Source organism: Dendropsophus ebraccatus, chromosome 12 (genome assembly GCF_027789765.1).
Source record: "Dendropsophus ebraccatus isolate aDenEbr1 chromosome 12, aDenEbr1.pat, whole genome shotgun sequence".
NCBI lineage: Eukaryota > Metazoa > Chordata > Amphibia > Anura > Hylidae > Dendropsophus > Dendropsophus ebraccatus.
Window position 1 is genome coordinate 6,079,412 of NC_091465.1, and position 144,179 is coordinate 6,223,590.

The 144,179-nt window shown below is 45.0% G+C and overlaps 3 protein-coding genes and 1 long non-coding RNA gene across 7 annotated transcripts in view; 1 reads left to right on the top strand and 3 right to left on the bottom strand.

Annotated features, from left to right (window-relative positions):
* The first annotated feature begins 1,555 nt into the window (after positions 1 to 1,555).
* LOC138769065 (uncharacterized) lies at positions 1,556 to 7,741 on the top strand. Its single transcript, XR_011359207.1, has 3 exons — positions 1,556 to 1,656; positions 2,451 to 2,494; positions 7,537 to 7,741. It is a non-coding gene; the product is annotated as an uncharacterized lncRNA (long non-coding RNA).
* An 11,365-nt stretch (positions 7,742 to 19,106) lies between these two features.
* Positions 19,107 to 61,521, bottom strand: PER3 (period circadian regulator 3). Of its 4 annotated transcripts, none has more exons than XM_069948649.1 (22): positions 61,361 to 61,521; positions 50,040 to 50,540; positions 49,294 to 49,445; positions 48,551 to 48,666; positions 46,355 to 46,556; positions 45,745 to 45,793; positions 39,995 to 40,137; positions 39,240 to 39,318; positions 38,976 to 39,082; positions 38,002 to 38,158; positions 36,956 to 37,061; positions 34,162 to 34,290; positions 32,890 to 33,016; positions 32,300 to 32,444; positions 31,903 to 32,030; positions 27,516 to 27,710; positions 26,013 to 26,261; positions 25,138 to 25,886; positions 23,808 to 24,000; positions 21,652 to 21,829; positions 20,785 to 20,935; positions 19,107 to 19,432 (listed from the first exon to the last, which is right to left on the bottom strand). In XM_069948649.1, exons 2-22 carry the CDS (start codon positions 50,300 to 50,302, stop codon positions 19,274 to 19,276), a joined length of 3,777 nt encoding a protein of 1,258 aa, XP_069804750.1. In that variant the 5' UTR covers positions 50,303 to 50,540; positions 61,361 to 61,521; the 3' UTR covers positions 19,107 to 19,273. The 4 variants fall into 4 exon arrangements, with proteins under 4 accessions (XP_069804750.1, XP_069804748.1, XP_069804749.1 ...); XM_069948647.1 differs by having other exon boundaries at positions 26,004 to 26,261; positions 61,361 to 61,520; XM_069948648.1 differs by lacking the exon at positions 61,361 to 61,521 and adding an exon at positions 57,596 to 57,679 and having other exon boundaries at positions 26,004 to 26,261.
* Positions 61,522 to 86,880: 25,359 nt separating this feature from the next.
* Positions 86,881 to 111,861, bottom strand: VAMP3 (vesicle associated membrane protein 3). The gene is made up of 5 exons (XM_069947506.1): positions 111,750 to 111,861; positions 94,092 to 94,161; positions 92,006 to 92,164; positions 91,851 to 91,902; positions 86,881 to 90,479 (listed from the first exon to the last, which is right to left on the bottom strand). Coding segments are annotated over exons 1-5 (300 nt in total). The 5' UTR covers positions 111,752 to 111,861; the 3' UTR covers positions 86,881 to 90,462.
* Positions 111,862 to 132,220: 20,359 nt separating this feature from the next.
* The window catches only part of CAMTA1 (calmodulin binding transcription activator 1), a 213,116-nt gene continuing 201,157 nt past the window's right edge, over positions 132,221 to 144,179 (bottom strand). The window contains exon 18 of the mRNA XM_069948699.1: positions 132,221 to 136,320. Within this exon, the coding sequence (XP_069804800.1) occupies positions 136,257 to 136,320 (64 nt within the window). The 3' untranslated portion in view covers positions 132,221 to 136,256. The remainder of the gene's footprint in view (positions 136,321 to 144,179) is intronic.

Consider the following 144,179-nt stretch of genomic DNA (forward strand, 5'->3'; position numbering starts at 1 on the left):
ATCTATCATCTATCTATCTACCTATCTATCTATCTCCTATCTATCTATCTCCTATCTATCTATCTATCTCCTATCTATCTATCTATCTATCATCTATCTATCTACCTATCTATCTCCTATCTATCTATCTCCTATCTATCTATCTATCTATCTATCTATCTATCTATCTATCTATTACCTATCTATCTCCTATCTCCTATCTATCTATCTATCTCCTATCTATCTATCTATCTATCTCCTATCCATCTCCTATCTATCTATCTAAGAAGGGGTGTGGCTTAGCTGGGGGTGTGGCATACATGTGATATGCACATTGTTCCAAACTTCCAGCTAGGTGGGTGGTAATAACTTTGTTCCAGGTTTATTAAACAGCATAAGACTAATAGATCCCTAGTTCCCACATCGGTGGTTCTCCAGCAGATACAAAACTACAACTCTCATCTAAACCATAAAGGCACAATGTGGGGAAAGAAATATGAAGGATGGATAGATAGATAGATAGATAGATAGATAGATAGATAGATAGATAGATAGATAGATAGATAGATAGGAGATAGATAGCTAGATAGATAGGAGATAGATAGATAGATAGGAGATAGATAGATAGATAGATAGATAGATAGATAGATAGATAGATAGGGGATAGATAGGAGATAGATAGAGAGGAGATAGATAGATAGATAGATAGATAGATAAATAGATAGATAGGAGATAGATAGATAGATGATAGATAGATAGATAGGAGATAGATAGGAGATAGATAGATAGATAGATAGATAGATAGATAGATAGATAGATAGATAGATAGGAGATAGATAGATAGATAGATAGATAGGAGATAGATAGATAGGAGATAGATAGGAGATAGATAGATAGATAGATAGATAGATATATAGGAGATAGATAGATAGATAGGAGATAGATAGATAGGAGATAGATAGGAGATAGATAGATAGATAGATAGATAGGAGATAGATAGATAGATAGATAGATAGATAGGGGATAGATAGGAGATAGATAGGAGATAGATAGATAGATAGATAGATAGATAGATAGATAGATAGATAGATAGATAGATAGATAGGAGATAGATAGATAGGAGATAGATAGGAGATAGATAGATAGATACAGTTTATATAGAGTCCATGTGAACTCTAGCTAAAAGAAGGTCCTTGATTGATAGGTAGATAAAGTTCAGATACAGTCTATGTGAAAAAGAAGGTCCTTGGTCACGACCTTTCTGACAGAGACAGATAATATAATTGCATTAATCTGACATCCAGTAGATCAGACAATCCATCAGTCTCCAGTACTGTGGCGGCACCTATCACACTACTCCTTTAGCGTTATCTTATCACACCTTACAATACTGAATTAAAGGAACATTTTTTTTCACATAATAATGGAGAGAAGCTCCTCATTATCTCGGCAATCGGCTTCTCTCCATTATTACGGGACATTCGCTCTTCTCTCCATCTTACTTTAATAGCGACACTTTGTTTACTAAGGTTTTTTTTTTTATTCCGCCAGATTCCAAGATGGATTTTGGAGACGTGAGCAGCTGGGATGACACTCATTTATTACAGAACCTTCCGTCCTTCCTGGATAAGGGCAGAAACGCCGATATCGACACGGACGACATATTCAGCAAAGAAGGTGCAGTATATGGAACCATTCACAAACAGCAGATATATCCGGTGCAGGGGGAGCGGTACAGGACGGTATTATATGTGCCACATGGCTGCTCAGCACTACAGGGACATATATGAAGCCTGCGCGACAGCCGATGGGTGGGCGGGGGGACATAGCGGCAAGGTGGGGAGGAGGTGTGGCCTTCTCACGCGCATGATATACTATGATTTATCCCTAGGGGGACATTTATAAAGACCGGCATACGGTTACACTGATCAAAAATTAGGCCCCCATCCCCAATTAACCCGCCTGGATTCACTTAGAGGCGCACGTCTGACCCGCTCCTGCTGTACAACTCCTGAGCAGGTGGGGAGTTCTTCTGGGCGTTAAGCATGGAAAATCTGAGGCCACGCCCCCTGCCCGCCCATTAGGTGAGCCAGGGATACGGCTGGCGTCCGCCACTGGCGTAGGATTGTTAAATCTCCCCCTGGACGTACTTTATAATAATGGAATATTGTGTCTTATAACTGGTGGTGGGCATCAGAGAGAATAATTATCTTGCTTATTTAACCCCCTAGATGCCACAGTCAATACAGTAAAGACTGAGGCATCAAGGTAGTTAGACGAGGGGTGGAGGCCGTCCGCAGTGTGCGATGATACCCCCAGCTCTGCCGTATTATTACAACCTGCTGATAAAACATAATATATTAGTACTGCAGTATATTCAGATAACAAAGACTATTCCCATTTACTCCTCATCTCAGGACGCTTCACCAAACACAGTTGTAACTTAATAAACACATTTTTCTTTTTACCAGGGCTCAGTCTGGGAACTTATAATATGGAGGATGGTGTGAAAGAGGTGAGTTACAGTATTATAGTAGTTATATTCCTGTATATAGGAGCAGTATTATAGTAGTTATATTCCTGTATATAGGAGCAGTATTATAGTAGTTATATTCTTGTATATAGGAGCAGTATTATAGTAGTATATCCCTGTATATAGGCAGGGCCGGCCTTAGGGTAAATGGCGCCCTGTGCGAAACCTTTCTTTCGGCGCCCCCCCCGACACCTTTAAAGTAACATAAAGCTTCCTGCCCTCCAGACAACACCCATCACCCGACCCCCCTGCCATGCACACAACTACCCACGCCAAACACACAACTACCTTACCCCTCAGCCATACACACAACTACTCTGCCCCTGCAACTACCCTCCGCCATTCACACATCTACGCCCTCCAGCCATATACACAACAAGCAACCCCTCCAGCCATACACACAATCACCACCCCCAGCCCCCAAACAACTACCACCCTCAGCTCCCCAAACTACCACCCCAGCCCCCCACACAGCTACCCACAAATACACACAGACACACACAGTACATGCAGACACACACATAAGCCTCCACGCCAAGGGTCTATTCATACAAGGGCAGGTACACTAAGGATTTTCTGCAGGTTTGAGTGCAGAAAATCTGCAGTCTATCAGCAAAGTGGAAATGAAACTTAAAGGGAAACAATCAGCCCAATTGGGCTGATATGGTTCCCAAGAGCTCTGTATAAAGCTCCTGCAGCAGCCGCGGCACGTACCAGCCGCGGCTGCTGCAAAAGCTTTAAACCAGAGAAAAACACGTTTTATTCCCTTGGTGCGTGACAGGCAGAGGCAGGGAGGTAGTCATCTGGGTGGCTCACCGTCTGTGTCTAGTCACCACTCTCTGCCTGTCAGCACGCTCGGAGGGATGATTGACCGGCAGAGAGGTATGTTACTGGCCTCTATGGCCTCTGCCCAGATGACTACCTTCCCGCTTCTGCCTGTTGTGCGCCTGGGGAATATAACTCATTTTTCTCCAGTATAAATATTCTGCAGCAACTGCGGCCGGTATGTCCTGCGGCTGCTGCAGGAGCTTCATACAGCGCTCCTGGGAACCATATCAGCCCAGTTGGGCTAATTGGTTCCCTTTAAATGTCTTCTTCTATGTACACACAGACACATGACAGAGAAATGTACACACACACATACGCCAGAGCTATGTACACACACACATGACAGAGCTATCTATACACACACACACGCCAGAGCTATGTACACACACACACACATGACAGAGCTATCTATACACACACACATGACAGAGCTATATACACACACACACACATGACAGAGCTATGTACACACACACAGACACATGACAGAGCTATGTACACACACACACACATGACAGAGCTATGTACACACACATGCCAGAGCTATGTACACACACAGACACACACACATGCCAGAGCTATGTACACACACAGACACACACACATGACAGAGCTATGTACACACACAGACACACACACATGACAGAGCTATGTACACACACACACATGACAGAGCTATCTATACACACACACACACACACGACAGAGCTATGTACACACACACAGACACACGCCAGAGCTATGTACACACACAGACACACACACACATGCCAGAGCTATGTACACACACACATGCCAGAGCTATGTACACACACACACACACGCCAGAGCTATGTACACACACACACACACATGACAGAGCTATGTATACACACACATGACAGAGCTATGTACACACACACACACACACGCCAGAGCTATGTACACACACACACACACATGACAGAGCTATGTATACACACACATGACAGAGCTATATACACACAGAGACACACAAGACAGAGCTATGTACACACACACACACAGACACATGACAGAACTATGTACACACACACACACACGCCAGAGCTATGTACACACACACACACATGACAGAGCTATGTATACACACACATGACAGAGCTATATACACACAGAGACACACAAGACAGAGCTATGTACACACACACACAGACACATGACAGAACTATGTACACACACACACACACGCCAGAGCTATGTACACACACAGACATGACAGAGCTATGTACACACACACATGCCAGAGCTATGTACACACACACACACACGCCAGAGCTATGTACACACACACACACATGACAGAGCTATGTATACACACACATGACAGAGCTATATACACACACACAGACACATGACAGAACTATGTACACACACACACACACACACGCCAGAGCTATGTACACACACAGACATGACAGAGCTATGTACACACACACACAGACACATGACAGAGCTATGTACACACACACACAGACACATGACAGAACTATGTACACACACACACACAGACATGACAGAGCTATGTATACACACAGACAGGCCCATCACACAGACATTCACAGACACTTACTTTTCATGCTGGCCTCGGCTCCAGGCCTGCACTTATCTCCATCTTTCTCTCCTCATGACTTTGCAGCCTGCAGGCCTCTCCCTTACCTTCTGCACCGACTGCAGAGCTGTATAAAGGAGGGGGCAGACATCACTGCAGGGGGAGGGGGACCAGGACAGAGAAGAGGGGGCCACAGCTCTTCACTGGATCTTCTGTGGTATGTCCAGCCTGGGAGCTGCTGAGAGGGAGGGGGGGCATCCACGGAGAGTGCAGGAGGGGATGGAGCCGGTCTCTTCCCTATGTCTGGCAGCTGCTGCTCAATCCAGCAGGGGCCCTCAGCAAGCCCACCAGGCATGAAAGAGGGCGGGCGGCCAGCTGGAAGGGCGCTCCAGCAGACAGGCAGCACATCTAACTTCCATAGATGTGCAGTGCAGCTCTCTGTCTGCCAGAGCGCCCCCTAGCTGGCAGGGAGTGAGGCGCCCTGTGCAAGTGCACAGGTCGCACACCCCAAAGGCCGGCCCTGTATATGGGAGCAGTATTACAGTAGTATATTCTTGTATATAGGAGCAGTATTATAGTAGTTATATCCCTGTATATGGGAGCAGTATTACAGTAGTATATTCTTGTATATAGGAGCAGTATTATAGTAGTTATATCCCTGTATATAGGAGCAGTATTATAGTAGTTATATTCTTGTATATAGGGAGCAGTATTATAGTAGTTATATTCTTGTATATAGGAGCAGTATTATAGTAGTTATATTCCTGTATATAGGAGCAGTATAATAGTATTTATATTCCTGTATATAGAAGCAGTATTATAGTAGTTATATCCCTGTATATAGGAGCAGTATTATAGTAGTTATATTCTTGTATATAGGAGCAGTATTATAGTAGTTATATTCCTGTATATAGGAGCAGTATTATAGTAGTTATATTCCTGTATATAGGGGGCAGTATTATAGTAGTTATATTCCTGTATATAGGAGCAGTATAATAGTATTTATATTCCTGTATATAGGAGCAGTATTATAGTATTTATATTCCTGTATATAGGAGCAGTATTATAGTAGTATATTCCTGTATATAGGGGCAGTATTATAGTAGTTATATTCTTGTATATAGTAGCAGTATTATAGTAGTTATATTCCTGTATATAGGAGCAGTATTATAGTAGTTATATTCTTGTATATAGGGGCAGTATTATAGTAGTTATATTCCTGTATATAGGAGCAGTATTATAGTAGTTATATCCCTGTATATAGGAGCAGTATTATAGTAGTTATATTCTTGTATATAGGGAGCAGTATTATAGTAGTATATTCCTGTATATAGGGGCAGTATTATAGTAGTTATATTCCTGTATATAGGGAGCCGTATTATAGTAGTTATATTCCTGTATATAGGAGCAGTATTATAGTAGTTATATTCCTGTATATAGGAGCAGTATTATAGTAGTTATATTCCTGTATATAGGGAGCAGTATTATAGTAGTTATATTCCTGTATATAGGAGCAGTATTACAGTAGTATATTCTTGTATATAGGAGCAGTATTATAGTAGTTATATCCCTGTATATAGGAGCAGTATTATAGTAGTTATATTCCTGTATATAGGAGCAGTATTACAGTAGTATATTCTTGTATATAGGAGCAGTATTATAGTAGTTATATCCCTGTATATAGGAGCAGTATTATAGTAGTTAAATTCCTGTATATAGGAGCAGTATTATAGTAGTTATATTCCTGTATATAGGGAGCAGTATTATAATAGTTATATTCCTGTATGTAGGGGGCGGTAATATAGTAGTAATATCCCTGTATATAGGGAGCAGTATTATAGTAGTTATATTCCTGTATATAGGGGGCAGTATTATAGTTGTTATATCCCTGTATATAGGAGCAGTATTATAGTAGCTATATTACTGTATATAGGAGCAGTATTATATCAGTTATATTCCTGTATATAGGAGCAGTATTATAGTAGTTATATTCCTGTATATAGGAGCAGTATTATAGTAGTTATATTCCTGTATATAGGAGCAGTATTATAGTAGTTATATTCCTGTATATAGGGGGCAGTATTATAGTAGTTATATTCCTATATATAGGGGGCAGTATTATAGTAGTTATATTCCTGTATATAGGAGCAGTATTATAGTAGTTATATTCCTGTATATAGGGGCAGTATTATAGTAGTTATATTCCTGTATATAGGAGCAGTATTATAGTAGTTATATCCCTGTATATAGGAGCAGTATTATAGTAGCTATATTACTGTATATAGGGGGCAGTATTATAGTAGTATATTCCTGTATATAGGAGCAGTATTATAGTAGTTATATTCCTGTATGTAGGAGCAGTATTATAGTAGTTATATTCTTGTATATAGGGGCAGTATTATAGTATATTCATGTACAATGGGGTGGTATATTGGTAGTTGTATTGTTGACAGAATTTCTGGTGTGGTTAATGATAAATCAGCTGGTCAGCGGGAGGCCACACCCCTGTCTACAGAACCCCGCCCATTTTTTAAGGAAAGGAAAGAGAGGAGCGCCAGAAAGTCACAAATATTTCAGCATGTTTGGTGTTCTACAAATGTGTTAATAAATTCTCTTTCTATTGCAGGAATTGTTTGAGAAGCAGCCACAGATATCACTGCTGAGCCGTCTACAATCTAAAGAGCGTAAACCATATAAGAAGCGAGCAGGGAACTTGTCTGAATGTTTCTGGAAATACTGTGTGTAAAGTATCCATCGGATATCTGCTTATCTCTCTCTACACCCCTGTATACAGTGACGCCTCATCCTGACACACGAGGAAATAACCGGATGTGAAGACGAACTCTGCAAAATAGATTATTTTACTTTTCGGAAATTTTTTTGCGCTGATATTTGGTATAAAGTTTCTTTTTCTTCAATAAAAGCTATTTAATAAAAGTAATAATCACAGTAATATATATGTGTATAGTGAATAATAAGCTAAATCCTGTAGAAATAGGGGACCCAAAGAAATAATGTCAGTGTACTAGATCACTCCCTGCTTTATCCTTACACAACCTCCTTTGTATAAGTATATATAATATTGCTCCTATATACAATATAACTACTATAATACTGCCCCTATATACAGGAATATAACTACTATAATACTGCCCCCTATACAGGAATATAACTACTATATTACTGCTCCTATATACAGGAATATAACTACTATAATACGAACTGGAGAGAATGGAACGGCTGCACATCCCATCTATGGCTGATACTAATGCCGCCAGGCCTATATTAAAAATCAACACCAGAGTGTCTGTATATGAATTGATCAAACCATATTGCCCCGTGTACCACCGCGCAGGTCCTCTGGTCCACACGGGTCCCTACGCTAACTCCACACCGTGTCGGTCAGCGACCGCCACCCCCGCAAAGCGTGCACGTGCAGGGAAGGGAGGCCATGGAACGGCCCTGCAACCCCAATGTCACAGGACCAGACCCAAAAAGCCCCACCAAAACCCAGCCAGCACCACCGGCGGGGAAGGCTGCCCCCAAACGACACAAGTATGGATGTGGTATTACACTTACCATTGCTGACCAAATTTAGCAGGATATGTCTGTGCTCACATGTCTGGACCCTATGTCTTCCCCATTCTGTGAGAGCAGCAATGGTAAGTGTAATACCATATCCATACTTGTGTCGTTTGGGGGCAGCCTTCCCCGCCGGTGGTGCTGGCTGGGTTTTGGTGGGGCTTTTTTGGGTCTGGTCCTGTGACATTGGGGTTGCAGGGCCGTTCCATGGCCTCCCTTCCCTGCACGTGCACGCTTTGCGGGGTTGGCGGTCGCTGACCGACACGGTGTGGAGTTAGCGTAGGGACCCGTGTGGACCAGAGGACCTGCGCGGTGGTACACGGGGCAATATGGTTTGATCAATTCATATACAGACACTCTGGTGTTGATTTTTAATATAGGCCTGGCGGCATTAGTATCAGCCATAGATGGGATGTGCAGCCGTTCCATTCTCTCCAGTTCGTGTTTTGCAATTCTCCCTCTCTGAACAGCTAGCACTCCTTTATAAGACCCACATGACCAAATTTAGCAGGATATGTCTGTGCTCACATGTCTGGACCCTATGTCTTCCCCATTCTGTGAGAGCAGCAATGGTAAGTGTAATACCATATCCATACTTGTGTCGTTTGGGGGCAGCCTTCCCCGCCGGTGGTGCTGGCTGGGTTTTGGTGGGGCTTTTTGGGTCTGGTCCTGTGACATTGGGGTTGCAGGGCCGTTCCATGGCCTCCCTTCCCTGCACGTGCACGCTTTGCGGGGTTGGCGGTCGCTGACCGACACGGTGTGGAGTTAGCGTAGGGACCCGTGTGGACCAGAGGACCTGCGCGGTGGTACACGGGGCAATATGGTTTGATCAATTCATATACAGACACTCTGATGTTGATTTTTAATATAGGCCTGGCGGCATTAGTATCAGCCATAGATGGGATGTGCAGCCGTTCCATTCTCTCCAGTTCGTGTTTTGCAATAACTACTATAATACTGCCCCTATATACAGGAATATAACTACTATAATACTGCCCCCTATATACAGGAATATAACTACTATAATACTGCCCCTATATACAGGAATATAACTACTATAATACTGCTCCTATATACAGGAATATAACTGCTATAATACTGCTCCTATATACAGGAATATAACTACTATAATACTGCTCCTATATACAGGAATATACTACTGTAATACTGCTCCTATATACAGGAATATACTACTGTAATACTGCTCCTATATACAGGAATATACTACTATAATACTGCTCCTATATACAGGGATATAACTACTATAATACTGCTCCCTATATACAGGGATATAACTACTATAATACTGCTCCTATATACAGGAATATAACTACTATAATACTGCTCCTATATACAGGAATATAACTACTATAATACTGCCTCCTATATACAGGGATATAACTACTATAATACTGCTCCTATATACAGGAATATAACTACTATAATACTGCTCCTATATACAGGAATATAACTACTACTATAATACTGCCTCCTATACACAGGGATATAACTACTATAATACTGCTCCTATATACAGGAATATACTACTATAATACTGCTCCTATATACAGGGATATAACTACTATAATACTGCTCCTATATACAAGAATATAACTACTATAATACTGCTCTTATATACAGGAATATACTACTATAATACTGCCCCCTATATACAAGAATATAACTACTATAATACTGCCCCTATATACAGGAATATAACTACTATAATACTGCTCCTATATACAGGAATATAACTACTATAATACTGCCTCCTATATACAGGGATATAACTACTATAATACTGCTCCTATATACAGGAATATAACTACTATAATACTGCTCCTATATACAGGAATATAACTACTACTATAATACTGCCTCCTATACACAGGGATATAACTACTATAATACTGCTCCTATATACAGGAATATACTACTATAATACTGCTCCTATATACAGGGATATAACTACTATAATACTGCTCCTATATACAAGAATATAACTACTATAATACTGCTCTTATATACAGGAATATACTACTATAATACTGCCCCCTATATACAAGAATATAACTACTATAATACTGCTCCCTATATACAGGAATATAACTACTATAATACTGCCCCTATATACAGGAATATAACTACTATAATAGGCAACAATAGGAACAATAGAAGCGGGCACTCACCACTGTATCACCGTAGAATGCTTTATTGATCCGGGTGGACACACAGCAGGGAAGGGGGAAGATGGAGGAGCGGGTGCAAGCCAACAAAGGTTTTCACGCAGTTACGCGCTTCGTCAGGTACGGTATACGTCACACCGGTAGAGGTGTGCTTATAACAATTGTGCAATTAATGTGAAAGTGAAGATACACGTGAGTACAAGAGAATATAGAGAGCACATTAAAACCAAACAGTAGCAATACTTAATATAGAAGGGCATTTAAATCATTTCTTTCATTCAGGCCCGATACACTTTCAGCCATTCAGAGGAGGGAAACCCTCTACTCTTTCCCCACAAATACCGCCAGGAGGAGCGATTGATACATTCTATAAATCTGTCCTACACGATGCCAAAGCACTAATGTATCCTAAGCCCCCCAGCAATTTAACCCATGCAGAGATGCAAGCAATGGACTGGCTTAAGAAACGCCCCGATCTAAAGGTGACCCGAGACGATAAAGGAAGCTCAACTGTAGTCATGCAGAGAAGTCAATACTTAGAGGAAGCTCATCGCCAATTGGACGATAAAACAACATACGTCCAGATCGACAGGGATCCTACTAGCAAAATTAAGGAACGTTTACGAGGACTACTACATAGGGCAGTGGCATATAAAGCCTTGGATCAAAAAGTTGCTGAAAAGCTCATTCCTGATTCCCCCCGGATCCCGAAGTGGTATCTTTTACCCAAGATCCACAAGTCGCTGAGCCGTCCGCCGGGCCGTCCCATCGTCTCGGCGGTCGGCTCAGTGTCTGAGGAATTATCCCAATATTTAGATTGGGTTCTCAGACCCCTGTTGCCTACTTTCTTCACCTATCTTAAAGCGTAACTATAAAATATTTTGACCATTCAGTATTAGTTAGCTTAGGTCATGATAAGAATTTTTGCAATATACATTAATAACCTAAAATGAACAATTTTGTAAATACATGAAGCATAAAGTCCCCATTAAGCTGTGTTAGCCTCTGACTTATTTCTGCATTCCTGCTGGACACGCCCCCTCCCTGGAGATCCCTACTTAGAGTAGGGACTGTGACAGGAGGATCAGATAACAGCCCTGACACAGAGAGAGAGAGGCATAAACAAACCCTCCTCCCCCCTCCTAGCAGCACGCTCTCCCCCCTCCCCTCACAGAGGTCACATAGCAGAGCTGAGGGTGTTGTGTGTGAGGAGCAGCGCAGGGAAGAGCTGGATGGAGGCACAAGTGTATCCAGTGCCACCATGACTCCAATGTACTGCATGAGGGAGAGTGGGTGAGTCACTGAGAGGAGGACTACAAGTCCCAGCACAACACAGCTGTAGTCCTTCTATAGTACATATAACTATCAGATGTCTGCAGCAGGTGCCCCCACCTCCATGGCTGACATTATCCTACAGTCTAATGAGAGCAGATGACTGTATCTAATCCCACTGTGTGTGATACCATCTGCTGGGGCTCTGTATCTAATCTTACATTGTGATACTGTATGCTGGGGCTCTATCTGATCCTGCTATGTGTGATATATCTGCTAAGGTGCTGGTCAGTGAATGGAGGGAGCCAGCCAGGGAGATGAGGGATAGGCCACGCCCACTTTCATGCAGCCAGAGGGGGGGTGAGGGATAGGCCACGCCCACTTTCATGCAGCCAGAGGGGGTGTGAGGGATAGGCCACGCCCACTTTCATGCAGCCAGGGAGGTGAGGGATAGGCCACGCCCACTTTCATACAGCCAGGAAGGTGATGGATAGGCCACGCCCACTTTCATGCAGCCAGGGAGATGAGGGATAGGCCACACCCACTTTGTTAAAGAGGCCCTCCTTTTCGTTTTGGGTAATAACGATTTTACTTTTGAGGAAGATTGGTATCGTCAGGAGACCGGCACTGCAATGGGCACGCCGGTCTCCTGTACGTATGCCAATCTCTTCCTCTCATGGCTTGAACAATATTTAGTTTTTTCTGTTAAGAACCCATTCATTAAGTACATTGTGGCATTCTATAGATATGTCGACGACATTTTCATTATATGGAACAACTCTCCCGATATGTTCCAACAATTCGTCACATATCTTAATACTAACAACACTGTAAATATGTACTTCACTCACAATTTTGGGGGACAAACTCTAGATTTCCTAGATGTAAAAGTAGAGATACAGAATAATTCCATTATTACATCTGTCTTTCGCAAGGAAACAGCCTGCAATGCTCTATTGCACTATTCTAGTTCCCACCCTCCCTCTGTTAAACGGTCCATACCGTACAGTCAGATGGTCAGACTCAGACGCATTAATAATACCAATTAATTATTCCATACACAAGCTCAGGAATTAGGCAGCCGTCTAGCAACAAGAGGGTATCCCCAAATTGTCATCAACAATGCATATCAGAGAACTTCTAACATTTCCCTCCGCAAACCCAAGTACAGAAACAGATATAGTCAGGACAATACGAACACTAACCACAAGCGCTTTACATTCTCGTTCCAAAATTCCCAAATAATTGAAACTCTTATGAGTATTATTAGAAAACATTGGTTCATTTTGGAACAGGATGACGATCTTAAAGATGTCGCGACGCGTAAGCCGCTATTTACATTTAAGAAGAGCAGGATGATAGGCGACACATTGACATCTAACTTACCTAAGAAAGAGAAGTCCTGGCTGTCACGCTCACTGCCATCTGGCAATAAGCGCTGCGGCCAGTGTCACTACTGCCCCCAGTTGTTATATCATCTTAGGGGGAGTCGAATGCTTCATTAAGCAATTTATCACGTGCAAAACGACGCACGTGGTATATGCCATTGTATTCCCATGCCACCGATATTATGTGGCGAAAACTAAACGGGCGCTATGGGTGAGATTTAAAGAACATCTCTACTCATTGCGTTCAGGGAAGGGAGTCCCCCGCCTTATTAATCATGTGCGGAATACCCACGGTAATGACCCAAAATGCCTGTATGTAATAGGTCTAGAAAGAGTTAATCCTCCCTCTAGCGACAGCGATTGGTTAAAACTTTTACTCAAATGTGAAACCAAATGGATCATTTGGCTCGATGCCACATGTGTATCGGGCCTGAATGAAAGAAATGATTTAAATGCCCTTCTATATTAAGTATTGCTACTGTTTGGTTTTAATGTGCTCTCTATATTCTCTTGTACTCACGTGTATCTTCACTTTCACATTAATTGCACAATTGTTATAAGCACACCTCTACCGGTGTGACGTATGCCGTACCTGACGAAGCGCGTAACTGCGTGAAAACGTTTGTTGGCTTGCACCCGCTCCTCCATCTTCCCCCTTCCCTGCTGTGTGTCCACCCGGATCAATAAAGCATTCTACGGTGATACAGTGGTGAGTGCCCGCTTCTATTGTTCCTATTGTTGCCTATATTGGACTGATTACTTTAGCGTGCAGCACCTCCACACACCTCTGATTTACATGCAACCGGGATCTAGCTTACCGCAGTCTGATCCCCTGACCCGTATACTAATGGTGTAGTGCCAGCCACCTGTCTCTCCCTCCATCCATAACTACTATAATACTGCTCCTATATACAGGAATATAACTACTATAATACTGCTCCTATATACAGGAATATAACTACTATAACACTGCTCCTATATACAGGAATATAACTACTATAATACTGCTCCTATATACAGGAATATACTACTATAATACTGCTCCTATATACAAGAATATAACTACTATAATACTGCCCCCTATATACAGGAATATAACTACTATAATACTGCTCCTATATACAGCAATATAACTACTACAATACTGCTCCTATATACAGGGATATAACTACTATAATACTGCTCCTATATACAGGAATATAACTACTATAATACTGCTCCTATATACTGGAATATAACTACTATAATACTGCTCCTATATACAGGGATATAACTACTATAATACTGCTCCTATATACAGGAATATAACTACTATAATACTGCTCCTATATACAGGAATATACTACTATAATACTGCTCCTATATACAGGAATATACTACTATAATACTGCTCCTATATACAGGAATATAACTACTATAATACTGCTCCTATATACAAGACTATAACTACTATAATACTGCTCCTATATACAGGAATATAACTACTATAATACTGCTCCCTATATACAGGGATATAACTACTATAATACTGCTCCTATATACAGGAATATAACTACTATAATACTGCTCCTATATACAGGGATATAACTACTATAATACTGCTCCTATATACAGGAATATAACTACTATAATACTGCTCATACACAGACTACAGGAGAATGTGCACGTATGATACATATTTGCAGCTGTCAGCACAATTGTAACATCAGCTGCAAAATCAGTGCAGTCCGGGGAGATTTCAGCCATATCCGTCTATAATTGCTCATCAGTGCCGGACATGCAGGTTATATATCGGCTTCATTGATCCTCCTGATATCTCACATCAGTCACCGACAAGACTTCTACACTTCAGGCCCATTATCGTATAAATCTTGTTCACAGGTTCTGGTGCTCAGGACTGCGGAGAAGACAAATGTGCAAGCAGGTTCAGCATAATCTACTATTATATATGTAGAGAAAATATATACATATACACACACAGTATATATCGCACTGTGGAGTCTAGATAATCATTTACATTGATCGGGTAAAGGAAAAAAAAAAATCACAACTTTTTATTCATTTATTACAAAAGAACAACATGGAGAAGAGATGGTGCCGTATTCCTCATTACTAGTACCCAGGACCTCCCCAAGAAAACTAAAGGGGTACTCTGAAGTTTTTAAATAAACTGGTGTCAGAAAGTTATACAGATCTGTAAATTTATCTATATAAAAATCTCCAGTCTTCCAGTACTTATCAGCTGCTGTATGTCCTGCAGGAAGTGGTGTATTCTCTCCAGTCTGACACAGCGCTCTCTGCTGCCACCTCTGTCCATGTCAGGAACTGCCCAGAGCAGCAGCAAATCCCTATAGGAAACCTCTGCTGCTCTGGACAGTTCCTGACATGGACAGAGGTGGCAGCAGAGAGCACTGTGTCAGACTGGAGAGATTACACCACTTCCTTCAGGACATTCAGCAGCCGATAAGTACCGGAAGACTAGAAATTTTTAAATAGAAGTAAATGAAATCTATATAAATTTCTTGCATCAGTTGAGTACCCTTTGCATTGATTTTTTTGTTCCTAAAAGTAAGATTACGCAACTTTATAAAGATTTAAAATCACAAATATATCATTATTATTATTGTTGTAAGAGATACGGTGCGGTTGTTTCTGAGGCTCTATGCGCCCCATCACTTCGGGGTGGGTGGTGGCAGTTATACACAATAGTTCAGAGTGTGCAGAATAGAGAGTGCACACTTGGAGGGCAGCTCACACAAGCTGTGGATATGGAGGAGAGCATACATGGAGAGAAGCTCACACAAGCTGTAGATATGGAGGAGAGCATACATGGAGGGAAGCTCACACAAGCTGTAAATATGGAGGAGAGCATACATGGAGAGAAGCTCACACAAGCTGTAGATATGGAGGAGAGCACACATGGAGGGCAGCTCACACAAGCTGTAGATATGGAGGAGAGCACACATGGAGGGCAGCTCACACAAGCTGTGGATATGGAGGAGAGCATACATAGAGAGAAGCTCACACAAGCTGTAGATATGGAGGAGAGCACACATGGAGGGCAGCTCACACAGGCTGCAGATAGGGAGGAGAGCATACAAGGAGGGCATCTCACACAAGCTGTAGATATGGAGGAGAGCACACATGGAGGGCAGCTCACACAGGCTGCAGATAGGGAGGAGAGCATACAAGGAGGGCAGTTCACAGGCTGTTTATAGGAAGCAGAGCATACATGGAGAACAGCTCACACAGGCTGTAGATAGGAAGAAGAGCATACATGGAGGGCAGATCACACTGGCTGCAGATAAGGAGGAGAGCATACATGGAGAACAGCTCACACAGGCTGTAGATAGGAAGAAGAGCATACATGGAGGGCAGATCACACTGGCTGCAGATAAGGAGGAGGGCAGATCACACAGGCTGCAGATAGGGAGGAGAGCATACATGGAGGGCAGCTCACACAGGCTGCAGATAAGGAGAGCATACATGGAGAACAGCTCACACAGGCTGCAGATAGGGAGGAGAGCATACATGGAGAACAGTTCACACAGGCTGTTTATAGGAAGCAGAGCATACACAGATGGCAGTTCAGACAGGCAGCTGCAAGGAAGAAAAGCATACATAAAGGGCTGCTCAAACAGGCTGTATATAAGGGGAGCATACATAAAGGGCAGCTCACACGGGCTGTATATAAAAGGAGGAAATCACACAGGGTTAGCTCACAGGAGAGAATGGTGGCATGATCTGTGTTACAGGTGTAAAACTAGAGCAGTCCACACTCAGCAGACCTTATATCCATCCATTTTTATATAGTTCCTTTCCTCTTGCATTTATCTCCCTCCTATTTTAGGGACAGGTTAGGGGATACATAGAGCCCAATGTGACGCTGTTCTGTTAATCTGCACAGTGCGACACCCAAGAGAATGAGAGTCTCAGAGTGATTACATCCCACATGTCTAGACCCACTGATCAATAGATCTTACAGGACACGGGACTCGTCTTTTCATTCATCACTTCTTAGGAAATTATATGTCCCTGCTGACAGGTGACAAGATGGAGAGGATGGATAGCTGCAGCTTCACATTACACACAGCTAACTTTAGCTTCACAAAATAAGAGCAAAATCCGCTCAGATACAGGTTCAGGCCCATGTACCTTATTTTGCAAGGTTATTAAAACGATCGTGTACCATGAAGCAGGCTATAGGGCAGACTGGGGGGAGAGAGACCTGACTTCAAGAAGGGACCTGGTAGAGGGTTAATTTCTCCTACTTTATTGTAGAATTTTTTTTAAATCTCTCATAGAAACATAGAAGATTGTCGGTAGATAAAGCCCCCCTGCTCCATCTAGTCGGCTCTATAAGTATTTCCCTTCTTATTACCTTAGGAGAGATAGATGTATATACCAGGCAGCTTACATTCTGTTATTATAGATTTACCAACCACTTCTGCTGGAAGTTTCTTCCAAGCATCTACTACTCTTTCAGTAAAGTAATATTTTCTCACATTGCTTCTGATCTTCCCCCCCCCAACTAACCTCTCACCGTCTCCTCTTCTTCTTGAGTTCAGTTTTTTACCCAAAAGACTTCCCACCTGAACTGTATTTAGTCTTTTAACATATATAAAGGTTTCCATCATGTCCCCCCTTTACCTTCATTTCTTCAGACTTTACAGATTCACATCCTTACGTCTTTCCTGATATGTCTGAGGCCAGATACCCTCTCCTCTATTATCTAAAGGAAAAGAATTCAACAATGTAACCCTATATGTCGAATAAGGAGTCTCTCTCAACTGTTCGGCCTGCAAGTACAAATCATCTCAAGTTACATCCTGAATTATACTCCAGAGCTGCACTCACTATTCTGCTGGTGGGGTCACTGTGTACATACATTACATTACTGATCCTGAGTTACATCCTGTATTATCCTCCAGAGCTGCACTCACTATTCTGCTGGTGGGGTCACTGTGTACATACATTACATTACTGATCCTGAGTTACATCCTGTATTATCCTCCAGAGCTGCACACATTATTCTGCTGGTGGGGTCACTGTGTATATACATTACATTACTGATCCTGAGTTACATCCTGTATTATACTCCAGAGCTGCACTCACTATTCTGCTGGTGTGGTCACTGTTTACATGCATTAAACAAGCAGAGAATGTTGGGAGATTTCAGCTCTGATGCCTGCAGAATTATAAATATAGCTCTTAAGGTTAAAGTGAACCTAGCAGGTGGTCAGCTGGATGTAACATACTAGTAGGTTCCAATTAAGTGCGGCCATATAGTTTAGAGGGCCTGCTGAACCATTAGTGATACTTATATATATATATATATCTTATATATATATATATCTTCGGTGCCCTGGGGGCAGTCCTGTAGCTGTCAGTGCACCGATCTCCCCCCCCCCCCCCCCCCCCCCAAACCCCAAGATTCTGCAGTCCGCCACCACATGAACGCAAGAAACACAAAGTTGGACAAGCGTAATCCTCAAAGTTCGTTTTTATCAATATAGAAATTTACAAATAGAAAGGGAAACGAAACGTCTTGAAACCACTCACTCCCTCTAGTACGAGTTTAATGACGGTGATATTTACAGACAGGACGAGTGCACGAGGAGACCACCTCCATCTCCAGAAAAAAAAAAAATAATAATGTTCACAGACATTCAGGATGGATTCCCCAGAATAAAACGGTGCGGCTCCGCGGCTGTGACCACAGATCATCTGTCTGCCGAGTGGACAGTGCGAGAGTCTTGGCACGGGGGAGGTTGGTAACGAAATGGGAAAACGGTCGGCTTCTTTCCCGGGCTGTAAGGACTCATGAAGGAGCGTGAAGCTTTCTCTTCCTTTGTGCGACATTGAACGGATTTAAATAAAACCTTTTATATAGAAAATAAAAACTTTATGTACAAAAAAAAAATTAAATAAAGTGTCAAGTCTCGGAGTTTGTTGTGTTTTCTCCCCGGTCGCAGAGACTGTTCAGGCACGGAGTTTGTTGCGTCGTTGTCGATTGTTCTGTAGCTTTGGTGGCGTCTTTTGCCTTCTCCTCATTACTATTTGTGGGGGCGCTCTTTAAACATGTGACGCATCCCTGTGGGCATCAAGAAGCGGGCATCAGATGGCAGAACCTACATGCACAGAAACTTACATGCACAGAAACTTACAAGTCTCACCACAAGCTGGTGACTGCAGAGTTAACTTAACGTTAAAGGGGTGGTTCACAGAAAAAAAAAAAATCTCTTAAATCAACTGGTGCCAGAAAGCGACAGAGATTTGTAATTTACTTCTATTAAAAAAATCTCCAGTCTTCAAGTACTTATCAGCTGCTGTATGTCCTGTAGGAAGTTGTGTATTCTCTCCAGTGTGACACCGTGCTCTCTGCTGCCACCTCTGCCTGTGTCAGGAACTGTCCAGAGCAGGAGAGGTTTTCTATGTGGATTTGCTGTTGCTCTGGACAGTTCCTGACATGGACAGAGGTGGCAGCAGAAAGCAGTGTGCCAGACTGGAGAGAATACACCACTTCCTGCGGGGCATATAGCAGCTGATAGGTACTGGAAGACTTGACACTTTTAATAGAATTACAACTCTCTGGCACTTGCCGTGAAAAAAAAAAAAAAAAAAAAAAGGTGAACAACTGCTTTAAGGGTATAAACCCACACACCGTATATGCAGCGTATTTACTGCTGCGATACGCAGCAAACTCGCAGCAAAATCGCAGCAGATTAGATCTAAATAACTGAACACAGCATCAAATCTGTACCAACAAATCTGCTGCGTATTTGTTGCATATCTGCTGCATATACGGTGTGTGGGTTTATACCCTAAAGGGGTTGTTCAGGATTAGAAAGGGCAATTATGTGTATTCCCGAAAACAGCGCCACCCCTGGTGCACAGAATGGGTGCGGTATTGCCGCGAAGTAAATCAAACTGAGTAGGAATGTGGTGCTGTTTTTAGATAAAAGCAAACATGATTTTTTAAAATCCTTGATAACCGCTTTAGGAGGAACATTACAGGGGGGAAAAAAAACCTGTTTTCCAGAAACAGCCACACAGGTTGAGGCAGCTCAGCCCTCTTAACTTTAGTGGAGCTGAGCTGCAATACCAGAAATAACCTATGAACAGGTGTGGGGCTGTTTTTGGAAAAAAAGCAACTTTGTTAAAGGGATTATCAAGGATTAGAAAAAGCACAGCTACTTTCTTTCAAAAACAGAGCCATCCCTGTCCTCATACTGCAATGCAGCTCTATTTTCACTTAAATGGAGCTGAGCTGCAGAACCCCCCACACCCAAAGTGAGGACAAGAGGCCAAGTTTTTCTAAGCCTGGAGAACCCCTTTAACTGTTGAGAGAGCTGGCTGACAAACAATATGGCTGATATAAAAGCAATTGTCCCCATTATTATGTGTTACAGTCAGCCCATAGAGAATGACAACTGTGCGCCGTACTTGAGTGTCTATCTCCTGCGGGATTGTGCGGGTCCGGATCCACGAGTGCACCTCTGCCAGCTCCTCCTTCTGCTCTTCTGTGAACCAGGGCTGCTTGTTCCGCATGGCGGCCAGCTTCTCCAGATCCTCTTTTAACAAGGTCTCCTTATCCCTGCAAAAGGAAAGACGAGAGTCCAGAAATAATATACTAAGCGTGGACAGGTCTCAGCACCAGGAGGCAATGAAAGTGAATCGGTCGTTCTGAACAGAGGAGGCGGCCTTCTCTAACTACGTAACTAACACAAGCCAATTTCAGAAAAGGGTGGAATTGCTCTTCAAGTGGGTGACCCCATGGAAGAGATGGCTAACATATTACAAATTACAAAGTCAATATGCAATAAACCCCCGATAGCACAATCGTCCCCTCGAGAGGCACGAGGAAATGAGTTATACTAGGACAAAGATCAACTAGGACAGGTGTAACCTTCTATTATACAACCAGTCCAAATTCTGCTTCCCCACACAGACGATGGAACGGTCTATGTATCGTCCCCTGCAAAGCTCTACTATGGAAGCCGCTATTCTTCACCATATCCCCAGACTATCACGAGAGCCATCAGTAACGGTCATGGTCATTATCAGGAGGCGACGCTGGGATGTTTAATAAAGATTGGAGTGTATACTGTCCCCTATGGATCCTCCCCTCTATGGAAGCCGCTATACCCTCATACTATCACGAGAGCCATCAGTAAATCTTATCATCCTGGGAGGGTCAGCACTGGGATGTGATGTATAAGAAGCTGCGGCCCTTCAAGGATCTTGCCCTTTTATTACAGACCCCTATTAATAGACAGAATTAATGTGAGTGGAGCCGGATGCATTGCTTACCTCTCAGGCACCTGATAGGTCATCATGATGGGGGTAGGCGTACGCTCTATCATCGCCCATATAGAGTCTCCCGCAGCTTTGGGAAAAGAATCGGATTCCACCACCTCCTGACGTTTATGCCCCTTCTTGGAGGTGTCAGAGGACTTGCTAGCAAAGTACTTGCTGCTGTTACTACTTCCTTTAAGGCGTCAATAGAGAAAAAGCAAAGAGTCAAGCGTGTGGCACAGCAAGTGTGAAGGTCTCTTGCGCTCATGCATACAGGTTACACAGCTCACCATTATCCAGGTCTAGAGCTTCAGATGAGAACAATGCTCAGAGTGTCACCAATTGGCAGTCTACCTATTGATAGGCCAGTGCGGCTTCATTGTGTGCACTCTGATCATCTGAAAGCAATAAAGAGGGTTTGAAATGGGGGCTGTCGATTCCGATGCAGAGTGTACATGGCGGATCGAGTAAATTCAGACGTGTCATCACCGTGCGGGCTCGGCGCGGCATCGGCAGTCCCCATTTCAAGCTCTGTTTGCAGTCTGAGCTCCCTGGTCTGCGCTCTCGACAATGGACAGGCACAAATAAAGGGGCTCTACACTAAAAGAGCGTTCTCCCATAAGGCCATGTGTATGGCGGTGGTGGTGGGCTCACATAACGGATCAATGAGTAGATTGGCTATTAGGAAGTCGCTGTTCCTTAAGATGGAATTGTGCAGGTTCCCAATAATAGTAATAATAGGATGAATAGTAAGAAGAGTGAGCGATATCCCTCTACCACATACAGAACATTAGGGAGAACATTTTAGTGGAGAGTCCCTTTAATATGTCCTGTTTCCAATCACATAAAGTGTAGCTGCACTTTTGATACCGTGTAACATCTACGGATAACGTTGAGTAACTCCGCAAACACTTACTTACTCGATCACACTATGTCTTGTAGTCTGGTCACATCCAGAGCTGCACTCAGAGTTCTGCTTGTCAAATGACCCACCCATGAGCTTACACACAGGAGAAAGGCAATATCTGGATTCTGCTAAAGGGCCCTTCTCCTATAGGCAGCTCAGTCCTCCTGGTGCCTCTTATACCTAGACAGCAGCAGTATAACACTTGGGGTGTTTACCCCATGCTCACATGAAAATATTGGGGTGTCTATGCGGTTTCAACCCCCATTTAACTACGGCTTACCTCCATCTCCCCTCAGAGCAACTGCACAGCCTACACTTATATACACCAATGATGTATTCTGCATTCTGGGAAGTTTTAGTTTTATCTCCGAAAGCCGCATCTCTACAAATGCAATACAGCAGGGAACCGTCCGTGCCTCTGGGTGTGACTGGAACATGCAGCGTGATACGAAGTGAGAACAAGGTATTTTGCAGAGCATCTCAACATTATGCAGACGGATGCTCAAAAGTGAAACTACTCTTTTGGCGAAGTTACTGAAACACACATATTGTAGCATTATAGAATGTAGTATTATTATTACAACGCTTTAGGTGGTCACCAGGCACAAGTGGTGCACGGCCGCTTAGTTCTATATCATAAGAAGAGACTCCAAACAATGCAACCAGCCGGCTACATGGTATAGAGTGACCTCCTGCGGACCGACCAACCTCAGCGCCATTGCCGTAGACTGGCTACACCCGCTCTGTACTTTCCCTACCAGTGTCTGTGGATATTACCCCTTATAAGTGAATACAAACCAAACAAAAGACACATAACATGTCAGGGTCACTCTGGGCAAGAGAAAGTGGAGGAAAGCACACATATGTTACCTGTAAAACATATCAGAGACATTGTCTTTAGTTAAATACCCAAACAATGCTTAAAAATAAAGAAAAATAAATAAAGTGAAATTTTAAACTTTTAATAGTGAAATGAGAAATGATTTACTCATAGACTATTGTTGACAGACACAAGAAGCAGTGTCGGGTTACTTACCCATATATATATATATGGTGATTGTAACTAAGGTGATCTGTCCAGCCCTGCCACCACCTACAACGTACGTGCACCAATACCAAACAGTCTGGTATACAGTTCAAAGCGAAACAAGACATATTGTGCTGTTCGGTCCATTGTTTGAGCACTGTCAGACTAGGATAATGGATACTTACAATAACACACTACTTATTAAGGTGACCGACAAAACTCCCAGTCACTTCATACCTATGCCGCTTCCGGAGGTCCCGTTTGAGGTAGAACCGTTGGACCCAGATCCTAAGGAGCTTGAGTTAGCAGATCCGCTTCCTGAAGCAGCCGACCCAGTGCCAGACTGGGAATCCTCCTGTAGTAAGAGGTCGAAGAGTTCACTAGATGCCGAATGGCTGTCATTGTTCCCGCTGTCCTCTGCTGTGTCCGCCTGGAAGAATAAACACTATGAGAACGACGGCTGTTACTAGCCGCAAAATAAGGATCATATGCTTCACAAATAACAGCCCCTATATACAGGAGTAGAACTACTGCGGCCGTACGCTCCATAGTGTGTAATGGGGAGTTCTGATGCCGGCGCACACGGATGCGCCCGCATCAGAACTCTGCGGCTGCAAAGATCATCTGGCCGGTACTGCAGTACCGTCCGGGATGATCTTTTCAGAGAACGGCCGTTCCGTGACCCGGCCAGTCTCTTACGATGTGTGAATACTGCTCCTATATACAAGAATATAACTACTATAAACCAAAAACGGAGATAAAGAAGCTTGGTGAGTGCAAGCTTCTTTATCTCCGTTTTTGGATTATCCTTGTACCTCTACGTGGCTTTTTGCACCCCTATGCTGCATACCGTAGCCTAATTATCCTCACCTTGCATATCCTAGCTCGTGGGCATACATTATATGTTATCGGACTCTGGTGCAAACTCAGAATTTCTTCCTCAGTTATATATAACTACTATAAAACTGCTTCTATATACAGGAATATAACTACTATAATACTGCCCCCTATATACAGGAATATAACTACTATACTACTGCTCCTATATACAGGAATATAACTACTATAATACTGCCCCCTATATACAGGAATATAACTACTATAATACTGCTCCTATATACAGGGATATAACTACTATAATACTGCTCCTATATACAGGAATATAACTACTATAATACTGCCCCCTACATACAGGGATATAACTACTATAATACTGCTCCTATATATAGGAATATAACTACTATAATACTGCCCCCTATATACAGGAATATAACTACTATAATACTGTTCCCTATATACAGGAATATAACTACTATAATACTGCCCCTATATACAGGAATATAACTACTATAATACTGCCCCCTGCCCCCTATATACAGGAATATAACTACTATAATACTGCTCCTATATACAGGAATATAACTATTATACTCCTCCTCCCTATATACAGGAATGTAACCACTATAACCCCTAATTACACTTATATGGGTATATTTTCTATCTTGCGAGCCCAAAACATTGTGTCATCTATAGTCCGATAGTTTCCAAAACTTAGAACAGAACTTACACATTTAATATCCACTTGGTTTTCGGCAGTGGTTCCTTCGGGAGGTTCTGCCGGTTTTGGCATCTCTTCTTGGAGAAGCACCAGCTGTAACGGAGAACTGCTTCTAGAGTTACTAAAAAGCCGCGGATCATCACTCTGAACGTCCTGCTGCTCCTCGGCCGACATGGGAGAAGATGCTCGAGATGTCGGGTCCACAAAGTCGGTGGGAATCTGTGATGGCACAGTCTGGGCAGCGGCTGGCATTCCAGTGTATGGATAAGAAGGTGGACAGGGGTATTGGGTGGGAAAGAATGGCTGAGGTATCTGCTGGTTGATAGGCGGGTACATATTATAATTAGGGAGGAACACTGCCATGAACGTGCCCATGTACGGGGATGGGAACGCTGGGAACGGCTGCATGTTGTAGGACATGTTCGACTGTGGTATAGACTCGGGAGCCACTGACGAATTGGTACAATCTCCAGCTACGGTGGTGCCCATGTGTGGGAGCTGGAACCCTGGCATGGAATATGCCGGCTGCATTGGGATCATCATTGGCGCTGGGAAGGCCATGTTTGAAGGACTTGGGTGTGAGACTTCAGACGGTGGCCAAGACTGTGGCAGAGGTCCAGGCCTTCTCGGTCGCGGTGGTAGATTGGGATGAGATCCATTACTGTCTGATGATTCCATAGGTTTCTGCCTCTTGTGCTTGCCCTGTTTTTTACCTTTTTTCCAGGCTGCCGGAGAAGTTTGCTGAGACGAATGTTCACCTGGTAAAAACAAAAGCACCACAGGGTAACTTCCCCTTCGTTTTTTTTGTTAGGAGTCTAAGGAAACAACGATGTTGGGTCTCGAGAGAGTAGAGGATAAGAAGCGGTGACATCTACCTGGTATACCTTGTTCATGGGAGCAGGCTTTGCTCCGGCTGTCCTGCTGCAGGTAGCTACTGTACGGAGACTGCAGGATCCTCTGACGGAATCGGTCCACATAGTTCTGCTCCTCCTTCTGCGTATGGGCGGATAGAACCTCCTTGGTTAATCCCACCTGCTTAAACTCCTCCGGGGCTACACTGGACCCTGCGGCTTGAGAAGATCTCATATCAATCTGTTCACTGCCACCTGTAGCATCTTCTATGGCGGTAACTTCTGAAGAGGAAGAAGCACAAAGGTTATAGGTAGTCGGACAAGGCTTCTATTAAAAAAAAAAAAAAACACACTACACCCCCAATGATGGGCTACACCTAGGCAGTTGCACACCTGAGCAGACGAACAAAACCAACAGAAATGGGAGTGACAGCAAAAAAGAAGAGAAAAATCAAAAGAGGCATAAAAAGGTAAAACAAACTAAAACGATTCTTGTCTTAGTTTTCAGGATACTTTGCTGAGGTGTTTGGCATGAACCCCTAACAAAACGCACTATGCATCGTATAATGGTGGAAATATGTGACCAAAAAAAAAAAAAAAAAAAAAAAAAAAAGAAAGAAAATCTGGTTTCTCTACCAATACGTGATGGAGTGGGGACAGTTTTTCAGGGTTACAATTATGCAGCGTCCCTAAGATTTCTGCTGAGAATTTCCAGGTGGATTCAGCTTCCGTTTTGGGGATCTAGCCAAGTCTAGGCTACCCGACGTTAGAGTCAGGTCCTCCATCAAAGGAAAAAAAATAAAACATGTTTTCTGACTGAAAACAAAATGTTAAACAATTCTCCAAAAATAATTTTAATTCAATGCTATGGGCTTGTAGAGAAAACTTTTTTTTTTATCTTTCTTCATTATAATCAAAAAATCCATACAGACGAAGTTTTTGAGGGTATAAAAATGATGTACAAAACGGTGGATTCAGCTGCCCAGTGGGGTCGAGATCACAGATTCCTGTTTTAGGGGTTGTCCAAAATTAGAAAAAAAAAAATGTCTGCTTGCTTCTAAAAGCAGTGCCGCACCTGTCCCATTGACTTCAATGAAGCTGCAACCACGTGGACATGTGGGACTCTGCTTTTGGGGAATGGTAGCCATGGTTCTTGGGATAATCGGCATCCAATATGTTTGAGGGATTGGATGCATTTATGGACGTGAAAATCCTTTGCTTTGCTTGTGCTGAAACTCAAGCTTTACCTAGAGCCAGGATAGGGAACCTCCAGCCCCCAGCTGTACCACTACATAGTCCCATCAAGCCCGGACAGCCAATGATGGGGACTGTAGTTCTGCAACAGCTGGGGGGGCCGCAGGTTCCCCATCCCAGAGTCTTTCCTTAATCTTATGGAGCAAGTGAGTGTGGCTTGTTCTTTGAGCACAAACTAAAAGAGTCAGATGCAATAAAGCATATATCTCACACAGTATAAAGCTGCAGAAAAAAAAAAGAAAAACATTTTGACCCTCCCCCTCCCCTCCACCATATAGATACCTGACTCAGGCTGAGGAACATGCACAATGGTACTGCTGTAGCTACACTGGCTGGTGACTGAAACCACACTCATTGCCTTGATGGACAGGGTAAGGTCGGTCAGCGGAGCTCCCACCACAGCGGCCGTTGTCTGAGCATCGGTAGTGACCATCGATTCCGCTGACAATTGACTCGTGGAGATTGGTGCTGGAACATCTTGCAACGATACAAGACAAAGTCGAGGACACTTGAGTTTTTTATTCTTGAAATATCCAGATTTTTTTTCCCCAGTTGGGATCCTGCTTCAAGCCTTTAGTACCAAGCACCATCCTTTGTTCTTTTTTTGTAAATTTTATTTTGCTACCTATCACCACCACTAGGGGGAACCTGTCGCACTGAAACAGCAATGTGATTGGTCTGCAGGCAGCATGTTATAGTACCGGAGGAGCTGAGCAGATTGATTTATAGTTTATGGGGAAAACATTCAATATAACTTCTATTTTAATTACTGCTTATTCTCAGTATAGGAATCCAGTAGGCCGTCCTTATCACTGAATGACAGGGGAAGGCTGTCAATCATTAAGTGACTCCACCCACAGAACAAGCAGCCCTTAAAATGAATAAAATACAAGTTATACTAATTTTTTTCCCACAAGACTATAATATCAATCTGCTCAGCTCTTTCAGCTCTATAACATGACACCTGCCAATTAAATAGAGGCGTTTTCCCTTTAAGAGTGAAAGGAGTGGCGGGAACAGATAGCAATGGTGCTTTGTACTAAACACACACAAACCCTCCAAAGCATTGGACACCAGCATTTCACAGTATTACCGAGAGTAATGAACCTTGAAAGCATTGCAATAAAAATTTTAAATAAAGAAAAATCTACAATGTTGGAACTTTTTTTTTTTTTTGCAACTTTCTTTTCCATAGGGAGAGACTGAAGTCACCAGTGAGTTTAGCCTGATGCAGAAAGAGGATCTGTCACCCCGGCCTTCCATACAACTACAAATTTATCAATAAAATTGACTACTGGGTGTTACCAGTTGAGGGCGTGTTCTAATGGTGCGTTTACACAGACAGATTTATCTGACAGATCTTTGAAGACAAAGCCAGGAATGGATTTAAAAACGGGATATCTCAGTCTTTCCTTTATGACCTGATCCCGGTATATAGTCTGTTCCTGGCTTTGGCTTCAAAGATCTGTCAGATAAATCTGTCTGTGTAAACGCACCATTACACTGTCCAATCAAATCTGTCAGTGGCAGACTTTGTAGGGACACGCCCATTTGGGAATGGCAATGCCCAGCTGTCAATAAGAGAGGATGAGCTGTAAGAAAAGATGTCAGGAGATCAGACAGACCCTCTTTATGAGCACAGTGGCTCCCCCTATGGATGTTCTGCTTCACACATTGGAAACCCCATATCGGAGTTCTCAAAAGATTTCCTGGCAATCCAGCACATCCAGTAATCAGACATGCCTGATGTCGGATTACCAGGAATTCCAGATTATTAGGTGAACTGAGCTTTTCCAATAGTTTCTTGCCCATCATTTCCCAGCGGTGATCGCAGACGGACTGGTCACATGTATGAGCATAATGCTTGGTGGTCGGGGTCCAGTTGAAATGGCCATATTAATGGATTGGCTTCGGCACAGTGATAAAACGTTCAGGAAAAACAATGCAGATGTTGGTGATCTTAGTGTACCATCTCCTTACACTTGGTGTGAATGAACCCCCCTCCCCCACAAAAAAAAAAAAATCAGAAAGGCAAAACAGGAAACAGTGGAAAACATAGCGGCGTGCAGCCACCCAGGACAGGACAACAAGATGACAACCACTCCGTGATATGCTGCCAGGAAGGGTTGTCATGATGTTCTATCCCCCACAAACATGTAACAATTCCTTCTTATTACTATACATAGATACACAGTTATGGTTTCGCTTTTAGTCAAAGAGGGGCTCACATTTTATTCGCTTTGTGTAGAATGGTGGGGCTCACGCTGCGTTTTTCCTATCCATTTAACGTATCTGTTTTTAAAATGGTTACTACTAACGTACACAAAAATGTGGTCAACCACGTTTTTAAAAAAAAAAAAATCAGTTTTGATGCTTTTTTTAATAATGAAAGTCAATGGATTGCACACAATTACATCCATTTTTTCATCCAACGTATATGTTTAACAGACTGCAAAAATGCAGTGTGAACCCGGCTTTCGCCTCTTGTTTTAGGCACGCTGCTTTATAGGGATTGTTAGTAACTGGAAGTTACTTGAAGGTGACTTGTATCTGCAGCAGCAATAGCCACCAGTCCAATAAGGCTCAATGTGCCCAAAGCAGCAGTGTAGCCAGTGTACTTTTTTTAAATTCTCGCTTTGTGTTGGTTTTAGTACAAGAAACAGTTTCTCCATAGATCTTTATTATAAATTTACCTGTTTCTCTTCAGCAGCCTCCTTATTTTCACATATACAGTCTCCAACCCTCATCACTCCTCAGCTTCACATGAATTAGACTAGAAGAAATTCCAGGAGAGGATAGAGAAGGGCTGGAGACCGAGAGGTTTCACTAAACTATAATATATGGAGAACATGCAGAGAAACTAAACAAAATTTATAAAAAATAAAAATAAAAAAAGATCTATAATGGAAAAAATAAATTACGAAGCAAAAATATAAAATGCATTCATGCAAAAAAAAAAAAAAAAAAAACCCTCTTAAAAAGGGGTAGTTCACAAAAAAATGTATTTCAAATCAGCTGGTGTCAGAAATAAAGTGCCACTTTCTGGCACCAGTTGATTTGAAAGAATTTTTTTTGTGAGTGACCTATTCTTTAATAGAACACTAGTATCCCCCACCGACAGCTCCATAGACATAACATGGAGGTAGAATAAGGGAGTAACAATGATAACATTACAGATCCACATTTATTTGGCATTATAAAAAGACACACAGATTAGGTAACTTCATCCTAAGTGATAAAAACATTATGTAAAAAAAGTAACTAAAAAACTGGAAAACTGTGCGGGCATTCCTGATGCTGGCAATAAACTAATGAGCAAAAAACGCCCCCACTACCACTCAGGAAAAAAAAAGGTAAATATTATATGGTCTCGACCATGCTCTAAATTCAATTGTGCAACTACTACGGCTATCAGTGCGGAGACATTGTACCCCCCCCCCTTTAGATACGTGGCAATACAGGAAGGTTCCTGTAACACAGATGAGAAGAGCTGGGTGACAGCTGAACTAGCAGCCATACACATTGTCACTCAGCTTTGCTACAGGTCAGATATACAGCGATATGGGAGCAGGAATGTATCTCTACATCAGGGGTTCCCCCAAGCCATGGCAAAACTACAACTCCCAGGAGGCCCTGACAACCTTCTCAAAGCTGCTGCAAAACAACCATCCCCAGTATGCCCTAACTGTTTAGCACCATGGGAAAGCTGGGTGATTGCCGCAATGCAGAAGCAATGACCAACCTAGAAAAGTCCATCTATCCAGAAGAGGACCACTAAAAGGGGGAGGTGATGCTAAACCCTCTACAGAGAAATGTACATTGGTTACTGGACTAAAAGTTCCTAAGAAATTGCTATGCGTGTGTGTTATAGAGCTGCTAACCCCCAGGGTGAGTTCCTTAAAGCTGCTGTAAAAGGGGTACTCCGGCAAAAATCAACTGGTTTCAGAATGTTATATAGTATTTGTAATTTACGTCTATTTAAAAATATCTTCCAGTACTTATAAGCTGCTGTATGTTCTGCAGGAAGTGGTGTATTCCCTCCAGTCTGACACAGTCCTCTCTGCTGCCACCTCTGTCCATGTCAGGAACTGTCCAAAGCAGCAGCAAATCCCAACAGAAAACCTCTCCTGCTCTGGACAGTTCCTGACATGGACAGAGGTGGCAGTAGAGAGCACTGTGTCAGACTGGAGAGAATACACCACTCCCTGCAGGACACACAGCAACTGATAAGTACTGGAAGACGGGAGATTTTTAAATAGAAGTAATTTACAAATCTGTATAACTTTCGGACACCAGTTTGCTCTTGTACCCCTTTAATAACATTCACATAGATATATATGTAATATTGTCCAGAACAGAGCGGGCACGCTTCCCCATTGTGCTCAGGGATTGTAGAGCTTTCCTCTGCTTCAGGCTGCGGTGGTAGAGGATGACCACAGGGTCCGTCCGTGGCCTTAGTGGACAGGAAGTCTGCTATGTGTAGGAAAATATCTTCCCCCACAGTCACAACTCTCTATCTTCTGTTCTGATAGATTCCTGAAACATTTACATATATATGTGTGAATGTTATTGGCAACTTTTACGGAAGTCATATAATATTAAATATTAAAAGGTTAGTGTTCCTAGTGACAGGAGCGGCTCAAATCCCCCAAACTGAGAAGATCTTTACCTTCCAAGGTCTCCAGGTCGTTCTGTCCGGGGACGCCCTGCTTGTCGTCTTCAGAGGAGGAGGAGGTGGTGTTGGTGGAGGACTCACACTTCCTCTTTAAAGCTGGGATGTTGTAGCTCTCCAGATACCTGAAGAGGAGAATAAAGAAGGGATAGCAAGGGTTAGTGTATAAATTATTGTAAAAAAAAAATCATTGTGAATACATTACTTTCTCTCCTATACTCCAGAGCTGCGCTCACTATTCTGCTGGTGGGGTCACTGTGTACATACATTATATTACTGATCCTGAGTTACATCCTGTATTAAACTCCAGAGCTTCACTCACTATTCTGCTGGTGGGGTCACTGTGTACATTACTTATCCCATATTGTCACCTGGAGCAGAATCCAGTCTATACCTTATAATACTGTCCACACAATTGATCTGCTGGTAGGAGGGGATGTGTTGTCCTTTCCTGGAGGCGTCGCAGGATGACGCTGCATGTCCGTCCACCATCACATTCTCCTGATTTGGTCTCAAGAAAGTGTTCTGACTTGGTTTGACTATGTAGAGAAAAAAAATACTATTACTAATTTTATCTGTCAGTCCTAAAAGGGGTTTACCTACAAACACCATAAGGGTAGCTGTTCAGCAGCCTCACCACTAATCATAAGGACAGGGGCCCTGTGCCCACCTGACAATGGAACGATGGTCAGAAATGCCAGCTGCTATGCCATTCAAGTCTATGGGAGTGATGAAGGTAAATAAAGCGTCTGCCCGCATGTCCACCACTGCTCTGTCCAGCCAAGTGGATTTGGGGACCAGCTGTCATGATGGTGGGACTGGAGAGCGACAGATTATGAGGATGGAGGTCACCCTGGATCTGAGCCATTCAGTCCCCCACCACCTATCCTGTAGACAGGTGATGAGTCTCCTTTATGGGACTAGTCCTGGTGGCCTCCTATGAGTATCCATGATGACGGCAGCCATATTGTCCGGTGTCCTCACCTTTCTGAACCTCTTTGTCCAGCACTTCCCGTCTCTTGGGTGGAGGCTTACTCCTTGTATCGATGTACACCTGCTGCCCAATGTTCTTGATGCGGTTAATGTCAGTACACACCTGCTTCAGAGTCATCTGCCAAATTACAGAAAAACACAAATCATTTAAAGTAAATGGTCCCAGAGTTCTCCAGCACGGCAGCGTAAGTGATATAGACTGTACTGGCCACAGATAGTAGTGTCAGGGCAGCGTATATGATATAGACTGTGTAGAGGCTACAGATAGTAGTGTCAGGGCAGCGTATGTGATATAGACTGTACTGGCCACAGATAGTAGTGTCAGGGCAGCGTATGTGATATAGACTGTACAGGCCACAGATAGTAGTGTCAGGGCAGCGTATGCGATATAGACTGTACAGGCCACAGATAGTAGTGTCAGGGCCTGACCGCATGGCCGCCATACACCACATCCACTGTAGAGTGAGGACATGGTTAACCTCTCATACACTGATATTATACATCTATAAAATTACACAAGGGCCTTACAAAATGTACTGATGTATTTATATCCAGCGAAGTCAATAGGGTCACATGACTCATAGTTAAATGTCTTCTTCTATTACAGGAGATGAAACACCGGAGAAAGGAGAGCGTGTCTGCAACGGCCTTGGGATTTTAAAGGGACTCTGCACAGATGACGCTGTATTACAGGATACTCCTCGAAATCAACAGATGTTAATAAAAAGGAGGCCCTGTTACATGTATATGCCGTGACAGCGCATACACAAAGGGGGACACAGTGATCTCTGCTGCCACCTCTGTCCATGTCAGAACCTGTCCAGAGAAGCAGAAAATCCCCATAGAAAGTCTCATGCTCTGGACAGGTCCAGACATGGACAGAGGTGGCAGCAGAGAGCACTGCGTCAGACTGGAAAGAATAAACCACTTCCTGCAGGACATCTAGCAGCTGATAAGTACTGGAAGACTCTAGATGTTTAAATAGAAGTAAATTACAAATCTGTATAACTTTCTGGTACAAGTAGATTTGAATTAAAAAGATTTTTCACTGGAGTACCCCTTTAATACAATGTCGGAACAACCTGTCTGAAGGATGACTGTCCCCCTGCTTGGAGTACTAAGGACGGAACTGCTTCTAATGAAAGTTATATAGTTCAATCAATGGATTGTGTAAGTCCCACAGGCACGGATGCATTATACACCCCATGGACACCACATCACTAGATATGTATGAAGACCTAGGTGATGGCTGACAATACGTACCGGTTCTTTGTGCGTCTCATCTACACAATTTCCATTGGAATCACTAGATGAGGCGATGCTTATGTAATGCTCATAAGAGCCGTTGCTTCCCAAGCTCCCGTAGCCGCTGGACCCGTTGTTGTGAACCGGCTGCATGATACACAATAGAGACAAGAAGGTCAATGTGGTCACATCCGAGTAAATTATATATATAAGAAAGTAACTGCACATAACCCTGTATGGGCAACTTAACAGGGGGTCCTCAAATAAAAATTTTTATTTATTTTTTATTATTTCAGATCAACTGGTTTCAGAAAGTTATTTAGATTTGTAGATTATTTCTAGTTAAAAATCTCCAGTCTTCCAGTACTTATCAGTTGATGTATGCCCTGTAGGAAGTGGTGTAGTGCTCGCTGCTGCCACCTCTGTCCATGTCAGGAACTGTCCGGAGCAGGAGAGGTTTTCTGGTTCAACGTTTTTATTAGGTTTTCTATGGTGATTAGCTACTGCTCTGGACAGTTCCTGACATGGACAGAGGTGGCAGCAGAGAGCACTGTGTCAGACTGGAGAGAATACACCACTTTTTGCAGGACATACAGCAAATGATAAGTCCTGGGAGACTGGAGATTTTTAAGTTAACAACAAATCTATATAACTTTTTGAAACCAGTTGATTTAAAAAAACAAACAAACAAAAAAAAAAACACATTTAGCTGAAGTACCCCTTTAAGAAGGAAACTTTTAAAGTATTTGAGACTTAAATGCAAAACATACACCTGGGGGACGGATCTCTGCATCAGACTACAAAGCACACCTTAAGGTCCTATTACACCAAGCGATTATCGGCTGTACTTAGCTGATTACTGTCTGTTCCGGACGATAATTGCCTGGTATAATAGGACACCATAGGTTATAAGACCCCGATCAGGTGACATGCATGATGACGGCTCATCATAGTCTTTTAACATACTGAAAAATCCTGATCATGTAACGGCCGGCTGCAACCCCCCAGGCTTTTCCCCGCTTACTGTCTGCGTGTGTAATACACAGGCAGCGAGCGGGGAAGGACTCCTTAACCCGGCCTTTACTCTCCATGTATTGCTAATACAGCATCATGCCTAGCACTACAGTCAGCTCCACCTGAAATGGCTGATAACAGAGAACAAAAGATTATATTCAACAAGGCAGCAACTGCAGAGTAGATGGTGGTCCCTTTAAGAGCTACATGTATATAGGAGAGTAGCGTCCATCCAGCAATCCCCGGAGCGGCCAAAGCTTCTTCTTGTCGGTAAGGAGCCGCTCTCCACTTGGAAGCTTTCATCTTTCTGAAGTGGAGGGCGAGATCCTGCAATCTAGAAGTACTAGAAAGCCATTTTCTTTTTAAGAGCACCGCCCCTATTGATCGGGGGCTACGCTGAAGCGTATACAAGACGACTATCGGGAAAGAAACCTTATTACTGAGGATGCGGCAGCGCTCTATGGGTTTACTATTCTAAATGTAATTCACTTTAACCCTATACTTATTTCTACAAACCTCTGACATGTCATAAGGGGGGGTCTCTGCACCCAGGACTCGCACCGATATAAATTGATATTATAGGGACAGGAGAACACTAGCTATAGAAGCGGCATCCCCCATTCTGGTGCCATCATGAGCGGGAATACAAAGGAAACTTTACTTTAACTAATCCTAAAATTGCATTTAGAAAGAACCTAACTGGGAAGCCCTGGAATCTTCTAGAAGTGATCTATTTTGCTGGATCTCTCATAGACTCCTGTGTGGCTTGACACATGTCAAGTTCTATGCAAAAAGACAAAGCCGCTTATAGAGAAAAGAACCGGGAGCCAAACAAAAGGCGAGCGGCGTTGTCAGCGCAGATGAAGGCCGCTTATACAGAGCCATGTGATGGCACTGACTCATCCGCACACAGATTGGTCAGCGAGCAGGGCGCCAGGCCGTGGGGCAGTGATGTAATACGCCATTGTTCCCTGTGGTGGCAAATTACCTGGCACAATGACGCTGGAGGGAAGGAACAATAGAGGACCTTTCAGAGACTGCCTGGAAAGAAAAGATTACCCGGCCTAAATAGACCCCGAGGCCCAGTCTACTCTCATGTATTCTTCTAGTTTACATAATCTCTTCTCTCCCGAACACCATAAATACGCGGAGGGGAAATAACTATGTCCTGCCAAATGATAAAATGCTGGACACTGACCAGGGCCAAAGAGCCCACCAAACCCCCACAGTTACCTCACCTAGACCCACCTGTCCCAGGGATCACTGGGGGTCACGGATGGATCTGGACCTGAACAAGCAGCCATACAGGGGTCACCCATACGAAGGCCTCCTTAGGTAAGAATAATGCCTGAGGGCAAGGTTGGGACTAGAGATGAACGAATCGACCAGTATCCCAGGACTGGATCCAGCTTTTCCCGACAACCGGATTAAAACATCAGGGAGCGGAACAGAGATAAAACAAAGCACTTTGCTTATATGGGCGATTAGGTCCTCTCTAGTTGGGATCTTCCCAGTGGGCAAGAGTGGGATTTTTAGCCTTTTCCTCTGGGGGGTCACATTCAACCTCAATGTTAAATCACTGACATGTCAGACAGTAATACTAAATGTCAGAGTGATCGTAAGATACAGCCGGGAGAAGCGCACGGTGGAACACTTCACTCCCCACTGCCCCCACTTGTGGGAGTCTAAGCACAGAGACGCCGACCCATCCAAACCTCTTCTAAGTAACATATCAAAAGCCTATTTTTTTTTTAAAGAAACAATAAAGATTTAGGTAATTCAATAAAATCGTCCGTACCTGCAGAAGAACCTTGTAGATCTGTCCCTGCAATTCTTTGATTTCCTTGTCGACGTTGTTGATTTCTGTACTTCGTGTGGCAAAGACGTCTTCATTGAGGGGACCCCTGCAAAGAGAAAAGCGTAGAAATTGTACTTTACGTTCATCACTGTCAAACTAAATGAGCTTGAGAATCCCCATTACGGTCACAACAAGCCTTAAAGGGGTATTCCACTCAGACATAACTTTTGATATGTCACTGTGATTCACCCACCCAGCATTACAAAGAAGCTACAATGTTGCAGATAAAGCCTGCCAGTGGCTTGTTTACATTAGCCGTCTTAGAAGGGAGAGGGAGGAAGGGGAGACAGAGAGAAAAGCTCACACACAGATTTTTGTGTCTTCAGCAGAAAGCAGCAGCTGAGAACTGGGGGAAGGAGACTGAATAGATAACAACAAGTATGGAAGGAATTGTTAGTCTCATCATGGGCAGCAACATATCAAAAGGTATGTTTGAATAGAATACCCCTTTAAAGTGACTGTCTGTCTACAACAGACCTCCTCTTAAGAGATGATGACTGCTAGAGGCCCCGCTGCTACTGGATAGTGGTTGAAGCGGTTGATAAAACACATCCCGCATTCTATATCTTTGTACCTTTGAAACGTGGATAAACTACTAAGTGCATCTAAGTGAAGAGTGCCAGGATCTTCTACTTTCTTGCATGGACATGGGACTTCTCACGGACATAGAGTTCCGCTATCCCTGTGAACTATTACTGGAGAGCGGTCTTACATGGAGTTCACTACAGAGGAGAGCAGCTGAGGCCTCCATAGACAGGATGAGATGTCTAACGGCTTAGAATGGGGATAAGTTGCTGTCACACTTATGGCAGCAGCTTATCTTCCCAAGAACAAAAGGATCGGGAGGTAATAGCCACTTGTACAATCCTCTCTTCTTCTAGTTAGGAGGCCCAATACGCATTAGATATTCAGCCAACACATGTCTAGTAAGTATGGTGGCCTTAAGACACATCCCTTTTGGAGTTCTCCTTCAGGATGAAACTTACGTTCTGACTTTGTGCCGACCAATGATAAACGCCACTTTTCTACTCCAGGGATTGACGAAACTCGACCAGCTGGTGTCCAGTGTGATGTAGTCACCATTCTGGGTGCAGAATCTAATAGGCGAATGCTCAAACGGAGGCTGCCCGGCATACTTCAGGACTAAGGGCAGAAGCCAAAAGAAAAAACATCACACATCATTGTCTGTGTAGCTGCAGAAACATTCTAGTGCAGATATCGCATGTGTAACATGCAGCTTCTGCTTTGGATTTCACTTATGCCAAATTTCCAAATTTACCTTAAAGGGGAACTATGGCATTATTTTCCTTTTAAATCAGCTTGTGTCAGAAAGTTATACAGATTTGTAATTTACTTCTACCTATAAAATCTCCAGTCTTCCAGTATTTATCAGCTGCTGTATGTCCTACAGGAAGTGGTGTCTTTTCTTTCCAGTGTGACACAGTGCTCTCTGCTGCCACCTCTGTCATGTCAGAAACTGTTCAGAGCAGGAGAGGTTTTCTATGGGGATTTGCTACTACTCTGGACAGTTCCTGACATGGACAGAGGTGGTAGCAGAGAGCACTGTGTCAGACTGGAGAGAATACACCACTTCTTACAGGACATACAGCAGCTGATAAGTACTGGAAGACTGGAGATTTTTTAAATAGAAGTACATTACAAATCTGTATAATTTTAACACCTATATTAATAGATAGATGTAGGGAGAGAACAGTGCGTCTCTCTCTAACATTCATAGAATCTCTTTTAAACCCGTCATAAATGGTTTGGGCCAAGAATAAAATATAAAAAGCAGCACCTGGCTCTGCTACATCTGTACACATGGCTGACTCACTCGGATGCTCTAGTTACTGCACCCATAGATACTTGTCGCTAAACTATCCATATACATCCTGATATTACAGCTGGACATGAGATACATAGTCAGAAGAAATCTTTTTTTTTTTTCTTTGCAACTTACTTTTGCGATGCATGGCCAGCATTAAAGGGCGATCTTCAGGGTGCAAATACATTAAGACGGAGGTTCCCACCAAGTCCTGGGGTAAGTAACCCAATAAGGGTACCGCTCTGAGAAGAAAACATCAGAGAGTAAACCCAAGTGCACAAAGAGAGACTCTGCTCACCTCTAAGAGGGTGGCTGCTTTATGGGCTTGTGGATCCTGCACATCAGACTCCAGGATAAGTCACTCATCACACATAAAAGGAGGGAAAAAAAAACACTCACCGGTCGTCTACCTCCAGGAACACACAGCCAGGCGTATGTGTCGTGGTGAATATCCGCTTATCCAGGGGAATCCTAGGAGCTGCAATAAGAACATGCACCAGGTTTATAGAGAAGATGATGATGATGGTCATATCTAACACATATAATAGGCTCTCTAGGATGGCAGACCCTTCGACTGGCCATACATTTTACATAGCTGTTGGCAACGTTCAGCATACGACTATGCCTTCTGATTCCCCATATATACATGGACACTCGGCTCAGCCGGACATCCATGTGTTTTGAATGGGGAAAGGGGAGAAAGCTGATGTTAGACACCTCTGCGTACGTTGAGTTGGGACATTAGATGGTAGGCCGATCTCGATGAAACAGGTGGGTGAAGCAGACTTTCTAGTGTCCCAATCAGTGAGCTAGGGAGAGAGGTGATCAGTCACAGGCCTCTCCCAGCTCTATGTAATGATCGCTAGGGGGGGGGGGGGGTGTCTAAACACCCGGACCACAATCGATTAAAACTTTTTACATTTCTGAGTTAACAGGGACAGTTAAATCTATCATACATGGCCATCAAAATGCCGATCAATGTCCCTAAATTGCAGGGACAGCCTCGCCCCTGAGGAACCTCGGCTCCTTTACTGTAGTAACCTCATGTGGCCATGTCTGGTAGTGCAGTACAATCAGCACCATGACAACACTGCAGTAGGGGGAGGGGAGGTCTAGAGGTACGTCCCCTAAAGGATCTAAAACCTTTGACTCACCTTCATATCCCGAGTGAATCTTTTCCACCAAAGCGAGGCAGCAAGGCTCGGGCTCAACCTCAGGAGACGCACGGACTTTGATGCAGTATGGCGTTATTCGGTAGGGATTGTATCTGAGTTCATGATCCCGGTCTTTGCCCCCTCTGAAAAATAAAAAAATTAAAAATAAATTACAATGCCCCCAATGTAAGAGGCATAAGTTACGGAAAAGGAAACCTCCTGGGATCTCCCCTCCACTGGGCAAAGCTCTGCACATCCTCAGCTCTCAGCCTTTACATCAGGGATTGGGACCCTGGGTGCTCCAGCTGTTGCATAACTACAATTCCCATCATGCCTGAACAGCCAAAGCTTTAGCTGTACAGGCATAATGGGAATTGTTTTGCAACAGCTGGAGAGCCAAGGTTCCCCGTTCCTGCTTTATATATAGACGAGAATGCTTTAAAAGGCTAGCTCACCCAAAAAATAATCTCTCTTCCAAATCAAGTCATAAAGAGAGATTTGTAATTTACTTCTATATAAAAATCTCCAGTCTTCCAGTACCTATCAGCTGCTGTATGTTCTGCAGGAAGTGGTGCATTCTCTCCAGTCTGACACAGTGCTCTCTGCTGCCACCCCTGTCCATGTCAGGAACTGTCCAGAGCAGCAGCAAATCCCCATAGAAAACCTCTCCTGCTCTCCAGACTGGAAAGAATACAACTTCCTGCTGTAGACAGCAGCTGATAAGTACTAGTAGACTTAAGATTTTTTAATAGAAGTAAATTACAAGTCTCTGGCACTAGTTGATTTGAAAGAAAACATTTTTTTTTTTTTTTTTTTTGTGAACAATCCCTTTAATAAGGAGACAGCTGCAATGGAGTGTGACTGCAGAATCAGACTACGTGGTTTACTGTTTGTAGTCTGTTACCATGGCAACATACTGGTCTGCATTGCAGTTACAGAGGAGATACAACGTGGTTTAAATTTTTACTTCAGATACATTGTTTGGCAGCAGAACATTTCCTGTATGGGGTAAAGTATCGGCGTTGTCTAGCAGACAGTTACGGTACATGGCGTTTTAGCGGCTGGGTGAAAATACAGTATTTATTTTTGACGCTCTCCATCTATTTTTACCAGTGTCTATCCGTGGATTAAAGACTCTTAGCGACAAACGGAAGCGGTGCGGTCAAGGCTGAACAACACGACGGGTCTCGTCTCTTTTCAAGAGAGGGTCGACTCCTCTATTATGAAGGCTGCCGATGCAAAATTCTTTTAAAATGTGTCGCTGCCGTGTCTCGGCGTCTGATTATGTAAGACTGGCGGGGGGGGGGGGGGGGGGGTATACTGCATTCGACACAAACCAAACACCTTGTTACTAATTGTCGAGTCTTTTCATCATAGAATGTTGTTTGGAAGAGAATTGACTGAAATAGAAATCGTGTTCAACGTTAACGGGATTCAATAGCGACGGCTCTGAGTGTTGCCACAAGTGCACAAAGCGGCCGCTCTCGCTGCTCTCTAATGGGCTGATTAGTGCGGCCGGTGGAGAACGATTCCAAGAAGAGCAACAAAGGCCTAATTAATCCTGTTAGCACTTCACACAAGGGAAGAACTGCGGGTCCCACTCCGAGGAGCCGCACTCACCCACTGGGGCTAAAGTGGCGCCAAGCAGCAGAATTGTATCAGTGGCCAAACAGGAAATAATTTTAGGTAAATCAAGCTTCACAGCTTTCTAATATACATGGGATTTCATTTTTCTCCATTATTAAGGCCTCCGTTTGCAGTTAGTGAATAGGAGTATTCTAGTTTACTTCACCCCTTATATTCAGATCACAGACATCTTTCCAGTCTGACACAGTGCTCTCTGCTGCCACCTCTGTCCATGTCAGGAACTGTCCAGAACAGCAGAAAATCCCCATAGAAAACCTCTCCTGTTCTGGACAGTTCCTGACATGGACAGAGGTGGCAGCAGAGAGCACTGTGTCAGACTGGAGAGAATACACCACTTCCTGCAGGACATACAGCAGCTGATAAGTACTGGAAGACTGGAGATTTTTAGATAGAAGTAAATTACAAATCTCTGGCACTTCCTGGCACCAGGTGATTTGAAAGAAAACACTGTTGGTGAACAATCCCTTTAACAGAATAAGATACCCTAATACGGTAGTTCATTTTAGGTGTTAAAGTGCCCACTGGCTGAGAAGTGTTTACCTTCAGTTTAAATTATTTTATCCTCACACTGTGCCTTTAAGACTTCACATTAAGAGTTAACGCAGCGCGGCATGCTAATCTGTCCCCCCCTGTGCTCAGACGCTCTGCCTTTACCCCTCGATGTGCTGACATTTGGTGCGAGATAAAAATGAACCGGACAAGCCTCTATTTACGAGAGTCTCATCACTCTACGGATGGTAAACCATGTGACTCCGCGCGGCGCTCCTCACATCAGCCAGCTGCTAATCTGCTCGACACGAGGCAAAGTTTAATAGCAATTACTGTTATGTAATTACATTGACGGGACAAAAGCTGAGCAATGCAACCGCAGGGAAGGCTGGGATTCACAGCGCTCTCCATACTCTATGTAACTTGCTGCAAAACTACAACTCCCAGCATGCCCTGACAGCCAAAAGCTTTCAGGGCATGCTGAAAGTTGTGGTTTTGCAAAAGCTGGAGAGCCACAGGTTGGAGATTATATATATATATATATATATATATATATATATATATATATATATATATATATATATTAGTGTGTGTATGTATGTGTATGTTATTTAGATGACAATTAATATTGCCATTTTCAAACTGACCACTAGATGTCAGTAGAACAAGCAGTTTTCACAGGGAGACATCTCTTTTTACTCCCTGCTGTGAAGGGCCCCTGCAGATGTAGGCCATCAGTTTTATAAAGGTACCATAACATCTTCCTCCTCCTCCTGGTGTCCTGAAGCCTGCCCGCCACATCTGCACTGTGACATTGGCAGGTGAAGGCTGTCAGAGCATGATGGGAGTTGTAGTTCTGCGGCAGTTTGGGGAACACTCCTTGTGAATGGGGAGCGCTAATACAGAGGTGGCTTCTTTAATGAAAAGGAGATTACGTAACTGGGATACCCGGCGTTCACACTCATTACCCCGCGGTCGGCCTCTGCTGTACAAGATCTAGCCCTTACACAATAATTTCATGCTCCGCTCAGCGTGGAACATCATAAGCGCCATTTAATTAAGGTCGGGCACGGATTAGGCAGGAAATAAATAAGTAATGCAGAATGTCGAGAGACCACCGCCCTGTGCTGAGGCCGCAGATCTACTCTGGGTTATAGGTTGGGAGGGATGTGAAGGGGTGAGGTACATCAGACAGCGTTCACACATGGGATGGGGTAGGCCATGAACGGTCACCAGGTCTATAAGAGATTCCACCTGAGGTCGCCCAGCAGGAAGAAGCAGCCACCACAATGGAAATCCCATATAGATTATTATTATATATATATGTGTGTGTGTGTCATATTATTATGTATGTGATCAGAGGTCTCTGCCGCTCACATTCTGGATTAGTGGAGGTCGGACACGTCACTGTGTATCCTCCGTCTCTTTGGTGATTTACAGACAAACACAGAACTCCAGCTCTGGAGCAGCACAGCGACCAATCACATTGCAGCTTTCACTTTTTAAAAGGTGCCCAAAAAATGAAAGCTGGAATGTGATTGGTTGCTATGGTAACTGCTCGGCTGCACAAGGTCTGATAGATCTCAGGGCCCGGTTTTCAACTAGAAATTCATTATATACTCTGTATCCATCACTATATCCCCCTCCCCGTATCCATCACTATACCCAACTCCCCGTATCGCCTCCTTATCCATCTCTCCTTTTCGCCTCCTTATCCATCTCTCCTTTTCCCTCGTATCAGTCTCTCCACATCCCCCCCCCGTATCCGTCTCTCCACATTCCCGCCCTCGTATCAGTTTCTCCACATCGCCCCCTCCCCGTATCAGTCTCTCCACATCCCCCCCCTCGTATCCGTCTCTCCACATCCCCCCCTCGTATCCGTCTCTCCACATCCCCCCCCTCGTATCCCTTTCTCCACATCCCCCCCTCGTATTCGTCTCTCCACATCCCCCCCCCTCGTATCCCTGTCTCCACATCCCCCCCTCGCATCCCTGTCTCCACATCCCCCCCTCGCATCCCTGTCTCCACATCCCCCCCCCTCGCATCCCTGTCTCCACATCCCCCCCCCCTCGCATCCCTGTCTCCACATCCCCCCCCCTCGCATCCCTGTCTCTACATCCCCCCCCCTCGCATCCCTGTCTCCACATCCCCCCCCTCGCATCCCTGTCTCCACATCCCCCCCCTCTCGCATCCCTGTCCCCATTTCACATCCTCATCTCTCGGGGTCCATGCATCACTATATATCTGTGAAGGCAAAACTATAGGAGAGCCTCCCTCCCACCCCTCTATACTTTACAGGTACAGCTGTGCCCCCAGTCTATGTAATAGCCTATCCATCCGGCCTTCTTGTTTAAATATCAGAGCTCTCCAACCTTTTCTCAGCAGAGACGAGAGCTTACTGGTATCATCTCCGCACCGTGTACACAGCCAACCGCAGAATAAAGCATGTAGGTTACCATGGAAACAGAAATGCTCTGTCCTTACCGCGACACAGCGCACAGGAGGAGCGCCAGCTCGAAGCACAGCCAGAGACGGTACAGCTGCACACGCCGCACAGTCACATACTGCATGCTGGTACTTGTTGTTCCTCCATAAACCTAAGACACTATTTTATGCAAATGATGCTTTGCTTTTTATTTTATTTTTTATTTTGAATCTTCACCAGTATCATACGTTCAGCAAACCTTAAAAGGAATATTCCACTCAGACATAACTTTTTAATATTGCTGCCCATGGTGAGACTAACAATTCCTTCCATACTTGTTATTATCTATTCAGTCTCCTTCCCCCACTTCTCAGCAGCTGCTTTCTGCTGAAGACACAAAAATCTGTCTATTTCCTTCTCTGCATAATTTGGCGTCAACTAATCCACCACAAAACCTGCATGAAGTCTGTATTTTCCATAGGGCAAAGAATTACCCAGGGGTACCCTGGTGAAAATGTTTTTCGTTCGAATCCAACTGGCGTCAGAACATTTTATAGGTATGTAATTTACTTTGATTAAAAAAATCTTATGTCTTCCAGTACTTATCAGCTGCTGTATGTCCTGCAAGTAGTGGCATATGCTTTCCAGTCAGAGACAGTGCTCTCTGCTGCCACCTCTGTCCATGTCAGGAACTGTCCAGAGCAGCAGCAAATCCCCATAGAAAACCTCTCCTGCTCTGGACAGTTCCTGACATGGACAGAGGTGGCAGTAGAGAGCACTGTGTCAGAGAATACACCACTTCCTGCAGGACATCCAGCAGCTGACAAGTACTGGAAGACTGGAAAATTACAAACTATGTATAACTTTCTAAACCAGTTGATCTGAAAGAAAACAAACAAAAAAACCATTTAGCTAAAATACCCCATTAAGAGAAGCTATCGGACCCTGGAAAAGCATATGCAGTCCCATGTAAGGTGTGCTAATGCTCCCCTGCATCACTGCCCTGCAACCTGTCACTATATGTTACTATAAGCCCCAGGAGATCCGGACAGTCTGCAACTATAACAGGATGAGGAGACTTGTAGCGTCACAGACCCCTGACACCCAAACATTGCAGATTACATTGTAATTGCTGCGATTTATGGACAACTCTTACATCACATTCAGGGCAAACATAAAGCAATCTTACCTTATTCTGCAGAAAAACGACTTCACTTGAGTGTATTCATAAAGAGAAGCTGCGAAACAGAAGACACAAAATACACACAGATTAGTATAGAAAGCCATTACTAACCCAATCCCAGCAACCATCTCCCAGCATATAGCGGGGCTATATCGTGTTGTGCCAGCACTCAGCTACAACTACTGAACAGTGACAGGAGTGCTGACCTATAAATGCCAAGGGTCAATGGCGGGCAGCCATGCGATCGCAGCCGCCCATCATTAACAGTAAGGACCCGGCTACTGATAACAGCCGCTCCTCACTCTTAATGAAACTATCTTAGCTCCGGAGCTGCTTCATAGAACCTCAGGACCTATTGGCGTACTGGTACGCCAAGGGTCCTTAAGGGGTTAAATCTGCATGCAGTGAGATCTCCCAGTTGAAACTGCAGCTAGCCCCAGTTCAGCTGTGGCTCCATAGCAGTCACAACCATAAACTGTCTGCTGAGGACAATGACTATATGTGTGTATATATACTGTATACATATGATATGAAGAATCAGTGGTGTAACCTATGCATGTGACTGTATCCTATGGAAAGAACATTCCGGCCTGGTCCTGTGCTGTAAAGCTCTCACCTGTTTCCGCTCCGATATTCCACGGGAGAAGATGTGACTGTGTTGTGTGTTTGTAGAAGACGCTGACATCCTGAGGGGCCAGAAGCTCGACGAACCGCGACGAGTCCAGCAGTTTCTTCTTACAGTTCAGGATGTAGGCCGCCTGCTCAGAGATGTACACCATCTTCCCAGAGGTAAGCGAAAACACGATCACAAAGGTGTCCTGGAAGGAGGAGAGTGAGAGTAGGGATATTAGATTTATCTATACAAAATGGAATCATGGCCCATAGGATATTGTGCAGTGACGCAAAGGGTAAAAGGGTTATCCAGGCTTATAAAAACATGTCCGCTTTCTTCTAGAAACAGCGCCTCTCGTCCTCAGGTTAGGTGTGGGTATTGCAGCTCAGTTCCATTGAAGTGAATGGAGATGAGCTGTAATACCACATACAACCTGAGGACAGGGGTGGCACTGTTTTTGCAAATGAGGCAAGTTTGACAGATTATCTCTCCTTGAAATATAGACAAACATTGGCAGATTGTGTCTTTTGGTCCTGACCTAAAATCATCGACCACCGAACGCACACCGCTATATGTAATAGTGACGCCCGGCCAACAGGTGATGAATCTGTAAAGCAAGGATGGGGAACCTTTGGCCCTCCAGCTGTTGCAAAACTACATTTCCCATCATCAGCAGGCAGCCGAAGCTAAAGCCTTCATCATCCAGGCATAATGGGAATTGTAGTTTTGCAACAGCTGGAGGGCCAAAGTTCATACATTACTTCTGCCCACTCCCCAGTGTCTGTTGGTGCAACTTCAGAGTCGGTCTCTGAAGTGAAAGGCTGCTCAGCCAATCACTGGCCGGGAAGCAGGGAAAGGAAGTCACCGGGGAGCGGCGAGAAGACAGGAAGACGCCGGGAAGCAGGGAGAAGACAGGAAGACGCCGGGAAGCAGGGAGAAGACAGGAAGACGCCGGGAAGCAGGGAGAAGACAGGAAGACGCCGGGAAGCAGGGAGAAGACAGGAAGACGCCGGGAAGCAGGGAGAAGACAGGAAGACGCCGGGAAGCAGGGAGAAGACAGGAAGATACCGGGAAGCAGGGAGAAGACAGGAAGACACCGGGAAGCAGGGAGAAGACAGGAAGACGCCGGGAAGCAGGGAGAAGACAGGAAGATGCCGGGAAGCAGGGAGAAGACAGGAAGACACCGGGAAGCAGGGAGAAGACAGGAAGACACCGGGAAGCAGGGAGAAGACAGGAAGACGCCGGGAAGCAGGGAGAAGACAGGAAGACACCGGGAAGCAGGGAGAAGACAGGAAGTCACCGGGAAGCATGGAAAGGACAGGAAGTCACCGGGAAGCATGGAAAGGACAGGAAGTCACCGGGGAGAAGGGAAAGGACAGGAAGACACCGGGAAGCAGGGAGAAGGCAGGAAGACACCGGGGAGCAGGGAAAGGACAGGAAGTCACCGGGAAGCAGGGAGAAGGCAGGAAGACACCGGGGAGCAGGGAGAAGACAGGAAGACACCGGGGAGCATGAAAAGGGCAGGAAGACACCGGGAAGCAGGGAAAGGACAGGAAGTCACCGGGGAGCAGGGAAAGGACAGGAAGTCACCGGGAAGCAGGGAGAAGACAGGAAGACACCGGGGAGCAGGGAAAGGACAGGAAGTCACCGGGAAGCAGGGAGAAGACAGGAAGACACCGGGAAGCAGGGAAAGGACAGGAAGTCACCGGGGAGCAGGGAAAGGACAGGAAGTCACCGGGGAGCAGGGAAAGGACAGGAAATCACCGGGGAGCAGGGAGAAGACAGGAAGACACCGGGAAGCAGGGAAAAGGCAGGAAGTCATCGGGGAGCAGGGAGAAGACAGGAAGACACCGGGGAGCAGGGAAAGGACAGGAAGTCACCGGGGAGCAGGGAGAAGACAGGAAGACACCGGGAAGCAGGGAGAAGGCAGGAAGTCATCGGGGAGCGGGCAGAGGTAATGTAAGAACTTTATTATCACACTTTTAAAGCATGGGCTGTACGGACCTTGCTAATATGTGTACGGCCCTTGCTGCACGATAAACGAGCGCTGAACTAGCAGATCAGCGCTCATTTTCTATAGTGATCGGGCCCTGTAATATAGCAGGTGTCTGCAGTGGTGCTGTAAAGTGTTCACCCAAGTCACTGCTACCACATCCTGAACCCAAAGCATGGCTGAGGCGCTGGGAACATATGGCTCACCGTGTTCTTTGGAGGATGCTCTGATGTTATGGTCTCTAGATCTTCAATCGTATGTACAGTTGTATCCACCTTTGACGGGCCGGTGTCACTGAGGACCTGGAAAAACGCACTGTTGGCTAAAGAGGAGGTAAAAAAAATATATAACATCATATAACATCACAGTAAGAGAGGGAAGTAAAGTATCCGAGTCAAGAAAGTGGATGTGACATTACTTATCAAGGGAGCATTAAGTTCTTCGCACAACTGGAAGGGGGATGGCAGCTTTATCATTCATATCATTCAGAGCTGCACACACAATTCTGTCGGGTTTGTCTTGGTACAGAGCAATAAACCAGCAATATCCTATAATGCAAGGCTGCTGCGTCTAGTTCATCACAAGGATTTTATCTAAGCTTTTATAGGTATGAGCACTGGCATATTAAAGCTGAGAAGAAAGCTGAATGCAGCTCTGGATGTGACTGGAGTATAGTGCCCTGTTCACACTCGAATCCTGCCATCTACCAGTTACAATGGGAGGGCATGCGCGCCTCCTCTCAAAGAATTGACATTGCGTAGTGTGAACGGGGCCTTAGATATTATTCATGATTAGAATAAGACCTTAGAGGACTGGCTGATTGGACAGCTCTCTCCTCTGACTCCCCCCATACACATGCTTGGAGGGGGTCAGTGTGATGCTCTACCTAGACTCAAGATGACAATGAATGAAAATATTCTTTTATACAAGGCTGTAAATGGCTTCTTACCTTGGACCTGGCGGACGCACTTCAAGGCATAGTTCAGCGCGTCGACAGTGCTGGGTTTGCTGTGGTTGAGCTTTTCTGAGGGGAGCCGCCGTTTCATCTCCTGTACCATGCTCATCAGCTCCTTGTGTGAACGGGTCCTCTCCATTTGTTCACTTTAAGTGATGAATAAAACAAGTAATATCATTATTATTATTATACACAGGCAATAAAAAGTAAATTAACTATCTCCTAGCTTTAAAGAAGGTGCATGGGGGCATCACTACATTAGGGTTAGAGTTGCTAGCACTTAAAGGGGTAGTTCACCAAATATGTTCCTCTTTCAAATCAACTGGTGGCAGAAAGTGTCAGAGATCTGTAATTTACTTCTACTAACACCTCTTCAGTCTTCCAGTACTTATCAGCTGCTGTATTCTTTCGCGTTGTGTTCTTAAGAGTTTGGAGAGCAGGAGAGGTTTTCTATGAGGATTTGCTGCTGCTCTGGGCAGTTCCTGACATGGACAGAGGTGGCAGCAGAGAGCACTGTCAGACTGGAGAGAATACACCATGCCCTGCAGGACATACAGCAGCTGATAAGTCCTAGAAGACTGAAGATTTTTTACAAATTTCTGGCACTTTATGGCAATAGCTGATTTGAAAGAAATAAATTTTTGGTGAATAACCCCTTTAAAATGCAGACTGGTACCATATTCCATTCGACTTTAACAATTCCCGCGACTGTATAACTCTTCTATCTAGCATGGCGTTACCTGTTATTGCTGCTGCCGGTGGATTTGCTCGGTCTGCGGAAGGTGCAGTTTGATCTCCTGTTGGATTCGTTCATGTGGGAATCCGTCCCGCTGGACTCATTGCCGTTGGAGTGCATCTCCATGTCCTCGTGGTGCTCGGAGTTCTGCTCCTCGGGGGTTTCACAGTTGAATGTCTTTTGGGGAGGGCTTCCCTCCTCCGCTCTGGGGGCTGTAGACCAGTCCTCATTCTGGATTAGGCCCTCACTCTGGGCCTCGGTGCTCATGGTGGCGGTGAGTTGTTATAAAGCTGTGGCCCGGCTGCACATCACCTCCGATGCGGCTACAGAAGTGAATGATGTAAAGTAATACTGCTCAGGTCTGTACGGGGGCTTCTAACCTCCGGTATAAGATCGGTAAAACAAGACGGTTGAGTGGAGAGTTCCACGATTGTGGCATTTGTGGTTCTCTGCAGAATTTCTAAGCAGCTTCAGGCGCACGAGAGACGAGGGTCTTATAAGCTTCCTATATGGGAAATAGAGAACAGAGGACATTACTTTACAAAGTAACATTAACATTATGCTCTGTACTTCTTCCTTTATGTCTAGAGCCCCCCTATAACAGCAGTCTGTGTCGTCTGTAGCCCCCCTATAACAGCAGTCTGGAGCCCCCCTATAACAGCAGTCTGTGTCGTCTGGAGCCCCCCTACAACAGCAGTCTGTGTCGTCTGGAGCCCCCTACAACAGCAGTCTGTATAGTCTGGAGCCCCCTACAACAGCAGTCTGTATAGTCTGGAGCCCCCTATAACAACAGTCTGGATGTGTAGTCTGGAGCCCCCTATAACAGCAGGCTGTGTAGTCTGGATCCCACCTATAACAGCAGTCTGGAGCCCCCCTATAACAGCAGTCTGGAGCCCCCCTATAACAGCAGTCTGGAGCCCCCCTATAACAGCAGTCTGGAGCCCCCCTATAACAGCAGTCTGGAGCCCCCCTATAACAGCAGTCTGGAGCCCCCCTATAACAGCAGTCTGGAGCCCCCCTATAACAGCAGTCTGGAGCCCCCCTATAACAGCAGTCTGGAGCCCCCCTATAACAGCAGTCTGGAGCCCCCCTATAACAGCAGTCTGGAGCCCCCCTATAACAGCAGTCTGGAGCCCCCCTATAACAGCAGTCTGGAGCCCCCCTATAACAGCAGTCTGTATAGTCTGGAGCCCCCCTATAACAGCAGTCTGTATAGTCTGGAGCCCCCTATAACAGCAGTCTGGAGCCCCCCTATAACAGCAGTCTGTATAGTCTGGAGCTCCCTATAACAGCAGTCTGTATAGTCTGGAGCCCCCTATAACAACAGTCTGGATGTGTAGTCTGGAGCCCCCTATAACAGCAGGCTGTGTAGTCTGGTTCCCACCTATAACAGCAGTCTGGAGCCCCCCTATAACAGCAGTCTGTATAGTCTGGAGCCCCCCTATAACAGCAGTCTGTATAGTCTGGAGCCCCCTATAACAGCAGTCTGGAGCCCCCCTATAACAGCAGTCTGTATAGTCTGGAGCCCCCCTATAACAGCAGTCTGTATAGTCTGGAGCCCCCTATAACAGCAGTCTGTATAGTCTGGAGCCCCCTATAACAGTCTGGATGTGTAGTCTGGAGCCCACCTATAACAGCAGTCTGGAGCCCCCCTATAACAGCAGTCTAGAGCCCCCCTATAACAGCAGTCTAGAGCCCCCCTATAACAGCAGTCTAGAGCCCCCCTATAACAGCAGTCTAGAGCCCCCCTATAACAGCAGTCTAGAGCCCCCCTATAACAGCAGTCTAGAGCCCCCCTATAACAGCAGTCTAGAGCCCCCCTATAACAGCAGTCTAGAGCCCCCCTATAACAGCAGTCTAGAGCCCCCCTATAACAGCAGTCTAGAGCCCCCCTATAACAGCAGTCTAGAGCCCCCCTATAACAGCAGTCTAGAGCCCCCCTATAACAGCAGTCTAGAGCCCCCCTATAACAGCAGTCTGTATAGTCTGGAGCCCCCTATAACAGCAGTCTGTGTAGTCTGGAGCCCCCTATAACAGCAGTCTGGAGCCCCCCTATAACAGCAGTCTGTGTAGTCTGGATCCCCCCTATAACAGCAGTTCTAGTTCCGATTTGCTGTAAACTAACAGCTCAGGATCAGCTGATCTAATCCTTTTCCTCCTTGGTCATTAGATAAGTGAAGCTAATGATGCACAGGAAGCGATTATTGGAGGGAATCATACGATTAGTAAATGTTGGTGTAGATTATGGAGCCATGGGATGCGACGGTGCCCCCCGCCCTCCTGGGAAATGAATCATGAATGGCCCACAGCTGTCGACTATCTGCCCACGTGGTGGCGGTGGTGGTGGTGGCAGCTGCAGCTAGCCTCAGGTAACTGTGTGCCAGCCTTAGGTGACTCCACGTCTGCCACCTCACATCCCAGACAAGTGCTGCTCAATCTGCCGACCAGCTACTCTACAACAATGGGAGCTTCAGTGGATTCACAATACATTTGTCTAAAAGTTCTCAAAAAAAAATTTTAAATTCACAAAAATAAATATACATATAAAAGATATTCTGCACATAAAGAATGAAGGGTATAAAATCATCAGAACATAAAAAATACATAAAGAATCGAAGGTATACAGAACACACAATAATACATAAAGAATATCAACATTTTGAAGAATAGAAAATAATCCAGAAATTAAAGAGGTTATCCAGTATGAGAAAAAACATGGCCGCTTTCTTCCAGAACTAGCACCAGTCTGGTCTCTAGTTTTGGTGGAGTTATGCTATTAGGCGTCTGAGCTGCAATACCGCACTCAACCTGCAGACAAGAATGAAGCCGTTTCTGAAGGAAAGTGGCCATGTTTTTCTAAGCCACAGGTGTCAAACTCGGGCCCTCCAGCTGTTGCAAAACTACATTTCCCATCATTCTGGACAGCCAAAATTAAAGCCTGAGTTTGACAGCTGTGTTCTAAGTCTTGATCATTTCAAATTGTGGGTGCAGCTCAGTTCCTTTGAAGTTAACGGAGCTGAACTGTAATACCCCACCCAACCTGAGGACAGGGGCGGCACTGTTTCTGCAAGAAAACTAATGTATAAGTGCAACAGCCTCAGAAAACTACAGAGAGATATCAGTGTATGCTGGGAGTTGTAGTTTTTCACCTGCTGGATTACCACAGGTTGGAGATCACTCTCGGGCTACATGAGGTCTACACATCTAGCTTGGTCAGTATAACAGAACTCCTGGATACCAGAATAACCGTAATGTCACCGCCACTAACCTGCACGGCCTACTCTGCCTTCTCTCCCACCATTTTCTCACAAAAACGTCTATTTTGTAACCTCGGCGTGACGGTTCATTATCCCGACAGCGTTCTATGACGCCAATGTGCAACACAAAAAACTAATAGTAATGACTGTAATTAGATAGCGGCTAAAAGAGTCTGAATGCATCCGGTTTTCCAGCCCCCCCAATATTTAACCATTAATTTGCAGCCATTTTTATCCCCCTTACGTAGGCAGCACTCTCCCCCTTTCTATAAGTGTTAGCGCTGATGGCAAGGTCTGCCAGGACGGGGGGGGGGGGGGGCACTTAATTATTAGGTAAACACAAAGATTTGTTGCGGCTCTTTGCGGGGGAGGTGGCGGTGGTTATATTTATCTGCTGGCACGGTATGGCGGGCAGAGATGCATAAGTCAGCACGTCCTGTACAGTAGGAGCTTCCTATCTGTTACCGGGTGACACACCTACTGTCTGAATGTACTGTACACAGGGAGCGCCGCTCCACGTGAGGAGGAGGAGGGGGAACACACGCTGCAGGACAACGTGGTAAACAAGTTGTACTTTTGGGAGAAGTGACAAAACATGAAATCCTGCCTGGGAGCTGACTTTTCAGCAATTTGCTTTACAGCAGGGAATGGACCAGATGCAGCAGCTCGAGTACCAGAACCCTGTCCCTGTCATCTCTTCCTGGACCACTTACTTGATGCCCTTACCCAGTTTCTTACCCCTCCGCTTGCCCATTCTCCCGCTTCCATGGACTGACTGGGCACTTGCTGCCTGGTGGGATGGGTTAGGGGACAAGCACTTTGTAGCTGATCTGCACAGAATAGAAGTGACACAGCTACAACAGAACTTCTCCTCCTGCTCCAATACAATGTAACAGATGGAACAGATACAATGTTGCAGATTCAAATCAATATTGATACATGTGGAATTCTAAGGGCTGAGCACTGCCCCCCAGGCTGCAGTTCTTAAAGGGGTTGTTCCGCAAAATTTATTTTTTCTTTTAAATCAACTGGTGCTAGAAAATGACAAAGATTTGTAATTTACTTCTATTAAAAAATCTCCATTCTTTCAGTACTTATCAGCTGCTGTATGTCCTGCAGTAAGTGGTGTATTCTCTCCAGTCTGACACAGTGCTCTCTGCTGCCACCTCTGTCCATGTCAGGAACTGTCCAGAGCAGCAGCAAATCCACATAGAAAACCTCTCCTGCTCTCCAGACTGGAAAGAATACACCACTTCCTGCAGGACATACAGCAGCTGATAAGTACAAGAATACAAGTTTGTTTTTTTTTTTATAGAAGTACTGAACTACCCCTTTATGCTGCTGCAAAACTACCACTCTAAACATGCCCTGACAGCCTTTGGCTGTCAGGGCATGTTGGGAGTGGTAGTTTTACATGAATGTTTCTCAACTCCAGTCCCCCCAAGATGTAATGTTTTGAGGATTTCCTTAGTACTTCACAGGTGATATATAACTGTAGTCAGTGCATCAGCTCCCCTAAAACCATGTGCTGTCGGGGGTACTTGAGGAACACTGCTGAGGATGAGGGCGAGGAACACCCTGAGAGTTATAGTCTAGCAACAGCGGGAGAGTTACAGGCTGGAGACCCCCACCTTACATGAAATACCCCAAATGTACTCTCTCTTTCCATGCCCAGACCTCATATGTGCCCGCCACGTGCCGCGCTCCACGTTCCGAATCTTATCTTGAGAAAATATTTGTAAGTTGGAGAAGAGAAAATACATCTGAACACAATGTTCAATGGCCCAGGTGTAGTCAGCGGTGCGTTACGTAACAGAAGGCTGGCAGCGTGTCAGTGCTTTATGGCAAGGCTGTACGGCTGCCAGGTTAGAGGGGTAAGGTACATGCTGTACACTGGGGGGTATGTACATGCTGTACACTCGCTAGGCTGGCAGCAAGAACTAGCGCTTCTTTATGGCCAATCAGGACCCTCTTTATAGGAAAATGCAAGACACAACAGAGGACCGCCGCCCAATGACCTTAACAGGGACATCAGATCATTGGGTGGTGAAGGGGGTAAAAAAAAAAAAAAAAAACACCTTTCAAATCAACTGGTGTCAGAAAGCTATACAGATTTGTAATTCACATCTATTTAAAAATCTCCAGCCTTCCTGTACTTATCAACTGCTGTATGTCCTGCAGGAAGTGGTGTATTCTCTCCAGTCTGACACAGGGCTCTCTGCTGCCACCTCTGTCCATGTCAGGAACTGTCCAGAGCAGCAGCAAATCCCCATAGAAAACCTCTCCTGCTCTGGACAGTTCCTGACTTGGACAGAGGTGGCAGCAGAGAGCCCTGTGTCAGACTGGAGAGAATACACCATTTCCTGTAGGACATACAGCAGCTGATAAGTACTGGAAGACTGGAGATTTTTAAATAGAAGTAAATGACATATTGATCTGACTTTTAGACACCAGTTTAATTTAAAGATCATTGTTTCCCCTAGAGTTATTCTTTTATCTACAGACAATGCCCTAGTACAGGGGTGCAAGAACTGTGGACCTCCAGTGGTTAAAAATCTACACTTCACAACATGCCTAGATAGACAATGGGTGTCCAGGCATGATGGGAATTGTAGTTTTGCAACAGCCGGTGTGTACTTTTGCCCAAATAGGATAGACACCTCATACAATCCATGAGATCCACAACTACTCCCAGAGCATGCTGACAACTCTCCCGCCATGCTGACAACTCTCCCGCCATGCTGACAACTCTCCCGCCATGCTGACAACTACTCCCAGAGCATGCTGACAACTACTCCCAGAGCATGCTGACAACTACTCCCAGAGCATGCTGACAACTACTCCCAGAGCATGCTGACAACTACTCCCAGAGCATGCTGACAACTACTCCCAGAGCATGCTGACAACTACTCCCAGAGCATGCTGACAACTACTCCCAGAGCATGCTGACAACTACTCCCAGAGCATGCTGACAACTACTCCCAGAGCATGCTGACAACTCTCCCGCCATGCTGACAACTACTCCCAGAGCATGCTGACAACTCTCCCGCCAGGGTGTCAGAATGGCAGAATCTGTTGTTACAAAAACAATCCCAGCACAGGAGCGGCACAGATCAGGTAATGGCAGATAGAAGATTATTATTTCTTACTGCTCAACAACATATTCAGTGCAAGATCAAAGAGGGAAAAAAAAACACCTATCAGTCAAATGAACTAACATCCTATGTGGGGACAGACAACAAAGAGTTAACCGCAAGAGCCACTCACTGCACTCCAATCCATCCTATGTTTCACAGCAATTTGGCCACCAGGTGGTGCTGTTCCCTCACAAAGGGACAATGCAAGTCCCCCTCCATATAGAATACTCAGAGACATCCATGCCGATCCCCAATGTATATTATACGGCTGCCTGATTTCATGCAGAACGTGAATGAACTACAACTCTCAGCACAAACTGAGCCAAAGACTGCAGAATGCTAGCCACAAACGCAGATTACTGCACTGCCCCTGGTTATACAATAAAGCTTATTCATCCCTGAAGGATATAAAGACAACTCCAATATACTTGGTGCTTCAGTTCTGCTCAGGTTACCAAACCTCTGCTTGCTGCCATTGAAGCATACTGTAACTATACTGGAAACAAATCCGACCCCAGGAGCCCACCTAACAGGAATCAGTTCTATAGAGAGTGAGAGAGAACAGCGTTGTAATGGTGCATCCCAATGCCAGTAAGCTGCCTGTAAAGCCCTACAGGATATGCTGGTACTATATACACGCCATCAGTGCGCATTCCGAGACGGCTCGGGTTCTGTCCCTGTCCCAGACCTAGGGGACACTCACCACACCAGCCTCGGGGGGGGACGACACTCACCACACCAGCCTCAGGGGGGGGGGGGGGGGGGGGGACACTCACCACACCAGCCCCAGGGAGGGGACACTCACCACACCAGCCCCAGGGAGGGGACACTCACCACACCAGCCCCAGGGAGGGGACACTCACCACACCAGCCCCAGGGAGGGGACACTCACCACACCAGCCTCAGGGGGGGGGGACACTCACCACACCAGCCTCAGGGGGGGGGGACACTCACCACACCAGCCTCAGGGGGGGGGGGGACACTCACCACACCAGCCTCAGGGGGGGGGGGGGACACTCACCACACCAGCCCCAGGGAGGGGACACTCACCACACCAGCCTCAGGGGGGGGGGGGGGGGGGGGACACTCATCCCACCATCCCCGGATAGAAGGACAGCTACGGTGTACGAGAATGTATAAGAATGACATTAGTCCCAAGAGCTTACCATCAGCAGCATGTAACAAGTGATCTAATCCCAGGTGAGAGAAACACTGCGGCACTGATAGAAACTCTGCAGAAACTACCTAAAGGGGTGGATCCAGAGGGCGGCCGCCCAGCAGAGGAGGGTGCCATCAGGATTTAAGAACACGCTGCCCCGGTGCACAGCCAACACTGTAATTATTTTACAGGGGACACCCTGTCCTGGGGCGGGCGCACAGAGGGTACGGCCTACTGACAACAACCATGGCACATGGCTCAGATACCAGGGAATTTTGTTATAACACATGAGAAATGGCGGACCCAGGAAGATGTATGCATCCTCGTGGTGGTCCCTAGTTGCTGCGGCTATCACAATGGGATCCTTAGAGAGGGGCCCATGGGTCATCATAGTCATAGAAAAACATGGCCACTTTCTCCCACAAACTGCACCACTCCTGTCCTCAGTTTGGGTGTGGTACTAAAGCTCAGTTTCATTAAGGTGAATTTTAATACCCCCAAAAACCTGAGGACAGGGGTGGCGCTGTTTTCACAAGAAAGCAGCTGTACTTTTCCGTTCTTGGTCAACCTCTTTAGGTCATCTCAGACACTGCATCAACATGTGACCACCGCAGCCAATCACAGACATCATCGCGCTAGAGACCAGCGGGGACCATGGAGACGTCACCAGGGGATCAGTAGGGGAGAGTTTTTTTTTAATGATCAGCTGCTTAAATTTGCAGGGAAATCAGATACTTCTAGGGACACTGTAGCTGTACAAGAAACTACAACTCCCAGCATGCTTCAGCTGACACCCACATAGCCGTGCCAGAAGACAACAGTAATATTCCCAGCATGCACTGGCAGCAACTTTGCCCACTAGATGACCCCCCCCCCCCCCCATAGCATTGTAGTCAGGGGTCAGTGATGGGCGACTCTAGAGCTCACACCTGCGGCTCTCCAGCTGTTATAAAACTACAACTCCCATCATAATAAAACCAATGGGAAATGTAGTTTTTCAACATCCAGAGAGCCGCAGGTTTGCCATCTCAGCTCTAGAGCTACTGTGCAACTACATCTCCCAGCATGCCCCATCGCATACCCCTACAGCAACGCCACGAGACAACAGCTGATACAATTTCTTTAGAAATCTGTGGGAACGGCGGCTCCACGCGCGCGCGCACACACACACACACACACACACACACACACACACACACACACACACACACACACACACACACACACACACACACAGGGATAGTAACATTGTACAGCAAACATCCAATGATGCGGAATATCTGATAATCCGGCATCTCCGAGCTCCCATATAAGATATAGAATTGTTATTTGTGCGGTATAATAACGGGTGTGGGATGTGTACAGAGTATACAGCAGATCTGCAGACACGTCGGGGTCATTCCTATAGCGATGGCCGCCGCAGGGTGAGTGCACACAGGCTTCTCTATGAGAGCTGAGGCTGCAGTCGGTGGAGGAGGCATGTGCGGCGCCCAGCCTCTCAGAAAAGCATGTCTGCTTCACGTGAATCCCTGAGCCTGACACTTCCCCATCAGCCAGCGACCAATAGAGACACGAGCCTGAGCCCGGCCGCTCTCATTGGCTCTGCCCTATGTGCCAATCTGCTGCATGTGTCTGGCACAGAGCGGCCACACCGCTCCCAGACCCCCCCCCCCCCCCGCACCATGGGGGTTATACTCATCCTCTAAACTCCAAGACCACGTCCCCTATAGTCAGATAACTACAACTCCCAGTATGCTCTGACAGCTGGTAACCCCCACCCCACCCAACATGCACAGGGAGACCATCTATAACAATGCGACCAGTGGCTGTGAAGCTATGATACAACTACAACTCCCAGCATGCTCCCACACTCCCCACCAATAACAATGCAGTCAGGGATCAGCTACTGTAGAACTACAACACCCAGCAGAATACTGGTTTAGTTTTATTGTATCGATTTGAAATAATAATTATTAATATAAGGGTTAGATACTTTCCAATGCAATATTCTGCAACCTGCAGCTCTCCCATTCTTAGGGAACTACAAGTCCCAGCAAGCCCTAAAAGTCACAGTAATAATAGGTACTTGATTCATTGATCAGCAACCTATAGTTGGGAACTACAACTTCCAGCATGCCCAGAAGCCACTAAGACTTTATAATGTAATGCTCTACAACCAGTGGGTGAGTCTCCAGCTGTTGGGGAACTACAACTTCCAGCATGCCCGAGAACCTAACAGTACATGGGGTACTCCCTAATGACCTGCACCCTGTAACTCTGGAAATGCAATGGAACTACAACTCCCAGAATTCCCCAAGAGGGAACAAGGTCCTTTCTGGTGCACTGATCTGCAATCCTTGGCTGCTGAGAGTTGTAGTCCCCCATGCAGATATCATGGCTGAAAGCACATAGCTTAGCAGCGGGTGGGGGAGCTCTGCTGTCAGGTGTCCCCTCCATGGAATCCACATGATCCTGTCACCGGCTCTCAGGAGCTTCTGACGTCCTAATGGATCAATCAACAATGGGGGGAAAAATAATAATCCGCTGCTACATATAGCTACACCGCCACCTGTGTGTGCAGCGGGCACAACCACTCTCATCAGCTCTGAGACTACAACCCTCAGCCTGGCCTAGAAAGGCTACAAACCGGCAAGCTGTCATGTCTCCGGGGGACCCCTGTTCTCCCATGTCCCCCAACACATTCTGTATTGTTATATACCGCTGCATTCTAGCCGTCCTATAGATCAGTGATCCCCAAGATGCTGCAGAACTGCAACTCCCAGCATGTCCTGACCGCCTGCGGCTGCAACTGCTGCGGGGTCACAGGATGTGGAGACCACCGCCATAGACCCAACAGCACAGCGGCAACCAGACACCAATTCAGTAATCTAATATTCTAAATATTTACTAATAATAATAATAATAATAATAATAATAATAATAATAATAATAAATATGCATAAAAATATTTAGCTAAGGAACAATATAAGGAACATTATGGTGACGGGACTTGGGGGCAATCGCAATTGGGGGGACACCTATCACATACACAAAGGAGTATACAGTGTAGAGATATATATAGATATAAGGAGATACAATATACTATATACACACAGATACAATACATGCAGTATATAGACAAACACTATACATAGAAAACATACACAGATACAATACACACACACACAATATACATAGAATATATACACAATACACAGAGAAAACACTATATATACAGTACACGCAGATACAATACACAGAATATATAACGTATAAACACAAACATACAGAATATAGTATATAGATGGTATATAAACACAGCCAGTATACAGATACAGTATGCAGAGTATATAGGCAGTATATATGGCCACGTCCAGTATACAGACACAATACGCACACAGTATATAGCTAGTATACATGGCCACCTCCAGTATACAGATACAATATGCACACAGTATATAGACAGTATATAGCTAGTATACATGGCCACCTCCAGTATACAGACACAATATGCACACAGTATATAGACAGTATACATGGCCACCTCCTGTATACAGACACAATATGCACACAGTATATAGACAGTATATAGCTAGTATACATGGCCACCTCCAGTATACAGACACAATATGCACACAGTATATAGACAGTATATAGCTAGTATACATGGCCACCTCCAGTATACAGATACAATATGCACACAGTATATAGACAGTATATAGCTAGTATACATGGCCACCTCCTGTATACAGACACAATGGCCGGCACTCACCCAGGTGGCAGCTCTCGGGGTGCCTCATGCGGTCTCCGGGCCTCCCGGCTGGTGACCCCCACTCTCCCCCGCACTTCTCCTCACACAGCTCGGCGCGCACACAGCTCACCCTGCGCTCCCTCACTGACTCCCCATCTTCTCACACACAACACACATTCACCGTGCAACGTGACGAGACCCCGCCCCGAGCCTTCCCATTGGTCGGGGCGTGGGGGGGAGGAGCGTTATAAATCCGACCATTGGCGCTGCTTCCGGGACACGATCGTCTGTCACCTGTCCGGGCACGTTACAAAAACAGCCGAGGAGCTGAGCGCAGGGGGTGGGCGTGTCTCCCTGCTAGCCCCGCCCATAGACCGCCCCCTGGAGGAGACACGCCTCGAAGAGAACCGCTGAGATTTGTCACCACGAAATCCTTTTCATCTTGAGGAATTCTCCGATCTGAATCTGACATTTTTACCTCAGAGTTTGTTGCCCATGGCAACCTGTAAGGGCGCAGCTGCATATTAGGGGCTGTTGCTATGGGTGACGGACGCTTCTGATAAATGTGAGGGGGGGGGGATTCTAATTCCTTTTAAAAATCTTACAACCAAAAAAATTTGTACTTTTAGATGCCGATAAATGGTAAAATAACAAACTTTGTTGTGAATTTATTTTTTTGCATCTTTTCAGCTCAGTTCTCCCACCGCCAGTCTCATAGGTCATGTGACCCCAGCAGCCAATCACCATTGGGCTGCCAATGATTTCACCAATAGTTGCCTCTTGTGTATCAATCAGTTGCCATGGTTACATGATATTACTGAGGACATTTCATGGTCACATGACAAAGTGTAAAAATTGTACATAAATAAGTTTGTCTACAATTAGCATTTTTTAAAATTGTTTTTAATAAGAATTAACTCGAAAACCCCCAGAGACTCCTTAAACTTCGAACAGCTGTCAGATGTGACCGTCCGTACAAGACATAAACCCCTTTAAGGGCAAACTCTAAGTATCCACACACAGTATATTACCACTGTACAGTCATGGCCAAAAGTTTTGAGAATTATACAAATATTAATTTTTACAAAGTCTACGGCTTCAGTTTTTAAAATGACAACTTGCATATACTCCAGGATGTTATACAGAGTGATCAGCTTAGCACCAATTACCTGCACAGTCAATATTTGCCTAGAAAATGAACTTTATCCCCCAAATCACATTTCACCATCATTGCAGCCCGGCCTTACAAGGAGCAGCTAACATCGTTTCAGTGATCGCTCCAGTAACAGAGGTGTGGGTGTTGATGAGGACAGGGCTGGAGATCAATCTGTCATGATTAAGTAAGAATGACACCACTGGACACTTTAAAAGGAGGCTGGTGCTTGGCAACATTGTTTCTCTTCTGTTACCATGGTTATCTCTAAAGAAACACGTGCAGTCATCATTGCACTGTACAAAAATGGCCGAACAGGGAAGAGTATCGCAGCTAGAAAGATTGCACCTCAGTCAACAATCTATCGCATCATCAAGGACTTCAAGGAGAGAGGTTCCATTGTTGCCAAAAAGGCTCCAGGGCGCCCAAGAAAGAACAGCAAGTGCCAGGACCAGTAGTGGATTATAATAGGGGTGTTTTGGGCGGCAGCCCGGGGCCCTGAGCTCCTGGGGGGCCCATGACCACCCAAAAAGACTTATACTTTCAATGGTGTACTATCTCCTGGCTACACTTCCGCCATGATTTGCAAAAAATCACAGTTTTTTTATGGCAATTTTGCACAAATCAGGACATCATGACATTATTTGTCCTGTACTATGAACGCCAGGCTAGTGCTGCCATGGTTACAGTGGGGTGGGGGGGGCCAGGCCTGGTGAACAGCCCGGGGCCTATGGTAAAGTTAATCCGCCCCTGGCCAGGACCGTCTCTTATAAGTGTGGTCAGCTGCAGGATGGGGGCTACCAGCAGTGCAGAGCTTACTCAGGAATGGCAGCAGGCAGGTGTGAGGGCATATGTACTGTGCACTGTGAGACTGCGGAGACTCTTGGAGCAAGGCCTGGTCTCATAGAGGGCAGCAAAGAAGCCACTTCTCTCCAGAAAAAACATCAGGGACAGACTGATATTCTACAAAAGGTCCAGGGAGTGGACTGCTGAGGACTGGGGGAAAGGTCCAGGGAGCAGACTGCTGAGGACTGGGGGAAAGGTCCAGGGAGCAGACTGCTGAGGACTGGGGGAGAGGTCCAGGGAGTGGACTGCTAAAGACTGGGGGAAAGGTCCAGGGAGCGGACTGCTAAAGACTGGGGGAAAGGTCCAGGGAGCGGACTGCTGAGGACTGGGGGAAAGGTCCAGGGAGCGGACTGCTGAGGACTGGGGGAAAGGTCCAGGGAGCGGACTGCTGAGGACTGGGGGAAAGTCATTGTCTCTGATGAATCCCCTTTCCGATTGTTTGGGACATCTGGAAAACAGCTTATTGGGAGAAGACGAGGTGAGCGCTACCACCAGTCTTGTCTCATGCCGACTGTAACCGGCATCCTGAAACCATTCATGTGTGGGGTTGCTTCTCAGCCAAGGGAATCGGCTCTCTCACAGTCTTCCCTAAAAACACAGCCATGAATAAAGAATGGGACCAGAATGTCCTCCAAGAGCAACTTCTCCCAACCGTCCAAGAGCAGTTTGGCCACCAACAATGGCTTTTCCAGCATGATGGAGCACCTTGCCATAAAGCAAAGGTGATAACTAAATGGCTCAGGGAACAAAACATAGAGATTTTGGGTCCGTGGCCTGGAAACTCCCCAGATCTTAATCCCATTGAGAACTTGTGGTCAATCATCAAGAGACGGGTGGACAAACAAAAACCAACAAATTCTGACAAATTGCAAGCATTGGTTGTGCAAGAATGGACGGCTATCAGTCAGGATTTGGTCCAGAAGTTGTATGAGAGCAGCCGGGGAGAATTGCAGAGGTCCTGAAGAAGAAGCCGCAACACTGCAAATATTATAGAATTCGCTGCAGTAACTCAGTCTATCTGTCAGTATAAGCTTTTGTTACTCATAATATGATGGAAATTATATTTCTGTATGTGATAAAAACATCTGACAAACACACATAAAAACCAGAGGGCAGAGGATCATGGGAAAATATAAGATTTGTGTCATTCTCAGAACTTCTGGCCATGACTGTATAATAGGGTGCAGTTACATCCAGTGACTCACAGGGGCGTCTTCTCTGATCAAAGTCGTTGACTTTTTATTTTTCTCTCCATTCTGGCCATGAATCCTTTCTCCGGAATCTGCCAGAAAAATATTTTAGGCTATTTTCTCCAGCACATATAATAGTTAGATCCCCTGTGCCTCTATCTAGTAGGTTGACCCCTCTGTGAAGCCCTTATATAGTAAGTGGCCCCTCTGTGCAGTTTTCATATAGTAGGTGCCCCCTTTTCTGTGCCATCCCCCATAGTCATGCTCCCATATACTGTCCCCATAGTAATTCCCCCATGTGCTCTCCCCATAGTAATTACCTCCTGTGCTGTCCCCATAGTAATTCCCCCATGTGCTCTCCCCATAGTAATTACCTCCTGTGCTGTCCTCATAGTAATTCCCCCTTGTGCTCTCCCCATAGTAATGCCCCCTGTGCTGTCCCCATAGTAATCCCCCCTGTGCTGTCCCCATAGTAAATCCCCCCTGTGCCTTCTCCATAGTAATCCACCCTGTGCTGTCCCCATAGTAATCCCCCTGTGCTGCCCCATAGTAATACCCCCATGTGCCCTCTCCATAGTAATCCCCCCTGTGCTGTCCCCATAGTAATCCCCCCTGTGCTGTCCCCATAGTAATCCACCCTATGCTGTCCCCATAGTAATACCCCCCCATGTGCTCTCCCCATAGTAATCCCCCACTGAACACCAGAAGTAAAAAAAACAACAAAAAATAAACTCAACTAGTGCAGGCTCCACCACAGCAATGTCATGGATTTCCGGGATGCCCCTGTAGCTGTCAGCACCCACTGGAGCCTTAAGTGGACCTGTCCAACATTAAAAAGGTTATGCCGCCGGGTTCACCTGGCACCCCTTTTTATTGATGGAGTGATACGCCCTGTGCGGTTGCACAGATCGCACACCCCTAAGGCTGGCCCTGGATACGTGCCCTCAGTAGGCAGATAGGTGCCCCCAGTAGGTACATACCTGCCCCAGTAGGTAGATATGTACCCCCAGTAGGTACATACCTGGCCCCAGTAGCTAGATACGTGCCCCCAGTAGGTACATACATGCCCCTGGTAGGTAGATACATACCCCCAGTAGGTAGATTGGTGCCTCCCAGTAGATAGATACGTGTCTCCAGTAGGTAGATACATGCCTTCCAGTAGGTAGATACATGCCTCCCAGTAGGAAGATACATGCCCCCAGTAAGTAGATAGGTTCCCCCAGTTGGTAGATAGGTGCCCCCAGTACATAGATATATTTAATTTCTAATTCCTAATCAATTTCAGGAAGATGCTCCATCTTATCAGGGACTGCTGCAGTAGAAGATTCAGCTTACGTTTTTGCAAACAAATATCACTTGTGTCGCGAGCCAATCCTAGGTTTTCTTTCTGCTGCCTGAGATGGAACCTAAAATGGTGCCCCCTCCCCAGTGCCCACAGTGCCCCTCCCTGAAGGGGCCCCAGGCGTGTGTGCAGAAAACCGGCAGCTTATTATAAGTGCACACACAATCCAGCTCCACCATAAATCCCCCTGCTCCAGCACTACCAAAGTTTCCAATTCCACCAGTGTGTAACAAATTCTTCCATCTTTATTGTTTCTCCAAGAATATAAGCACCTGACCTATACAAAAGTCCATGCATTGTGACTGCTCCTGGTGATCTTAGTCATGGTCATACTACCATTACACCTTGTGCTCCATGTAACGTGGTAGTGATAGTGATGACACAATACCTGCAAAGTGTTTACAGTCCTGACCTCCGTCTGTTTCCAGATATCATTTGCAGTTAAAGCGGTCAATGAAGTCAGTACTGTGTAGCAAACAGTAGCATTTATGGCCACTCCATAGAACATGCCACCACTACAAATCTGCCACCTGAACAATTCACTCATTTGGCCTCATGGCAGATACGGCGCTGCTTGTGACAGTCGTCCTAAAGGTGGCCATATGCATTACAGAGAAGGAGGTCTATAAAGGAAAGGTCATCTATGGAGAGAAGGAGGTCTATGGAGAGAAGGAGGTCTATGGAGAGAAGGAGGTCTATGGAGAAAAGGAGGTCTAGTGAGAGAAGGAGGTCTATGGAGAGAAGAGGGTCAATGGAGAGGAGGTGGTCTATAGAGAGAAGGAGGTCTATGGAGAGAAGGAGGTCTATGGAGAAAAGGAGGTCTATAAAGAGAAAAGGGGGTCTATGGAGAGAAGAAATTCAATGGAGAGGAGGTGGTCTATAGAGAGAAGGAGGAGGTCTATTGAGAGAAGGAGGTCTATGGAGAGAAGAGGGTCTCTAGAGAGAAGAAGGGCTATAGAGAGAAGGAAGTCTACAGAGAGAAGGAGATCTATTGAGAGAAGGAGGTCTAAGGGGAGAAGGAAGTCAGTGGAAAAGAGGTCTAAGGGGAGAAGGAGTTCAGTGGAAATGAGTTCTATAGAGAAAAGGAGGTCTATGGAGAGAAGGAGGTCTATGGAGAAAAGGAGATCTATGGAGAGAAGGAGATCTATGGAGAGAAGGAGGTCTATAGAGAGAGGGTCTATAGAGAGAAGGAGATCTATGGAGAGAAGGAGGTCTATGGAGAGAGGAGGTCTATAGAGAGAGGGTCTATAGAGAGAAGGAGATCTATGGAGAGAAGGAGGTCTATGGAGAGAGGAGGTCTATGGAGAGAACGAGATCTATGGAGAGAAGGAGGTCTATGGAGAGAGGAAGTCTATGGTGAGAGGGTGAGAAAGTCATCTAAAGAGAGGAGGTGGTCTATGGAGACAAGGTGGTCTATAGAGAGAAGGAGATCTATGGACAGAAGGAGGTCTATGGAGAAAAGGAAGTCTATGGAGAGAAGGAGGCCGATGGAGAGAAGGAAGTCTATAGAGACTAGGGGGTCTACAGAGAGAAGAGGGTTTATAGAAAGAAGGAGATCTATGGAGAGAAGGAGTTCTATGGAGAGAAGGAGTTCTATAGAGAGAAGGAGTTCTATGGAGAGAAGGAGTTCTATGGAGAGAAGGAGTTCTATGGAGAGAAGGAGTTCTATAGAGAGAAGGAGTTCTATGGAGAGAAGGAGTTCTATGGAGAGAAGGAGTTCTATGGAGAGAAGGAGTTCTATGGAGAGAAGGAGTTCTATAGAGAGAAGGAGTTCTATGGAGAGAAGGAGTTCTATGGAGAGAAGGAGTTCTATGGAGAGAAGGAGTTCTATAGAGAGAAGGAGGTCTAAAAACCCAGGCCAACTGGTCTAGCGTCCTAGTTTGTCTGCCTGCCGCACTGGAAGACTGACATTTACAAATCTATATAACTTTTCTGACAGTAGTTGATTTTTTTTTCTCTAGAGTGCCCCTTTAAGGTGATCTGATCACAATGTACAGATATAGGAATGGACAGAGATCTTGCTCATGCCTGCCGAGGGTTTAAACAATCCTCTGTAATGATGGTCTGCCCAGAGGCTGTTCCCTATACAGGCTGCTCCCTACACCTCCTACAAGCGTGCTGAGAATGCCCTCCTCCATGTGTGCAATAGATGTATATATGTATAGTATATATAGTATGTATAGTATATGTATAATCCCTCCAGTGTGAAGGAGTTGTTGACTTCTTGCTGTGTATTTGGAGAATGTTCTGGCCCCAGGTTCACGTCGTTCCACTGATATTCTATGTGAAGTGGAGATTACTCACACATAAGTGTCTCTAATCTGCTATCTCTATATCACAAAGGTGATCGGCGCTGAGAACACAGGGGCCATTGGCGGCATTGTGTTCGGGGTATCCCAGTGCTATTATAACACCTATCAGCCTCTCATTTAAATAATGATTTCCGCTCTTTCATCCAGTATAAGAACTCCTTTGCCATTCATGAGGGTCTGATGACGCCAGACGGGGAGTTTTTTACTTGTGGATGTTACATAATGACACACGACAAAGACATTTAGATTCAATCTGCCGGATTGTGTCATCCTCTCATCAAAATTAGATTCTTTTCACTTAGTAAATGACAGATCTTGTATATCTGGGGTTATTATAGAGAGCGGAGGGGGGAGACATCAGGTCTTAATAAGTGTAGAAATAGACATCGAGCTCCTTTTAGAGGTATAAAAAGCCATTCTAGGGTGAGTGTGACGTCACAAGGTGTAATTGCTGCACAGAACACATAAGGATACATTGTAGCGCTGTGTCATTTATGCCATGATGGTGACGATAAACACTTGACTGACACATTGGGCTGGAAAAGTGGGTTAGAAAATGGAACTTAAGTTTACGGGCTGGAAAAGTAGCAGAAAAGTATTCTTTATATGTTTCCTTCACAATGTATGGGCTGAAGGTATAGATCCCCTTTAGGCTATGTTCACACTATGTATCTGTGCGGCTGTATTGCGGGCTATAAATCATCGGCCATATTTTTCAGGTTCATGCGTACGCTGGAAAGTAAACCGATCGTAAACGGACCCATAAAAAATGAACAAGACCATTGTTTGCGGCCGGAACTGTGCAAATTCACGGCCGTGGATTGACAGGCGGTCCGTACGGCGTACTTAAAAAAATAGCCGGCAATAATGCCGAATGCCGATGCCTCTAATAGTTAATATATGAAATTAATAAAACACATTTTCTTTGTAATAAAGTCCCTTTCGTTGTTCAATAATTTAATTCTAATGAATCCATCATTGTGCAATTAAATATACTGTTAAAATAAATAGATATATAAATAAATGTATATTTATATATATATTTATTTTTTGACAGTATTTTTAATTGCACAATGATGGATTCGTTTAAAAATAAATTATTGACCAACGAAACTGATTTTATTACAACAAAAATGTGTTTTATTAATTAAATATTAATTAGTACAGGAAGCTCCATTAAGCCGTTAATTCATATGCCGGCAATAGAGCATTCTGTACTAATCATCACTTTACTTTAATGAAAACATCAAATGTTTCTTCTAATTATGTTATGACAATAGCATTATTAGAAGAAACATTTTGAATTATATGTGCGCTCAGTTGATTGGCTGATCGGCTGAGCGCACATATAAAGAGCCGGTCCGCAGTACAGTGACTTCATTGTGCTGCGGACCAGCGAAGAGGACACATCGGGGTGAGTATAGAGCTCTCCCCACCCCCTCCCCAGCACTGCACCCCTCCCAGCAAGGAAGGGGGGGTCACTTAACCCCTTCCTTGCTGGGATGGGTGCAGTCTGACATCAGTCTGGCCCCCAAGGGGTTAAGGGAGGATGTATTGCATCCCCCTTAACCCCCGGGGGGCCAGACTGTAAGCAGCGATCTGTAAAGATGCTGCATACTGTAAGGAGCACAACACCGCTCACAATGATGGGTGTTGTGCTCCTGTTTGTGTGTTTTTTGTGTGTTTCTCCCTTTTTGTTTTTCAGATATCGGTATCCTGCGGATTACGTCGGATTCCGTGGACTACGTCGATGACCAGCGGTTGTTTGGTGTTTTTTTTAAATAAAATGGTCAATGAGGGGTGTGGGTTTTTTTTTATTTGAATAAAAAAAATTTTTTCACTTGTGTCTTGTCTTTATTTCTTTACTTTATAGACTTAGTAGTGGAAGCCGTCTAATAGACGGAATCCATTACTAAGTCGGGGCCTAGTGTTAGCCGGTATAAAATGGCTAACACTAACTCCCTATTATTACCCCAGTACCCAATGCCACCAGGGGTACTGAGAAGAGCCGGGTGCCAGTGGTCCCGGAGCGTCAAAATTGGCTGCTGTCGCTTGGTTTTTAACCCTGCTGGTTATAAAAATAGGGGGGACCCTATGCGGTTTTTTTAAATAAATAAATAATTGAAAAAAAAACTCATAGGGTCCCCCCTATTTTCATATTCAGATGTTTTAATTTAAGTAAAGTGTTGATTAGTACAGAATGCTCTATTTACCGTGAATATGAATTAACGGCTTAATGGAGCTTCCTGTACTAATTAATATTTAATTAATAAAACACATTTTTGTTGTAATAAAATCAGTTTCGTTGTTCAATAATTTAATTTAAACGAATCCATCATTGTGCAATTAAATATACTGTCAAAAAATAAATATATATATATAAATATACATTTATTTATATATATATTTATTTTAACAGTATATTTAATTGCAAAATGATGGATTCGTTTAAATTTAATTATTGAACAACGAAAGGGACTTTATTACAACGAAAATGTGTTTTATTAATTAAATATATTAACCATGAGAGGCATCGGCATTACTGCAGAGGATCGCTAACCCCGGTAATAGCGATTCCTGTAAACTGTTTCCCTGCTTTCCCAGATGCATCCAGAGGTGTTTCCATCACTTTCTAAAGATTTTATTTGTTATTTTTAGTTGAACCAGATTTCCAAGTAAATGACCGTATGTTTTCAGCCGCATTTCTATTTTTTCCCACGGCCGGAGTTTCAGCCGCACATTTCCAGCCGCGTAAAAAATACAGCCGCACAGATACATAGTGTGAACATACCCTAAGGGTGTGTTCACACCTACAGGATCTGCAGCAGATTTGATGGCCCAGAATTGATTTGCTTTAATCCTGTAGATCCTGTACATGTGAACGCAACCTTAGGCTATGTTCACACTGCATAAAATAATGGCCGTTATTTTCAACGGCCGTTATTTTGAGGCCAAATTTTAATTCCTAGCATGATTATAAACGGGATGAAACAGGTCATTTACTTTAAATACTACGCCCAGCCCAAGAAACCACTCAGAATTTTTTTTACATCCAAATCAAGTTTAATTCGGCAGATATAAGTTTTACGTTCGCGTCCGCATTGAAATCCACGGCCGTTGTTGCAGTATTACTGGCCGTAAATAATTGACATGTTCATTTTTCACGGGGCCGTATAAATAACGGCCGTTATCTAATACGTAGTGTCAATTCAACGACCGTAGTTACATTGCATTGCAGTCATTATAGGGAACCTCACAACAACGGCCGTAGTTTTGTGGCGCGAACAACGGCCGTTATTTTACTTAGTCTGAACATAGCCTTAAAGTGATATTGTAACCCACCTAACTCTATGTGGGGTCCTCCACACCATCCACAAGCTTACATGCTGCACATGTGATATATACCTGTATAGCACTTGTCTGTGTCTTCTTTCCACTCTAAAATTGCTTCATTTTATTGGTGAACAGTGTCACCTGGCGAGGCCTCACAGCAGTTGGGCCTTATCTCCTATATGGACATTGTCACCAGGGTGGAGCTTCACGGCAGTTGGGCCCCATCACCTATATGGACAGTGTCACCTGGGTGGGGCTTTACAGCAGTTGGGCCCCACCTCCTATATGGACGGTTTCCCCTGGGTGGGGCTTCATGGCAGGTGGGCACTCTACTATTAATGTCTTTTTCGCGGTTTTTGTTGCTATATCACAAGACTGTAAAGTTTCAACTGCTCCTATATACAAGAATATAACTACTATAATGCGGTTCAGGGAAGAAACAGAGTGCTGCACCTCACACCTATGGCTGATACTAGTGCCCCTAGGCTAAATAAAAAACACATCAGAATTTTGTGTATGAATTGATCAAGCCACTCCTCCTGGTGAGACCCACATGACCGCAATTAGCAGGAGACACCTGAGTGCACATGGTTTTAATCCCTCCTGTTTTTTCCCATTCTGTCTGCTGCAGCTATGGTGAGCGCAATACCTCATCCAGGCTTGTGCTGTTTGGGGGCGACCTTCTCCGCCGGCGGTGCTGGCCGGGTTCTGGTGTGGTGTTTTTGGGTCTGGTCCTGTGGCATGGGGGTCGCAGGGCCGTCCCATGGCCCCCGTTCCCTGGCTGTGCGTGCCTGCGGGGTTGGTGGCCACTGACTGGCACGGTGTGGACTTAGTGTAGGGACCCATGTGTATCAGATACCTGCACGAGGTACATGGGGCAGTATGGCTTGATCAATTCATACACAAAATTCTGATGTGTTTTTTATTTAGCCTAGCGGCACTAGTATCAGCCATAGGTGTGAGGTGCAGCACTCTGTTTCTTCCCTGAACCGCATAACTACTATAATACTGCTCCTATATACAGGAATATAAATACTATAATACTGCTCCTATATACAGGAATATAAATACTATTATACTGCTCCTATATACAGGAATATAACTACTATAATACTGCTCCTATATACAAGAATATAACTACTATAATACTGCCCCCTATATACAGGAATATAACTACTATAATACTGGTCCTATATACAGGAATATAACTACTATAATACTGCTCCTATATACAGGAATATACTACTATAATACTGCTCCTATATACAAGAATATAACTACTATAATACTGCTCCTATATACAAGAATATAACTACTATAATACTGCCCCCTATATACAGGAATATAACTACTATAATACTGCTCCTATATACAGGAATATAACTACTATAATACTGCTCCTATATACAGGAATATACTACTATAATACTGCTCCTATATACAAGAATATAACTACTATAATACTGCTCCTATATACAAGAATATAACTACTATAATACTGCTCCTATATACAAGAATATAACTACTATAATACTGCCCCCTATATACAGGAATATAACTACTATAATACTGCTCCCTATATACAGGAATATAACTACTATAATACTGCTCCCTATATACAAGAATATAACTACTATAATACTGCTCCTATATACAAGAATATAACTACTATAATACTGCCCCCTATATACAAGAATATAACTACTATAATACTGCTCCTATATACAGGAATATAACTACTATAATACTGCTCCTATATACAAGAATATAACTACTATAATACTGCTCCTATATACAAGAATATAACTACTATAATACTGCTCCTATATACAGCGATATACTACTATAATACTGCTTCTATATACAGGAATATAACTACTATAATACTGTTCCTATATACAGGAATATAACTACTATAATACTGATCCTATATATAGGAATATAACTACTATAATACTGCTCCTATATACAGGAATATAACTACTATAATACTGTTCCTATATACAGGAATATAACTACTATAATACTGCTCCTATATACAGGAATATACTACTATAATACTGCTCCTATATACAGGGATATAACTACAATAATACTGCTCCTATATACAGGGATATAACTACTATAATACTGCCCCTATATACATGGATATAACTACTATAATACTGCTCCTATATACAGGAATATAACTACTATAATACTGCTCCTATATACAGGAATATAACTACTATAATACTGCTCCTATATACAGGAATATAACTACTATAATACTGCCCCCAATATACAAGAATATACCTACTACAATACTGCCCCTCTATACAGTAATATAACTACTATAATACTGCTCCTATATACAGGGATATAACTACAATAATACTGCTCCTATATACAGGGATATAACTACTATAATACTGCTCCTATATACAGGGATATAACTACTACAATACTGCCCCTATATACAGGAATATAACTACTATAATAGTGCTCCCTATATACAGGGATATAACTACTATAATACTGCTCCTATATACAGGGATATAACTACTATAATACTGCTCCTATATACAGGAATATAACTACTATAATACTCCCCCATGTAATTATTTGATCTACTCTAAGCAGCTGATCATGTATACGTCTAATCTGAGTTGGATTCGGCCTATTATTTGTGTACTAGTGATTACAGATCGCCCCCCCCCCCCCTGTCACTGACTAGTCAGACTTATAGCGGTTACTCCGTAGAATAGGCAGCCTGTCAGTCTGACTCCTTGTAACAAAGGAGAAGGCACTTTGTCTGTCTTCCAACTTGGAGACAACAGTAGAGGTCTATCCGTGGGATGAGGCTGTAGGATGTGAGTATTATACGGTGACTCATCCCATTGATAACGCGGCAGAGTTCACACGTATATGGGAACTTTTTAGCTCCTCTGAAAAATGTCTTGGGATCAATCTGCATTATGACAGTTTATTACGTAACGGTTATAATATATATAGTTAGTTGGCGGCAGAGATTGTTACTATTAATGAGGCTAATGGCGGCATCTTACTATATACGGCCTCTGTGGGTTCTATCTCTCTTCTTCCTTATATTCACTGGAGCTGGGCGGCAGGGCTGCCGATCCTCGGCTTTAACCAGAGAAGGGTCAGATCATTTTTTCCCATATAGCGGCTCAGACGTTTTGGTGGTTGCAAATGTCAATGGATCGGACCTAGACTTGATTTCCTGTCAAATTTCTGCCCTGTAGACTACCTTCCTACTTTCCTACCTTCCTGGCACCATTACAGCTCATTCAGGACCATCTCCAATTTTCCTCCCATCAGAGGTTCGGGGTAGTTTCGCTGAGGGCCGCTCCTCCCCCGGTACCTGGAAAAGTTGGATCCAGTCCTGGGAACTTGGAGAAGTTTCCTAGGACTGGATCCAGCTTTCCCCAGCACCCCAGCGGCAGTCAGTTATAAGGCAGCCGGCTGATGAGCGGATTGCTGAGATAATAAATTGATTCGCTCAGTTATTACTCTTCTCTAATACCAATAACTGAACCTCCCATCATGGTTACCAGTTCAGGAAACGTAAACGACCAGTCTGAGCACACCAACTTTTTTTTTCAATTTAGATTTTACCATAGTTGCTATAAAAATAAAAATGAAATGATACTCACCTGTCCTGATCCCCCACAGCTGCATGACTGAAGGCAGCGGGTCCCAGCTTACTGTGACATGTGTTCATGCAGAAAGCGCCTGCCTAGCCAATCAGTGGCCATAATAGTGAGCAGTCAGGGCCAGTGATTGGCTGAGCATTTGCTGTATGATAGTATCACAGGAAGCACTGGCTTGTCACCATCAGAATGGCAGCAGCAGGGGATTGGGGCAGGTGAGTACAGGTTCTTTTTAGTTTTACCATTTGGATTCCAAAATAAAAATGTTTAGAGTAACTCTTTAACCTCTTAAGGACATAGGACGTACCGGTACGTCCTATGTCCTCATTAGCACTTCAAAGCGGGGCCGCGTGTAGCCCGGGACCGCCGCTATTAGCGGGCACGGTCCGATCGCCGTGCCCGCTAATTAGCTAATCGGAGGCAGCTGTCAAAGTTGACAGCTGCCTCCGATTACCGGAGGCAACGTTTCCCTGGTGTCTAGTGGGGGAGATCGCTCCTCCGGGACCTTGTCCCGGAGGAGCGATCTCCGTTACTGATGCCGGCCGGGGACGCGTCCAAGATGGCGCCGTCCTCGGCTCGGCACTCGTTTGTTTCCGGCTGCAGCAGCCGAAAGCAAACGAGTGCCGATCTCATGGATCTCTGCAGCATATCTATGCTGCAGAGATCTCTATGAGAGATCAAAGTGTATATACTAGAAGTCCCCCAGGGGGAATAACCCTAACCCCAGGGAGGGAATAACCCTAACCCCAGGGGGGAATAACCCTAACCCCAGGGGAGGAATAACCCTAACCCCAGGGGGGGAATAACCCTAACCCCAGGGGGGGAATAACCCTAACCCCAGGGGGGGAATAACCCTAACCCCAGGGGGGAATAACCCTAACCCCAGGGGGAATAACCCTAACCCCAGGGGGGCTTCTAATATATGTGTAAAAAAAAACAAAAACCGTGTTGTTAATAGTAAAAAGCCCCCTCCCCTAATAAAAGTCTGAATCACCCCCCTTTTCCCAGGTTTTAAATAAAAGTAAACAAATAAATAAATAAATAAACATGTTTGGTATCGCCGCGTGCGTAATCGCCCGAACTATTAATTAATCACATTCCTGATCTCGTACGGTAAACGGCGTCAGCGCAAAAAAATCCCAAAGTGCAAAATTGCGCATTTTTGGTCGCATCAAATCCAGAAAAAATGTAATAAAAAGCGATCAAAAAGTCGTATATGCGCAATCAAGGTACCGATAGAAAGATCACATCATGGCGCAAAAAATGACACCTCGCACAGCCCCATAGACCAAAGGATAAAAGCGCTATAAGCCTGGGAATGGAGCGATTTTAAGGAACCTATATTGGTTAACAACGGTTTGAATTTTTTACAGGCCATCAGATACAATATAAGTTATACATGTTATATATCATAGTAATCGTAACGACTTGAGGAACATGCATAACAAGTCAGTTTTACCCCAGGGCGAATGGCGTAAAAACACATTTCCCCCAAATAAAAGAAATGCGTTTTTTTTTTCAATTTCACCACACTTTGAATTTTTTTCTGGTTTCGCAGTGTACTTTATGCAAAAATTCAGCCTGTAATTGCAAAGTACAATTAGTGACGCAAGAAATAAGGGGTCATGTGGGTTTCTAGGTGGAAAAATGCAAGTGCTACGACCTTTTAAACACAAGGAGGAAAAACTGAAAACGTAAAAACGAAAATAGGCCATGTCCTTAAAGGGTTAAAGGGGTACTCTGACAAAAAAAATTTTCTTTCAATTCAACTGGTTTCAGAAAGTTATATAGATTAGTCATTTACTTCTATGTAAAAATCTCCAGTCTTCCAGTATTTATCAGCTGCTGTATGTCCTGCAGGAAGTGGTGTATTCTCTCCAGTCTGACACAGTGCTCTCTGCTGCCACCTCTGTCCATGTCTGGAACTGTCCAGAGCAGTAGAGGTTTTCTATGGGGATTTGCTGCTGCTATATTGTTTTTTTTATAGAGATCAAAAAATGCTGTAGAATGAAGGGTTTAAAATTATTAATTATTATTATTATTAATGATAATAATAATAATAATAATAATAATAATAATAATAATAATAATAATAATAATAATAATAATAATAATAATGTCTCTTTACTGAGGCTTCTGTTTTATTACATCAAAGCAAATTGTTGGAGGAGTCTCCATGGCCTCTAATGATCTCCATCACGGCAGCTGAGGTCAGGCCGCATTCATTATGTATCGTGCAGCCGGTGATACCCAGGCGACCACAGCTGGTTGTACGAATTTATCCATTCAGATATGTAATTAAAAATCCATACGCTGAGGACCTGTATCGCGTTGCGTCATTGCCGTTAAGCGAGGGGGGGGGGGGGGTTACTCCATTGAGACAATGAGGATATGCGGCCGTTCAGCGCGTTCACACTGCCCACCGCTCTGCTAACATGACCTTTTGTCTAATCCATTATTTGCCATATTAATTATGGAGCGCAGCCACTTCCTTTTACATAATTTACTCACGATTTTATTCTGCCCTATAAAATAAACATTAATTCTAACAAATTCATCACTTGTCGGACGGAAGTTGATTGAACTTTTTCTTTCCCAGGTCACCTCTGAAGCTATAGGAATAATTTGTGCCCAGTGCATTGTGGGAGCTTAGAGGACTACCACACAGTGAGGATATGTGGTGAGCCCCCAGATGATGTTGTAGGGGTAGGACGGACGGTCACTTGCTAGATGGAAGTGACGCCACTACGGTGGTGGATGGCCGAGATACAGCCGGACCTTAGGATTTTTTCACATGACGCCAGTGCCAGGTGGGCACACGGGTGGGATGGCACGCCTGCTTTTAAGATGTAAGGCCGGTTGTACCCTTTTCCCCTGTTGTCGGTGTCCTGTCGGGTTGCTGCAGGGTCCCTTGGGATAATGTTGTCACAGGTGGTCAGAGCGGTGTAATGACCCTCCCGAATAGTAGGACCCACAGAAAGGGGAGATGTAACAAGGTTGCGGTGTATATGCTGTGCAGGTGGTGATGAATAATCACAGACTCAGTTGATAACATTGTGGGTGTTTCAGAAAAGAAGTTTGTAAGAGGTGACTGTCCTGCGTCCTACCCATGCGGCATGCCGACTAAGGGCTAATTCACACATCCGTTGTTCTGTCCGCAATTGCGTGCAGAACATTAAACCAATGCTATCCTATGGCCCCATTCACACGTCCGTACGTGTATACGGGGCCGCGATCCGTGCCGCAAAAAACGGACATGTTGTAATGCGGACCGTTTTTTTGCGGCATGGATCGCTGGGGTAATGATGTGTAAACGTAGTGCTCCATGAAGCACAGAGCACAACAGATACACATACGGTAGTGCGGACTGTAGCCACGGACTGCACTACGGGTGTGTGATTGTGGCCTTAGACTGCGACTTACACTAAAACTCCTCCCCTTTCTGTTCAGCGTGTAAGGTGCGCTGTGGTTGGGTGGAAAGAGTACAACAGAAGAGCAGAAAAGGAAGAGGTGATAGGATAGAAGAAAGTAAAGATCCTACTGGTTCACTGAATCTGGTACACACAAATACAATAACCCTTGTATGTCCTGCAGGAAGTGGTGTATTCTTTCCAGTCTGACACAGTGCTCTCTGCTGCCACCTCTGTCTGCTGGTTGGTAAAGGGCTGTCTTCTCTGCTGGTTGGTAAAGGGTTGTCTTCTCTGATGATCGGTAAAGGGCTGTCTTCTCTGCTGGATGGTAAAGGGCTGTCTTCTCTGCTGGATGTTAAAGGGCTGTCTTCTCTGCTGGTTGGTAAAGGGTTGTCTTCTCTGCTGGATGGTAAAGGGCTGTCTTCTCTGCTGGATGTTAAAGGGCTGTCTTCTCTGCTGGATGTTAAAGGGCTGTCTTCTCTGCTGGTTGGTAAAGGGCTGTCTTCTCTGCTGGATGGTAAAGGACTGTCTCCTCTGCTGGATGTTAAAGGGCTGTCTTCTCTGCTGGTTGGTAAAGGGCTGTCTTCTCTGCTGGTTGGTAAAGGGCTGTCTTCTCTGCTGGTTGGTAAAGGGCTGTCTTCTCCGCTGGTTGGTAAAGGGCTGTCTTCTCTGCTGGTTGGTAAAGGGCTGTCTTCTCTGCTGGTTGGTAAAGGGTTGTCTTCTCTGATGATCGGTAAAGGGTTGTCTTCTCTGATGATCGGTAAAGGGCTGTCTTCTCTGCTGGTTGGTAAAGGGTTGTCTTCTCTGCTGGTTGGTAAAGGGCTGTCTTCTCTGCTGGTTGGTAAAGGGCTGTCTTCTCTGCTGGTTGGTAAAGGGCTGTCTTCTCTGCTTGGTGGTAAAGGGCTGTCTTCTCTGCTGGTTGGTAAAGGGCTGTCTTCTCTGCTGGTTGGTAAAGGGTTGTCTTCTCTGATGATCGGTAAAGGGCTGTCTTCTCTGCTGGATGGTAAAGGGCTGTCTTCTCTGCTGGATGTTAAAGGGCTGTCTTCTCTGCTGGTTGGTAAAGGGTTGTCTTCTCTGCTGGATGGTAAAGGGCTGTCTTCTCTGCTGGATGTTAAAGGGCTGTCTTCTCTGCTGGATGTTAAAGGGCTGTCTTCTCCGCTGGTTGGTAAAGGGCTGTCTTCTCTGCTGGTTGGTAAAGGGCTGTCTTCTCTGCTGGATGGTAAAGGGCTGTCTCCTCTGCTGGATGTTAAAGGGCTGTCTTCTCTGCTGGTTGGTAAAGGGCTGTCTTCTCTGCTGGTTGGTAAAGGGCTGTCTTCTCCGCTGGTTGGTAAAGGGCTGTCTTCTCCGCTGGTTGGTAAAGGGCTGTCTTCTCCGCTGGTTGGTAAAGGGCTGTCTTCTCTGCTGGTTGGTAAAGGGCTGTCTTCTCTGCTGGTTGGTAAAGGGTTGTCTTCTCTGCTGGTTGGTAAAGGGCTGTCTTTTCTGCTGGTTGGTAAAGGGCTGTCTTCTCTGCTGGTTGGTAAAGGGCTGTCTTCTCTGCTGGTTGGTAAAGGGCTGTCTTCTCTGCTGGTTGGTAAAGGGCTGTCTTCTCTGCTGGTTGGTAAAGGGCTGTCTTCTCTGCTGGTTGGTAAAGGGCTGTCTTCTCTGCTGGTTGGTAAAGGGTTGTCTTCTCTGATGATCGGTAAAGGGCTGTCTTCTCTGCTGGATGGTAAAGGGCTGTCTTCTCTGCTGGATGTTAAAGGGCTGTCTTCTCTGCTGGTTGGTAAAGGGTTGTCTTCTCTGATGATCGGTAAAGGGTTGTCTTCTCTGATGATCGGTAAAGGGCTGTCTTCTCTGCTGGTTGGTAAAGGGTTGTCTTCTCTGCTGGTTGGTAAAGGGCTGTCTTCTCTGCTGGTTGGTAAAGGGCTGTCTTCTCTGCTGGATCGTAAAGGGCTGTCTTCTCTGCTTGGTGGTAAAGGGCTGTCTTCTCTGCTGGTTGGTAAAGAGCTGTCTTCTCTGCTGGTTGGTAAAGAGCTGTCTTCTCTGCTGGTTGGTAAAGGGTTGTCTTCTCTGCTGGATGGTAAAGGGCTGTCTTCTCTGCTGGTTGGTAAAGGGTTGTCTTCTCTGCTGGTTGGTAAAGGGCTGTCTTCTCTGCTGGTTGGTAAAGGGCTGTCTTCTCTGCTGGATCGTAAAGGGCTGTCTTCTCTGCTTGGTGGTAAAGGGCTGTCTTCTCTGCTGGTTGGTAAAGAGCTGTCTTCTCTGCTGGTTGGTAAAGGGTTGTCTTCTCTGCTGGTTGGTAAAGGGCTGTCTTCTCTGCTGGATGGTAAAGGGTTGTCTTCTCTGCTGGTTGGTAAAGGGTTGTCTTCTCTGCTGGATGGTAAAGGGCTGTCTTCTCTGCTGGTTGGTAAAGGGTTGTCTTCTCTGCTGGTTGGTAAAGGGCTGTCTTCTCTGCTGGTTGGTAAAGGGCTGTCTTCTCTGCTGGATCGTAAAGGGCTGTCTTCTCTGCTTGGTGGTAAAGGGCTGTCTTCTCTGCTGGTTGGTAAAGAGCTGTCTTCTCTGCTGGTTGGTAAAGGGTTGTCTTCTCTGCTGGTTGGTAAAGGGCTGTCTTCTCTGCTGGATCGTAAAGGGCTGTCTTCTCTGCTTGGTGGTAAAGGGCTGTCTTCTCTGATGATCGGTAAAGGGTTGTCTTCTCTGCTGGTTGGTAAAGGGCTGTCTTCTCTGCTGGTTGGTAAAGGGCTGTCTTCTCTGCTGGTTGGTAAAGGGCTGTCTTCTCTGTTGGTTGGTAAAGGGCTGTCTTCTCTGCTGGATCGTAAAGGGCTGTCTTCTCTGCTGGATCATAAAGGGCTGTCTTCTCTGCTTGGTGGTAAAGGGCTGTCTTCTCTGCTGGTTGATAAAGGGTTGTCTTCTCTGCTGGTTGGTAAAGGGCTGTCTTCTCTGCTGGTTGGTAAAGAGCTGTCTTCTCTGCTGGTTGGTAAAGGGTTGTTTTCTCTGCTGGTTGGTAAAGAGCTGTCTTCTCTGCTGGTTGGTAAAGGGCTGTCTTCTCTGCTGGATGGTAAAGGGCTGTCTTCTCTGCTGGATGGTAAAGGGCTGTCTTCTCTGCTGGATCGTAAAGGGCTGTCTTCTCGGATTGGTGGTAAAGGGCTGTCTTCTCTGATGATCGGTAAAGGGTTGTCTTCTCTGCTGGTTTGTAAAGGGCTGTCTTCTCTGCTGGTTGGTAAAGGGCTGTCTTCTCCGCTGGTTGGTAAGGGGCTGTCTTCTCTGCTGGATCATAAAGGGCTGTCTTCTTCAATGAGCGATGTTTTCTGCTTTATGGAACAGATGGACGTTAGCATGTCAGGTGAGAAACATCAGAGATGAAAATATCGTGCAGCCATTGCTGGAAGAACACCAACTGGTTAGGGAGGGCAGCATTATGGGCTGGAGGATGTTCTGGTGACACTGATCCATGTGGGGGTGCTCTCACCCAATCTGGGTACAAATTCATATTTATAGGTCACGTAAACCCATACATGCTGGTTTTCCCGGAAGACAATGGTTGGAAGAGCATAACCAAGTTCCAAATACTACCCTTTCCCACACTTAAACCCCTTTGAAGTTCTGTGAGACCACTTTGATGGTGGTGTTGGCTCTATGGACCCTCCAGCAGCTGCGGGATACAGTCAGCATAGCATGGCTCCAGCTACCTGGGAGAACCTATGTGGACCTTACTGAGTAACTTCCAGCGCGTCTTGCTGATGTTCGTGCTGCACACAATGGTGACTCTGGGTATTAGCCGCTGGTCACAATAATATCACCTGACTGTGTACATCTACAACACTACAGAGCTTAGTGTCATTTGTGAATACTGAGCAAATACTATGAAATTCAGGTTAGATAGTAATGGTCCCAGTATAAAACATTAGGTGGCTCAGTGAGCAGAACTGTTATCTTGCAGCTCTGGGGGTCAAATCTGACCTTGTTCGCTCCAAGGACATTAATTTGGAGTTTAGATTGCCCCCCCCCCCCCCATTAAGGCTTAATCTCTGTACAGGACTATGGAACTTAGGAACTATGGATCCCTGATGAAGGCGTAAGTCACGCTGAAACGTTGGATGGTCCCTTTAAGACTCCGTAGTGAACCACAGTGACATCACACTTCACATACACGGAACGCTGAAGCCGGTTGAGGTCGCGCTGCCGGCCGGAGCGCACTCCCGGCATACAACCAACAGACTGATTCGTTGGATCTACCAACTGCCAGATCTGCTATCAGTACCTAAACGGAACGGAGAAACACCAAACAAGAGGATATCCTCTACCCGTATACATCTGGATTAAGTAAGTGCTATCATACCACAGTATTACACGATCACCAGAGTTAGAGTAGCGGCGCTGGATGTATACATAGTACTTGTTTCTGGGACTATGGAACTTGTTGGTGCTATACAAATGAGAAAAAAATAATAGTGAACTTCCCTTATGTCCTGCAGCGGCACAATAACAGGGTATTCTTGCCTCTGTGAGCTACACAGGACTATAGAATTTTTACTAGAACAAAATTTTATTGAATAATAACTAAAGCCTCTCCTCCCTCGGACCCCCACCACCAGTGAGTTATTTTTTTGTCCTTGTAAAAGGTAGGACATTCTACCCCCTCTCTCCCTTGTTTCATGCTGTACGTGTTAAATCCCCGTAATTGTGCCACTGTGGGATGTAAGGGAAGATTATATTTGAAGGATGTGTTTTCTGTTAGTCCCAACAGCAGCACAACTTCCTGCCCTTTTTTCTTTTGTACTTTATAAATACCTCTTTGGTGGTGGTGGGGTCTGCTAATTTACAGCTACATCACCAGCTATCTCCTCTGACAATCAGCACAGACCTCTCTGAATACCGTCTTTTACACATCTCCCACTGTGTAATCCTTTATTCTCTGCTCTCTGCTGGCGACTAATCTCCCTCCTTCCTCCTCCCCCCTCCTCTCTCCATAGAACAGACAGGGGCACATCTGATGCAACAAGACGTGATTTCCTGATATTTTGCAGTGAATGGAAGAGAGGAGGGAGGGGAAGGGGGCCTGGGAAAAGTCTTTTTAAATGCAGATAATGGCAGATTTGCCTAACAAACCCAATTACAAAGTTTCTTAAAATCGCCCGTACTATTGATTTCTGCAAAAAAATAAAACTAAATAAATAAAACGACAGTGACACTTTAATATTCAATAAAAATATTTTGTATTAGTAAAAATTACATAGTCCTGCCTAGCTCACAGGGGTGAGAATATTATATTACAGAATATGTTATTGTGCTGCTGATGGGACTAAGGGAAAACACATTATCCTTCAAATGTTTTCTTACATCAAGGTTAAAGGGGTTATCCAGCGCTACAAAAACATGGCTACTTTCCCCCTACTGTTGTCTCCAGTTTGGGTGGGGTTTTGAAACTCAGTTCCATTGAAGTAAATGGAGCTTAATTGCAAACCGCACCTGAACTGGAGACAACAGTAGGGGGAAAGTGGCCATGTTTTTGTAGCACTGGATAACCCCTTTAAAGAAATATCTACGCTATATGAAAGAACCATATGTAGAAACACAATGGCCCAGATATACTTTGCACAAAACCCCCCACTTTTTCGCTTGGTCTTACATAAGGGGGGTGGTCTTTATATGGCAATATTTGGGTGCACTATTCTGGTATTAGTTAAGTCAACTAAAAGTTGGTGTCAAGTACTATCTAGTCTATGTTTGCGCTAGGAATTAGTAAATCTGGGCCAATATAAGGAATGACGAGTCTTCTGTTTTCAGACCCTTTGTTGCAGGACATACGATGAACACGATGAATAGAACATTACATGATGACTGGAATTCTTAGCGGCATAGACAACAGATTATTACTCAGACTATTGTCCTCCGTACAGCGAGAATATCAATAAACTTGAAAGAATGACGAGACATCTTGTAGTTCCTCCGGCATACACATGTCCATCCATACGCTCTGCAAAGCAGTTTATCTGGTTACGTCCCATAAGAACAAGAGACAAGCGGCAGACACGCGGACACCGCTGCAATGACTGCCAAGTGTGGATGATTAGTTATATAAGAATGTCGATTAGTCATCTCCAGAGTTTCTTCTATCCCGTAACATTGGGAACAGGTTCTTATATTGGGCTTCCTAAGGGTAATATCCAGTCCTGGAGAACCGGATGAGCAGCTCGTATGTAGATGAGCTGGAGCATTTAAGGTTTGTAGGTGCTGGCACCATTTCCATGTGACACAATGTACGGAAAGAGTGTGGAGACCGGAAGCGTGGCCACGCAATATTTAGGAAGAGATAGGACGGTAAGGGTAGAGCGTTTGGTTAGAGTTACAGATTTAGTGTTCGATACAATTGTGGCTAAAAAAAAAAAAGTAGCACCAAAAGCTGCATATGTGAACTCGATTGTAAGAAAATTACTGTAATTCAGCCCCTAAAGGGGGCACTTTAAGACGATCCACCACTCCTACACATACCTCTATCCCCCATGACATAATCCTTAGATTGCTCCTCAATCTTTACTCCTGGAGTCACAACTGGACAGTACCATTCCCCTTATTATTCGGTGAGGTCACAGATAGAAAGGAGAAAAGTTCCTTTAGAATCTTATTTGGTTATTTCGGTCACTGGACCAAATAGTTTCAGCCTGAATGAACAGTCATGTATGACACGGATGCTCGCCTAGGACTGTATTCAAACCTTAAAGTGTCCCTGTCGTTATAACTTTCAAAAAGTTGAAAACAACAGTGATGTAAAGCATGTCTGCAATTTACAGCCATTTGTAGTTATCATGGAAAACACAGCACTTCTAGTGTTTAAACTTTTTTTCCTTTTTTAAAGGGGTTATCCAGCGCTACAAAAACATGGCCACTTTCCCCCTACTGTTGTCTCCAGTTTGGGTGGGGTTTTGAAACTCAGTTCCATTGAAGTAAATGGAGCTTAATTGCAAACTGCACCTGAACTGGAGACAACAGTAGGGGGAAAAGTGGCCATGTTTTTGTAGCGCTGGATAACCCCTTAAGTCTTGAGCTCACCTGTACTCACAGAGCACGTTGTGTCGTGACTCTCTGTACTGGCTGGGACTTCATTTATTTAGTCTCTTATATCAACCAGTACAAGACTAAAAAGCTTCAGGAGACTGGACCTGGATACAGTAAGTATAGCTGGTATATAGCTGCCTTCAGGAGACTGGACCTGGATACAGTAAGTATAGTTGTTATACAGCTGCCTTCAGGAGACTGGACCTGGATACAGTAAGTATAGCTGTTATATAGCTGCCTTCAGGAGACTGGACCTGGATACAGTAAGTATAGCTGTTATATAGCTGCCTTCAGGAGACTGGACCTGGATACAGTAAGTATAGCTGTTATATAGCCGCCTTCAGGAGACTGGACCTGGATACAGTAAGTATAGTTGTTATACAGCTGCCTTCAGGAGACTGGACCTGGATACAGTAAGTATAGCTGTTATATAGCCGCCTTCAGGAGACTGGACCTGGATACAGTAAGTATAGTTGTTATACAGCTGCCTTCAGGCGACTGGGCCTGGATACAGTAAGTATAGTTGTTATATAGCTGCCTTCAGGACACTGGACCTGGATACAGTAAGTATAGCTGGTATATAGCAGCCTTCAGGAGACTGGACCTGGATACAGTAAGTATAGCTGTTATATAGCAGCCTTAAGGAGACTGGACCTGGATACAGTAAGTATAGTTGTTATATAGCTGCCTTCAGGAGACTGGACCCGGACTTTTGGCAAGTATAGCTTTGTATAAATAGAAAAAAAATGTGCATTGCAAACTTGCTTTATGTCACATCTACCGTTGACTTATATTTTGAAAGTTATAATGACACTATATACATCTATGGACTGTTACAATGGTGGTGACCACTAAACAAAACCTCACATTTCAGATTCAATGATGCCTTTAGAAAAATCTAGAAATCTTTTGATTAGTTCTGAATGGTGTGAACATACCCTAAAGGAGACCATATATGTTCCCCATGTACTAACCATCTAATGTGCTCGGGTTCTTCTGACTCTCTACAGATTGTAGGGAAAAGAAGTTTTAACAAACAGCATTATGAATCTGAGCACAGTCGGGACCCTACACCTGTTATTCACGTTCCCTGTAAGCTGAGCCGCCATCTCCCTTGGCCACATTCTTTGAGTATGCAGACGTGCAGTTGTAGAACCTAAGCAGAGATGGGAGATCTCATGAAAAATAAATCAAGCGAACCATACAAAGCCCCTATCCAATCTGTCCTTGCTTGAGTCAAGAAGTAGAAAGCACAAGAAACCAATCCCAGACGCCATGAAGAAAATGACTTTATTACAATGCAGTAGTATGAAATCACAGTTGTACATCTACCACAGGATAAAGGTCTGCTGCCACTGCAAATGACCTCCAGAAAACACAGAAAAACTTTCAAGCATTTTAAAAAAACTTTAAAGAGAGGTGTCAATGAAAGAAAGCTGCGACATAGGCGGACGGCACCTGGGTTATAGGACTGACCGCAACTGCTGGTGCCAGGCTGGGAATTAACCAAAACCCTAGAGCCTAATGAAGATAGACAAGTGCAACACTTGGCTTAGCTATATTAGTCAGGGGTCATAGAGCAAAATGGAGTGGGCAGTACACATGTGGTAGGGGTCCGTCCAGCAGAGGTTGTACATTAGAAAAACTAAACTGCTATACATATGTGAACACAACCCTAGATATTCTTAATCCTCCTCTAAGTCATTGGTTGGCACGTTGGTTGTGGCCGCACATTCAGGCACATCGGTAAGGGCACCTGTCCTGCTAATAAAAGGCATTTCAGTGAATTAACAGTATAGAGATTCGGCAACACACGTGTCTATATGCATCACCGGCATCCTTCTACTATTGGCGAGAAGCACTGTGATGAAAGCCTGGCTTTGGCTTCAATAATGTCAGATAACTCTGCCTGTGTAAACACATCCTAAAACTACAACTCCCAGCATGTACTTACATGAGCTGCAGTTCTGCATCAGCTGGACAGCCACAGGTCGGCCAACACTGACAATATGGCCGTCCAGCCCTCTAGCCCAACAATACAGCAAAAGCTTGACGGTGACAACCTCATACACGCGGTAAACATGTGATACAATCTGCATTTGTCGGCATCTTAGGAAACGTGACCTTTGATGACGGGCGGCAGATGGACGCCTTTCTTGTACACTGCTCTCAGACTTCAGCAGGTCACGTTGGCATTGAGCATATAATATCCTACTAAAACCGTTCAAGTAACAATAAGGAGTGACTGGGTGATGGTTCTGGCTATGGACTATTAAACAGAAGGATGAATGCCCCTCTAATAACCCCCCCCCCCCTCCCCCCACCGCCGCACCAGCACCGCATAGTGAAAATCTCAAGTGATTAAAAAAAAAAAAAAATTACAATATGGTCAAGAAAAATCTTTATTATAGAAATATGAATCTCGATGTTCACGGGATAAAAGTAATTGGCACTAAACATTCTTTACAGGCTGGTTATGCCTCATGGTGTAGTCATGGTGTAGTCTATTTAACCATGGGCTTAACAAGTTAAAAGGGGTTGTTCACCAAATTATTTTTTCCCTTTCAAATCAGCTGGTGTAATTTACTTCCAATAAAAAAAAAAATCTTCAGTCTTCCAGTACTTATCAGCTGCTGTATGTCCAGCAGGAAGTGGTGTATTCTTTCTCAATGTAGTAAGTCTTTGGAGCCGGCATACTGTGACAAGTGGAGCAGCACTTAGCAGTACGCTTCTCCCTCCTCTATCTAGTGATCTGGACATCCAGACCAATCAAAACATTGGATATGTCTGTGCAACAAGTCAAAACTTTCAAAGTGAAATTAATGTTTTGAAATATAAAAAAGTCAGAATTAATGGCACCGATTGGAGGACATCAGAAAAAAAAACCTCCTCATTCTTTAAAGGCAAAGTCTGGGGTCGGACATTTTTTTTTTATTCAAAAGAGTTGGGGAGCAGCGTCTCGCCTTAGTCGCTGACAAGCTGAGCAGGGCTGACATGTCATGAACCCAGGTCCCCGCTCAGGCCAGGGAGCATCTGAGGGACCGGGAAAGGGACAGGTCGGACATTTTGAAAAATGTCTGACCCCTTTAATGCTGGGATGGGGGGAACTTGCAGCCCTCCAGCTCCTGCAAAACCACAACTCCTATCATGCCTGGACAGCTTTCAGTTGTCCAGGCATGACGGGAATTGTAGTTCTGCAACAGCTGGAGGGCGGCAGGCTCCCCATTCCTACAATAATCAAGAATGAATATATGGATTATATTTTCAAGGTTTATCAAGGCAATTTCCCGACATTCAGGTGGATTTCTGATAGAATGGTAAGGCACTGAGAGGTCCAAGGAGAAAGGCACGGGACGTCTATAAGAATACTGGATTCTTTCCCTGAAGTCCCTGGTGGGTGATGGGAAGGCTTATATACATTGGCTTAGTCTGTACATGGCTCCTATATAGAACAGCTCTCCTACGTGTAATGAAAGCCATTGGAGTTAGTATAAAGCAAGTTTCTTGTTTCTTTGGCAATAAGTGTGTCCATATTCGCATGGTGCCCGGGTGAAAACGGAAATAAAAGAAGCGGACTTTGGAAGTGTGCCAGAAGTCATGGAGCGTTTACCTGACCCATATTATATCAGCTAGCGGTGAAGCAGCATCATTCAATGGGTCCAAGTAACTAACCTCCATATACTGGGGGCAAACTCCTTGGTAAGAAGTCCCAGCCACTTAGGGCAACTACAGACCCAGCGTAGTGGGGCTGCCATGAGGGCAAGAAGAGACATGGAAGTGGCACCTCTGTACAACTGGGCAGCATTTGCTATGAGAGAGGCCCGCACGTTGCAGACCACTCTGGGTCAAATAATGGGTTTAGGACGTCCAGTCTGTCACGTCAGAAAATACTTCCCTATGAAGTAATTATTGGCCTATATTCCTGTGATGTTCCCCAGTTATCACTCCTGGAAATACACAGATATTGGCATTAATCATTCTCTGTCAGTTGGGAAGTACACATAGAGAAATGCTGTTCACTTAATATTAAAGGGTTTATACAAAGACATGGTTGCATTCTTCCAAACACAGCATTGCACTTGTCTTCAGCGTGGGTGCCGTATTGCAGCTCTGTTCTATTGTAGTAAATGGAACCAAGTTGTAATACCAAACACAACCTAAGGATGGGAGAGGCGCTGTTTCTACAAAGAAAAAAAGGCAGCCATGTTTTTGTAATCTTGGATAACCCCTTTAATCCTACTGCTAGGATATGTGATCACTTTATGGTTGTTGGGGTTGAGCTGAGGAGACTCCCACTGACCTAAAAGGTCTGGCCCCTAATGATCATACAGTCAACACTTCCAACATGGGAATACCCCTTTAAAAGGGAACCTGTTCCCACTTTCATGCTGCTTGAACCACCAATCTTCAGTCCCATCAGTCTTCATTGATAGATTTCTCTATTACCAATAGGGGGAGATCTACCTATTAAAGCTGGTGGTGTGGGATGCCGCCAGGCCCATCCTCGTGGCTTCAGGCAGCATGAAAGTGACAACAGGTTCCTGAAAACCTAAAGAATCCCAGAAGAAGCTGCAATAACACAACAAACAGCAACAACTGCATCATAAAGAAAACCAATATATACACAATCCCCAAAGTGCTGACAAGTTGTGTTAAGACCGTGCAAATTGTCCTCAATGGCGTCTAAAATACGGAGTGTACAATATCTTAATAAAGGCACTTATCTCTGAAGAAAGAAAAACTAAACTAATAAAAGGCTTCAAGATCACAATATAAACTCTTGGTTACAGCAGATTGGATGTGATGAACTGCAGCGCCGGACGGGACGGCTTCAGCCGACGCATAGGAGCTCAGGACATCAGGAGACGCTCCACACTGCAAGAGAGGAATCAGAGGGGTTAACATATCAGTATCATCAGTGTACACAGAGGTAAAGGAGAGCTGAACCGGACAAGGCTCCTCTTTGTAAACCTGTTATGTTCATATAAAGGCAATGGGAATAGGGCCCCTCTCTATTAGGGTGGGTTCATACAGAGGAATTCTCGCGGATAAACTCAGCGGAATTCCGTCGGCTGTCCGCGCGCCTTTCTGCCGGCTCCATAGACACCATTCTATGAGCCGGCGTATTCCGCTATCCGCCGAAAGTAGTGACAACTCACTTCTTTCGGCGGAAAGCGGAATATGCTGGCCCATAGAATGGTGTCTATGGAGCCGGCGGAAAGGCGCGGCCGTGTGCACAGAAACAGCGGAATTCCGCAGATATTATCTGCGAGAATTCCTCAGTATGAACCTACCCTTAGAGTCTAAAAAAATATATTTAAAACCAACAGATTCCAGTAAGTTATACAGATTTGTAATTTACTGCTACTAAAAAAATCTTGTCTCCCAGTACTTATCAGCTGCTGTATGTCCTACAGGAAGTGGTTCATTCTGTCCAGTCTGTCACAGTGCTCTCTGCTGCCACCTCTGTCCATGTCAGGAACTGTCCAGAGCAGCAGCAAATCCCAATAGAAAACCTCTCCTGCTCTGGACAGTTCCTGACACGGACAGAGGTGGCAGCAGAGAGCCCTGTGTCAGACTGGAGAGAATACACCACTTCCTGCAGGACATACAGCAGCTGATAAGTACAAGAAGACTGGGGATTTTTAATAGAAGTAAATTACAAATCTCTGGCACCAGTTGATTTAAAAGAACAAATATTTTTGGTGAACAATCCCTTTAACATGAGAACACAAAGCCACATCTAATGCCAGAGGAATCTCTATGACTTGTGGCAAATTCCCCTGGTGACAACTATAGGTTGCCAAGAGTTTAGTCGTGCTGCCTGGACCTAGTCATTGGGATGGCCCCCGGTTGCTCTTGCCTGTCTTCATTAGAACTCTCCCTATACATAAAACAGGGAAAGTTCTATCAATCCCTCCAATGGGGAAGGAAGAAGCTGCTGAGGATCACCCGATGACTTGAGGTTCGGGCAGCATGACAGGTTCCCTTTAAATGGCAAAATAGTAGAAAACAATGATCTGGAGAGTATCCTGGTGCTGCCACAGACAATGCTCCAAATGGTAGGGCTGTAAAAATACTTTGGCTTTGTTGGCCAATAAAACGGTAGAGTAAAACAATCAAACAAGTAGATAAAAACAATTACACATTTCGGGAAACAAATATCCCTTCATCAGATTGTTTTTTCATCTACTTTATCTACTATTGTTACTCTTCTGTTTTGAACTGGTGTACTGGTGTACTCACCAATAATAATGATGATGATGATCACAATGACTGCAATTAATATGGCCCACATCTGCAGAGAGAAGCTCAGTTATTACGGTGGAATAGCCAGACACTGAAAAACATAGAAGTGTCCAAAGAGCCTAACCCAGGAGGGCAGCAGCAGTCTGCGTTACCTTGCAGTTCTTCCACCAGTATTTCCTCTTCAGCTTGGCCGCGCTGGTCTCGAACTGTGAAGCCCCGGCCTGCAGAGCGCCTGCCCGGTCATCCAGGTCAGAAAGTTTCTGGTCTCTCTCCAGGACTTTGTCCACATTGACTCTCATAATGTCGACTACCTAACATTTTAAAAAGAAAACAAAAAACAAAAAACTAATCAATAATGAATGACATTTAGGGCCCTATTCTACCGGACGATTATGGTTCACATAATCATTAACGATTAACGATCTTAAATGACAGCTATTGTGAAAGACCTGAAAACGTTCACTCATTTCCATGGAAATGAGTTTGCGATAGTTTTTTCTTCGCTATTGCGTTTATCCACTGCGAACGACGTCTTAAGGCCCTATTCCACGGAACGATTATCGTTCGTTTTCGGACGATATCGACCGCTACGGACGATAATCGTTCCGTGGAATAGAGTGCAACGATCAGCCGACATCGTTCATGTCGGCTGATCGTTGCAGTCGCTTGTTTTTCAACATGTTGAAAAACAAGCGACTGATATAGCAGCGATCTGTTGCCGTCGCTCCGTTGAATAGGAGCATCGGCAGCAGATGCTGCTGTATCCTATGGGCTGCCCGGACGATCTAGCGATCCCCCGGGCAGCCCCCGCCGCCCCCTCCCGCACTCACCCGCTTGCTGTAGCCGCGTTGAATAGCGGCGGCAGCGAGCGGCGAACAAGGAGCAAACGAGCGCTGACAGCGCTCGTTTGCTCCTCTGACGACCAGTGGAATAGGGGCATTATTCAATGCGAACAATTTGAGAACGTTTGGCAAACGAGCAACGATAAAAATAGGTCCAGGTCTTATAAAGCGATCAATGATTTCTCGTTCGGTCGGTAATCGTTAACTGCATTTCAACCAACGATTATCGTTTAGATTTGAACGATTTAACGATAATCTGAACGATAATCGTCCGGTGGAATAGGGCCCTTAGGCTGGGTTCACACTGAGTTTTTGCAATCCGTTTTGTGCAAAAACCAAAAGCATTTGTATGCATCTGCATTCTGCTTATTCCATTGACTTCCATTATGAAAAAAAAATCTGAACAAAAAAATGTTCAAAACACATCTTTTTTTTTTTTTTAAAGTGTACACAAAAACGACAACCACGTTTTTGAGTACTCAAATTATATATATATATATATGCGCGGAGGTGAAGCCAGCCTTACAGGCAGAACATCTGTATGGGACTGTAACATGGTATTGTTCACTATGTTCGTTTGTACGCATCCCCTTTTTATCAATGGCCCCTGAACATAACAGTAGGCCTGGCGACTTCCTGCCATCAAGAGTCCTGTCCTCTTGTCTCGAGTACTAAGGATGCAAAATCTAAAGCAGGTTATTACTGAGAACCCACACCGGGTGTCAATGACTTCCTGAAAACTCAAAAATAATTTATATGAATGGGAAAATCCTTTCTTCAAAATCTCCGGCCCTCAACTGCGAAATCAATGAGATCAGCTGAAGCGCGGCTTGAGGAGGCGTCGAGTAATTGGTCTCAAGAAAAGGAGAAGAGGAGTCATTTGGAGCCGCAGGACACAAGTTTATTTCAGGATGAGGGCCCCGAGTGTCGGCAATTGACAGATAGTGAAATAAATAATAAAAAAAAAAACACAACACACAAAATCGGACAAAAGAGACAACAAAAATAGATGTTCACCGGAAACCAATTATCTGCATGAATTATCTGAATGATGGCGGATAAATAAAGTGTTTGTACAGATCTGGGTCTGTTAACACCGCGGAGAGGCTGGCAGCGTGATAAGAATGATGAGGCCACCGCCGCTGCCCTCTTAACACCGCTGAAATAATACTATTCTATAGCTGACGTCAGGCCCATTAACCCCTGCGTGCCAGCCTCCCCTCCGCACCACCATCGCCCTATGTTGGGGAATAAATTATGATGGAGGAGATGACGGCAGAGGACGGCGCTGAGCTAAAATTAGGCCGATGCCCCGTGGTTCTTTACACATGTCACAGATCTATATACCGCAGGACAAAGGGTAAAGGATTGGTCGACACATGAACAGGACGCTCACCTCATCAACCTGAGCTTGTGTCTGCTGGAGGCGCCGGTTACCTCCATCTGCGGGACCTGTGGAGGACGACCTGAAAGAACAAGAGAAAAGATCAGACAGGGTTAAATCTCAACATAGAGCAAACACCCGCTTACATCTGTAGGCTCGCAACACCCGCTTACATCTGTAGGCTCGCAACACCCGCTTACATCTGTAGGCTCGCAACACCCGCTTACATCTATAGGCTTGTAACACCCGCTTACATCTATAGGCTTGTAACACCCGCTTACATCTATAGGCTAGTAACACCCAATGAACATATAAAAAAGGGCTATACCCACCTGCATCAACAAGTCGCGCTCATGACCTTTATAGGCCTTAAAGGGGAACTATCGTCAGGTTACATTTGTGTATATGTCCCTATTGCACAGGGGAGGCTGAGGAGGATGATGATGATATGTCTTTTACCTACAGTTAGTCTTTTGCTCCATGGTGCCGTAAGACCGCTAGGATCACTGCCCACCCTCATAGCGCCAATCAGCCCCAGCTGGCCCGTCCCTTTTAAATGATAAGAAGGCTGTGGGCCGGCTGGGGGCAGATCGGCACTATAGGACTAACTGCATCGGTAAGAGATCATCCTCCTCTGAGTCTCCTGTGCAGTAAGCACAGATCAGCGGGTTCAATTCCTCTAACTTACTGATATGTCTGTTTAAGGGAAACCATGGGGGAGATTTATCAAACTGATGTAAAGTAGAATGCTCTTAGTTTGATAAACCTCCCCCTATGTGTTTCCATGGTAACTGACTACAAATGAACCCCGTTTGTAGTCTGATTCCTTAGTCATGCTGCCGTTCCTACATCTATACCTGTTCCCTACATTCGGCTTACAAGGTCGGTTCACAGTTGGTTACAATGTAAACAAGCACAAACTGCAGATACAAAACCACGAGACCTAACGGGAAGCGTTCGGCAGATTCGGGAAACTAACAGCAGACACTAATCCACTGTTCTGTTGCTGTAAGGGGGGCCGAGGATGAAGGCAAGTTTCCTACCACGATCCTCGGTGTCGTTTTCTTGGTGACTTTATTTCATATGCAAACAAAGCGGTTTAGTGCACTGGGGGCCGGAGTGCCACCCTCAGAGTACCAATCCGTCCCGGCTAGCCGGCCCTTTGTCCACAGTGATTTGCAGAGCGCCGGATGCAAATGCATTAGGCAAGGTGGCAGGGTTGGTCCCTCTTCTTCAGTGCCACCTATTAAGTAAGTAAGTGGTACAGAAAAGGCTGGTGGGTGGAGGTGGAGACCATGGCCAGGGAACAAACAACCTAATATGAATATTTCTGTCCACCACCTGACTCCTCCTCCTAGTTCTGAGTGACAGCTCCAGCGTCCAATCAGCCCGGGAAGCACTAAGTGCTCTGGAATCCAGAAAGCTACAGGGCTATGTGGGGGAACTCTACCCAAAACTGCAGATTCTGCAAAAGTGCAGTTTTATGCAGCATGATGATGGGTGAGGGCATGGCGGTAGTAGTCACCAAGGACAGGACAGCATTAAACAAATCTATATGTACTTAAAGGGAATGTGTCACCTAAATTTAGTTATTGAGTCAGATACTAAAACTTGTTCTTTTCTTCTAACCTCTTCTAAACTATTTGTACATTGTTATGGGGATGGCCATATTGCCTGGGCTGTTTTTAACAGCATTTAATGACATGCTTTACAGCCTGTCTCATGGACATAGACAACAATAGACAGACTCTGTCCCCTTGGTATGAATGTGAGACATTACTGAGCGCGCTCTGTGACCGGTGAAGAGGTCATCCCACAGGGAGCTGCTATTGTCTCCTCTTTCTACTGGTGTCACATGATGCTGCAATGCTGTACAGATCACTTTACAGCAGCCTCTTATCACCACAGACACAACAGGAAGTCTCAGCTTAGTTTTAGCCCCAATGAAAATTGCAAGATATCAGGATTTGATAATATTGATAGAAAAATGGAAAATTAGAAAAAACATACATTATTTGAACAATAAGTCATTTTCTGATGACACTGTCCCTTTAACCAATTGCAAAACTACAAGTCCCTGTATGCCCTGACATGGTGGGAGTTGTGGTTTTGCCACAGCTGGAGAGCTACAGTTCAACTCCAGAAGTATTCATAGTAATCCATGACATCCATCTCGCCGTATGACCCCTGGTTTACGTTGCTGAACTCATCCTGGCACATCAGCCAGTTATTAATATCCCGAGTACAGTCACATAACCTGACCGTACATGCCCACAGTCCCCACACGCCCAGTCCTGTACAGTACAGTGTGTGCGCCCGGCCCTGTACTGTACACTTACATAATAGCTGCGGCATGTGCCTACTGTACTATGCCCAATGACAGTACCGCTAGCGGGCAGGGAATAGCTGGCATACACACAGGCGTAATATCCTCCTATAAAAACTGATTACATCCCAGCGGCTTTATGGGATCCTAATGGGATTGCAGCATTTACTATGAACACAATGTGCCCAATAGGCAGATATAGCTGAAAACCAATGACAGAAAGAGGGGACACCGTCACATATGATGCACATTTCATATATAGGGGGTGATCATGGGCGGAGGGGCTTTACGCTCTTGCCCTTTATTATCAATAACAGGGGATAATAGATTGTATTTAAAGGGGTACTGCAGCGCCCCCCCCTATCAACTTAGTTATAAGATTTATAAAGATTTGTAATTTACTTCTATTTAAACATATCCAGTCTTCCTATACTTATCAGCTGCTGTATGTCTTGCTCTCTGCTGCCACCTCTGTCCATGTCAGGAACTGTCCAGAGCAGGAGAGATTTTCTATGGGGATTTGCTGCTGCTCTGGACAGTTCCTGACATGGACAGAGGTGGCAGCAGAGAGCACTGTGTCAGACTGGAGAGAATACACCACTTCCTGCAGGACATACAGCAGCTGATAAGTACTGGAAGACTGCAGATTTTTTAAATAGACGTAAATTACAAATCTAAATAACTTTCTGACGATAGATGATTTGAGAAAAAAAAATATATATATATCCATTGCTCCGGAGTACCCCTTTAACCAATCACGTTTGGGTGAAGTGTCAATAAAAGTTGGAAACGTTTTAAAAAGTTAATTTTTTTTTAACTTCTCCTGTTACGTTGGAGAACAGAGGTGACAGTCTGGTCATTTTAAAGCCCCTCTCCCCTCAGGTGCCCACAGTGATGGAGGATGAGACGTGTCATTGAGGAGTATATCAGGAGAGGAGGGTGTGGATCAATGACAGGACATTTGTGTTGTATATTAGTCAAGACGAGGATGGCCTGAAAATAAGAAGATATAAAGCAGGACACAAAGCAGCGCCGTCCTCCACTACTAAAGAGCCAGAGACAATACGGCCATTGATCCCCATGAGCAGTCAGCGTCCTGTCCTTTATCCATTCTCACTGGTCTCTATTGAGGACCGAGGACTGAAATGAGGGGGGACGCCCCTCCTCATACACAACACATATATGGCTGCATCACTGCCCAGATCCATAGGGAAGTAAGCTGGAGAAGTACAAGCTGGAGAGATTGTGGGGGGTCTCTGCACCAACACCCCGACCAATCAAAAGCCTTGATGTGCCAAAACCTTATTGAAGAACAGTAATGCTTAAAGTGCAATGTGCCAGTGTCTGTACGGATATCAGCAAAACTGTACTCAGCCATGTCTAGACATCCCCTGAGCGTGTGCACAGTTGACCCCCATGCAGAGCGCACGCACAGTCGCCCCCTCAGGGTGCGTGCACACTACGGAATTCCCGCGTGGATTCAGTCGCTCGTACCCGCAAGTGGCGGCACACATCTCCACCCGTGCCATGGACACTATTCTATGCACGGGCGGATTCCGTATTCCGCCTAAAGAAGTGACATGTCAAGACTGAATGAAGCCCATGGCAAACCTGCTGCCCTCTGGCCACCTCACAACTACAACTCTCATTGTGCCTAGAAAGCCAAACCTGCCCCCCCCCCCCCCCCGACGTAGCCAGTCTAGCAAGAGGCCTTGTCCCAGGAGCTTACACTCGCTGCTCAGCGGGTTACTGTACAGAGTTCACAGATCCTTTCGCTCTCAGATTACGTAACCGTACGGAGGAGTTTTTATTAACCTTCCTGACACCGCGCCAAGTACAGTTCAGCTTGTTCCACATGTAAATGTCCCGATCCCTCAGATTCCACGTGCGGCTTCAGGAACACGGAACAAACAGTTAACTATTACATTCCATGTGATCCGGCTACAGACACGTTCCTCCCCGGGCCGGGGACAGAGAGATCAGCGCCAGCGGAAGAAACAGAGAATCCTAATGAAGCAAAGATGGGGAATCCCAATGAGGAGGGGGACGCCAACAAACCCTGGACTACAGAACAAGGAGGATTCTGGGCCCGAGCGTGGACACCCGTACCGGACAGGACGCTCACCCAGCTACAAAAGACGAGTGGGGAAATGTAATGTTATATGGCGGCCATTTATAGGAATATACAGACAGGAGGGCCTGTCATGAGACTTTACGGGGACAGGGTGAATGTACAACCTACCTAACCCTATTACAGACTATGTGCCCCCCTAATGGCAGCGGATAATGCCCAGGGGGCCACACTGCTGACAATGCTAAGGAGAAGGAGATCAAGATGGAGACTAAGCCCCCAGATTCCGAGAGAGAGAGAGAGAGAGAGAGAGAGAGAGAGAGAGAGAGAGACAGTGTGTGTGTGTGTGTGTGTGTGTGTATATACGCACACACATATAGATGTACAGTACACACACAGGTAAAATCTCTATAGCAGTAAAATCACTGCATAGGCTCAGATACTGCCACCTGCTGGTGGGTTCAAGCATGAGCACCTATCGTATCTTAGGCCTTATTCCCACATCCTGTAAAATTAGTCATGGTTGCAGATCTGGGACCACGGACAATTTTAAGGCCCATTAAATGCCATGTGTACATTCATACGATCAGTGCCATAATCCTTTCCGCAAAAAAATAGGACAGGTCATAGTGCGGATGGCGGCACGAACGCCTCTCCCTGCTCCTGTCACCACAGCAGAGGGTGGGCACATGATAATAAAAGCGGGCGGGGGGGTATTCCTCATGGGTCACTATACACTTAATGCTAGGAGTTGTAGTTCGGCAACAGCAGCTGAGCCACTGGGTGGAGAACAAGACTGTGGCCATTTAGCTTGTGACAACCAGAATGAGTGAAGCAATGCTGCCACCTGGTGGCCGTCAGTCATATACCGCCCTGCTGCACAGACCAAACATCATGTAGCGGCAGAGGAGGTCGTCATTGGAAGTACTCACACTTTTCATCGACACTAAGGTCTTATTCACACGTCCTGTAATCTAAGGATCTGTATTTCTGTACTTCTGTTAGTGCACATTGATGTCACACAATTAGGACACAAACCAATCCCCCCATAAAACAAAAACCACCACATGTCCCAGTGTGGACCCAGATTTTTTATTTTTTTTTGCAGATTCTCTCATAGAAATCAATAGATCTGCTATTTTCTACTGACTGTAACCTTTTGCCATCGTATTTCCGTAAAAAAATAAGGACGAGTCATCAGTCACATGGTGAAAAGTTATGTTTCTAAAAAACGGATTTATGGACATACAGATGCACTAGAGATGCCAAATCTGTAATTTTTAGCGGATTGTACTTGTGGATAGTGGAAGGAATCTACAGACATAAAAAAACATGAACATGCATAAGGCCTAAAAGGGGCTTTTGTTTCACACTTAAAAGGTGTCCAGTACTGGTTTCCCGTACGAAGAAAAACCCAAAGAGAAACTTAAATCATGCACATACCTAAACACACTCAGGTGAGCAGGCATGCATTCTGATCCCCATACACACAGCGCATGCATTCTGACCCCCATACACACAGCGCATGCATTCTGACCCCCATACACACACAGGTGAGCAGGCATGCATTCTGATCCCCATACACACAGCGCATGCATTCTGACCCCCATACACACAGCGCATGCATTCTGACCCCCATACACACACAGGTGAGCAGGCATGCATTCTGATCCCCATACACACACAGGTGAGCAGGCATGCATTCTGACCCCATACACACACAGGTGAGCAGGCATGCATTCTGATCCCCATACACACACAGGTGAGCAGGCATGCATTCTGATCCCCATACACACACAGGTGAGCAGGCATGCATTCTGATCCCCATACACACACAGGTGAGCAGGCAGGCATTCTGACCCCCATACACACACAGGTGAGCAGGCATGCATTCTGACCCCCATACACACACAGGTGAGCAGGCATGCATTCTGATCCCCATACACACACAGGTGAGCAGGCATGCATTCTGATCCCCATACACACACAGCGCATGCATTCTGATCCCCATACACACACAGCGCATGCATTCTGATCCCCATACACACACAGGTGAGCAGGCATGCATTCTGATCCCCATACACACACACACACAGGTGAGCAGGCATGCATTCTGGTCCCCATACACACACAGGTGAGCAGGCATGCATTCTGATCCCCATACACACACAGGTGAGCAGGCATGCATTCTGACCCCCATACACACACAGGTGAGCAGGCATGCATTCTGATCCCCATACACACACAGGTGAGCAGGCATGCATTCTGATCCCCATACACACACAGGTGAGCAGGCATGCATTCTGACCCCCATACACACACAGCGCATGCATTCTGACCCCCATACACACACAGGTGAGCAGGCATGCATTCTGATCCCCATACACACACAGGTGAGCAGGCATGCATTCTGACCCCCATACACACACAGGTGAGCAGGCATGCATTCTGACCCCCATACACACACAGGTGAGCAGGCATGCATTCTGATCCCCATACACACACAGCGCATGCATTCTGACCCCCATACACACACAGGTGAGCAGGCATGCATTCTGATCCCCATACACACACAGGTGAGCAGGCATGCATTCTGACCCCCATACATACACAGGTGAGCAGGCATGCATTCTGATCCCCATACACACACAGGTGGGCAGGCATGCATTCTGATCCCCATACACACACAGGTGAGCAGGCATGCATTCTGACCCCCATACATACACAGGTGAGCAGGCATGCATTCTGACCCCCATACATACACACTCTCTCTCAGGTGAGCAGGCATGCATTCTGATCCCCATACACACACAGGTGAGCAGGCATGCATTCTGATCCCCATACACACACAGGTGAGCAGGCATGCATTCTGATCCCCATACACACACAGGTGAGCAGGCATGCATTCTGATCCCCATACACACACAGGTGAGCAGGCATGCATTCTGACCCCCATACACACACAGGTGAGCAGGCATGCATTCTGACCCCCATACACACACAGGTGAGCAGGCATGCATTCTGACCCCCATACATACACACATAAAAAACAACAACGCGTTTCGGCCGCCGGAAAGGGGGCCTTTCTCTACTTGAGAAAGGCCCCCTTTTATCCGGCGGCCGAAACGCGTTGTTTTTTAATAAAACCTTTTATGGAATAAACCACTCTATTCTGTGGTTCACTGAGCACCAGCGCCCTATACGAGCCGGGATCCCCATGGTCCTGTAGCCTGCTGCAGCCGGCACACTACACACACCGTATATGCAGCAGATACGCAGCAGATTTGATGGTGAAGACTTGATGCTGTTTTCAGTTATTTAGATCTAATCTGCTGCGTTTTGCAGCGGTAAATACGCTGCGTATACGGTGTGTGTGTTTGTACCCTTATTCTTTTGGCTTTGTCTAAATGAAACAAAAAAACAAAAAAAAAAACAATCAGCATTCATCAAAACCTGTGTGTGATTTCATCCTCAGCCTGGGCTCACCTATAGCGACTGGTCAGTATTTCAAGCTACAACCAGGAAAGTAGGGCTGGGCGATTAATCGAATTAATTCGATTAATCGTCCAGAACGTTGAAATCGATTTGATTTTTTGTGAAAATCGTAAATTCGATTTTCACAAAAAATCATTTCGGGCTGCGGTGCCGGGGAGGAGCTGAGAGAAGGGGGGTTGCGGTGCAGGCCGGCGGGAGAGCCGCAGAGGGGCGGTGTGAGTGAGCGGGGAGAAGATGCTGGGTGGCCAGGCTGGAGAGGGGCGGTGCAGTGCCGGCAGCCTCCAGCCACTGACAGCGCCGCCGCTGATCTGCCCCCGCCCCTTCCACTGAGCGTCCCACTCCCCTCCCGGCCAGATATGGAGGTCCCGGGTCTGTGGAGGCCGCAGGGACTACAGTAGGTGGTGATCGCGGCGCTGCTCGTCCTGGAGCTATACAGCGGGATCGGGGGGCTCGGTGCAGACCCCCGTTCCCGCTGTATAGCTCCGTGACCCGCAGCTATGCGATCACCACCTACTGTAGTCCCTGCGGCCTCCTCCTCCACAGACCCGGGACCTCCATATCTGGCCGGGAGGGGAGCGTGTGTGTGGAGGTGAGAGGAGGAGGAGATGTATGTGCCCTCCTGCTCCAATCACCTCCAGCTGCACCAGTCACCCCCCAGTCCCCTCAGTGTCCCCCCAATCCCCTCATTGTCCCCTCAGTGTCCCCCCCCAGTCCCCTTCAGTGTCCCCCCCCAGTCCCCTTCAGTGTCCCCCCCAGTCCCCTCAGTGTCCCCCCAATCCCCTCATTGTTCCCTCAGTGTCCCCCCCAGTCCCCTTCAGTGTCCCCCCCCAGTCCCCTTCAGTGTCCCCCCAATCCCCTCATTGTTCCCTCAGTGTCCCCCCCAGTCCCCTCAGTGTCCCCCCAATCCCCTCATTGTTCCCTCAGTGTCCCCCCCCAGTCCCCTTCAGTGTCCCCCCCAGTCCCCTTCAGTGTCCCCCCCAGTCCCCTTCAGTGTCCCCCCCAGTCCCCTTTAGTGTCCCCCATTGTCCCTCCAGTCCCCTTTAGTGTCCCCTTTAGTGTCACCCCAGTCCCCTTTAGTGTCACCCCAGTCCCCTTTAGTGTCACCCCAGTCCCCTTTAGTGTCACCCCAGTCCCCTTTAGTGTCCCCCAGTGTCACCCCAGTCCCCTTTAGTGTCCCCCATTGTCCCTCCAGTCCCCCAGGGTCACCCCAGTCACCTTTAGTGTCCCCCAGTCCCCTTTAGTGTCCCCCAGTGTCACCCCAGTCCCCTTTAGTGTCCCCCAGTCCCCTTTAGTGTCACCCCAGTCCCCTTTAGTGTCCCCCATTGTCCCTCCATTCCCCTAGGGTCACCCCAGTCCCCCTTAGTGTCCCCCAGTGTCACCCCAGTCCCCCTTAGTGTCCCCCAGTCCCCTTTAGTGTCCCCCAGTGTCACCCCAGTCCCCTTTAGTGTCACCCCAGTCCCCTTCAGTGTCACCCCAGTCACCCCTCATCTATACCTGTACTACTACACCCCTTATCCACTATACCTCCACTCCTACACCCCCTATCCACTATACCTCCACTACTACACCCTACGTAGATGGAGGCACAAACATGATTTCCTATACTATATGGGGCCTCTGTTACACTGGAAATCAATACAGTTGTTGTCTAAAATATTAAAATAGTATCTGATGCTGCAGGGAGAAAATGTTCTGTTTATTTAGCAAAAAAGGAAAAAAAAAATCGAGATTTAAATCGAGAATCGTCAAAAAAATTTAAAAAAAAAAAAAAAAAAAAAAAAAAAAAAAAAAAAAAAAAAAAAAATCGAGATTTTATTTTTTGCCCATATCGCCCAGCCCTACAGGAAAGGTACAATATAGAAAGATGTGTCCGGGCAGGGGAGCCACACACCACACTATGTAGTATTGGGGTCTCTGGCGAGGGTCCATTGGATCTGGTTGGCTATGCTGACACATGTATACATGAATACGTGTGTGGAGGCAGAAGCTCTCATGCCAGTGGCCCCGAACGTGGATTAACTACTGTGGCTTTTCTGTATATCAGTTACATAGGTTATGAACATACAAATCTTCACTATCCTGCTGCACACGTACAGGGAAGAGACACCCCCCCCCCCCCATCCAGGATGCCAGCAATCTAAAGAATCATCCATAGCCCTGTAATAAAGTCACCACTAGAGGGCAGCACTGTGCTGTATGACTCCCGGCCAGGATCACTGCTGCAACCTGGGATTGTGAATACACCCTGTATATACCCCCGCTGTAGCCCTGTATATTTGCTGTACCCAGTATATACCATGCTGTATCAATGTATATATCCCCACCACCACCAAAACCCTGTACATAGCCCACTCCCCACTGTAATCCTGTATATTACTCCCCACTGTAACATTGTACATACCCCCTCCCCGCTGTAACCCTGTATATTATCCCCACCCTGTAACCTTGTATGTTACCCCCCACTAACATTGTACATACCCCCCTCCCTGCTGTTACCGTGTATATTACCCCCCCCCACACACACACACACTGTAACCCTGTACACATCCCCTCATTGTAACCTTGTACATACCCCTTCCGCAACCATGTATATTACCCCTCTTCCCTTCTGTAACCCTGTACATAACCCCCTGCCCGCAGTAACCCTGTACATACCCCACACCATGACCCTGCATATTATGTACACTCGTGTATATGCCCCCCTTCTCTGCTGCAACCCTGTACATCCCCTACCACACTTTAAGCCTGTATGCACCCCCTCCCTGCTGTAACCTTGCATATTACAACCCCTCTCCTGTGACCCTGTATATTACCCCCCCGTGACCCTGTATATGACACCCCCCCCACCGTGACCCTGTATATGACACCCCTAAACCCACCCACCCCTGTAACCTACCCCCCCCCCCCCCAGGAGCCTCCTGCGCTGTGTCCTTATAGACGTTACAGATTGTATATCATGCCGGGCCAGGAAACAGTCTGAATCTCTGCGGTACTGTAATGACACTGCCACGCGGCTCACTCACTACAGTGCCAGAGAGATTCAGACTCCCAGGACGGTGTTCACCGTCCGTGTTTCATGGAGAGAACACAGAATATGTGACTGCAGCCTTACATGGCTGGATGGTCCTGCAGAAAGCGGCAGCTCCGGTCACCATTCCCCTAATGTGCCCGGCTTCTGGCTGGAATTATACTGAATCCTGGAAGAACATACAACCCCATATATTTAGGTCCTTTATAATTTCTACTCCTTTTAGATGCAGTGTGTGTGATCTCAGCCACAGCCTGGGGGTCACCTGTATACACGGTCAGTACTTCTAGCTAAACAGGATGGAAAGATCTGAACTTATCTACATTTCAGCTAAAAAAAACCCAAATATATATACAGTGACCAAACTACTATGTGTGACCATGGCGCCAATAACCTTCTGGTGTAATAGACCCAGCTATTAGCCCTGGCTCCATCTACTATTCGCAGGGGTGTAACCCGCAAATCACCAGCCTGTGTAATAGGGAGGGATCCAGCGATCATCTGATTCTGCAGACTTACCCACCAGAAAGCAAACTCTGCCATTAGCTTGTTAAAGGGGAACTCTGGAGACAGAAGTATTCCAAACCAACTGGTGACAGTTATATAGATTTGCTATTTACTTCTATTTAAAAAAAATCTCAGTCTGACAGTACTTAACTACTATATGTCCTGCAGGAAGTGGTGTATTCTCTCCAGTCTGACACAGTGCTCTCTGCTGCCACCTCTGTCCATGTCAGGAACTGTCCAGAGCAGGAGAGGTTTTCTATGGGGATTTGCTGCTGCTCTGGACAGTTCCTGACATGGACAGAGGTGGCAGCAGAGAGCACTGAGAATGCACCACTTCCTGTAGGACATACAGCAGCTGATAAGTACTGGAAGACCGTAGAGTTTAAAAGTTGAGTAATTTACAGATCTGTAACTGTCTGACACCAGTTGATTTAAAAGAAAGAAAAAAAACAAAGTGCTGATTTAGAAGATATTAGTCATATCAGGCAGCAGTATGGGTATGCTCACATTATGAAATCGGCAAGGAATTTCAAGCAGAGTTTGCACCGCAGAAATTCCGCCTGTACCATTGATTCAATAAGATGTCTCACGCACAACCAGTCATCTGGCAAAAGAAATCCGTAATGTGAACATACCCTTAGACTATGGTATACAGGCCTATGGGTCTGTTACACAGCAGCAGCCCTGCATGTGGAGTAACTATAGTGGCTTTTCTGTAGGTAAACTGCTGATAGTCACCACTAGGGGTCAGCACTTGGCTATATGAATCGCGGCCAGGATCACCGCTACAACGAGGAATTTCTAGCTGGTGCAAGGAATTTCCCTGGCGATGCTCCACATGGTTCACAAGGAAACGCTGTAACCTGGGATTGTGGATACACCCTGTATATACCCTGCTATCTGCCGTAAACAGGAGCCTCCTGCGCAGTGTCCTAATAATGGCCGCCAGTGAAATCACAGGAAAGAAAAAGGCAGCGCTGCACGCGTCAACCTCTCAGACTCCACTACAATGTTAGCGGAAAATTAAAGTTAATGAAAATATTTCCCAAGTTTATGGATATTACAGCACAATGGCCGATAATAATGCATATTCTGAGGATACAGACACTCAGACACAACAGCATTTCTCTAGGTTCTGGAAGCACAGACCGATATATGGAAGGTCCCATGTGCCTCCCTGACCTAACAGCATCTCAGTGACGCCGGTTTGGAACCAGATTTACAGCGGACAGATTCACTGTAAAGTCTATGGACACTTTTCTCCATTGGTCTTTATTAAAAGTTTTGCTTATGTTTGTAGTTTTCTCTGCCTGTAGACAGCCTATATGACCGCCCCCTGCAGGCTGCCTTGTTTCTATTCTTCTATGCCCCCCCTGTCTATCTGATGTGTTTGTACTGTGAGTCTTTTCCATGACCGACTTTTCTGCGACAGCTCCACAGAGAAAGAATGGGGCTGCGGCCCACAACTCCACTCAGCAGGGGTTTTTTTCAATTATGTTTTTATTATTTTATACTAGAACAGAACAAAATTGAGAAACAAAACACTGTACCAATAGTTCAGTGACAGTCAGGGAGTCATATACAGCTTTCAGATCAGTAGGTGGTAAGTGTAACTCTGCATAGTCGCCAAGTTTATCCATAAATTGTCACTTATCTCAGCAGGGTTTCTGACTACGTCCCGGCCCTTGGCCAGAAATGGCCGCTATATAGTCATCCGGCGCCCTCTGCTCACACCACTCCCTAGCAGGGTAAACCATAGAGGCTGCAGTCATCCCTCCGCCTTGTTCCCTGTGTACTACTTCTCTAATAGTAACAGCACCGGCCGCTCATATACAACGTCCTTTTCTTGTGCCAGGAGACAGTGTAAGGGAAGAGACATCCTGGCACATACGACTTAAGTCCGAGTATTCCTGCTGGAAGAGAGATGAACGGCGCCCACGTTGTATCACTTATATATGGATTATTCCTATGTGCGATGGGGGTTATATTCCTTATATACAGGTGTGCGATGGGGGTTATATTCCTTATATACAGGTGTGCGATGGGGGTTATATTCCTTATATATGTGTGTGATGATGGGGGTTATATTCCTTATATACAGGTGTGCGATGGGGGTTATATTCCTTATATATGTGTGTGATGGGGGTTATATTCCTTATATACAGGTGTGCGATGGGGGTTATATTCCTTATACAGGTGTGCGATGGGGGTTATATTCCTTATATACAGGTGTGCGATGGGGGTTATATTCCTTATATACAGGTGTGCGATGGGGGTTATATTCCTTATATACAGGTGTGCGATGGGGGTTATATTCCTTATATACAGGTGTGCGATGGGGGTTATATTCCTTATATACAGGTGTGCGATGGGGGTTATATTCCTTATATACAGGTGTGCGATGGGGGTTATATTCCTTATATACAGGTGTGCGATGGGGGTTATATTCCTTATATACAGGTGTGCGATGGGGGTTATATTCCTTATATACAGGTGTGTGATGGGGGTTATATTCCTTATATACAGGTGTGCGATGGGGGTTATATTCCTTATATACAGGTGTGCGATGGGGGTTATATTCCTTATATACAGGTGTGCGATGGGATTTATATTCCTTATATACAGGTGTGCGATGGGGGTTATATTCCTTATATACAGGTGTGCGATGGGGGTTATATTCCTTATATACAGGTGTGCGATGGGGGTTATATTCCTTATATACGTATGTGTGATGGGGGTTATATTCCTTATATACAGGTGTGCGATGGGGGTTATATTCCTTATATACAGGTGTGCGATGGGGGTTATATTCCTTATATACGTATGTGTGATGGGGGTTATATTCCTTATATAAGTGTGCGATGGGGGTTATATTCCTTATATACACACACATGTATGTGATGATAGGGGATATATACATGTGTGTGATGATGGGGGTTGTATTCCTTATATATGTGTGCGATGGGGGTTATATTCCTTATATACAGGTGTGTGATGGGGGTTATATTCCTTATATATGTGTGCGATGGGGGTTATATTCCTTATATACGCACATGTATGTGATGATAGGGGATATACACATGTGTGTGATGATGGAGGTTGTATTCCTTATATACACATGTATGTGATGATAGGGGATATACACATGTATGTGATGATGGGGGTTATATTTGTACACATGTGATGATGGGGGTTATCCTGCAGCTCCTAACATGACTCCGCACCCTCCGCAGTCACAGGCACGTGTGAGCCGGGCAGCTGACCTCCATCTCCAGCCTCGTGCATACAGAATAGTCACATTATCTGCTGATTATACAGACAGGAAATCCCCCCAGCGGCCACCATAACCAGCTACACCCCCAAAGCTAAACCACAGCTGTATACAACACTGCGTATACAGGAGAATGCTCTGTCTGGGATGTCACACTGCTGCCCTACTATTCCCATCATGCCTGGACAGCTAAAGCTACGGCTGTCGGGGCATGATGGGAAGTGTAGTTTTGCAACAGCTTGAGGGCTGCGGTTCCCCGTCCCTGCTTTATATTATCACATCATGAGAGTTAGATGTAAGTGTGAATCATGAGGTCAATAGGACATCGCAACCACACATATCTACGGGGGGTGGGGCAGATGTACTGAAACTACAACTCCCAGCATGCAGATGTCAACCCTGGCTGCATGGAAGAACCCTTTAAAGGGGTACCACAAGGAAAAAAAAAACAACTGTCAAATCAACTGGTGTCCAAAAGTTATATAGATTTGTAATTTACTTCTATTAAAAATCTCCAGTCTTCAAGTACTTATCAGCTGCTGTATGTCCTGCAGGAAGTGGTGTATTCTTTCCAGTCTGACACAGTGCTCTCTGCTGCCACCTCTGTCCATGTCAGGAACTGTCCAGAGCAGGAGAGGTTTCTATGGGGATTTGCTGCTGCTCTGGACAGTTCCTGACATGGACAGAGGTGGCAGCAGAGAGCACTGTGTCAGACTGGAGAGAATACACCACTTTCTGCAGGATATGCAGCAGCTGATAAGTACTGGAAGACTGGAGATTTTTAAATAGAAGTAAATTACAAATCTATATAACTTTCTGACACCAGTTGATCTGAACTACTTTCTTACAAACCGGAGTCCCCCTTTAAGTATTGAGAAAGTGCCTAGTATAAGCAGTAAGGCAACCCCTCTGGTAGTCACAGCACACACAGGGCTCTACCCTCCTGCCAGGCTCTGCGGGCACTGCCCATGTCCTGTGTACAGAAAACACACATAGGATCCGCAGCTTTATAAACAGGCTTCTGATCACTGACGGCTCCACAATCTCTGCTTGCTGTGAGTGAATAGATTCCTGACCTAGGACCCTGGTCCCACAATCTGTACCTGACAAGGAAGTCCCGCTGCATCACAGACGCAAGAAACATGCAAGCTGCATCTGTTCACTGCAATGTGGGAGCGCGGCCTTTATCCCTACCCTGAAAACGTGCTACAATGTATCTGCAAGCTGGAAAGTGTTACCCACAGCGGCCTGTATCCTGCAGACAGATACCACACACAGCAGCAGCCTGTATCCCGCAGACAGACACCACACACAGCGGCCTGTATCCTGCTGACAGACACCACACACAGCAAGCCTGTATCCCGCTGACAGACACCACACACAGCAGCAGCCTGTATCCCGCAGACAGACACCACACACAGCGGCGGCCTGTATCCCGCAGACAGACACCACACACAGCGGCGGCCTGTATCCCGCAGACAGACACCACACACAGCGGCGGCCTGTATCCCGCAGACAGACACCACACACAGCGGCGGCCTGTATCCCGCAGACAGACACCACACACAGCGGCGGCCTGTATCCCGCAGACAGACACCACACACAGCGGCGGCCTGTATCCCGCAGACAGACACCACACACAGCGGCGGCCTGTATCCCGCAGACAGACACCACACACAGCGGCGGCCTGTATCCCGCAGACAGACACCACACACAGCGGCGGCCTGTATCCCGCAGACAGACACCACACACAGCGGCGGCCTGTATCCCGCAGACAGACACCACACACAGCGGCGGCCTGTATCCCGCAGACAGACACCACACACAGCGGCGGCCTGTATCCCGCAGACAGACACCACACACAGCGGCGGCCTGTATCCCGCAGACAGACACCACACACAGCGGCGGCCTGTATCCCGCAGACAGACACCACACACAGCGGCGGCCTGTATCCCGCAGACAGACACCACACACAGCGGCGGCCTGTATCCCGCAGACAGACACCACACACAGCGGCGGCCTGTATCCCGCAGACAGACACCACACACAGCGGCGGCCTGTATCCTGCAGACAGACACCACACACAGCAGCGGCCTGTATCCTGCAGACAGACACCACACACAGCAGCGGCCTGTATCCTGCAGACAGACACCACACACAGCAGCGGCCTGTATCCTGCAGACAGACACCACACACAGTAGCGGCCTGTATCCTGCTGACAGACACCACACACAGCGGCGGCCTGTACATGAAGGGCATGCTGGGAGTTGTAGTCAGGGCATGCTGGGAGTTGTAATCAGGGCATGCTGGGAGTTGTAGTCAGGGCATGCTGGGAGTTGTAGTCAGGGCATGCTGGGAGTTGTAGTCAGGGCATGCTGGGAGTTGTAGTCAGGGCATGCTGGGAGTTGTAGTCAGGGCATGCTGGGAGTTGTAGTCAGGGCATGCTGGGAGTTGTAGTCAGGGCATGCTGGGAGTTGTAGTCAGGGCATGCTGGGAGTTGTAGTCAGGGCATGCTGGGAGTTGTAGTCAGGGCATGCTGGGAGTTGTAGTCAGGGCATGCTGGGAGTTGTAGTCAGGGCATGCTGGGAGTTGTAGTCAGGGCATGCTGGGAGTTGTAGTCAGGGCATGCTGGGAGTTGTAGTCAGGGCATGCTGGGAGTTGTAGTCAGGGCATGCTGGGAGTTGTAGTCAGGGCATGCTGGGAGTTGTAGTCAGGGCATGCTGGGAGTTGTAGTGTCACCAAGGCTGCACAGATACAGGTTGGATATGACTTTTATGTTTTAGTCACAAATTGAAACATCACAAAATGACATAAAAGAGACAAATACAGAAAATAGGAAGTTACAGGAACTCTGAGCCGGACTCTAAGGGGTTAAGGGTGGAGCCGTATAGAGGAAGCGTCTGTACACCTCCAATCCCTCCCAAACAACCCCCCGCCCTCCAGGGGCCACACACGGGGCCCCTCACACTCACATGACGACACCGGGAGGGAGCGGGAACCGAACACAACAATCCTCGAACCGTCCGAAATCCCGGTCCTGTCACAGCGACACTACTGGAAGTGGAAGCTGATTGGGCGAGGCTTATATGACGTCACTGAGATAGGCGTGTCAGCAGCGGGTAGGGCAAGCAGCTTCTAGAGGAGGAATTTGTCTCCGGCGTGAACCATTGGTGCGGAGGCGGCCGCCATTTTTGTGAAGACCAAATGGATTTGAAAGCGCGTAGCTCAATAGAACTGTGAAGGGTGGGACATTTCTTATCGCTATATGTATGTTCATATTATACTCTGCATTGTGGATCGTGACTGAGCGCCTAGATGCAGTCTGTTGTTCTTTGTTATCAGCCATAAGAGACAGACTTCAGTGCAGAAAACCCCTGTCGTCCCTGGCAGCCCCTGTAATCATAGGCTGTGGCCCTTTAAGAAAGTTTTTGCAGTTTCTAATTAAGCTTTTCTTGTGTTTTCGTTTTTATGTACTGTACTTTTATGTAATTTTTATAGTTTTTATTAAACACAAATATTTCTGGAATTAGATAAAAGAAAATCTTTTATTTACAGAAACAGTGCCCCTCTTATGCATTGGTATAGCAGCAGATTTCAAATGCTGAATTACCAAAAAATGAAACCCGACCCCCCCCCACACACCGTCACAGATGTTGCCGATTTGCAACATATGTTGTGTGAACATGGCCTAATCGCGTTTAAGGATCACTGAATGACCCTGTCTAATAAGGTGCTGGAGCATCCTTGGCCTTCAGAACTGTCAGGCCTTATTCACACATCCGTAGGTCTGTCTGCAGCTGCGGTTGCAGACAGAACATAGGACTGATGTATTTTAATGGCCCTGTTTACACGTCTGTATGGCTGTGTGTACAGAGCTGCGATCCATGCCACAAAAAAAAGCACATGTAGTGCAGACTGGTATTTGCAACACGGAGCGCTATCTCAGTGTAATGTTCTGTGAAGCATGGAGCACTACTCATGCACATACGTAGCGGGGTCCGCGGCCGCAGGCTGCACTACGGACGTGTGAATGCAGCCTCACTGTAAGAGTTGGGAAAGCAAGGAATACTGACTGTCATGTTCCTGGTGCCAATCCATGACCCTTGTGGATGGTGCACTGTCCTGCTGACTGTTTCCTTGTGCAAAACAGGAAACATCTGCTATGGAGAGATGAACTTAGTTACTACAATACTTAGATAATCTCTACTCAACTCTCTACTCTCTGGATCCATCTGACCGGCCGTGTTTCTCCACAGAGATCTGGATCCATCTGACCGACCATGTTTCTCTATAGAGATCTGGAGCCATCTGACCGGCCATGTTTCTCCACAGAGATCTGGATCCATCTGACAGACCATGTTTCTCTATAGAGATCTGGATCCATCTGACCGGCCATGTTTCTCCACAGAGATCTGGATCCATCTGACCGGCCATGTTTCTCCACAGAGATCTGGATCCATCTGACCGGCCATGTATCTACACAGAGATCTGGAGCCATCTGACCGGCCGTGTTTTTCTATAGAGATCTGGATCCATCTGACCGGCCATGTTTCTCTATAGACATCTGGATCCATCTGACCGGCCATGTTTCTCCACAGAGATCTGGATCCATCTGACCGGCCATGTTTCTCCACAGAGATCTGGATCCATCTGACCAGCCATGTTTCTCTATAGAGATCTGGATACATCTGACCGGCCATGTTTCTCCACAGAGATCTGGATCCATCTGACCGGCCATGTTTCTCCACAGAGATCTGGATCCATCTGACCGGCCATGTTTCTCTATAGAGATCTGGATCCATCTGACCGGCCATGTATCTCTATAGAGATCTGGAGCCATCTGACCAGCCATGTTTCTCTATAGAGATCTGGATCCATCTGACCGGCCATGTTTCTCTATAGAGATCTGGATCCATCTGACCAGCCATGTATCTCTATAGAGATCTTGATCCATCTGACCGGCCGTGTTTCTCCACAGAGATCTGGGTCCATTTGACGGCCATGTTTCTCCACAGAGATCTGGATCCATTTGATGGCCATGTTTCTCTATAGAGATCTGGACCCATCTGACCAGCCATGTTTCTCTATAGAGATCTGGATCCATCTGACCGACCATGTTTCTCTATAGAGATCTGGACCCATCTGACCGGCCGTGTTTCTCTATAGAGATCTGGATCCATCTGACCGTCCGTGTTTCTCTATAGAGATCTGGATCCATCTGACCAGTCATGGTTCTCCACAGAGATCTGGGTTTGAACCCCAGTGTTCCCCAGAGTTATCACAACAGCTGCTCTGTAGCTGATACTTTCAATCCCCTGTGTCATTCCCTGGGTAACAGCGTCCTGATTGGTGGTGAATAGGGCCCCTGTGATGTTGATGGTGCAGTGTCAAACCAGGACTTAAAGGGGTTGTCATGAAGCAAAGTTGTTAAAATCAGATCTGTACCCCATAAATATATGTTGCTCTTCTCCCCCAATGGTTTAATCACTCCCTGGTTCCCCTTTAAATTGTGACCCTGCTGCTGCCATGCATTAGAGCAGTGTTTTCCCAACTCCAGTCCTCCAGGCCCACCAACAGGTTATGTCTTGTGGAATTCCCATGCAAAGAGCACCTGTGATGATACCTGATGCACTGGCTACTCGGATGACTACGACAGCAACTGAAGACTCTCACTTGAGGACCAGGAGGTAAGGAAAAGCTGGGTATTTACCAACTTATAAACTCAGACCAGAGGATAACATCCCCCTTTACAAGAAAGTTCTGGAAAATTCTAGCAGAGGAAACACAATACTGATTTTCACCAAGGGGGGCAGTAGAGAGCAGAAAGTGTGTGTAAATGGGTTCTCCTTTGTTACCATCTGCCAAAACACGGTTATATACAATAGTGTAATTCAACAACAGCCAGCGTGTAAACTTGTGCAGTAACGTCCACATAACAGCGCACACTGCCCCCCTGCGATGTGCGTTGTGATGGTCTCTCTGGTTGGATATCCTTGCAGTTACAATAGACACACTGACCCGGGGCCTAATCCTCATGGAGAATTTAGACTGTATTAAGTATACAACATTCTGGGGAAAGGTCAGATATCAATTATTTACTTCATCTTGAATAATTCACCGGCAGCCGCTCCGCGGAGACCTCGGCGGGGAATATTGTTAGTTTCGCATCATTTGCCGCCGAGCAAGTGAGACATTTTACTTTTATGTAAGATTCCCATTGCAGTGATATGTCTGTAAGAAAGGATCACTTTACGGCACCGATGGACATATTCATACGGGGAAGCAGAGGCGTTGCCCATAGCAACCAATCAGCTTGCAGCCATGAAATTGGTCTATGAGAAGTGAAAGCTGGATTCTCATTGGTTGTTATGGCGACCGAGCTCATGGCGGCCATTGTAAAGTCTGTAACAGGCCCTGAGCTGTGGGGTTTATAACTCTGATGTCTTCTTATGTTACGGAGCGGCCATAGGGCCCCGGTGTGACTGCTGTCTCTACCCCATATAGCTTCACCATTGCCGCCTTTGCTTTGCACCAGTTTAGGTATCTCCTTTCCACACCGAGGCCTCCATAGTGTCTTCCTGGCCATAGATGTAAGGGTCCTTCTCCATGGAACCCCCCACTGCCGAGTCCCAAGGATCCACATTTATGGCCCATTCGGCTCCTGGGCGATGAGGTAGGACAGTATAGCAGCGTTTCCATATATTTTTTAGACAATAGATTAGTAGTCTAATAAAATCAATGGAGCCGGGTCACAGAGTGGATGGGGTATGGTCACACTGGGGGCGGTGGGCCCACCTCCAGTGTATAGAGCCGGGGCGGTGTGCGGCCAAAGAACAGCACCGGGCATAGAAACAGGGCGGCATTTAAAAAAAGGATGACGTAGACGCCGAATGGCTAAAAGAAAACAAAAAACGATGTATCTGATGGGACATTCTCTTTAAAGTGTCAATCTAGACCAAATCACCTTCATTCTAAGCAAGTGGTGGGGGTCTCCGAAAATGATATGACTTCAGAGTACAATGCTATGCAATGAGCAACATACAATGTGCATTTCTAGTAGTTTAAAGGGGAACTCCAGCTAATCTTTTTTTTTTTTTCAGAAAGTTATGCAGATTTGTAATTTAATTCTATTTAAGGATCTCCAGTCTTCCAGTACCTATCAGCTGCTGTATGTCCTGCAGGAAGTGGTATATTCTCTCCAGTCTGACACAGGGCTCTCTGCTGCCACCTCTGTCCATGTCAGGAACTGTCCAGAGCAGGAGAGGTTTTCTATGGGGATTTGCTGCTACTCTGGACAGTTCCAGACATGGACAGAGGTGGCAGCAGAGAGCACTGTGTCAGACTGGAGAGATACACCACTTCCTGCAGGACATGCAGCAGCTGGAACTGGAAGACTGGAGATTTTTAAATTGAAGTAAATTACAAAACTATATAACTTTCTGAAACCAGTTGATTTGAAAGAAAAAGATTTTCGCCGGAGTACCCCTTTAACATCTGCAGACCTGCTACAGTCTAGCAGAGGGGGGTCAAACTCATGGCTCTCCAGCTGCTGCAAAACTACAATTCCCAGCATGCCTGGAGGGCAGCCAAAACTTTAGCTTTGGCTGTCCAGGCATGATGGGAACAGCTGGAGGGCGGCATGTTGGACACCTGTGATCTAGTGTACAGACAGCTGTGAGATAATGCAGACATGCTGGATCTCATTGTGCGGCACATTTCCTCTTCTCGCCTCTCAGTAACACTTTGCTGCTTTCCGCATCTTTGATCAGACATCATAGTAAGTTGCCGCAATACGTCTGGTTTTGTTCCCCTAGCACTACATACTGCATAGCCGGGGGGCTTCCTTCCCCTTCATCTGAGCACACGGTTCAGCGGTCGCCTCCATATTCTCTATAATGATTTACTGGTCTGGTATAAGCCACAGGCTGCCGATCCAATTTATTTCCTTATTGTTCCATGCACGTCTCATGATACAGCCGCCGCTTGTTCTGTTTTAGGCAATTACCCAGACGAGTAAACCCGGGGATGGTTTTACCATTTATGCATCTTATTAGAATTCAGAAAACAAATGTACGAATATGTGCGAGAAGTGAATAGAAGCTGTAGAAGCCTGTATGTGCCTATTGCTAGAGGGATACCGGCCATAGGTCATAGGCCGACCACACCCTACCTAGGGGAACACTCCTTGTAGCATCATAGATTTTGTGGAACAGAGCGTTCGTCACCAGGAAACACGTGGTGAGAATAAGTATGGGACCCCCCATTCCTGGAGTTATGGGGTATAACCCTGCCATCCTGGACGATAATAGTTTCGTGTAATAGGTCATGTTCTATATCAACGATCAGTTGACATGCACAATGTCGGCTGATCGTTGATTTAAAGCATGACCTAAAATCCTGATAATGATAGCGACAGTCTGCTGGCTGTCACTCTGTGTAATAGGCAGCAGACCGCTGCTATCTCCTGTGAAGTGCCCCTCCTACAACTTTCCGCCCCCAGCCACTTGCTGTCGGTACGTGTATAGCGCTGACAGCGAGCAGAGTGCGAGAAAATTGATTTGTCTAATAGGACCCTAACGGTGCCAGCAGTTTGGAATATGAGTTACAGATTCCATAGATATTGGAATGGTTTATATAAGAATTATTCCAGGCTGATCATGTATGGGACCGACCAGGTCTTTTTGACCTTCTTCTACAGGGTGAGACATGGGTAATATATGGGTCTTACCAGTTGTTGTCCAATGTCCAAATTAAATCCGCCTTAAATGAGGGCAGATTAACCGAGTGACAGAAATGCTGAACAGATCGGTGTATTACTTACATTATTCTGTTCAGCCATTCTCCTAATATGCAGGAGAATAGGATTCTTGCAGGCCCCCGCCCTCCAGCTGCTGATTGACAGGTGACTGCCTGTACACAGCATGGATAGATAACTGCCAATCAGCAGCTTGTGGCCGGAGTTTTCTGCTTCTCATGAATATCCAGGACTACTGAGCTCATGTACATAATGGAGACGACTCCTTATTATCCATGTTATTCAGGAGGAGATCTCTGGACAGGGTCGGATTGAGATTTAAAATTAGCCCTGTCATTCAAACGCCAGCATCCCACATACCATCCTCCCCCATATATCATGGATAGTGGTGTAGGGAGCCGTGAGCCGGAGAAGCAGGCGGGAGGGCTGGCAGGTAATGTATTATATATATATATTGTATATATTCACTATATAAAGAGCAATGTTCTCTCTAAGCAGTGACGGTATAGAGGTGGATACTGCTGTATACAGGTTCTGCAGGCTTATATCTGACTATATGCCCCCATATAATATAGCCCCCCCTGTGCCTCTATATGGTATAGCACCCTCTATGCCCCCATATAATATAGCCCCCTCTATGCCCCCATATAATATAGCCCCCCCCCGTGCCTCTATATGGTAAAGTGTCCTCTATGCCCCTATATAATATGGTCCCCTCTATGTCCCCCTATAATATAGGCCCCTCTATGCCCCCATATAATATAGACGCCCCTGTGCCTCTTTATGGTATAGCGCCCTCTATGCCCCCATATATTATAGCCCCCTCTATGCCCCCATATAGTATAGCCCTCCCTGTGCCTCTGTATGGTATAGCGTCCTCTATGCCCCCATATAATATAGGCTCCTCTATGCCCCCATATAATAAAGGCCCCTCTATGCCCCCATATAGTATAGCCCTCCCTGTGCCCCAATATAATATAGCCCCCTCTATGTCCCCATATAATATAGGCCCCTCTATGCCCCCATATAATATAGCCCTCCCTGTGCCTCTATATTGTATAGCCCTCCCTGTGCCCCAATATAATATAGCCTCCTCTATGTCCCCTATAATATAGCCCCCACTATGTCCCCCTATAATATAGGCCCCTCTATGTCCCCCTATAATATAGGCCCCTCTATGTCCCCATATAATATAGGCCCCCATATAATATAGGCCCCTATATGTCCCCCTATAATATAGGCCCCTCTATGCCCCCATATAATATAGCCCTCCCTGTGCCTCTATATGGTATAGTGCCCTCTATGCCCCCATATAATATAGGCCCCTCTATGCCCCAATATAATATAGCCCTCCCTGTGCCCCAATATAATATAGCCCTCCCTGTGCCTCTATATAGTATAGTGCCCTCTATGCCCCCATATAATATAGGCCCCTCTGTGCCCCAATATAATATAGCCCTCCCTGTGCCCCAATATAATATAGCCTCCTCTATGTCCCCCTATAATATAGGCCCCTCTATGTCCCCATATAATATAGGCCCCTATATAATATAGGCCCCTCTATGTCCACCTTTAATATAGGCCCCTCTATGCCCCCATATAATATAGCCCTCCCTGTGCCCCAATATAATATAGCCTCCTCTATGTCCCCTATAATATAGCCCCCACTATGTCCCCATATAATATAGGCCCCTCTATGTCCCCATATAATATAGGCCCCTCTATGTCCCCCTATAATATAGGCCCCTCTATGCCCCCATATAATATAGCCCTCCCTGTGCCTCTATATGGTATAGTGCCCTCTATGCCTCCATATAATATAGGCCCCTCTGTGCCTATATATATAGTATAGATAATATTAGTATAGAGGACCCCACTGAAGTATACAACCCCCAGACAGACACACCCTTTTGCAGGAAGAGGTGGCTAGATGCCATTACTTTATGAGATGGAAGTACGCCTTTATGCTCTGTTCCTATAATGGGAAAATAAGATTGCCGTCTATTGATTTTTTATGGTCGTCCTTATCAATAGATGGCCGTGTTTTGGCGCTGAAATTATGGCTGTCCATAAAGATGGCCGTCATATTCCCGTTGTGGGAATTAAAGTGATAGTGTCATTTGTGTACCTTCTGGCATGTTGTCCAGACACAATAAAAGTTTCGATCTCACAACGTCTCAGTCCTGACACCATAGTGAGTTCTATCCAGGTGAAGTGACCAGCAGCACGATTCACAGTCAGCCAACCCAACTGATCAGCTCTGTCATAGTCTGTATAGAGGATATAAGTCACATTGGCTGGATGGGAAATGAAGCAAGTGTTCAGCAAGCTAGAACTGGCGATCAGAGCAGGTCTCAGGTCTCTAAACTATTGACATATCTGAACAACACATCAAAAGTAACATAAATGACAGTAATAGTGGTTGTTCACCAAATTTTTTTCTTTCAAATCAACTGGTGCCAGAAAGTGCCATAGATTTTTAATTTACTTCTATTAAAAATGTTTGTCTTCCAGTACTTATCAGCTGCTGTATGTCCTGCAGGAAGTGGTGTATTCTCTCCAGTCTGACACAGTGCTCTCTGCTGCCACCTCTGTCCATGTCAGGAACTGTCCAGAGTAGCAGCAAATCCCCATAGAAACCTCTCCTTCTCTGGACAGTTCCTGACATGGACAGAGGTGACAGCAGAGAGCACTGTGTCAGACTGGAGAGAATACACCACTTCCTGCAGTACATGCAGCAGCTGATAAGTACTGGAAGATTTGAGATTTTTTTTAGTAGAAGTAAATTACAAATCTTAGCCACTTTCTTGCATCAGGGGATTTGAAAGAAAATATTTTTGGGTTCAGTACCTCTTTAAGGCTATGTTCCCACATTGGGAATAAAGGGGCATTCCCAGCTCATTAAAGTGTAACTATAAATGTGTGTGTGTATATATATATATTTTATTTTTTTTTGCAGAAATCCGTAGTATAAGCAATTTAAAAAAAACTCTATAATAGGGTTTTATTAGTCACAAAAGCCTCTTTTTATACTCAGAAAGCTGTTCTACCAAACCCTCCCCACACACAAACTTCTTATCTGTTCATTATCAGGCAAATCTGTCTTCATTATAGAGAAGCAAGTGAAGATGGGTTCTGCTGTGTCCATTATATCCTATGGAGGGGAGAGGGGCCAAGGGGGATGAGTGAGCAGTAAGAGGAGACATGAAGGTCAGCTGTTTGGAGACTGGGCACCTAAAACGCTGAATTCAGAGGTCAGAAAGGTCAGTGCTTATCAAGGAACTTGCTGAGAGAAGATTGCAGGATGTTGTGCTGTGCAGGACTCCTCCGTGCTCACTCACTCCTCTCAGGCCCTCCCCTCTCCATAAAGCATAATGGACACAGAAATCCTGCTTCTTCTAAAGTGAGGGGGGAGTAGGAAAACAGCTTTTTGAGAACAGAAGAAAACTAAGGAAATTAAACCTATTACAAAGTTTCTTATAATGGCTTTTACTATTGATATTTATTGTTTTCTGGAAAATTACCCTGAAATGACAGTTATGCTATAAGTAGGATATTTTAGGCTATACCGTCATTTTAGGAATGATAAGGGTCTCACCTCTAGGACCCCCAATGATCTTGTGAATAAGGTTCGGCAGCCAGAGTGTGAGGCCCTATGACTAGAACAGGGATGGGGAACCTTGGGCCCTCCAACCATTGCAAAACAACAATTTCCATCATGCCTGGCAGGATGGCAATTGTAGTTTTGCAAGAGCTAATGGGCCAAATGTTCCCCATCCCTGTTCTAGTGATAAACCACCCTCACTGTATGAGTTAGGAATACATATTTTAGCCTGTATAAAATAACAAAAAAAACAAACAAACGCAACAGTCTACGTTGAAAGCTTGTGCAGTGTATGATGAGCTGCGTCTGTGGGGAGCTTCAAGACATGGGCCAACTTTATACTTCATTATTTAGCCATAAGCTTCTTATAAGGCAGCAATTCTGGGGCAAATAGTCAGATGGCAGAAGCTAATGAGAGTCATCGGAGGCTATGGAGGGGTTCTGCTGAGCTCTATAGAGTGCTGGCATTTGTCAAGCAAACGTTCATGAAAAGTTGCAGCCATCTACAACTTTATACAGCTGCTGTGTCACACGTGTTGAATTGCAATCAGATGTATATTTGCTGCTGTCATGAACTTGAAAAATATTTATCAAATGTGCCTGGAAGGAAAAAGACAATGGAAGGAAGTCTTAGCAGAAACGAAAGGAAAAACAGAACAGACGCTTCCGGATAACAGCGGAATCACTTAGAGTTATCTAAATCAGACAGTCAATATACCAGCATCCTACCCCTTGGGAAGATGCCAATGCACGCTATAATACTGCCCCTATATACAAGAATATAACTACTATAATAATGCTGCTATATACAGGGATATAACTACTATAATACTGCTCCTATATACAGGAATATAACTACTATAATACTGCTCCTATATACAGGAATATAACTACTATAATACTGTTCCCTATATACAGGGATATAACTACTATAATATTGCCCCTATATACAAGAATATAACTACTATAATACTGCTGCTATATACAGGGATATAACTACTATAATACTGCTCCTATATACAAGAATATAACTATTATAATACTGCTCCCTATATACAGGAATATAACTACTATAATACTGCTCCTATATACAGGGATATAACTACTATAATACTGCTCCTATATACAGGAATATAACTACTATAATACTGCTCCTATATACAGGAATATAACTACTATAATACTGCTCCTATATACAGGAATATAACTACTATAATACTGCTCCTATATACAAGAATATAACTACTATAATACTGCTCCTATATACAGGGATATAACTACTATAATACTGCTCCTATATACAGGAATATACTACTATAATACTGCTCCTATATACAGGAATATAACTACTATAATACTGCCCCTATATACAAGAATATAACTACTATAATACTGCTCCTATATACAGGAATATAACTACTATAATACTGCCCCTATATACAAGAATATAACTACTATAATACTGCTCCTATATACAGGAATATAACTACTATAATACTGCCCCTATATAGAGGAATATAACTACTATAATACTGCCCCTATATACAGGAATATACTACTATAATACTGCTCCCTATATACAGGGATATAACTACTATAATACTGCCCCCTATATACAGGAATATAACTACTATAATACTGCTCCTATATACAGGAATATAACTACTGTAATACCACTCCTATATACAAGAATATAACTACTTTAATAGATGCAAGTATAAAACAGAGGCGGCACTACTGGTGAACCCAGGCTGTATCTCCTTGTGGCCACGCAGGGGATAATAGTTAAAAACTGCTGTACAGTAGATCGGGGTGCTTAGACAGAAACGTAAAAAGCGCAAAGCGGGGGTCTATATACTACTGGGGGAGCGCACAGTCTATATACTATTGGGGGAGCAACAGGGGGGCTATATACTACTAGGGGAGCGCACAGTCTATATACTACTGGGGGAGCAACAGGGGGGCTATATACTACTAGGGGAGCGCACAGTCTATATACTACTGGGGGAGCAACAGGGGGGCTATATACTACTGGGGGAGCGCACAGTCCAAATACTACTGGGGGAGCGCAACACGTTTACTAATGAAGTTCAGCTCGGACCTTCACGTGCATTATAGGATTATAGGGAGCAGTATAGGATTATAGGGAGCAGTATGGGATTATAGGGAGCATTATAGGATTATAGGGAGCAGTATAGGATTATAGGGAGCAGTATGGGATTATAGGGAGCAGTATGGGATTATACGGAGCAGTATGGGATTATAGGGAGCAGTATGGGATTATAGGGAGCAGTATAGGATTATAAGGAGCAGTGTGGGATTATAGGGAGCAGTATAGGATTATAGGGAGCAGTATGGGATTATAGGGAGCAGTTTGGGATTATAGGGAGCAGTATGGGATTATAGAGAGCAGTATAGGATTATAGGGAGCAGTATGGGATTATAGGGAGCAGTTTGGGATTATAGGGAGCAGTATGGGATTATAGGGAGCAGTATAGGATTATAGGGAGCAGTATGGGATTATAGGGAGCAGTATGGGATTATAGGGAGCAGTATGGGATTATAGGGAGCTGTATGGGATTATAGGGAGCAGTATGGGATTATAGGGGGCAGTAAGGGATTATAGGGAGCAGTATGGGATTATAGGGAGCAGTATAGGATTATAGGGAGCAGTATAGGATTATAGGGAGCAGTATGGGATTATAAGGAGCAGTGTGGGGTTATAGGGAGCAGTATAGGATTATAAGGAGCAGTGTGGGATTATAGGGAGCAGTATAGGATTATAGGGAGCAGTATGGGATTATAGGGAGCAGTGTGGGATTATAGGGAGCTGTATAGGAATATAGGGAGCAGTATGGGATTATAGGGAGCAGTATAGGATTATAGGGGGCAGTAAGGGATTATAGGGGGCAGTAAGGGATTATAGGGAGCAGTATAGGATTATAGGGAGCAGTATGGGATTATAGGGAGCAGTATGGGATTATAAGGAGCTGTATAGGATTATAGGGAGCAGTATGGGATTATAGGGAGCAGTATAGGATTATAGGGAGCAGTATGGGATTATACGGAGCAGTATGGGATTATAGGGAGCAGTATGGGATTACAGGGGGCAGTATGGGATTACACGGAGCAGTATGGGATTATAGGGAGCAGTATAGGAGTATAGGCAGCAGTATGGGATTATAGGGAGCAGTTTGGGATTATAGGGAGCAGTATGGGATTATAGGGAGCTGTATAGGATTATAGGGAGCAGTATGGGATTATAGGGAGCTGTATAGGATTATAGGGAGCAGTATGGGATTATACGGAGCAGAATGGGATTATAGGGAGCAGTATGGGATTATAGGGAGCAGTATGGGATTATAGGGAGCAGTATGGGATTATAGGGAGCAGTGTGGGATTATAGGGCCAGTATGGGATTATACGGAGCAGTATGGGATTATAGGGAGCAGTATGGGATTATAGGGAGCAGTATAGGATTATAGGGGGCAGTATAGGATTATAGGGAGCAGTGTGGGATTATAGGGAGCAGTGTGGGATTATAGGGCCAGTATGGGATTATAGGGAGCAGTATGGGATTATAGGGAGCAGTATAAGATTATAGGGTACAGTATGAGAGTATAGGGTGCAGTATAAGATTATAGGGTACAGTATGAGAGTATAGGGTATAGTATAGGAGTATAGGGAGCAGTATGGGATTATAGGGAGCAGTATAGGAGTATAGGGAGCAGTATGGGATTATAGGGAGCAGTATGGGAGTATAGGGAGCAGTATGGGATTATAGGGAGCTGTATAGGATTATAGGGAGCAGTATGGGATTATAGGGAGCTGTATAGGATTATAGGGAGCAGTATGGGATTATAGGGAGCAGTATGGGATTATACGGAGCAGTATGGGAGTATAGGGAGCAGTATGGGATTATAAGGAGCTGTATAGGATTATAGGGAGCTGTATAGGATTATAGGGAGCAGTATGGGATTATACGGAGCAGTATGGGATTATAGGGAGCAGTATGGGATTATAGGGAGCAGTGTGGGATTATAGGGGGCAGTATAGGATTATAGGGAGCAGTATAGGATTATAGGGAGCAGTATGGGATTATAGGGGGCAGTATAGGATTATAGGGAGCAGTATGGGATTATAGGGAGCAGTATGGGATTATAGGGAGCTGTATAGGATTATAGGGAGCAGTATGGGATTATAGGGAGCTGTATAGGATTATAGGGAGCAGTATGGGATTATAGGGAGCAGTATAGGATTATAGGGAGCAGTATAGGATTATAGGGAGCAGTATGGGATTATAAGGAGCAGTGTGGGATTATAGGGAGCAGTATGGGATTATAGGGGGCAATATGGCATTATAGGGGGCAGTATGGGATTATAGGGAGCAGTATGGGATTATAGGGGGCAGTATGGGATTATAGGGGGCAGTATGGCATTATAGGGGCAGTATGAGATTATAGGGAGCAGTATGGGATTATAGGGAGCAGTATGGGATTATAGGGAGCAGTGTGGGATTATAGGGAGCAGTATAGGATTATAGGGAGCAGTATGGGATTATAGGGAGCAGTGTGGGATTATAGGGAGCTGTATAGGATTATAGGGAGCAGTATGGGATTATAGGGAGCAGTATGGGATTATAGGGAGCAGTATAAGATTATAAGGAGCAGTGTGGGATTATAGGGAGCAGTATGGGATTATAGGGAGCAGTATGGGATTATAGGGAGCTGTATAGGATTATAGGGAGCAGTGTGGGATTATAGGGAGCAGTATAGGATTATAAGGGGCAGTAAGGGATTATAGGGAGCAGTATGGGATTATAGGGAGCTGTATAGGATTATAGGGAGCAGTATGGGATTATAGGGAGCAGTATAAGATTATAAGGAGCAGTGTGGGATTATAGGGAGCAGTATGGGATTATAGGGAGCAGTATGGGATTATAGGGAGCTGTATAGGATTATAGGGAGCAGTGTGGGATTATAGGGAGCAGTATAGGATTATAAGGGGCAGTAAGGGATTATAGGGAGCAGTATGGGATTATAGGGAGCTGTATAGGATTATAGGGAGCAGTATGGGATTATAGGGGGCAGTATAAGATTATAAGGAGCAGTGTGGGATTATAGGGAGCAGTATAGGATTATACGGAGCAGTATGGGATTATAGGGAGCAGTATGGGATTATAGGGAGCTGTATGGGATTATAGGGAGCAGTATGGGATTATAGGGAGCTGTATAGGATTATAGGGAGCAGTATGGGATTATAGGGAGCAGTATAGGATTATAGGGAGCAGTATAGGATTATAGGGAGCAGTATGGGATTATTAGGAGCAGTGTGAGATTATAGGGAGCAGTATAGGATTATAGGGAGCAGTATGGGATTATAGGGAGCAGTATGGGATTATAGGGAGCAGTATAAGATTATAAGGAGCAGTGTGGGATTATAGGGAGCAGTATGGGATTATAGGGAGCAGTATGGGATTATAGGGAGCTGTATAGGATTATAGGGAGCAGTATGGGATTATAGGGAGCAGTATGGGATTATAGGGAGCAGTGTGGGATTATAGGGAGCTGTATAGGATTATAGGGAGCAGTATGGGATTATAGGGAGCAGTATGGGATTATAGGGAGCAGTATAAGATTATAAGGAGCAGTGTGGGATTATAGGGAGCAGTATGGGATTATAGGGAGCAGTATGGGATTATAGGGAGCTGTATAGGATTATAGGGAGCAGTATGGGATTATAGGGAGCAGTATAAGATTATAAGGAGCAGTGTGGGATTATAGGGAGCAGTATGGGATTATAGGGAGCAGTATGGGATTATAGGGAGCAGTATGAAATTATAGGGGGCAGTAAGGGATTATAGGGAGCAGTATAGGATTATAGGGAGCAGTATAGGATTATAGGGAGCAGTATGGGATTATAGGGAGCAGTGTGGGATTATAGGGAGCAGTATAGGATTATAGGGAGCAGTATAGGATTATAGGGAGCAGTATGGGATGATAGGGAGCAGTATAGGATTATAGGAAGCAGTGTGGGATTAGAGGGAGCTGTGTGGGATTATAGGGAGCAGTGTGAGATTATAGGGAGCAGTATGGGATTATAGGGGGCAGTATGGGATTATAGGGAGCAGTATGGGATTATAGGGAGCAGTGTGAGATTATAGGGAGCAGTATAGGATTATAGGGAGCAGTATAGGATTATAGGGAGCAGTATAGGATTATAATGAGCAGTGTGGGATTATAGGGAGCAGTATGGGATTATAGGGAGCTGTATAGGATTATAGGGGGCAGTAAGGGATTATAGGGAGCAGTATAGGATTATAGGGGGCAGTGTGGGATTATATGGAGCAGTGTGGGATTATAGGGAGCAATATAGGATTATAGGGAGCAGTGTGGGATTATATGGATCAGTATGGGATTATAGGGAGCAGTATGGGATTATAGGGAGCTGTATAGGATTATAGGGAGCAGTATGGGATTATAGGGAGCAGTATAGGATTATAGGGAGCAGTGTGGGATTATAGGGAGCAGTATAGGATTATAGGGAGCTGTATAGGATTATAGGGAGCAGTGTGCGATTAAAGGGAGCAATATAGGATTATAGGGAGCAGTGTGGGATTATATGGATCAGTATGGGATTATAGGGGGCAGTATGGGATTATAGGGAGCAGTTTGGGATTATAGGGTGCAGTATGGGATTATAGGGGGCTTTGTAGGGTTATAGGGTGCAGCATAGGAGTATAGGGAGCAGTATGGCATTATAGGGAGCTGTTTGGGATTATAGGGAGCAGTATGGGTTTATAGGGAGCAGTATGGGATTATAGGGAGCAGTATTGGAGTATAAGGAGCAGTGTGGGATTATAGGGAGCAGTATAGGATTATAGGGTGCAGTATGGGATTATAGGGTGCAGTATGGGATTATAGGGAGCAGTATGGGATTATAGGGAGCAGTATAGGATTATAGGGTGCAGTATGGGATTATAGGGAGCAGTATAGGTTTATAGGGAGCAGTATAGGATTATAGGGAGCAGTATAGGATTATAGGGTGCAGTATGGGATTATAGGGAGCAGTATGGGATTATAGGGAGCAGTATAGGTTTATAGGGAGCAGTATAGGATTATAGGGTGCAGTATGGGATTATAGGGTGCAGTATGGGATTATAGGGGGCAGTATGCGATTATAAGGAGCAGTGTGGGATTATAGGGAGCAGTATGGGATTATAGGGAGCAGTATAGGATTATAGGGTGCAGTATGGGATTATAGGGAGCAGTATAGGTTTATAGGGAGCAGTATAGGATTATAGGGGGCAGTATGGGATTATAAGGAGCAGTGTGGGATTATAGGGAGCAGTATAGGATTATAGGGAGCAGTATGGGATTATAGGGGGCAGTATAGGATTATAGGGAGCAGTATGGGATTATAGGGGGCAGTATAGGATTATACGGAGCAGTATGGGATTATAGGGAGCAGTATGGGATTATAGGGTGCAGTATGGGATTATAGGGAGCAGTATGGGATTATAGGGAGCAGTATGGGATTATAGGGAGCAGTATTGGTTTATAGGGAGCAGTATAGGATTATAGGGTGCAGTATGGGATTATAGGGTGCAGTATGGGATTATAGGGAGCAGTATGGGATTATAGGGAGCATTATAGGATTATAGGGAGCAGTATAGGATTATAGGGAGCAGTATGGGATTATAGGGAGCAGTATGGGATTATAGGGTGCAGTATGGGATTATAGGGAGCAGTATGGGATTATAGGGAGCATTATAGGTTTATAGGGAGCAGTATAGGATTATAGGGAGCAGTATGGGATTATAGGGAGCAGTATAGGTTTATAGGGAGCAGTATAGGATTATAGGGAGCAGTATGGGATTATAGGGAGCAGTATAGGATTATAGGGAGCAGTATAGGATTATAGGGAGCAGTATAGGATTATAGGGAGCAGTATGGGATTATAGGGAGCAGTATAGGTTTATAGGGAGCAGTATGGGATTATAGGGAGCAGTATAGGATTATAGGGGGCAGTATGGGATTATAGGGAGCAGTATGGGATTATAGGGAGCAGTGTGAGATTATAGGGAGCAGTATAGGATTATAGGGAGCAGTATAGGATTATAGGGAGCAGTATAGGATTATAGGGGGCAGTATGGGATTATAGGGAGCAGTATGGGATTATAGGGAGCAGTATAGGTTTATAGGGAGCAGTATAGGATTATAGGGAGCAGTATGGGATTATAGGGAGCAGTATAGGATTATAGGGAGCAGTATAGGATTATAGGGAGCAGTATGGGATTATAGGGAGCAGTATGGGATTATAGGGTGCAGTATGGGATTATAGGGAGCAGTATGGGATTATAGGGAGCAGTATGGGATTATAGGGGGCAGTATAGGATTATAGGGTGCAGTATAGGATTATAGGGAGCAGTATGGGATTATAGGGAGCAGTATGGGATTATAGGGGGCAGTATAGGATTATAGGGTGCAGTATAGGATTATAGGGAGCAGTATGGGATTATAGGGAGCAGTATAGGTTTATAGGGAGCAGTATAGGATTATAGGGAGCTGTATAGGATTATAGGGAGCAGTATAGGATTATAGGGAGCAGTATAGGATTATAGGGTGCAGTATGGGATTATAGGGAGCAGTATGGGATTATAGGGAGTAGTATAGGATTATAGGGGGCAGTATAGGATTATAGGGGGCAGTATAGGATTATAGGGGGCAGTATGGGATTATAGGGGGCAGTATAGGATTATAGGGAGCAGTATGGGATTATAGGGGGCAGTATAGGATTATAGGGAGCAGTATAGGATTATAGGGAGCAGTATGGGATTATAGGGAGCAGTATAGGATTATAGGGGGCAGTATAGGATTATAGGGGGCAGTATAGGATTATAGGGAGCAGTATGGGATTATAGGGAGCAGTATAGGATTATAGGGAGCAGTATAGGATTATAGGGAGCAGTATGGGATTATAGGGGGCAGTATGGGATTATAGGGAGCAGTATGCGATTATAAGGAGCAGTATAGGATTATAGGGAGCTGTATAGGATTATAGGGAGCAGTATAGGATTATAGGGAGCAGTATGGGATTATAGGGGGCAGTATAGGATTATAGGGAGCAGTATGGGATTATAGGTAGCAGTGTGGGATTATAGGGAGCAGTATAGGATTATAGGGAGCAGTATGGGATTATAGGGGGCAGTATAGGATTATAGGGAGCAGTATGGGATTATAGGGAGCAGTGTGGGATTATAGGGAGCAGTATAGGATTATAGGGAGCAGTATGGGATTATAGGGAGCAGTGTGGGATTATAGGGAGCAGTATGGGATTATAGGGGGCAGTATAGGATTATAGGGTGCAGTATAGGATTATAGGGAGCAGTATGGGATTATAGGGAGCAGTGTGGGATTATAGTGGGCAGTATAGGATTATAGGGAGCAGTATAGGTTTATAGGGTGCAGTATAGGATTATAGGGAGCAGTATAGGATAATAGGGAGCAGTATAGGATTATAGGGAGCTGTATGGGATTATAGGGAGCAGTGTGGGATTATAGGGAGCAGTATGGGATTATAGGGAGCAGTATGGGATTATAGGGGGCTGTATAGGATTATAGGGAGCAGTATAGGATTATAGGGTGCAGTATGGGATTATAGGGAGCTGTATGGGATTATAGGGGGCAGTATAGGATTATAGGGGGCAGTGTGGGATTATAGGGAGCAGTGTGGGATTATAGGGGGCAGTATAGGATTATAGGGAGCAGTATAGGATTATAGGGAGCAGTATAGGTTTAAAGGGTGCAGTATAGGATTATAGGGAGCAGTATAGGATTATAGGGAGCAGTATAGGATTATAGGGAGCTGTATGGGATTATAGGGGGCAGTATGGGATTATAGGGAGCAGTATAGGATTATAGGGAGCAGTATAGGATTATAGGGAGCAGTATAGGATTATAGGGAGCTGTATGGGATTATAGGGAGCAGTATGGGATTATAGGGAGCAGTATGGGATTATAGGGAGCAGTATAGGATTATAGGGAGCAGTATAGGATTATAGGGAGCAGTATGGGATTATAGGGAGCAGTATAGGATTATAGGGTGCAGTATGGGATTATAGGGAGCAGTATGGGATTATAGGGAGCAGTATAGGTTTATAGCGAGCAGTATAGGATTATAGGGTGCAGTATGGGATTATAGGGAGCTGTATGGGATTATAGGGAGCTGTATGGGATTATAGGGAGCAGTATGGGATTATAGGGAGCAGTATAGGATTATAGGGAGCAGTGTGGGATTATAGGGAGCAGTATGGGATTATAGGGAGCAGTATAGGATTATAGGGTGCAGTATGGGATTATAGGGAGCAGTATAGGTTTATAGGGAGCAGTATAGGATTATAGGGAGCAGTATGGGATTATAGGGAGCAGTATGGGATTATAGGGAGCAGTATAGGTTTATAGGGAGCAGTATAGGATTATAGGGTGCAGTATGGGATTATAGGGAGCTGTATAGGATTATAGGGAGCTGTATAGGATTATAGGGGGCAGTATAGGTTTATAGGGAGCAGTATGGGATTATAGGGAGCAGTGTGGGATTATAGGCGGCAGTATAGGATTATAGGGAGCAGTATAGGATTATAGGGAGCAGTATAGGATTATAGGGTGCAGTATGGGATTATAGGGAGCTGTATAGGATTATAGGGAGCTGTATAGGATTATAGGGGGCAGTATGGGATTATAGGGAGCTGTATGGGATTATAGGGAGCAGTATAGGATTATAGGGAGCAGTATAGGATTATAGGGAGCAGTATGGGATTATAGGGAGCTGTATGGGATTGCACACAGTCAGTTTGTAGGTCAAACCATAAACACAGGTCATCACTGGAACCTGCAGTTTTTTCCCCTCTAACTTCAGACCCCCGATCCCCATTAGTAAAAACTAGATAACTTTGTAGAAATCGATCTTTATTTTTCGTCCTCGTGTATATTTCACCTGCATATAGTTGGACAAAACATGAAAAAAAAAATAAAAAGCAAAAAATAAAAATAAAAATTTGAGAAAAAACACGTAATATGGGGAAATTTAATTTGTTTTTAATTTACAGCAGAAAGAATAGAAAGCATTCAGAAAACATTTTCCATAGTTTTAAGGGCAATTCAAAACATTTTGCATGGTTCCAGCAGCTGAGTTCTTCAACAGATCCATTGATTTCAGTGATGTAATTTTTTTCTTTTTAGTTTTTTACATGCACAATTACAAAAATAAAACTTACAAAAAAGGAGACATCTATATTAGCTTTACATGCAAGCCTTGGGAACCCCCGTTGGCGCCAACTACTGTGTGGAACTGCCGTAAGCGTGCAACCATGTAGGGATTTCACGTTATATTGTCTATTTCTCTCACACAGTATACAGATGTGGGTTGTTGTTTTTGTTGTTGTCGTTTTGGATGTTCACACTAGAAGCGTAAAATAAAATGCTGAGAGACAGGATAGGTTTAACAGTTACATATTATGACAGACTCCTGGCACTTGGGAAATTTCTTGTACCCCATCCAAGTGAACTGTTGGTATGCAATGCATCTTTATACATTCAAAAGCCTAAAATTTCACAGCCAAGGAAAGGTCTATTGCAAAAAGTTTGGTTTTCTCAGATGCCCTTAAGGTTTTCTCTTAAAAGCGCAATGCATCTGATGCACTAGAACAGGCCCCTGTGACTGCTTGTAGGTGTGAACAGTTACTTGGAGAGGTCCTGCATGTTACTTGAATCTGATAACATTAGAACACACTGCACAACACTGACCTTTTTGTTTTTTGTTTTTTTTAGTACAAATATACAGATAATACAGCATAACAATTGAGACCAGTACTCTTGCCAGGGTGACAAAAAGTTACATTCGTCATGAAAAGTGGAAATAGTAATATACAATTCCAGATAACAAAATTCTAAAAGATCCACTAATGCTAGTACTAATACATAAGTAAGCAGTGATTCCATTTTTTATTCTTTATCCAAAAAAGGCGTTTTGATATGTTTTTATTTTTATTTTTTTTCTTCCCGTTCCTCATGAATACATAATAAAATACATTCTTCTAGGGACAATCAATGTCCCGTCAAAAAAGAGCAGTATATAACTATTTTTTTTATTTTTTTTAATGTACAGACTATTCATAATGGTGAATTGTGCGTGATCTCATGAGAATTTATATAACATATACATTAGTGTATTTCGCTTGTTTCCTATCTGTACATCCCACGTGAAAGGAAATGAACTGTTTATTAAAAAAATTGCAGCAAGAGTACTGACCTCAGCATTTTTTTTATTTTTTTATTCGGCTTCAATTTTTTTTTTTTTTGAACCTTCATCTCGAACAACCTGATTAAAAGTTTTCTTACATATGCACATTGTGTAATCTTTACATGTTAACTTCTTAGTATAAAAAAATTATACAATAGAAACTGTTTCGGTAGGGAAAAAAAAGGCTAGCGCACCCCTGAACAGTAACCGTCTCCTCTTACAATCAAATATGTAGCGGATTGGATTCCCAAAAAGTTTCGACAGATATTGGCAATGAGCGCCGACAAAGTTTCATACCGAAGCACACTTCCGTTTTTTGCATTTTATTCCGCCCTATAAATACCTCATATTCTGATCACTTTGGCTTATTATCTCTGTGTGGAAATAATCATATACCATGAGTTCCCTACAAGACCAGTTTGCATCATTTTTTATTTCTTTTTGTATTTTTTTTAGACTTTTTTATGTGCAATTTTTAACATTTTCGGACTTCCAGCAGGGAGATATGAAAATGTGAAACATATTTCTACTTTCTTACTATGTCTTTTTAGTTTTTTTTTTTGTAATAGATTTTTTTTTAAATATTTTTTTTTTACATTTTTTAATTGAATTTCATTCTACATAGTTTTTTTTTTCTTTTATACTGGCGTGAGTTTATGGTGTTAAGCGCGTATAGTTTTTCTATGAGTATCTGCTTTGCAAATGTAACTTAATCATTTTTTTAAGCGATATAGCATTCACATTACTTGGCACCATTGGCAAAATTAAAAAATAAAAAAAACTGAAAAAAAAAAGAAGATGAAATAATGTTTTGGTAGCCAAAATTAAATGTAAACATATCCGTTTAGTAATGTTACTTTGCTTTTTTTTTTCTAAGTCTAAATACAGTAGCTTTTTTGCAGTTTAGTCATGCTTCAGCAAAATGTTCTTCTACAGAACATTTAAAATAAATTACTCTTATAGTGAAATAAAATTTTTGTCTCGTTTTACAGACCATAGCCACTAATGCTTTGCTTTTTTTTTTCAATTCTTTTGTGTTCTTGGTTTCATGCACATATCTTAAGTTTTTTTTTTTATTTTTTTTTTAGTATATACAATATATACAAACAACACAGCCAAACTTTTTCTGACTCATTCCATCAAACTATACAAATATTAAGAATCTCCAGCCATGTTATTGACCCGCATTCGATAATCAGTAATAATCTCTTTCAAATAGTATTTCTCATTTCCAATCCTGCCTTCTATATACAAATCGTTCTCAGGACTTTTTGTGTGAAAAAGAAAAAACAGAACAAACCCCAAATACACTAACTGGCCAGCACGCAGCACCACATTGATTCTTAGGTGGTAAAATGTTCAGGCAATGTAAATGCAACCCATATGGGCAGTATAGGTTTGTAAGCAATCGATAGACGCAAGGTTTTGTTTTTTTTATAGCTGTGGTAAGAACGTCTACGGACGACACCATTCCGTATACGGTAGACCGTAGACGTTATGAAAATACAGTTAATGGTCTTTCTAGATTCTTTTATAATTTTTTATAAAATTTTTGCATCAAAGACGTAACTTGAAGCTCCCTGGCCTCAATACATAATCTACCACCTACCATGTGCCATTTATAATACTGGTGTCGTCTTGTGTGGCAGAGGGCCTATGGGCATGCATGGGCTCCATGGCCGACCTAGGTACCAGCTACGCCCCTGGCTTCCATATAAGAAAACATTGCTCAATTCTAATATATCTCTATAGTAAAATACTATTTTATAACACTCCTACATTAGCGTCCTGTAGGCCAGACGATACTGATAGAACAATAGCTTTACCCCACCAAGCTGGCATTGAGCATGTTGCTTGGTTCTACATATCGGGTTGTATTTCACTTTGTTCTTTTATTCTCTTAAGGGAAAGGATTACCTCTAAGTGACCCAATGATTTTGTTAACAACCTCAAAACCCTTTAAAAAAAAAAAATCTTATGCACTATGTACTGTACCTCTGTGTTAGCAATATATATATCGTGGACTTCAAATTCTTCCCACGGAAAATATAAATTACGCAATGCATAGATATGTCTATTTACACAGATGGGAAAAGCCTCATTAAAATGAACTAGAAGTAGATGACAATACGTATGGTCCTTATGGCTCCTAGACCACACTAGAAGACACGCGGAGGACTCCGCCATTTTCGGCAGGCTCGTGTTGTTCCCGTAGGTAAAGCGTTAATATACATAATCTTGTATGGATATATATATATATTGCATATGTTATATGGCATACAATATGGGGAATACTTGAGAGATCTACAAGTTACAGCTTAGGTACAGACATTAAGAACATAAGAGAGTCCAAAGCCTTCGGTTTTCTGTTCCTCCGCAGCTCCTTGTGAGTAATCGATGGCTCTGGGTTTTGCATTCAGGTCTTGCTTGTGCATTTCCACCTTTCCTCAATAATTTTTTTGGTATAATATTTGTACAGTTCCACACGTTGTTTGAATTCAGCCCTATGTTAAATTAACACTGCTCCCACCTCACAGATCGGAGCTCCTCTTTAAGCATCTCCTGGCGCCATTTTTGTTTCCTAAAAGTTTTTTTTTTTATATCGTTTCCCATGATTCAACTGAAGATTAAAATCCAAGATGTCTTGCTGAACAAAGCAAAAGTTGTCCATGAAAGTGCAAATGCAATGACCAAAAAGATTACTGTTAAAATCCTGCAGGTGATCTCTCGAAAACTGCAGTGTTTTTTTTTTTTATTTTTTTATTTTTTGTTGCATGTCTCTGCTAAAAACAGAAAATGAAAACAGTCCGAAAGGCGCTGTCACATTGCTAAGGGACGATGTTTTAACTCTTCAAGTTCCTTGGCCTTTTTCAATTCTTTCACTCTGGAAAAAAAATGAAGAAAAAAATAAAAAGAAGTCTATAGCGTTACAACTTTAAGGACCTTCTGTGACGATTTAACAAAAGAAAAATTAGAGTGGTATTCATGCAAGGGTCTCGTGTGTAAGAGAGCAGAAGAATCAATCATTGTTCTTTCACAATTATTCAGAATTTTTTTTTTATTGTTACTTTTTTTTTTGCTCTTTTACAGCTGGAGACGAGATCGGCTTCTGTGCTACAGGGCCACAGTTGTGTAGAACATTATCCCAGTGTAACAATTGACCATTGATGTAACCTGGACGTTGGGCGAGCCAACTGGAGATAAACATGGTTTGTGTTCCCTGTGGTGAGCAAACATAGTTATATCTACAGAGCAGAGACACAAAGATACCAAGATACCAGTGCTATTCTTCATAGTCATAGACTTTTTGTTTCCCCCTATGTTTCCCCATCCGCCCGGGGTTGTCTCATGGTGCCTACATATATATAGAATGTGATATGGCATGATTGATTGTAGTCAAGGGTCGGACTTGGGATCCTCCAGTGTGATCAGCGCTGACACAATAATGATCCACAATAGTCAAGCAGAAGACAACCCTATCTGGGGAAAACTCTGGAACCAGACAAACAACCTACTGGATCTCATTGTTGATTGGTCCTATGTATTCACTGATAACTACACAGACTACAGTGCAATAAGTGAATAGGCACATGGAGGGGGGGGGGGGGGTGTCCACAAAGCCATGTCCATAATGTCATGGAGGGGCCAAGGAAATCCAGTCCGGGAGCAGGATGGGCAGGCAGGCTGGTTCCCTCCCCCCATGCAGCGCCGAGGTCCGAGGTCCAGGGTCCGGGGCAGGTGTTGAGCTTCCGGCACAATCAGTCTGACAGAGGCCGGAAGCTCCCAGCTGCAGCTCCGCGGTCCCGGATCTTCTCTCCTGCTCGGCGGCGCTCACGTAATGTGACGTCATCGCCGAGCAGGAAAGAAGATCCGGGACTGCGGGGCTGCAGCTGTGAGCTTCCGGCCTCTGTCAGACTGTGTGTGCCGGAAGCTCAACACCTGCCCCGCACCCCGGACCTCGGCGCTGCGTAGGGGGAGGGAACCAGCCTGCCTGCCCATCCTGCTCCTGGCCGCCCCGTCTCCCCCCAGCCTCTCCCCCCTGCCCCACAGCGTCTGCCCGCCCCGGCCCCCCTGCATCCTCAGCTGCTCCCCTGCTGGGGGGCAGCCTCTCCCCCTACCCTCAGCCTCTCCCCTGCCCCCCAGCCTCTCCCCCTACCCTCAGCCTTTCCCTGCCCCACAGCCTCTCCCCTGCCCCACAGCCTCTCCCCTGCTTCCCCAGCCTCTCCCCTGCTTCCCCAGCCTCTCCCCCTAACCCTCAGCCTCTCCCCTGCCCCACAGCCTCTCCCCTGCTTCCCCAGCCTCTCCCCCTAACCCTCAGCCTCTCCCCCTACCCTCAGCCTCTCCCCTCCCCCCCAGCCTCTCCCCTGACCCCCCAGCCTCTCCCCTGACCCCCAGCCTCTCCCCCTAACCCTCAGCCTCTCCCCCTAACCCCCCAGCCTCTCCCCTGCTTCCCCAGCCTCTCCCCCTACCCTCAGCCTCTCCCTTCCCCCCCAGCCTCTCCCCTGCCCCCCAGCCTCTCCCCTGCCCCCCCAGCCTCTCCCCTGACCCCCCAGCCTCTCCTCTGACCCTCCAGCCTCTCCTCTGACCCCCAACCTCTCCACCTAACCCTCAGCCTCTCCCCCCTGCATTCTCAGCCTCTCCCCTGCCCCCCCAGCCTCTCCCCCTAACCCTCAGCCTCTCCCCCTAACCCTCAGCCTCTCCCCCTGCCCCCCAGCCTCTCGCCCTGACCCCCAGCTTCTCCCTCCCTCCCACCAGGAGACTCTGCACACAGTGATTTATTACAGGGTTGTCCTCTCAGACTACAACTCCCAGCATACCCTGAGAGCTGTATAAATGGAGGGTGTTCTGAGATTTGTCACAGATACAGATGAATTCAGGAAAGGAGCGGGTCAGCATGTCGTGTCTCACTGGTTGTATATTGGTGAGCCCCAGGTACCCCAGTCCAACACTGGACAGAACCAGTCCCCAAACTAAGACGTCCCCGGCCTCCTTCCTTCCTCCATCACGTCTGTTTGATGAGAACAGCGGGCATCAAGCAGAGCGGCACCCAAGTGCCAGGGTATATACCATGCATGTACAGCAACGTGGGGGGGGGGCGCCTCTGCGTGCAAAGTGCCTAGGGCAGCATGAACTCTATATACAGGCCTGTCCCTCACATCTCAGCTACACATTCTATCTTATCAGTAAGTTTTTTTAGTATTTGATGAAACAGCTCCATGAAGATGTCATTTTTGGTTGAACTCCTACTCTGGACCTCAATGCCAGGTACGTCATGGTGATCCTATACATGTTGCCCTCGAAGAGTTCTGATTGGTTTCTATGGGCAGCTAGGCCAGGGTTTTTCTTGCCATTTTCAATGAATTATTTCCCAGCATGCCACCTTTCTTTGTTAAAATTAGCATACAATGTTAAATAATGTTGTAGATATCTAACTTTGTTGTTTTTTGAATTCATGTTTAAATTCAGTTGTCCAGTGCATTGTGGGAGCTCAAGGTGGAGCTTTATTTCCAATGGCGACCATTTTGAATGGAGCTATGGATGCAAATGAAGGAAAAAGAGGTAAAAAAACATCAAAATTGGTACAAAAACAGTAAAGCAATATCCTGTGGCCGTGTTGCTGCACAGTGCTCTACCCCCCGCTGTACAGGGAGTCTGTCATAGCTCATACACTATAGTGTGATTGGGGGTCTGACCTGATGTGCCGCCTGGTTAGCCCCACAGGTTAGAGATTCTCTAACAAGTCACAAGACAAGAAGTAATACAAGAGAGAAGTAATACTGCTGGAATTGCATTATATAACATGCACAACATTACAGGCACTTTTTAGACGTCTTTGTGCCTCTCTTGACAACAGGGTGTGGCTTACAAATGAAAAACGGGGCGTGGCTTAAATAAGACACATTGCGAAATGTGCTCAGTTTTGGCCTAAGATGAGCCATGAAACATGAAAAAACTAGCAGCTTTAACCACTGTGATAAATCCGGCCCTCCTGCATCACTGGACAATTGTCCTGCAATTGTCTTTACACAATAAATAACAGTGCAGTAAACTATAAAATAACCTAAGCTATATTTCTGATAACTCTTGCTTGTGCAGCCTCTGCAGTTTGCTGTGTGAGCTGTATTGTCTCTCTATACAGTCTATGTGATCCTCCGCTGCAGACTCTGCTCCCTATCTCCAGCCTGTGGGAGCTGTCCTCCAAGGGTTCTCACCCCCCTGTCTACTATCTGAGCTGGCGTGCAAGGGCTCTATTATACGGGGCTGATAGCAGGAAAGGATCTGTAAATGAGCACTGATCACAGAAATCATTTACAGACAGTATCTGGATCTCTGAAACGGCCCTAACCCTCCCAACCAGGGCACACTCACATTTTATCTATTCAACGCAAAGCTAGGAATGAATATGAAAAGAGAAGCCTCAGTCTTTCCTGTATACATCTCCTCATTTTATGATCTGCTCTTGGTTTTGTACCTCATGAAAGTTTTTTCGCACTCTGCACTCCGCTATTAAGCCTAATAACAGAGTAATATTTCCCATTCTTGTCCTCAGCATAGGACTACAATGAAAGGTAACGTGTATATACATAAGTATAGGTTCCAGTATTCACAACAGGTGAAAGTCGCAGCTCATCTCCCTCCCTGCACAGGTCACACAGCATGCCTAGAACATTCTTCCATGAGTCAATGAGTCATCTTCAGAGGTAGCTATGGTCCACGTAGCTGCTGTAAAGCTTATATTAGAATGTTGTTAGCAGCTTCACCTCCATAATCATGTACAAAAAAATGGATAAAAGAACTGACCAAAAAATTTAAGCAATATAAATAATATAATAAAAAAAAGGATCAGTATCTGGTTTTAAACGGGTTTTCCGTCGGTCAGCCATTTTTAATATTTTCCTGCTGGTGCATAAAAAATAATAAGCACATTATCCTTACCTGTTGGCGCTCCCCAGTGTTCTCCTCTGGTGTCACCGGCTCTCGTCTCGGGAGTGACAGCCCATTCAGCCAGTCAGTTACCGCATTCCATCTCAGTGATTGGTTGAGTGCGGCTGTCACTCCTGAGACAAGTTTGTATCGGAAGTGGAGGCTCTGCAGTCAGAGGACACCGAGGGAGCGCAGACATCTCTTCCCTTTATGGTTTCTTATCCTCTCTTCTCATACTTACTGGTCTATGTGGGAGGATCCGAGAACCTGGCCATCTATTAGTACATATCGTTACATATTCACTAACTAGGTTGCTAGACAACCTTAAAGCCTTAAAGGTATCTGTACCGTCTAATTGGCCCTGCCGCTCAGATTCTAGGGGTGCCATCTACTCCTCATTCTGCCATCCAGTTCCAGAGATCTCATTTATGAAAATATGCAGATGCCGGGTTCAGTGCCCTGGGGGCGGGCCCCCACCGTTATCTCCACCGGTCGGCGATGCACCAGGCTAGGGGCAGACGTCATTCTAAATGTTATTCTGCGTGTCACTCAGAGAAGAAGATATTGGTGCATTGATGGAGCTAGGCCCACCTCCAGTGCATCAAACTAGCACATATGCATAATGGAAGGGATCTCGAGAATTGGGTCGCGGTATGAAGATGAGATGGCTGAGCTAGTATCTGCCAATCAGATGGTATGGCAATCTCTATTTACTAAATCTTGTTTTACATTCACTTTAAATCATGCCTGTCATTAGGCAACTTTTCCAGATTGGTACGCAGTTGCCGGGTGATCTTGGATGTGATCTTGTCAGTAGAGATGATCGTACATCGGAAAACCGTAGGTTCGATCGAACTCGAACATTCTAAAACCTGCCGCATTTGATTGCTGATGCAGCAGGTTTAAGAATGTTTGAGTTCGATCGAACCTACGATTTTCCGATGTTCGATTATCTCTACTTGACAGGTGAGTTCAGTGCACAAGCCCTATTGTATTAGAATAGGGCTCCTGCACGGGAACGTCCCAGCGATGGTCACATCTAAGGCTACCTGATCTACCGGTGGCCAGAGCGACTGCATACCCATCAGGAAAAGCTGTCTAATGACAGGTACACTTAAACCACAATACTGCAGCAATTACTTCAGCATATGCAGACTTTTAAAACCAATTGTTTAAAATGGATCAAGAATCTATAATTCTGTGTATACAGCTCCCATGCAGCCTTATCCATCACCATGGTTACAGACTACAAACAAACCCGCTGTGTAGTCTAATCTCGCACCATGTATTATTACACCATCTTACCATCTTGTCTCCTCTTATAAAGAGCCTAATTTGCATCTGGCCCCTCTACGTCAAAAAATACAACTTTTGGACCTTCATAAATGTCCCCCATGGTGTATATTAGTATAGGTATTTTTTTTTAAATAAGCATTTTATCACGTATTTGTCAGTTTTTTACCCAGCCAAATAGGACAAATTTAATAACCTTTTCATAAATTTGTGAATAGAATATTTTGGCAGAATATTTGCAAAAAAAAATTGCGCAAAACATACTCACCTGGCGCTGACCAGCCGCAGGCATTCACCACTTTGTGCAACTTTTAAAAAAGTGGCAAATGATAAATTGGGTGCAAATCCCTAATTATGCGATTTTTTTGGGTGAAAAAAGGTCACATCTAAAAAATATTCACCTGTCAAATCCTGGTTCATAAATAGAACTTATGCTGCGTTTACACGGAGCGATAATTCGCCCGATCCTACGATTAACGATTTTGAAGTAACGATTTTTTTTTCATAACGATCAGCGTTTAGACGGAACGATATATTGTACGGAAAAATTGTTTTGCGATCGCTTAAGCCTATCTCGCACATAGGTTAAATCGGTGAACGACTGTTTACATGGAACGATCTGCGAATTTTTTGCGAACGACGAACGACGGTCTAAGAACATGTTGTAATATCAAAATGAAAGATTTCTCGCTCGTCGTTTGGTCGTTCGCTGCGTTTACACGTATGATTATCGTTCGAATTTGATCGTTATCGTGCTAAATTCGAACGATAATCATTCCGTGTAAACGCAGCATTAGACTAAAAATAGAAAAAAAAATCCAATTATTCACTTAGAAATTTTTGGAGGAAACCCTACATTATGAATAAAAAAAAAGCCCTGTACCCTGAGCATGGTGCTATTAGGCCACTGAGCCTAACAACACTTCTAAAAAAAACCTCCCATTAAGAAAAACACCATGGGGGACATTTATTAAGTCCGTTGTTTTTTACGCCGGACTTATAAATGTCTCCACATTTCCGGCGCTACGGGGATTTATGTAGAGGCGGACTGCCTCTACATAAATCCCGTGCGCTCTGGTGCGCAGCGCCGAAAAGCTACGCCAGCTGAGGACTGGAGTAGGTTTTCGGCGTATCTTTTTGCGGAACGGATGATGAATCACGCGGACTCTGAGTCCGCGCCCTCCGTTCCGCCCCCTTCACACCCCCTCCCTGCCCCCCGGCGTACCCGACGGAAAGTGCCGATTTGCGAATATTTTATTCGCAAAACGGCCATTTGCGGAAAAAATATTGTGCAAATCGGCAATTTCCGCCGAAAAGCCCCGGACCGCACGATGATACATGTCCCCCCATGTGTGTACAGCATTTTATATTTCTCTATAGGGTCTCAGCTAACATCAGGCCAAAAAAAAAAAAAAAAAAAAAAAAAAAAAGTGATCATATATTTTTATTGACTTAAAAAAAAAAAAGACAAATATGAATCCAGACTAAGGGCGCCTTAACACACTGAATCGGCTGCGGATCCAGTGTCAGTGCATCCCTATGAGAATACATACTTGACATCCCGCTGCACACTGGATCCAGTAAGTTAACCCCCCGCCAGCTGGAGCATACATCGCCTCTTTCCCGCTCCGGCTTGCTTCGGGGGTTACCAGCGTCTGCTCATCCCGCTCAGCCAATCAGTGCGCTGCCCCGCCACAGGCTAAGCGGGACATCCTGCTGAGAACCCCCGAAGCAAGCCGGAGCGGGGAGCAGGTGATGTATGCTCCGCCGCCGGGGGTTAACTTACATCCTCGCAGCAGGATGTCAATCCCGCTCTAAGTATGTATTCTCATAGGGATGCACTGACACTGGATCCGCAGTGGATTTCACGCTGCGGATCCGCTACTTGTGAAGGTGCCCTAAAGCTGGCCACACACTACGGATTTTAAAGGGCAGAAAAGAACAATCTAGACTATTTTTGCTGGTTATTGGCTCATGTTTTCCCGACACACGTGAACCTCATAGATGCCGAATGAACTCCTTTAAACCCCTGTGCTGGGTATTTTCAATCTTTGTCAGGCGCAATAGTTAAAGGACAGATCAGTATTGCATCAATGGAAACCCAGGACACAGTACAAGTCCAAAATAACCACCTACATAGAGCCTCCACATACAAAGTAGAACTACCTAACCTATGGCCGCTTAAAGAGTACCTGTCATCAAAAATAACTTATTATATGTCATCAGAAATGTCAAAAGTTATTGATCACAGCGGGTCTATGCCGAGACCCAATGTGATCAGGAGATATAGCAGGGCAGCGAGCGCGGCATCCGAGCCATCCATTCCTTGCCTATATCTCCATTAAGGCTTTCTCCTGATCACAGCGGGTCTCAGCAGTGTGATCAGCAACTTTTGACATGTTTGATGACAGGTACTCTAACACATGGTCAAGGTTATGCAAACCCGTGCTGGTCTATTGATGCTCACAATAAGTTCTTTAAAGGGGTATTCCAGCAATAGAAATTTTTTTAAACAATAAAAATAAG

Bases quoted from the DNA above. Each gene is read 5' to 3' on its own strand.
- PER3 (XM_069948647.1), bottom strand. From the start codon at position 50,302: ATGAGCACCGAGGCCCAGAGTGAGGGCCTAATCCAGAATGAGGACTGG. The intron at 38,159-38,975 runs GTAAGTTGCAAA...TTCTGCCCTTAG, and splicing joins GCTGGCCATGCATCGCAAAA to TCCTGAAGTATGCCGGGCAG. The intron at 26,262-27,515 runs GTATCTATATGG...CTTCCTCTTCAG, and splicing joins TGTTCCTCAGCCTGAGTCAG to AAGTTACCGCCATAGAAGAT.
- VAMP3 (XM_069947506.1), bottom strand. The intron at 92,165-94,091 runs GTGAGCGTCCTG...TTAAAATGTTAG, and splicing joins CACAAGCTCAGGTTGATGAG to GTAGTCGACATTATGAGAGT. The intron at 91,903-92,005 runs GTAACGCAGACT...TTCTCTCTGCAG, and splicing joins ACTGGTGGAAGAACTGCAAG to ATGTGGGCCATATTAATTGC.